The following is a 141708-nucleotide window of genomic DNA, read 5'->3' as shown; positions in this document are numbered from 1 at the left end:
ATTCTTCTCGATTTCTCCCCTCCCCTCCCGACCATCCGGCCCATCAGTACTGGTCTCTGTTAGCATGCCATACATTCTTCACTCACACACAAAACAGTAAATAATTTCAAAAGCAAGAATTGCAGCCATAACACTTCTATCCTTCTAAAAACAATCAATAACACTTCAAGCAAAGAATAAAACCAAAACAATTTCTTCTTATTAATTCAAAGCTAACAAAATAAGCACAATGGAGTACAATATACTCGAGACAATTTCTCCCCATTAGGCTTTGGGCCTACACCTGTGCATCACAGAACTGTGCAAAACACTGCTAGCAGAAAATAAATGATCAGTTAAGAATTTTTCCATTCTCTACCACATACACTGTCATTGCTAGCTCAGCATGAAACTAACAATGGGATTTCTCAAAATGCTCTCTAATAATAATAAATAATGATAATACTTTGCCCTTACTAGCTCCTAATGAAGTCAAGGGAAGACTTGCATTGACTTCAGTGGGAATTGATTGGATACTGTATAGAATGAAGGGAAGATGCAAATTAAATGGTGGGAAGGGGAAGGGAAGGGAGATGGAGGGCTTCTTCAAAATGATGGTCCTTCTGTTAAAAAGCATTGCTCCTAGATATGCATAGATGCTTGATATAAAAGGGGATGATCCAGATAAACAAGCAATTTTCAGGAAATCAAAGTCCATTTTACGGTTAAGGAAATAGGTTGCAAATTCTTTTGCAGAAATTATTACACTGCATACACAAATAAACCTGGTCCTGAATGAGTTCAGAATTATTAAATATTCCTTAGCATTAAGAGATTTTCCTTGTATCTAATAATTGTCCCCTCTTAAGCAATGTTTTCAGTGAGAATCTTTTAAAAGGCACAGGCCAACAATCCAAACAGAATTCTACACTATATTGCAAGTAATGTAATTCTGAACACTTAGAGGTTCCATTCAGCAGTTTACAATATCTCTGCCTTTACAGTATTTTTTTTTATTGACTGTTGACATTATTTGAGATGAAATGCAGGAAGTAAGTCTGGATTATGGGAAATTTCTTTAAAGAAAACACAAATATCAACCTGCTGTGAATTGTTGGAGGTGGCAAACTATTCTAAAGGAAAATTGGTATTTATACAAACAACAAATATATGTTTGTGAAAGAAAAATATCCTTGTTACTATTTTACTCTAGTATGCTAAAATGCATTCTCTTTTTTTAATCTGATCTTGATTAATTTGTGTAGAAAGTTTGGTTTATTAATGACCTCATGAGATCGATAAATGTAGGACTTCAAATTTCCGCTAAACTACTCAGTAAGTGTGGGTGGGCCACCAGAAGTTCCTCTGCAACCAAAACAAAACAAAGAACCTTTCCTACATCTGAGAGATCTTGTTGATAGCTTTAAGTGTTGCCAAAACAAAGGATATGGGACTCATAAGAACAGCCATACTGGCTCAGACCAAGGATCCATCTAGCCCAGTACCCTATCTTCTGACCGTGCCCAATGCCAGGTGCCCCAGAGGGAATGAACAGAACAGGTAATCATCGAATGATCCACCCTCTGTTGTCCACTCCCAGTGTCTGGCACAAAGAGGCTAGGAACAATCAGAGCATGGACCATCTTGGCTAATAGCCATTGCTGGATCTATCCTCCATGAATTTATCTAGTTCTTTTTTGAGCCTAGTTATAGTTTTGGCCTTCACAACATCCTCTGGTAGATTTCCACAAGTTGACTGTGCACTGTGTGAAGAAATACTTCCTTTTGTTTGTTTTAAATCTGCTGCTTATTAATTTCATTGGGTGACCCCTGGTTCTTGTGTTATGTGAAGGAGTAAATCACACTTCCTTTTGCACTGTATCCACATCAGTCACAATTTTATAGACTTCTATCATAACCCCTCTTAGCTGTCTCTTTTCCAAGCTGAAAAGTCCCAATCTTTTTAATTTCTCCTTGTATGGAAGCTGTTCTGTACCTTGAATCATATTTGTTGTCCCTCTGTGTACCTTTTCCAACTCTAGACTAAAATGATCTGCCTACTGCCTCTGAGATGGCCACCTGGATACAAGCTCAGGAAACACCAATAACGCCATATACCATGTAGGACCTGATTCCTAGGTCTCCCTAAGTAGATGGCTACCAAAAAGAACCTCTCTTTGACCTCAGCCAAACTGCCATGGAAAGATTATAATTCACTTAAGTGAGAATTGGATCATACATTGACCCCTTCCATTAGGAATTTAGGATGAGGTGCATAAAGGTAATGAGTAGGGCCCCATGAAAATGGCAGTTATTTTTTAGAAAAATCACAGCAGTGTCACAGATGAAGTAACAACTTTCACAGGATACGCATGGAATGCAGTCAGCAAAAGCTCACTGCTGCATTCCTCTGCATAAAACCTGTCACTGAGTGCCCCATGAACTGCTGCCATTTATTCCAGCAGCTGCAGACCTTTTCCTCCCTCTTTTCCTTTCTTCCACACAGTGTCTGTCTGCCAAGCTGACTCACCTGCTGTGGACTCAGCATATGGTTTGAGATGCAACACCACAGCCACTTTGAATGTGAACAGTCGTGGCCTCACCAGGGAGGTGGAATGACACAGCTGCTGAGTCCTTCACAAACTGCTGCAAATTTTCCAGCAGCAAGGAGGAGAGAGCAGGCAGCCATGTGCATCTGATCTTGTGCTCAGTGAGCCTCTTAACATGTGGCAGTATCATGTGAAAGCAGCAGTTTGAGGGGACTTAGCAGCCTGTTTTATGCTAGGCAGAAAAATTGCAAAATTCGCAATATTGGGATGACTTCTGTGAAATTGTGCTTTTTCTCTAGGTCTCAATCACGAGGGCCCTTTGAGGCACACAAAGTGTTACAGCGCGTCTTTAAAAACAGTGCAACTCAATATTTCATTTAAAGAGTATCTATCTCCATGGCTTAAAAAAGCAAATAAAACTATAGAATTCAATAATAATGGTCCAAAAAATTAGTAGAGTGTATTACTACAATGTTTGGGACCAGGACTGCTAAGAAAATTTAAAAAAACAAACTAATACACAAGTTTTACACTTTAGTGAGTCCAGAGGTGCTTGTATGACAGAAGAGGTTGGGGCCACAGAGAAGCCTTTCTATATGTGGTACTGCTGTCACGGCTTGTGTTCCCTGCATGTGCTCATTTGTAGCACCATGTAAGATGCCCAGTTCAGGGGCTGTTGAGTTTCTGAGCTGATTGCATTAGTCTCTGCATTTCGCAGCATTATTCAGATCCCTCCCTCACTTCTGCTTGCTGTCCACACCTTTGTATTTCAAACAATTTGGCCTTTCGGGGGATGCACTACTTGGTGTTATGGGTAGTATTATGGTGGTAATTATATACTACTTGGGATTATGATAGTTTATTCAACGTATCAGGTAAAGAGGAAGGTTGTAAGGGGGTGATAGTTCCATTTTTTGTCGCACAGATTAATGATTGTACAGTAATTTAAGCAGGGTGGTATAGCTAAGGCACCAATCTGGGAATCAGGCAGTCTGGGCTCAGTTTCTGGCTCTGCCATATATTTCCATTGATCAAGTCATATACCTCCTTTTGTCATATATAAAGTGGGGAAATAATATTTGCTTACATGTCTGACATGAGTGGTTTAAGTTGTTTGTTATCCTCTAAGGAAAGACAAGCTAAATAAGTGCAAAGCAGAAATATTTTATTTTTATTCTCTAGGAGCCTTACCATGCCGATGGATATAGTACTGAAACCATTGCAAGCTTTGGAACTTAGAAAGCAGCAGTTGAGGTAGGAAATGCATGTTGTTTTTTATTAATCAGTGTTTGGGTTATTTACAAAAGGGAGACGGGAGATAAAGGCCAAGGTAAAAAAAGTCCTGAGAGATGCCCCAGGAAATATTAATGTGAATATATTATAAATTGGAAACTATAATTTGTGTTGGAATTGTTCTTTTATAGCCTAGAGTGGAACTTGCTCCTTAATCATCATTGGTTACTCTCACCTAAGTTAAATTTTGATTATATTTTTAGAAAAGGATAGCCACATAGTGTTCTTTAATAGCTGGTTTGCACAAAAAAATGGCTTTCCTGCCTGTGGGAAAAATACTTACAAAATTCCAAAACGCAGGGTTATGCCAGAAAGCTGCACCCTTATGAAAACAGGGTCTGGAGGCTCCCTTCATAGTGGAACCATTGTTACTGAGCCATGTCAGTGGGGTGGGGAAGAGCTTAGTGGGCATGCAAAGCTACTTACCTCAGTGGGATGTGTCTGTGTCCAGGCTTGCAGCAGCCTGGACCCAGGAGGTGATGCCAGAGGATACACTGCTGTGTGGATACTACTGCAACACTCTGTGTTCTGGAAGGAAACACTCCTCCCTCTCCTGCTGTGGAGTAGGACAGTGCTCAGGTTGTGTTCTGCTCCCCAGTATTTTAGCCTTCATGAGGTTTCCAGCATTTCTAATTTGGATAAGCTCCCTCTCCCCTCTTCAGGGTTTGATAAGTCTTGATCTGGTTTTCTGCGAGTACTGCACATGACGCTCTCATCACAGTACTTTGCAATTTTTATAATTAGGAGCATTTCATAAGTGCCATATATGAATCACCATGGTCCGTACCAATATCAGTCACCCCAAATAATGTTTGTTACAGTGGTAAACTGAGGCATGAAGAGATTGTGATTTGCCCAAGGACATTCAACAAATTAGTGACAGAGGCAAGAGTAAATCCTAGGAGTCCTGAATTCCAGCCCTATGTGCACACATTGGACCATGCTTCTTCCCAGCATGTGATTGTTGCATAAATGCTTTTAAAATCTCTTGGCTTAGATCCTAGGCATCTATTCTAAACTATTTTCTTTTCAGATTTTATGCATGTTCTGACTGTTACCTTTAGAAATATTCCCAAGGAAATTCCTCGTGTCTGTTACATAGTGGTACTAGTTCTGTTTTGACATCTTGCTTTTAAAAAATGTTTTAAGTATTATGGTTTAGTTCTAGTGACAGAAAAATAGCTGAACAAATAGCAGCGAGAAGGGCTACATTCTCCTTATGCGCCAATCAGGTATAGCCTGGACTGGGACGAAAGTGCCAGTACCCTAAAGTGGTTCAGTCTTTGTTTATTCAAGCCATGGCATTTCAATTGAAACCGTAAACCAGACAGAAATGACAAACCCATGAAAAAAATGCAGAAATTGGGCTTGCTTTGGTTTAATTGGCTTGTGAGTTTCTTGTTGGCTAGTTTTTCCTTGTATCTTATTGCTTGTTGTAGCTTGTTGCTTTTTTTTTATCGGCTCCCGACAAGCAGGAACAAAGGGGGGCAATCAGGGGTAAGGGGGAGAGAGTCAGGGGTGCACAGAAGCCCCACCACAGTCCCGTACAGCACTCTGGAGGATCTAGTCATATATTGTATTTAATGTGTTCCCACTTTTCTTACTAATTTTTGCTCTTTCTGCCAATTTTTGTAAATTTCTGGAAAAGAATGGTGAATTCCCCAGAGCTGCTGTTTAATGGATTCTGGCCCAATTCAAAAAGACTGTGCAGGAGGCAAGGCAGGTGAGTGAAGGAGCAGCTCACTGCCATCACTTCTCGTGCCCACCATCTCATCCTCATTTCTCTCCAGCTCGGAGTGTTGGGGTCAGGGTCAGGGGAACAAGTTGAAGGGGCTATGAAGATGGGTTTGCAGCCTCTTGGAGCAGTGTTGTCCTAAAGTTGAGTTGTGGGCAGGTGGAGGAGGAAAGAATAAGCCCACCACTCTTACCTCACCTTACAAGCAGCATACCTCAGGTCCACCACCTCCTCATCCCAGCCTAGGGCCACCCCCAAAAGCACCCCTCACTCCAGCAGCTTCCTTCATTCTAGCAGGCCCAGCCTCCCACCCCAATACTACCCTTCTCACACCAGCAACCAACATCACCCCAATCTTTGCTCTACCTCAACCCCAGGAGCACCAACCCCCCATCCCACAAATCACCATCATTCATGCACATTTTTTTAGTCAATAACCCATAAAATTAGTTTCGGATCCTCATTCCACAATTATCTTTACTTGCAAAAGAGTGTTGGTTGTAGTGGGTTGTGGAATGGGTTTTCCGCCATTTTGTGGGTCACAGACCTAAAAGGATTGAGAAAAATTTTATCAGCAGGAAAATACGATTTTTTTTGTGCGTGTGTGTCCAAACTGACATTTTTCTGGGGCAAACTGTTGACTTACTTTTTTGTTTTTGGTTTGTTTAAATATTTTAGTTTGCAGATTGAAAAATTCAAAACCAAGATTTTGTTTAGAGCTGACATTTCAAAATGAAAACGGATTGATTGTATTTCAATTTAAAATATCACTTTGTTTTAGGGTTTGGGGTTTTCCCCTTTCTCACACCCTTTTTACTTTCTGCCCCCAGCCACCTTTTTTCCTCTGGAAAAGGAGAAGCGGGGAGGTTAAGCAGGGCTGGCCTTAGGATTTATGGTGCCCTAGGCGAGATTATTAAGCTGGTGCCCCTGTGCCTGATCTGCTCTTAGCAACACAAACATAAGCTTATAGTATTGGAAAACTTGCCACATTCACATTATTAAAACCAGTTTAACTTAATTAAGCACACTGTAATGCTGATGGACTAGCACTAAAGAAGCAGCACTGCAGAAAAAATTCTGATATGACAGAATGATGCAAATAATATATATTTTTTAATTTATCAAAATTTTATTGGAAATTTATATGAAGAGGTATTGAAACAAAGATTTGTTTTAAATTAGAAGCAATCTTTCTGGCTTTTTTGGCTTCAAAATCAGTAATAATGTCATCATATGACAAAGACAAAGTCGTGTCTTGTTCGATTGCAAGAACAGCAAGACCAGTCAAGCATTCCTGACTCATTGTAGAGCGGAGATAGTTTTTAATGAGCTTTAGTTTTGGGAAATTCCGTTCTCTTGATGCTACTGTTACAGGAATTGTCAGTAGAATACGAGTGGCAATGTACACATTAGGATATATGTCAAAAAGTTTGCGGGTATGAATAAACTGTACAGTGTCCATCACCGATTTTGCATGTGGCAACATTGATGACAGTGTACTCAATTCTTCGTACAGTTCAAGTCCATTTAAATCAAAACTATCACCGTGCTTCAGGAGGCTCTCTAGATTCTTGCACTTTGTCATTAGTTGCTCTTGTTTTCCTATTTCGTTGAATTTAGTTATGTCATACAAAAATCCAAACTGTTATGGTCACTCTATACCAGGGGTCGGCAACCTTTCAGAAGTGGTGCGCCAAGTTCACTGTAATTTAAGGTTTCTCGTGCCAGTAATACATTTTAATGTTTGTAGAAGGTTTCTCTCTCTGTCTATATTATATAAATAAACTATTGTTATTATCTGAGGTCTTGACCACTGGTCCTGCTCAGGCCACTGCCAGCTGAGTAAATGAAACCCCAAACTGGCAGCGGGCTGGTGGCTGGAACCCTAGACAAGGATCCCAGGCCCTGCTCAGCCCACTGCTGGTCTGGGGTTCTGACCACCAACTCCTACCAGCCAGGATCCTGGCCGCCAACCCCCCCTCAGCCCGCTACCAGCCTGGGATTCTGCTCACCCAGGCTGGCAGGAGGCAGAGTGGGGCTGGCGGCTGAGCTCCTGACTGGCAAGGGCTGGCAGCCGGAACTCCGGAGTAGCAGTAGGCTGAGTGCTGCTGGCACCCCAGACTGGCAGCAGACTGAGCCACTCAACCCCCCACCGGCCCTGCTCAGCCCGCCACCAGCTCGCTCAGCTCGCCACCAGCCCACTCAGCCTGCTGCCAGCTGAGTGAATGGAACCCCAGACTGACAGCAGGTTGAGTGGTTCAGCTGGCCTGCTCAGCCCACTGCCAGCCTGGGGTTCCTTGGGGTGGGGGGTCCCCAGGCCAGCAGCAGGTGCTGAGTGGAGCCGATGGCTGGTATCCCAGCTGGCAATAGGGCAGCAGCCGGAACCCCAGAGCAGTGATGGGCTGAGCTGCTCAGCCTGCTGCTGCATACCATCAAAAATCAGCTCACCTGCCACCTTTGACACGTGTGCCGTAGGTTGCCGACCCCTGCTTTATACACTAGTAAGGAGATGAGCATATTACAGTTGTTGGAGGGCTCTTATCAGGAGTAACAGGCTATAGGAAAGTCAGTCAACATTTTTTTGTTTCTCTGATGAAAACTGGCCCACTCCCTGCCTCAAACCAAACCTGTCACTAATAATTGTCAACAACTTAATTTTCTGTTTTTGGCTAAGATATTGATATATTTTTTTAAATATTGAAATTGGATTCAGGATTGTTAGCAAGAATTTTTGGCAAACAAAGTTGTTAAATGACAATCTAAATGGCAACACAGTACTGCTTTCATGCTTGGCTCACCCCCCAGCCCGTTGGTCCAACAGCTGCAGTAGAGGAGGAGATAGGTGGAAAACTGCAGGACCCCAAAATCCACCTCTTGGGGTGCAGAGTGGCAACAGCAGCAGCAAACCCTCAGGTCCAATCACATGCCAATGGGCACCACCACCAGCCTTATGGACCATGGTGAAGTTAGCACAGCATCTGATCTCAGGGACAGGGCACCCATGGAGCCACAGCAGCTCATCCTACCCTGTGCAGCTCCCCCCGGATGAGATGGATCGCTGGCAGCTGCCAGCCTGGGGGAAAGGCGCTCCCCAGCTAGGGTGGCCAGATCCAGATGTCCTGATTTTATAGGGCCAGTCCCGATATTTGGGGCTTTGCCTTATATAGGCACCAATTACCCCCACCTAGAGTGACCAGACAGAAAGTGTGTAAAATCAGGACAGGGATGGGTGGGGGGGTAAAAGGAGCCTATATAAGAAAAAGACCCCAAAATTGGGACTGTCCCTATAAAATAGGGATATCTGCTCACCCTACCCCAATCCCCTATCCTGATTTTTCACACATCTGGCTAACCCCAGCCAAACCCTGTGTGACATTCCAATTCTGGCTGCCTGCCCAGGAAGTGAGTTACTTTCACTTTCATTCCTCAGCAAGCAGCCAGCCAGCCTCCCCTCCCTCCCAGCACTTCACCCAACCTAGCCCTGATGGAGGGGAGGGAGGAGAGAGAGAGGGGTGCTCCTGGGAGGAGGGAGAAAGGAGGAGGTGCTCCGTGGGGCAGGGGGGAGAAGAATGGATATTATGGGAGACAACAAAGGATACTGGTTCCAGAGCCACAGCCTCACCTGACCTCAGCCGGGGGGAAAGAGTCACACTCACAGGTGAGCTCCTTTCCCAACCCCCACCCCCTCCCCTTCCCAGAGACCCCAGCAGCCAATCCCATTCCTCAGACTGTGCTGCATTCGGCTCTCTCTAGGACCCAGCAGCCCTCCTTCTACACTGTCTGGGCTGCCTGGAGAGTGGTGCCCCCAGGCAGTGTGAGGCCCTACGCAGTTGCCTATTCTGCCTATGCCTAAGGATGGCCCTGAGGTTAAGTGTGAAGTTGGGGGAGGGCAAACACTTTTCACCTTTATTTACTGTTTTTCACCTGGAAAGAGTTGGAAAACAGTAAGAAAGTGGGGAAAACAGAATTTTGAGTCTATAAAATAATGTATTCTTTTGTAAAGTTCTTAAAATTATTTTTTCAATGTTTCTATTTTTTTCATGTAACGGGCCCCAGCGATTAATAGTTAAATAATACCTTCACTAATCTGTCAGGCTTTTTAATTTAATAGTTGATATCACTGAGAAACTTGGTAAATTTTCTCTGAAAGAGAGGCTCAAGACTCGAGTAAGATTCTAATTCCTACAAAACTGTAAACCAATATGTACACTTACCTTAGAAATCATTCTTATTATGAAGTGTTCAGACTTTTTATTGGTCTTAAAAAGAAACACATACAGTAAAATATTATTACCAAATATTTACACATGCTAATGAAATTACAAGGATAAGTAATGTATACATAGAAACTGATAAGTAGGATGAACTGTAATATATAGCCTTAATATATAATTACACACAAAAATATTAGAAGAACATTATTAAGGTTTCAAAGTCAAGCCCTCAAAACTTAGGAAGTGCCAGCAGTTCAGTCCCATTGTGCATATGAATTAGGACATGGTCTTTGATTACATGATCCTGTCAAAGTTAGACTCAGGACTCACAGTTTGACAGACCACTCTGTTTTATTAGCACAGCACTCTGCTAATAACACCCAGATAATGTGAGCACCATGCAAGACACAAACTATCTTATTTATACAGATAAAAGGGCACGAAGGTAACAAGATAACAAAGGAAGCAGAATCTGATAAGTTTACCTGGGCTAGACATGCATATCTTATTTCCTTACTATTACCGATCTTCTGTTAATGTTTTGCCATTAGCACAATTGTTTATGCCTAATGTTTCTTTTCCTAGCACCTGTATTTCAACATTTCTTATTTCTGCTTAAAGGTATATACAACATTTCTTTAATCCATTCTTATTTTTACAATATAATTCATTCTACTTTCACAATCCCATACTATTTTTGCCATAGGACCCCTCCCTCATTCAGTGCACAATATGGACACTGCTCGTTTGATGAGTAGCTATTCAATATTTTGCATTCTCCTTGTTGTTCAATATGTGGCCCCAGGCCTTGTTTACTGCACACTGTTCAGACATTACTCAGAAGATAGAATTATTAATTTCCTCATAGGCTTTTCTATGGTGCCCATTGCTGTAGTATCTGAGTGCTTCACAAACCATTAATAAAATATTTTTCATAACATCCCCATGACATATGGGGGGGTTTGTTGTTCCTATTTTACAGATAAGAAATTGAGGCACAGAGAGATTAAGGTCCAAAGTATCCACTAATTTGGGGTACCCAATTTGAGACAACTTGAACCTGTCCCCACTGGCTCCCAGTCGCACTCCGCAGGTTCTTCATCCAATCTTAGTATGTTGTGTCCTCTACCAGCACCCAAGCACCTTGTCCCATCTCTTCTTCTGGTCAGTCCTAGTTCTCCCCAAGCGCCTCATCAGATCTTAATATCCCTCACACACATTGGCTCCCTCACCCACCCTCCCTCCTTCCTGTTTACCTCCTCCTCCTCCTCCCAGTTGCATTCCTCCCTGCCAGTCTTTATTCTCAGTCTCCACCAGGACTCTTTGTCTCGAAGCTTGTCTACACTACGGCTTAAGTCAATGTAAGTTACAACGTGCAAGGGTGTGAAAAAGCCCCCATCCTGAGTAACATAAGTTGCATCAACTTAGAGCGGTGTCCACACTGTGCACTATGTCAGCGGGAGATGATCTCCAGCTGACATAACTTCCGCCTCTCATCGAGATGGAGTAATATGGCTGATAGGAGACTGCTCTCCCATTGGTATAGTGTGTCTTCACCAGACATGTTATAGTGGCACAGCTGCACCAATATAGTGTGATAGTGTAGACTAGCCCTCAATCTATTTCTCCTGCTCTACACACAAATACTCCCAGTTCAGGCTCTTGTCCCCTCTGCATTTGTATCAGGAATTTTTCTCCTCCATGCTGCCTGGGTCCAGAGGGGTCAGTCCTTGAGAGCACAGGAGAGACAGGCTCCCTGCTCTAATTTCTGGTGCTCATCTTGGTCTGATTCTGCAGCAGCCCAGAACTGCAATTCCAGGGAAAGTCTTGCTGGAGTATGACTGGAGTATGGGCTGGAGTATGCCTAGTGTGGGCAGAATTTTTTAGAGAATTTAGCTGTGAATCTCTAGCAAGTTTCTACTGAGCATGTGAAAACTGCAAGTGTTCAAGATATTACAACTTGGCCAAATTTGGGTGAATTTTTCACAGGGTCAGCGCAAGGCACATCCTTGACACAAAGGTCATTCTCTTACCAAATTTAAAGTCCCTTGTCCAAAGCATTGGTGTACTAGAGCATTTCAAAGAAAAGGTTACCTGAATTTTTTTTCTAACATGGGCAAAACAATGTATATTTCACCTTGTTCTCAGAAACAGCTGCCCATTTTCCAAAAATATTCAGCCCAAGGCAGACACCTGGCAAGATTTTTTTTTTTGTCCAAATGTTTAAAAATTTGGCCAAGTTATAAACCACTGAAAACAGAGTCTTATAATGGGAACTATTGAGCAACCTTAATAATAAGGGGTGCTCCCAGCACTTCCTATAATTTTAGCTCTACACAGTGAAACATTCATGTCTATGTAGATGTAAAGTCTTATGTTCTTTGTAGCCAACAGCTTCAGAAGCGTGATTAGACATACTCAAGTCTAACATCTAATGGATCTAAGGGCTTGTCTACACTTAAAATGCTGCAGCGGTACAGCTGCACTGCTGTAGCACTTCAGTGAAGATGCTACCTACGTCGAGAGGAGGGCTTCTCCCATTGCCAAAGATAATACATCTCCCTGAGAGGTGGTAGCTAGGTCAATGGGGGAATTCTCTTGTTGATGTTGCATTATCTACCCTGGGGGTTAGGTTGGTTTAACTGCATCATTCAGGCGTGTGGATTTTTCACACACCTGAGCAATGTAGTTATACTGACCTAATTTCCTAGTGTAGACGAGGCCTAAAATGGGTGTACCATTCAACCAGTAGTTGGGAACTATACACATACAAATTCTGAATCTGACCCTCGGAGGTACTGAGTGTCTCCTAGGAAGTTCTAGTCACCCTCAATTCCCACTGATTCTGGAGGAGCGACAAATCCAATGTCTTTGTATAATAGGCAAAACATAAAAAAATAAATTTAATTATTAGAGCTGTGAAAATGGCCTTCTGGCAATTCTGAAAAATTAAAAAATATGTTGGGGTTGAAGAGAGTTAATTTTTTCAAAATTCTCGGAGAATCAAAAAGTTTAAAAAAAAACAACCCAAAAAACTTATTTCAGGTAAAAAAAAAAAAAATTTCAACCTGAAACACAGTGTCCTGCTTTGATTTTGAGCCTTCTTAACATTTTAAAATAAAAAAGGAAATATTCAAACAAAAAATAATCTTGTATAAAATGAATTTAAATGTTTAATTTTGAAAATGTCAAAATGAAATTATTTGAGGGTTTTAGAATTTGTTTAGGTTTTATTTCAACTGAAACAATCCAGAAAAATCAACATGAATTCGCAAAATGTTCTAGTGTTTGCAAATCTGCATTCTTCTTCAAAAAAATCATCTCAGGGAAAAAATGTCACCTACTGTAATAATGATATCCAGTGTTGGATATGCTGCAGACTGCCATTTTGTGGATCTTTCATGGTATTTAAAAGGATACTTATTAGAGAGAGGCAGAGATAGAGAGTTGATTGAAACTCAGAATTTCTGTTCTGCAGGAAATTCAAACATTTTGATTTTTTTGTTGTTGTTCCAAATTGGAATGAAAATTTGAAAATTCCAAAATTCCTGTGAAATGAAATTTCATAAAACTTTTGTTTTGGAAATACTGAAATGAACTTAGTTGACCAAAAATTGTCAGTCAGTGCATTTCTGCATTTAACCAAATCCATATTTTTCAAGTGAAAAATGTCAGAAAATTTCCAGCCAGCTCTGAGTAGAGTGTGTTCAAGAGTTCTCTGAGTAAGACACTTAATCTGGCGTTGTCCTTTAAGCTGATATAACTGCAATGGTAAATACAGTCTACTGAAACCTGACAGCATTTTCCTCAAAAATACTACACATTGTCTATGCTTCAAATATTGAAATACCTTGGCATTGCTTGTATTTAATTTAAATTCCTATAATAAAGGCAAGCTCTTTCCCTTTAAATGTTTTTTCTGGTTATTGTTTAATATAATAATCCCTTCGAGATGAAAGTGAGATCTGTTTCCTTACCCAAATAAATGTCTCTGTCACATGTGCACAATGGATTGTTAAACAGTTGCTCGTCATGAGCATGAAGTTGCTGGCATAGATTTTCATTATATGTATAAAAAGGACATTGAAATGTTCTTGCTGTTCACGCATAGCCAATAGGATATGACTTTTTGACTCATACATTTCTCAGGCATTTTCTTGTCACACAGGAACATACAAATTGCTATACAGGAGTAGATCTGTTGTCTAGTTAATCTGTAACTGACAATTATGGGAAAACCTGCACATGGGGAAACTTCTTCCTTAATCGACTCATTAGAGGTTGGCTTTATATCCTGAAGGATGAGGGGATCCACCCTTCACACATTTTCTTATCCTATTAGGTGTAATTATAGATGGTCTCATTCATATAGCCGTTTGTTCTTTCTTTGAGTTCTAAAAACCCTTGGCCTCCGATATCTTGTGGCAATGGGTTCCATGGATTATGCTCCAAGTTAAAAGCGATGAAGGAAATATATTTTAAGTTTGTCACCTTTAAATGTCTTTGGTAGTTGTCTTGTTCCCGTATTATGAGAGGATAAATAGGAGTGCCTGACTAACCTACTCTATTTTATGTCCTTCTATCACGTCCCCTCTTTCCCATCTCCTTTTTAAACTGCCTTTTCGTTCTCTTCTGATATGGAAATATCTTCATGCATTTATTCATTTGTATCATCTTTGAACTGCTTGTATTGCCTCTATATCTTTTTTTTTTTCATATGGGTGACTAGAAATGAGCAAATTATTCAAAACAAGGGAGCGCTGTTGATTTATATATGTTACATTAATTTCAGTGTTGTTGTCTTTCTATTTCTATTGCATCCTTATATTCACTGACTTTTGACATTTGAACCTCATATAAATGTTATTGCTACACTGATAAAACTATACTGCAATTTATTATTGATGATTAAACATATAAACACAGTTCATGTAATGTTGCAACTTCAAAAATTATGACTATTTACCAGGCCACTGACACATTTACTGGGGTGTAGTGTGGCTTTAAAATCCCAGGAAGGGTACAAAAACTGAACATGGCAGTGAAGAAACCAGAAGTGCCAGAGGGCTATGGAGAGAGAACCCTTGTTTGTTCTTTTTTACTTTCATAGGCCAGCTACAACCTGAATCTGAGAAATTGTAAACTAGAACTAGATTGTGGAAACATTTCACAGTCTTTGGTGTATTTATGTAGTGTTTAAAACAAACTAAATTTTTTAAAAAAGTTTCTCTCTCCTCTTTGCAGCGAGGGGATGATGTTGGAAGCTCCTTTATTTTTTTTAAATGATCAGACATAGTGGATAAAATGGGTTGAATTAGTTCAGTCCAGAATGGCTAGCTCTGCCTAATGGGATGTTAATGGAGCTCATGATAGCTCAGATATTTCTGAAAGTGGAAACCAGTGCTTTGATTTTCTTTTTCACTCAAAATTCTTCTTAGAATGTATGATGTCCCCATTCAGTAAAAAAAATGTGCCAAAATAAGCCCAAAAATAACATTCAGAGAAACTAATAATCCTATCTGGCATGTACAGGACAGTTAACTTTGGCATTTCCTGACTTTTCAGTTTTAATGTACTTCTAACACAGGGTTATTTTTTATTTGAATTATGTATATAATATGCAGACCTAACTAATGCATTTTCCATTGACTGTATGTTCCACTATAATGTGAAAACAAAGTGATTAATAGTAAATCATCAATGTAGTCTCACTAGATGTCCTCTTAGAGGTATAGGCTTAGGCATGGCATCAAAAAATGTATCTGGATATACACCTGGGAGACTTGGGAAATAAATCTGTTCACCCTGAAGCAGAATGGACATTAGGCTTTAGGTCTGGGTATGATTTTAATTATACAGATCTTCCCATTTTCCTGTTGACTGTCAAAAGTCAAGAACCACTTTGACTTCAGTCACACCTTTCAGTGTACTTTGCCAGGGATACTGTCATTCATTATACATACAGGCTGTTCCAGAATTAGAGATGGGCTGACCTGCTTCAGAAAAATGTTGGCCCTTCCAGTCCAAACATGATCTGGGAGAGGTGGCTTCCTACACACACAGAGAGAGATGAAAAGTTTATATCTATCTAGAGTATGTGCCAAAGGCAGTCCTGTCATTAGCTGTTCGTTATATCAGACTTGATGTGTGTTGGTGCCTCCATTTTACTATAACCTGAGACTCAGTTGGACCCCGTGGTCCATAGGTAGCTCTCCTGGGAGAGCTAAAAAGCCACTTTTGAGCTATACTAGTTCGGAATAAACAAGCATGCAGTAGAAGTTGCTCTTTCTTTATCTTGTATTGTTTATCTGTAGGCTTCACACATATGCTAGTCTACTACAGCTTCTTCGTATCCCCTCAGTGTATTAGTTACTATTCTCCACAAACCTGCCCATGTATGTGTTGTGTACATGTGGGTAAGTCGTGTGTAGCTAGCCTCACTAAATCACCCAGATCTGACCAAGACACTTTCACGGGAATTATACATATTTACACCGAGGTTGAATATAATACAAATTGCCCACTCCTCCTGTGATGTATAGCCAAAAAACAGCAAGACTCCCCAGGCTTGGAGGTCGGGTCTCACAAATATGTACAGCTAGGACAGCTGCGTTAGACACTCCTCCCCATTAGAAGGCTCAGAATAACTCATTCTAGCTCAAGCTGAGTTTTCTTGGACTGCTACGGTTAGTAAAAAAATGGCAGGATAGTTTAGGAAAATAATTCCTCCCTCTTTCAAAGATTCTGTGAATCCTTTCCTATGAAATCTGAACGAGTGGACTTTTCCAATGTGATGGATTATATGGGAAATGCTCATGTCTGTACTGTACTGTCTGTATTTGAGTTAGAGGATAGACTCTTAGGGGTAGGTACTGCATCTTCCTGTATCTCTGTACAGTGTTGAGCCAATGACAGGCATGCAATGCACAATAAATAACTGATGCCTAGTGCATAGACAGAAAGGGAAACTGTACAAATCCAAATATTTCTTCAAGATGCAGTTTCCAAACTGACAATTAATATATACTATAATCTGGACTTTCAATTGTGTGTATTTGACTATTGTCAGTAAAAATATGCCTTGTCAGATGGCTAGAAATATCTACTATTCAGGAAGGGAGTATTGTCAGATTTCTTTATGGTGGGAGTTAGTACCCCTGCTGAAGATGTCTAGAATGACCCTCTGCCTGTCTCTCCCACTTATTTCTCTCCCTTTCTGGGCCAGAGTGTGCCTGATCATTTTGTGGGTGCATAAATGTGAGTGAGATCACAAGGAGACCTTGCCTCACCCACCTTGCATGGCCTGTATAGGGGCCAAACATAATTAAAGTCCCTGAATGAAATCCTGGCCCCATTGAAGTCAATGAGTCTATGTCTACACAGCAACCGGACACCCATGGTTGCTCCATGCCATCCGACTTGGGGCCCTGGGGCTGAGGTTTCACTGCTGTATAGACATCTGGGCTCTGGATGGAGCCAGGTTCTAGGACCCTGTGAGGTGGGAGGGTCCCCAACTTGGGCCCAGCCCATGCCCAGAAGTCTAGGTGCAATGAAACAGCCCTGCAGGCCAAGTCCTGCAAGCCTGAGTCAGCTGGCATGGGAAAGCCCTGGGTAGAAATACCCTGAGAATTTTGTCATTGACTTTGATGGAGCCAGGAGTTCACTCTCTCTGTTCTAGGAAGCACAGGAGTGGTCCCTCTATTGTCCCCCTGTAGTGCCCTCAAGGGAACAGGAAGGAGATTCATCTTTTTGCTTTCCTCCTCCATTCCAGCCCATACAGCGAGGCCAGCTTGTAGAGGGCAGTATGCTGCTCTCCATGAGTGTAGCAGCAGGGATATTCACCCTGTGTGCACTGGGGAAGCCTGCTTCCCACTGCTCCTGCACAGAGCAGGGGCTCCACAATGCAGGCTGTGTTCTACAGGCACAACTGAGCTCTCTTCCAGTAATGTTGCCTGAATTCCTTGCGGATCACTGAGTCTGGCTGAGCTTACAAAAACCCACCCACCCAGCAAGAAAGCTTGCGGGTGGTTTTTAAACTGTGATGCATCAGTCAGATTAAAATTTCTGTTAACACTAGAAATAGTCACAGATATAAGAAGAGGAAAATGTGTCTTCATTTGATTTATCAAGGAGAGGTCAGGAGGCTTTGCCTCAATGTTGAAAAGAATAGGTGCACTCTTTGAACACTGGAAACTCTTGGGTTAACTTCATAAGGGTACACAAGGAATAGAGGATCAGGCCCTAAGTAGTTTGATTTCTGACAAGTGCTTTATTGTACAAAAACAACAATAATCAGCAACTATTTTAAAACAGTCTATAAGATCATGCTATGGTGGCCAGTTATTAAACATGTAATGCCACTGCATATATTAGTCAATTAACATACCAAAAGCCTGCACATTCATATACTGAATGTCATATCATTGAAGCACAATATAATCTATATTGTATCATGAAAATTAATATTGCTGACTTGTAGACTGTTAGGGCTAGATTCATCAAGGGACTTAGGTGGTGTGACACTCAGCGTCACACAACACCTAACTTTTAGGTGCCTAGGAAATCACTGGAATTCACAGAGCCTCAGTTTGGTGCTCCAGCTTCTTATACAATGAATCAAGGGAGATAGGAGCCTAAGACTGGGATACTCAAAAGCCAGCTTGTTAGGCAGCTTCTTGCCAAAGAAAGTCAATGGGAGATGCCGAGGACAGAGACGTGTCCCAAGCCCTGACCCTCTGAGGGAATTTGATACCTAAATTCAGTCTGGAGGAGGCAACTGTTTGTACTTGGGATTCTCAACTGACAACCCGATCTTGGGGCCAGTCGCCTAAAGTGTTTCTTGCAAGAAGCAGGCAGTGGAGGCCTTTTTTTTAACTTCCAGCCTAGTGGTTAGAGTATTCACTGGTTCAAGTCCCCCCTCCACCTGAATGGGAAGAAGGGATTTGATTACACTGGTCTACAATTTTTGAGAAGTCGTCTGCTTCAGAGATAAAATGTGATATTTATTATGTATTTTGATGTGCTGAATTCAAATATGACAATTAAAACAACTGGCTACTGTTTCTAAGATATTTAAGTTTTTACATTTTATGTCTATGTCTATTGTGTAGATAGTAGAGTTTTAATCATAAATTGTAAACCTAGGTCTTTTCATGTGTTTATGGTTGCTTTACATGATAATATTTCACCTGTCCTGTTTACGTAACACTTTAAAAATCAGCAAAAGGGTTATATAAATAAAATTTATTATGAAACAAAAGGCAAAAACTATTATGTACATAGTTTAGTCCTATTCAGTGTCTACTCGCCACTTCTTGGCTTGTCTCTTGTATTCATTAAATGGAGCATCTCTTGTCACTATCCAGCAATAGTCTGCAAGCATTGATGGGCTCCATTTGCCCTGATAGCCTGCCAGGAGATTCCACTGCTGTAGTCTGGAGCCCAACAGCTCTGCCTTACTCTTGGGTAGCTCCAAATCCCTGACAAGGTCATTCAGTTCACCTTGTATTACGAGGTGTGCTTGAGAGGAGGAGGATGGGAGAAAATGTGGGTCCTGTGACATTGATGGTTCAGGACCAGAAGTTTCATCCTCTTCCTCTTCCTCGTCTGACTCAAGTGAGAATGATTCTGGTGCATCAGGAACCGGCAGTCCTTCTCTGTGGGGTACTGGGCGTATAGCTGATGGAATGTTTGGATAATGCCCAGTCCACTTTTTCTTCTTTGACACACCTTTCCCAACTGGAGGCACCATGCAGAAGTAACAATTGCTGGTATGATCTGTTGGCTCTCTCCAAATCACTGGTACTGCAAAAGGCATAGATTTCCTTTTCCTGTTCAACCACTGGCGAAGATTTGTTGCACAAGTGTTGCAGCATATGTGTGGGGCCCACCTCTTGTCCTGATCTCCAATTTTGCAGCCAAAGAAAGGTGATAGGCTTTCTTAACCATAGTGATTATACTGCACTTTTGTGATGCAAAAGTCACTTCACCACAAACATAGCAGAAGTTATCTGCACTGTTCACACAAGTACGAGGCATCTCTGCTCATTTTGGCTAAACAGAAATGTGTCCCTTTGCAAAATCAAATACTGACAAATAAGAGAGCACGACACTGTATGATTTCTAGAGCTGATATACGGCAATTTGTTCAGCAGAGTGACGTAAGCTTCGTTATGATTGCATCATCCATGACTTGTAGGAATAACATGATGCAATTCATATCATGTATGATGCAATACCAGCTTCAGATTGCATCATTCACTGTTTTGCCTCAAAAGCAAGTACTGTCCAAACCCAGTCATAGATTTATTCATCGATCCAGTCAAAGATGTATTTTAGTCATTTCTGGTTTAAATTGAGATCCCTTCCATTTATAACTCATTTATCCTCTGCGATTCCCAAGTCAAGGGTCGTATATACTGACCCAATAGCATATCTTGAAAACTAGAGCCAATCAACAATTTTAAGCATCATTTTCGTTCTCAGTGACCTAGAATTAGTAAAGTTGGACTACATTTATTTCAGAAGCATTTTGGCTGTAGAGCGGTGTTACAGGAATCTCCCAAGTCTCAGGTGAGTGCCCCAGCCACTGAGCTATGGGCTATTCTGATACTCCCAATCTCTCCTGTTGAAGCTGTTCCACTTTGGATAAATAATTAGTCATTGGGCCAGAGAGAGAGAACAAATGGAGAATGCCTCTAGGATCTGGTGGTTAGAGCACTCATCCAGCCTGTAGGAAACCCAGGATCCTGTCCACCTGCTCTAATGCCTATTTATTTTCTCCCAAAATGGCATTCCATTTTGAATTACCTCTTCATTTCTAAATGTGTTTTGTTTTTTTTCTTTTGTCCCCCACTTCCCTCTCAAATCCCTTTGTTAGCTAGATGCTACTGGCTATTGCCCCCAACAAAGCAAAGAAATGTCAACTTTTATCAGGGTTGCTAAGAAAATTGCTGGGTCAAGGGGAGTGTAGATGCCCCAGAGCCTTTTGTACCATCTCTACATCCCCCTCCCTACTGCTTCCCGATGTCCTGCCTGTTTATGGTTCGGTATCACCCCATAAATGCTGTGGTACACACACTTCACTTCGGCTGAGTGAACCTCTCAAATTTTTTTTTTTTTTTAACATTTCACTTTTCAGCTGTGCCGTAATCCTGCTGTGCTACTAGGAAACATGGAGTTTAGAAGCAAATCTTTTCACACTCCAAGTATATCTATATACTATTAAAGGAGAGGAAGAGATATTTGATACTCTAATGTCTAAAAATCTTATATTACAGCCATTTCTAAATTCAGGAGTAACGAGATTACAAGTCAGCATGGTGAGTATGTATTTCAAGTTTAAGGCTTAGCTGTGAAGGCAGGGGGGTGAAATCTGCTCTTTCGCTGTCAGTTGGACACTTCACGCTCACCAGTATCCTCTTTTGAGGGCTGATTTACTTGGAAAATCACTAACAAAGTCCCTGAAAAACTGCCCTCATCTGTCATCAATTTATCACCTGCCTTTCTGTTGGAGACTCTTCCCTCAGCAGAGAAATTAGCTTAGGAAAGCAAAGTTTGAACTGTGAATTCCTGTTATTTCAAAACACCCCATGTGACAGGATATTTCCTTATCATTTAGAGCACAGAGCTTTCCCCTGATCCATCAGCCCTTCACAAGTGCTGAGGACCTGCTACCTGGCTCACTTCAGAAATATCCTCATGATAGAAACTGATCACAGATCTTCATCTTTCATTTTGGTGGCGGGGAAGAAAATAATCAAACATTTGTGATGACTCTCTCCCTGCTCCTGGTGTTTCTCTCTCTCATTCAGAGTGCCTTTCAGCTGCTGGGTAAGTGTCTGCTCTGTCTGTGCTGTGAATGTGGATGTTGGTGTGAAAGTGCATCTGTTCTCATGCTTTAAGACACACTTTGTGTTGCAGAGGCTTATCATTCTCTATTTATCAGCCTTGATGTACACATTTTAAACTAATGTGGTAGAAATGTTTGCCCCTCCCGCTGTGATCTGTGGAATCCTCTGTCAAGTGAAGGAAAGGATTGACACGCATGGCAGTGATGAGCAGGAGCAGAGCTGGGTGGAGGGGCAGAGACAGAGACTCTTGAAAAGGCTCCTGATGGGGGAAACAGAAGCAGTTGTGACCCTGCTGCAGTATGGACAGTATAATATGCCCCTTCCTATTCAGAGGAGCCATTAGTTGCAAGTCATGTGCACAGCTCTGCTGCCAATGTTTTGCTGCTTCTAAAGCAATAAAACAATAGCTTATTTTGGAGTTCTGGAGACCCCTCTCCTATGCCCTTCTCCATTATCCCTCACAAAATGCCCTGCTGTCTCTACAAGCTCCTCCCTCAGCTGCTTCTCCTGTTCTGACCTCTTGAGCATCTGCCCCCCTTCTCTTTCCTCTCTTGGTGCTCTATCTAGCTGCACTCTTGTCTCCATAGCACTGTGGGACCCGGGAGGAAATGCCTCTGGATTTCTGAGAGATTTGGGCCTAGCATCTTGTAACTTTTAGCCCAGCACGTGGAGTCACAACTTCAAGGCACCTGTATCCTCTGCTCTCTGACCTGTTTTTCACTGAAGAAGCTCTTCTCTCACATCCTATGCATTGGCTAAAATATTTCGTTTGTGTTCCTACATCTAGAGTTGTTCTTTCTATCCCAGTCTCTCAGTAACACAGAAGTAGAGTCCCTTCATTTCCAGTCTGTGCCAAGTTAAGTATTTGAACGGTTTCAGATAAATCAAGCAGCTATGTGCCTGTTGGAGCCTCTCACCAGCAAAGCACAATTCTGATTTCCATTAGCAAGCCACTTCTTTGACTAGATCTGTGACCTCTGTGGGATGTGACACTAAACATTGTGGGCCTAATTCTGATATCAGTTGCACTAGTTTTATACTGGTGTAACTTTATGGAAGTCAGTGGTGTTACTGCTGATTTATACTGGGTCAGAAAGGTCAGAATTGGGCTCTGAGTGCCCCATGTTGCTTACCTGACTTTGTTCAGTGGTAGAATCCAGACTTACCCCTGAATCACACCACAGAGGGGATTTGTGCCTAAATAATGTGCTGTAGGGGTATATGATGATCTCTGACTTAGCTGGCTGAATAATTTTCAGCAGGTGGATTTGGGATGGGGTGGGGGAGTTTGATGCTGTTTTTGTTTTTTAAAACCTGGCTATATCTACCAGGTTTATTAGCAGCACAACTCAAAACACACACAAAAAGGGGATTCAGAAGTAATAACAGAGGACCAGAGGTCCTCTAACTTTCAAAAGCAGCGGAACCCTATTTTGTGTAAGCCTCCCACCACTCTGTGAATGATCACAGTTTTGTGTAAATTAATATATTTGTGATTAGATGTTGATATATGTTTGGCTGCATATGTTTGTTCTCTCTGTCCACCAACCGCAGCCTTTCACAGACAGCTGGCATGGCATACCTTGAGCGAACTACCCAATGACCGCATGATCTGTTAAGGGATGAAGGCACTCAGCCAGGTTTATTGTTGACAAAGTATAGTACTAGTATCCTGCAGACTCTACCTGACCACTAATATATGTAAGCCAGTAACAATGGACCAGCTCAGTGAATGATAGGACTTTCCATTTCTCTTTAGGCCAGACAAAGAGACTCCCTCTGAGATACATCTTTATACCCCGATACAAACAAGTTAGTACTGCCCCTCTGACATAGTTAGTTATTGCCACCTGACATGGCTAGTTACCTCATACATGATGGTTCGATCAAAACATCTCTATTGCATACTGTCATTCTGACCTTCTTTTAGGAGGGGTCAATATGTTCCTGTTATCCTTGGTGAGTGTTTTTGTACCATCCTTGATATTGGGATGTTCTGGTACCACTTGATGTTGGGATGTGTTTACGTAAGCACTTTGTGCTTAGCACTTCTTAGGAATGTGTATTTCTGCAATATCAGTCCTGTTTTTTCCAGATTCTGTGAGCAGGTCCTTCCTTACACCAGGTCTCTGATACAAGGGCTTATGTGTTAGGCTCTCTTCCTACTACAATCTTTTTAACACTGAAAATCTAGGCAGGTTGCATCCAGTCCTTTAACGCCCCTACAAAGTCTTCACTGACCCATTGGCTGCTTGGGCCTATCCAGTTTGAGAACTACTACAGTACAGCCTTCTTTAAATAGTAGTGCTAACAAGCGATTACAAAAATTAATCACGATTTATCGTGTGATTAATCACACTGTTAATAATAGAATATCATTTATTTAAATATTTTGGACATTTTCTAATTTTCAAATATATTGATTTCAATTACAACACAGAATACAAAGTGTACAGTGCTCATTTTATATTTATTTTTTATTACAAGTATTTGCACTGAAAAAAAAACAAAAGAAATAGTATTTTTTAATACACCTAATGCAAGTACTAAAGTGCAATGTCTTTATCATGAAAATTGAACTTACAAATATAGAATTATGAACAAAAAAAACCTGCATTCAAAAATAAAGCAATGTAAAATTTTAGAGACTGTATGTCCACTCAGTCCTACTCAGCCAGTTGCTCAGAGTTTGGTTACAATTTGCAGGAGATAATGCTGCCTGCTTCTTGTTTACAATGTCACCTGAAAGTGAGAACAGGTGTTCACATGGCATTGTTGTAGCCGGTGCCACAAAACATTTACATGCCAGATACGCTAAAGACTCATATGTCCCTTCATGCTTCAGCCACCATTCCAGAGGAATGACTAGTGATTTCAAATAAGGATTCAGGAAAAGAAGAGAGGTGTTTCAATTGTAAACATTGCATATACCAGTTTACAATAACACTGGGTTAGCTGCTAATACAAAAGCATAATAAAATTAATTTATCATCAGTGATGATACTTACACATTTCCTTGCATTGTCTGGAAGTATAACTAATTGGCAAAAGGCAGCAGTTTGTCTCCAGTGCTCATCAGTTTTATGGGGCTTCCTAACGAGTTGGAAGCCAGAGGACAAGAGAAGGAAACCGAAGAATGGATGAGATAAGCCCGGGTCAGCTTTTTCGTTGAAACAGCAGGTTATTCATCTCTGGGTTATCCTTCCTCAGAAGAGTATAATCACTTACATCTTGGAGTCTCAACAAAAAATACAATACAATATATTTTGGAGCTCACCTGGCACCTGCCCAAAGTATTTGCAACTTGTGTAATTAATTTTCTTTACAATTATTTTATTCAATAATTACCAATTACCCTGAATGCCTTAAGTCATACAAATTAATGTCTCTTTCTTTCTGCATATCTGAAAGGGCATTTTAAGTACTGTACCAGCTTTGAGTTATGTTACTAACCATCAGACTGAACTGTTAAACAGGACAATGCCATTTTAAAATTCATGATCATTGGATCAAGGGTGACAAACTCTTGAGCTGTGGGCCGGATCTGCCCAGCTGGATATAGTCTACGGGTCTCCATGATAGATTTAGATGTAACATAAAGCACAGGGTGTGGGAGGGAAGGAGAAGGAAATTTTTAACTCTTATGGCTATGGAGGAAACCTTCAAAATGTGAGCAGAGTGTGAACCTATGCATAAGGCCCTTTGTTTTCCATTTTTACTGATTTTTAGTGAAAATTTCCCAGGTTTTAAAAAAGCTGTTGTTTGTTTCTTTGTTTGGTTACTTTAACCAATCTTCACCCCCATTTTGGAAGTGCTGGAACTCCCAGACCCAGCTCCCTATCTGGTAACTGCCATCTCTCCTCCTGGAGCAGGGAGGGAAGAGGTGCAGGAGGCAAGGGTGCCATCTCCTCATGCTGTTTCCTCCTCTTCTTCTATCTCCAGTCCCACTCTGGAAGAGTGGCAGCAGCTCAGTAACCTGAATGGCCCAGGTTACCAAGCTGCCATCTCTCCTTCCAGAGCAGGTCAGAAGTACAGAACAAGTCGAGTGCTGCTACTGTCAATCTCATGCCCTCCACATACACATTACTGGCTTTATAGCTAGCTTGGATAGTTCTCAGCACTCAAAGCAAATAAAAGTCCTTTAACTACTTTTTGAGCTAAAACAGGTTGGAAATGAAAAACCGCATCTAACTGTGTTTCAGAGCATCAGGTTATTGAACATTGAAAAAAAACAGAAGAGCGTGATATTACTCATAAAACTGTGAAGTTAATGTTTTTTCACCAATTTTCACCCATTTTTTAAAAAAAATTGTAATAAATTCTGGAACAATAGCTCAGGGAGGTGTTAATGATGGTACTCTGTGGTGATAGTTAAAATGTCAACACTGTTAGCTATTTCATTCTGTGCAAAAGCATGTGGGAAAGGAGGGTGTGGGGGGGAGAGGGGAGAATCACAGATCTGCACAGTTTACTGGAGTGATATATCATTTCGGCACCATGAGTGGCTGATATTTGGCAGGTACAACCACTCCTCCCACTCCCATTAAAGAAGGAAGCCCAGGGACTTTAGCGAAGATTGTCAAGGCATCAGCCTCACCCACCCACAGGGAAGCCCAGGCCATGGAGTCCATGAGTACTTTCAAACCTCACTGAATGGGAGCAATCTCAGGGAGCCCAGAGACTATGCACAATCATATTTTGAAGAGCTGTGCAATCTATAGTGCGAGGTGCATGGCTTTTAATGACTCCTGTGATCTCAGCTTTTTATTTTATTTTTTTTCCCTCTTCCAGCTTGACTGTTGATTTAGGTCTTGGGGTCAGATTCTCCACTACCTTGCATCTTTTGCATTGTCATTTACACATATGCAAAATGTGTAAAATCAGAATTAGTAGCATTTTGTGCACACATTGAATAGGGGAAATGACTACTTAAGGTGCTGGGCAATAAAGAATCATTCCTAGTTTAACTGAACAGTAGGTAGGACTTAACCAACAGTCAAGCATCAAAAGGCCCTTGCTTGAGTCAACAAACCCTTACATCTAACTAAAATCATCCCAAGGCAATATTATTGTTTTGTTTTACAGATACCAAACTATTTTTAATATACAATGGAGACCACAAGCGCTGTGTAGAAGTTCAGAGTTCTAGTTCAGTTACAACTGCTAACTGCAACCAGGACAATGAGTCTCAAAAATTCAGGTGGGTCTCTGATCACCAGCTGATGAGTGTATCATTGAAGTTATGCTTAGGAGTACCATCAAAGAAAGACTGGGTTCCGATCACGTTGTATCCATGTGATAAGGCAAGTGAACTCCAAAAATGGGAATGCAGAAATGAGACCCTTTTTGCAATCCAAGGCAAAGATTTGTTTTTCAACTATGGCAACAAACAGGAAAAGAATCTTATGCTCTACTGGGGATCAGGAGGATGGAGTAGGTGGAGGATCTATGGAACCACAGATGATTTGTGCTCCCGGTTCTATGAAGGTAATGTTCTGAAAATTAATCTCTTCATTCTGAACTAAATTCTTAGTGTAACTATTTGAACATTTTGATACCTGTTAATTTTCTTAGTCTTGTAACTGTTCAGTGAGCAGAACTCCCAATGAAATCAACAGGAGTTTTGAGAAGGGTCGATTTATTACAGAATTGGGCTCTGTTAGTGAACTGACCTTCTAAAAAGCAATTCTGTCGAATAGTAGCACTGATTACACAAGAGAAGAATATGACACTATAAATACAGTATATAATGCTGCTGTTATTTGTACACGTATAGGAGCTTGTGCAGAAACACTGAGAATGCAAACTCAATCACTGTTATGTAGACATTCCCTCTTTGGAAATAAATATAGAAATATGCTGTGTTTATCTTGGAGTTTGTGTATCTGTTCATCTGTTCAGCTCCTGGACACTGAAAATTACTGGCTCATTACTTGAGGCAGTTCCCAGAGCTGATGTTTATGGAACATGTAAATTAACTGGATATTTTAATGAATTTAATTGTACGTTTTTGTTGATATAAAGATATAAAATAATTGTGGCTGCTTCTTTAGGATTTTTTTTAACACATGAATTATTATGGGTCAGACTCTGATCAGTTTCTGATGAACACACAGGAAGGAGGCATATAAGAAGCTGCCCTTTCACAATCTGCCCCAGGGCTGGCTGATTGCAGTAGCACTCCCTAAGCCAGGGGTAGAATTAAAGCCCAAGAGAGCACATTGCTTGAAAGCAGGCAGGAAGGAGCTAAGGTTATGGCCTCACCATCCCTATGCACTTGACCATTGCTATCTCAAGTGTACACCAGGATGCTCTGGGACAGATTATACTTCCTGAGAAACCGTCTCTCCCAGTACTCCCCCATGGATAATGCTGCTCTGTACCTCCTCCAACACAGGGATGTGTGCAAATCACACACCCACACATCCACCAGTATTCATTTAGTTTAGTAAGCCAAATCTTGCAGTCCTTACCAGGCAAAACTCCTTCAGAAATGAATGGGAATTTTATCTAAGGATAACAGAATTTGAGCCATTGTTACATATATGCCCTTCCAATGCATGTATTTTCCCCAACTATTATAGTTAATAACTGTATTGGTTCATAGAACAAATGTATTTTGTGTTAAAGAAGTACAGCAATGATATTCGTAACTGATGGTAACGCCTCAGCCCTACTGACTGTTTGTATACTTATTAATACTGTACTCTGAAATTTTAAGAAAGGAATGCTTGGTTAATTCTGTTTAATGAACATTTTTAGTTTTTATTGACACTGAGAACTTGTTGAACTGAATTTCATCATAGAAAAGGGGATAGGAAGTTTGAGAATAAGGAAATAGAATGTGGTATTATTGGCAACTCAGTGCTTGCACAGATTACATGCTGTGGCACGAAGTTCTGTCTACCACACTATAACCACAAACTTGGGCAGACATGGGTTCCATATTTCATATCTTTTGTATTATTCTATCTCCTTAGATATGTTTACATTGTTAGGAAATGCCAATGGAGCACCCTGCGTATTCCCATTCAAGTTTAATAAAAAATGGTATGCTGAGTGTACAGATGATGGTAGGTCAGATGGCTGGCTCTGGTGTGGAACAACTGCAGACTTCGATGCAGACAAAAAATATGGATTTTGTCCGCTGAAATGTAAGTTTTGTATGTTTAAGACTTTCTGACATTGCATATTATTTTGCAAATTAACAGTGCAGATGTGTCACTCATTTTAATATCTTTACTGTACAATACCAAATTTGAGTTTTGTACATTTTCCACAGCCTTGATGTCCTTTCTAGGGAAGCTTATTAAATACTACATGTATGTAGCTAGGACCCAGTTGTAAAAAGTACTGCCTCCAACTACACCCATGCACGATTATGAAAGCATGTATTTGAGCCTGTAGTTATCAGATTTGCTCATATAATAGGGCAGTTGAACACAGATTCTGTACTCAAGCATACAAAAGGATATCTGCATAATTTTGCGCAGCAGAAATAGAAGCTAGGGTCTTGTCTTGTTGTTATAGAAAAATATGTGATTTAAACCTAAAATGGTGCACAGAGTTTTGCAGAAAACTTCTATTCAGTGTTTTATACTGAAGTATATTATTACTCAAATACAATAATATGTCAGATTGCCCAGTGTTTTGTGATCCTGTAAGGAAAAAACCAACTGCAATGCATAATCACAGTAAAAATAAGGAAGCTTCACTCTAAATTTCCTGACTTTAGTGAAAGTAAAAACCTTAGTTCTTTATTTAAAATAAAAAGCATAAGATAAAATGTATTTATTTAATCAGAACAACCCACTTACGTTGAATTACTGACATTTTTTTAAAAAAGGCTGAAGTTTCTTCAAACATTTAAAAAAATCATCTCTCTGCTGTGAAAATTTCTCATTTTTATTATCTAAAATATTAATTGGTAATTGTTTCAAAAGAGTCACTGAAAAGAGGAGTTTAAAGGAAAATGCCCTTTCATCTTTAACTATGATAAAAACAGGTAATGAATAAGTAAGTAGATGTTAAAAAGTAATTCTAAATTGCCAAGCTGGATTTCAGAAGTGGATCATTTGGAGAGATAACCAAGTAAGGAACATTATATCTTCTATAGATTTCTATAGGATGATTCAAAAACCCGTTGGAGGGATATCATGCTTTATATGATTCTGGAGGAATTTCCATAGATCCCTATTTAGTTGTTATCGAACCCTACTGATTTCAAACTTGGTAATTTCTGCAAGACTTGTCCAAAAGGTCCATAGTCTTTAGAAGGCCTTTATAAACATGAGAGATCCTGAAATATCAGTAGGTACAAGCTACTCCCACTCATGAAATCAGCTAGATTTATTGAGTTCTTACTTCTCTGGTCTGCCTTCTTTCCACTATGAGGGTGCTCTTCCTTCTTTTGGCCCAGTGCTGAGGGCCCTTTTCCCTTTTTGTGTCCTATCAGTAGAGTGCTACCTGACTGTAGCCAGAGCCAAGAGAAACACCTCTGTGTGATGTTGGGAAAACTGTGAGCTATTTATTCTGCCTTGATGACAGAATACAACTAGAATCATTATTTCAGATGGGTTAGGAATTAGGGGTTTAGAATGAAAGCCTCATCTCAGTCTCATTTGTAGCATCATGGCAGTGTTACGATAATAAAGCTAAGATTCTTTGAGAGAACCACAGCAGTTATAGGTAACTGTGCCTTCATTCTTTAAAGCACATTGTGCATCCTTTTGCCTGCCTTGCATAATTTCCTCACATTGCCTTTCAGAAGATATAATATTTGAAATTATTTTTTCCTCCATGTCAGTAGCAGCTCTCTTAAATTCAGTACCAATAACATTGCAAACATTAATCCCATAAAGATGTCACACAGAGCAGGACTCACTTTAGTATGTGTTAACTATCTAGCATGCTCTAAATATATAGATGAGGCAGTATCTTGAAATTGTTAAAATTGTATTTGGTTCTTTGACGTAATTCACGAAAATGCATTCAGATGATTGTCTTTGCAAAGAACTGCATTATGTTGATTGCCTTCATGTTTCCTTCCTGGTTCTTCAGTACTAGCAATTAAATATAATGTTTATTTGTGTGGTATGTTTTAAATAAAGACAGGCCTGAGCTGCAGAATTCATGTTCAGATCCAGTTTTGAACTCTCTCTCTGTTGTTGCGCAGTGTTTTGATCTAGAGTTTATATTTGAGTCTATTTCAATCCTATGGGTAGGGATGCTCTTGCCTAACAATTTATTTGAATTGTATTAACTCCTTTAACAAAACAATTGATTTGATTTTTTTTTCCATCAGAATAGGACAGAAAATACTCTTGACAGATTTTTTCTAAAACGCCTCAGAGCCATAGTGGACTGTAAATTGATGATGTTGGGTGTCAAAAAAGGTGGTGTTCATGGCAGGCTTAATTATATCTAAAAGCTAAAGAATAATAGTATCATAACAGAGCTTTTTAATTATGGGACAACGTACTCAAATAAGAAAGGGCTATTACTCTGTATTAAACTGCCCTGAGCAGCTGTATAAGCTGAATGTATTCAGTGCAGACAACTAAACGGTTTCAGTTTTTCATGTAAATTTAGTGCTCATAAAAAAGATACTGGCTTGACAGCAATGGAGACAACAACTTTGTTCACAGAATAGGAGAGAACAGGGCAAGTTTGTTGCTATTTCAGACTGTTCTTTCGGGGGTGTGTGTGTGTGTGTGTGTTTTACAGATAAATAAGACACAATCCCTGCCCCAAGAAACTTAAAATTGAGGTCAGATAAGACATTATGTGGCAGAGTCAAAGAGCACCTCATGCAATGGGGCATGGGAAGGAGTCTTGTTATATGGCGTAAGGTCATGAGTGGAGCTGGCTGAACAATTAACAATAAGCACTTAATTTTGTGAATTTAGATATCTCTGGATCCTCTCACAAATTGTCTGTCGGTGAAATACCTACCACTATTACAGATTTTTTCACTGTTGGCAATTGTTCAGCTGTTTACTGCAAACATATGTTTAGCCTATGGATTGCTCATGAACAGTTCATTGCAAGTGTATTTGTGATTTGAAACTCATGATGTATAACTGGTCACTCAAGTCATATGATATTGTTTCTTTTCGTTCATATGGATGACCTAACATTTATAAACAGTTAGAGGGACCCGATACATTTATCTGGGTCTTGGATCCTCTCAGTGAGAGGAGAGGGAAGAGCACTTCAAGGGAAGAGAGCTAGGAGATAAGCAGAAGGAAGATTTTAGGACACTTCAGACCTTTTCTTGTTTTCTTTTCTACCTGAGACAGCATTGTGTTTAGCAACATATGTGAATCTCATATATAAAAATAGCTGGGTTCCTTCCGGAATGTGGGAGAGAGATAGATATAAGACAAATTTATTGGCCGTGTAGCAGAATTGTCTCTCAATTTCCTCTTGTAGTGATGCTGCCCATGGTGCATCTCTACTAAGCATGCTAACAAAAGTGTCAGTTTCTAGTGGTAGTTTTGAGAGTGCTAGCACCTGTATACTGAGAAGTGAACTGACACCACCGGCTCCCTTTCTATAGATAGACCACTGAGCAGCTGATAGATGGTGAATTTTTTACTGCTATTACTGATATGGGCTGGAGTTGAACTTGCAATCTTGTGGTGACAGTTTGTGCTATTGATAAGTCCTCCAGGAAAAGTAGAGAGGACACACTTCCTGTACTCTCTAAATGCAGTCTTTGGTTTCCCACGACACAGTTCCTGTTGGGAGCAGAAACAAAGAAAGTAGCTACACAGGGCAGTAGAAAGTTTGTGACCTGATTTCTGTACACATTTTCCGTTCATAATAAAGGGTTTATCTTGACACTGTGGTAATTGTCTTGTAGAAAAGTAGTTGCCAACAGACCAGAGCATATTAATACATCTAAAATTTTTTTTAAACACTTCTTATTGGGTCAAACATATATTTTTTGGAAAAAAAATAAATAGTAACATCTATTATCTCCATGTTACCTCAAGTCAATACTCTCGGTGCCCCAGTTCAGGGTGCTTTTTTAAGCAGAATATATTGTACCAAGGAGATTATTCCTTCCTGTATTCATAAAACATCTTGGACATGGTCTTGTTTTTAGATACTGATATAAAAATTTGTCATTTTCCAGGAAAATGTATATTGCAACATATATTTTTGTTTCTAGTGTGTCAGGCTAGTTTGAAATCAAGCATTTTATGTTATCTGTAGGCTATCAGCTTCAATACAGGGAAAATGTGGAACTGGGTACTGACCTACTGACACTTAACATATATCTCCTTTGTCTTGAGTATTGTTTATTGTAATGCTTTTTCTGATTCACACACTAAAGTTTTCTGAGCTCTTCTGAGAATAGGAAAAGGAAAAGAGCCCGTTCTCTCAACTGTTTCACAGCTTGCAAACAGAAAGCCTCTGATTTATGCTGCAGGAATTTCAGCTCTTCGGACACTTTCTCTTTTCCCATGATCAGCAAATATCCAAGTTTCAACTCTTTGAGGCAAGAATTTTAGCACAGTGTAAGGCTCATGTTTTATTACTGAAAAGAAGATTCAGTGTGAGAAAATTGGAAGTAGTTAGGCAGTATGGGTCATTGGGTTCTGCACTGTCCCATCATCCAGAGGCTTTGTCTTGATTTGGAAAAGTGGTTGAGTTGACGCTCACTTAGCTAACCCCTTCTGGTTAAGTCCAATGTAAACTCAATCTTTTCCCTCATGTAGATGCAGGCTAACTCCTTTAGCATGTTTTTAGCTGGTCATGTTCAAGCCTAGGTAGGGGCTTTACACTGCCTAAGTAATTGGCTGAGAGTCTAACCTATTATATGTAATGAGTAGTTCAGTCAACTCTACTCTCCTGGCTTAGCTATGGAATAATATATAATATATAAAATATTAAAACACCTGTGACCCTCAGATCATTTTGGATCTGCCCCTGTACTACAGCAGTGGTGTTTGTACATTTATTCTATGTTTTATTTGGGTCACTCATAGAAACCAACAATAACATATCTTTCTTATCTCTACAGTTACAGGCATTGACACTCTGTGGTATACAGATCCACTGACAGGAGTCCACTACCAGATAAACTCCCAATCAGCCCTAATGTGGCACCAGGCAAGGAAAAGCTGTCAGCAACAGAATGCGGAATTATTAAGTATCACAGAGTTGCATGAGCAAACATACCTGGCAGGTAGAGTAACCAAATGATCACTACTGCAAATGTAGCAGTTTTTTATTCTGTATATTGCAACTATAACACTCGTATAGCACATTATATCTTCAAAGTACTTTATGCATGTTAATCCATCCTCATAATACTGTGAGGTAAGTAAGAAAATATTTTGATCATGTTACAATAGTCAGATGACAAACTTGCCCGTTCTGTAAGTGTCTTCCATTTTTTAAGCTTAGAAAAGAATTATTTTTTCTAATAACTGTGTCTAATAATATTTTTAGCATATTTTCCCGTAAGCTTTTATTTTTGAGTTAAAAATCCTGTTGAACACAGAAATCATGGCATAGGTGGGACCTCCAGGGTTTCCTGACACATTAAGTTGTTGACTTGTTGAATCTCGTCAGATTACAGCACCATACTGGTAGATTCAAGCACTGTTTCTTTTAGATTACAGATTATGAACAGTCTTGCATCGTATCATCTAGCACAGGGGTTCTCAAACTTAATTGCTCTGCAACCCTCTTCTGACAAAAAAAAATGACTACTCCACCTCAGGAGTACTTGCAAGAAAGGGAATAAAGGTTATCCGGGTAATTATAGGCCTGTTAGCTTGACGTCTGTAGTATGCAAGGTCTTGGAAAAAATTTTAAGGGAGAAAGTAGTTAAGGACATAGAGGTCAATGGTAATTGGGACGAATTGCAACATGGATTTAGTAAAGGTAGATCGTGTCAAACCAATCTGATCTCCTTCTTTGAGAAGGTGACGGATTACTTAGATAAAGGAAATGCGGTAGATATAATTTACCTAGATTTCAGTAAGGCGTTCGACACGGTTCCGCACAGGGAACTGTTAGTCAAATTGGAAAAGATGGGAATGAATATGAAAGTTGTAAGTTGGATAAGGAACTGGTTAAAGGGGAGACTCCAGAGGGTCGTATTGAAAGGTGAATTGTCAGGCTGGAAGGAGGTCACTAGTGGAGTCCCTCAAGGATCGGTTTTGGGACCGATCTTATTTAACCTCTTTATTACTGACCTTGGCACAAAGAGCGGGAATGTGCTAATAAAGTTTGCAGATGACACGAAGCTGGGGGGTATTGCTAACACGGAGAAGGACAGGGATACTATTCAGGAAGATCTGAACCACCTTGTAAACTGGAGTAATAGAAATAGGATGAAATACAATAGTGAAAAGTGCAAGGTTATGCATTTAGGAATTAATAAAAAGAATTTTGGATATATGTTGGGGGCGCATCAGTTGGAAGCGAAGGAGGAGGAGAAGGACCTTGGGGTACTGGTTGATAGCAGGATGACTATGAGTCGCCAATGTGATACGGCTGTTAAAAAAGCAAATGCGATTTTGGGATGCATCAGGCGGGGTATTTCCTGCAAGGATAAGGAAGTGTTAGTACCGTTATACAAGGCATTGGTGAGACCCCATCTGGAATACTGTGTGCAGTTCTGGTGTCCCATGTTCAAGAAGGATGAATTCAAACTGGAACAGATTCAGAGACGGGCTACAAGGATGATCCGAGGAATGGAAAAACTGCCTTATGAAAGGAGACTCAAAGAGCTTGGCTTGTTTAGCCTGGCCAAAAGAAGGCTGCGGGGGGATATGCTTGCTCTATATAAATATATCAGGGGGGTTAACGTTAGGGAGGGAGAGGAATTATTTAAGTTTAGTACTAATGTAGGCACGAGGACAAATGGGTATAAACTGGATATTAGGAAGTTTAGACTTGAAATTAGATGAAGGTTTCTAACCATTAGGGGAGTGAAGTTCTGGAACAGCCTTCCGAGGGAAGTAGTGGGGGCAAAAGACTTTCCTGGCTTTAAGACAAAGCTTGATAAGTATATGGAGGGGATGTTATGATAGGATTGTTAATTTGGGCAATTGATCTTGGATTACCACCAGATAGGTCTGCTCAATGGTCTGCGGGGAGATGTTGGATGGAATGGGAACTGAGTTACTGCAGAGAATTCCTTCTTGGGTGCTGGCTGGTGACTCTTGCCCACATGCTCAGGGTTTAGCTGATCGCCATATTTGGGGTCGGGAAGGAATTTTCCTCCAGGGCGGATTGGCAGGGGCCCTGGAGGTTTTTCGCCTTCCCCTGCAGCGTGGGGCACGGGTCACTTGCTGGTGGTTTCTCTGCAGCTTGAGGTCTTCAAACCAATTTTGAGGATTTCAATAACTCTGTCCTGGCTTAGGGGTTGTTATAAAATTGGATGGGTGGGGTTCTGTGGCCTGCCTTGTGCAGGAGGTCAGACTAGATGATCAGATTGGTCCCTTCTGACCTATGAGTCTATGAGGAGGAGGGAACAAAGCCTGAGCCTGTCCAAGCCCTGCTGCCCCGAGTCGGGGGGCCGAAGCCCAAGGCTTTGGGACTCAGGCATTTGCTTCAGCCCCAGGCCTCAGCAAGTCTAATGACAGCCCTGGCAACCCCATTAGAATAGGGTCATGACCCACTTGGGGTCCTGACCCACAGTTTGAGAACTGCTGATATAGCACATATTTAAATTTCATGATTGACAGCATCAAAAGCATTTTGTTCTGGATATTCTATCATCACGATCCTATACTATTAGCAAAGCAGAAATAAGTGACTCATATCAGTGTAACGTTTTTTCTGAGATCAATAAAGCCCTATGTTAAAATTTGACATTCAGTAGTCAGTCAAGTAACCTTCCAAAGCCTTAAAGAGAAGTAAGAGGTTAAGTATAGAATAATAGGCTCTAAACTCGCTAATGCTTACACATGTGAGTAGTCCTATTGACTTCAATGGGATGACCCATACAGGAAGTTACTTATGTGTATAACTGTTTCCAGAATTGTGATCATAATCTGGAAATTGATTATGGTGATATTGACTTGATCAGTAGCAGGAACATGGTTGCAGAACTGAAAGCAAGTGAAAAAGAAGAAGTTGCAAGTCTAACTAGAAGAAAAAGAGACAGGGATTATTTTTAATGTCTCTTGATAAAATATGAATAGTGTTTTTGCATGCTACAATATCTTGTACATTTTAAGCTCTTTAAATATGTACAGTAATTTATTATTGTTTGCCATGAAATACCAAAAACGATGCAGGTTGTGCAAGTGGATGAGTTAATATTTGCTGGTGGAATATTAACTTTTGCATTTCTGACCTATTGTGATTTAAACCGTGCAACCTTAATGGAGTATTAACATAAATTTTGCATTTTATAGTGTCAAGAGTATAGTGGTTAGTCTTATCTTTGTGTGCATGTGTTTATATAGGCACACTTAAAAAGCTCGTTCAGTTTTAGATGCATTACTCAGTCTAGCAAAATTCTTTGTACTTAAAATTGGGAATACTGGAACCAGTAATACCTTTAATGCTAGAATGAACTGTAAGTGCCTTCACTGCTCAGACTTACCATACTGCCAGATAAATTGAAATCAGGCTCACTTGATCCTTACAAATTCGGAGTAGTCATGCTTTGTGCAGGGTGCTAAGCGATGAATGAGAGTGGATGGTATTCGAGTCCTCAAGTGACAGGCTGGCTTGAAGCTGCAACAGAACCCCTCTGCAGCCACTACTCCGTAAACCGGAATAGCATCTGTTGTTGCTTTGCACCCCAATGGTGACCTTTTCTGTCTTTCTCTTGGTTATCTAGGATTAACTAGAACTATGAGTTCTTCACTCTGGTTTGGTCTTAACAGTTTGAATTTCAACAGTGGATGGCAATGGAGTGGTGGTAGCCCATTCAGATACTTAAACTGGGTTCCAGGTAAGTATAAATCAGTCTGGTAATCAATTTTAGGGGCAAAATTGTGCTCTTAGCTCAGTGTAATGGATTTCAGCTCCAGTGTTCTACTCTTCTGATGTGCATGGAACTTTGTTTAACTTGTGTTCAAAGGAGCTGAACGTGAACATACAACAGAACTCATCTCGTGTTTATCAAGAACAGAATTTTGTGCTTAATTCAAAAATAAAAAATAGAAATCATAGAGTCTAAACCCAGAACAATGGTATTTATGTTTTGTTCACATGGCATCTAAATTCCCCATATGTCATATCCTATTTCTCACCTTAGATATAACTAGCGAACTGCTGGTGCTTCACAGAAAACTTTGAACTGTATTCTTGTTAGAAATGTTGTTACTTGTACATTTGTCCTTTGTTAAATATTTGGGACATTTGCATGAAAATAGGACTTTCTTTTTTAAACATTAATATGTTCCAGGGCAGTTAAATACACAAATCAATAGGACATGAAGCACTTTATTTTAAGCAGCACAAAAATTTTAAGTTCAGTGGGTGAAATTCTACAGTATTTGTTATGCAGGAGGTCAGATATGTACAACAGTGGAGAATGGAGTAAATATTACCAAAGAGTGAAGATCACCCTTCGGACAGACAACCAGTGCAAGAATCTGCTAGTTACATCCAGTACAGGGGCTACACAGGGTGCACTATACTGAGGCCATGTCTACACTACAGCATAAAATCGAAATTATTAAAACCGGTTTTATAAAACTGGTTTTATAAAATCGATTTTACGTGTCCACACTAGGGCACATTAATTCGGTGGTGTGCGTCCATGGTCCTAGGCTACCATCGATTTCCGGAGCGGTGCACTCTGGGTAGCTCAGTAAAAGAATGAGACCAATAACTTCGATTTCTGTCCACAGTAACCCTAAATCGATATAGTAATATCGATTTTAGGGTTACTCCTCTCGTTGGGGAGGAGTACAGAAATAGATTTTAAGAGCCCTTAAAATTGATTTAAAGTGCCTTGTAGTGTGGACGGGTACAGCGTTAAATCAATTTAATGCTGTTTAAATCGATTTAATGCTGTAGTGTGGACCAGGCCTGAGTGCACCACAGAAACAATCTACATACCAGCCTCACACAGACTGGTGGAAGATTTTCATTGCTTGACGTGGAGTTGTACCAAAGAAGGGGACTGCTCATGGTTGTAAGACTTACATCCACTATATGTGTTTGTAGGATCAGTAGCAGCCTGGTAATAAATAAATAAACTCAGACTTAAGTGGTCAGATGCCACCATATAGAGCTAGCCTGTGCCATTCACAGGAATGTGCAGGCTAAGAACCAGTTTCAGTTGAATTTTCTCATTTATTAAATCAACTGGCTAATTTTTTTTACTTTTGATTTTTAATAATGACACCCACATCCGAGAGAAAAGTGCATCATATAAATGAAAATATTACTAATAAAGTATTGACTGTAATAATAAAATAGCAGCAATAACATAAAACAATTTCAGTTGAGCATTCTTACACATTAAAAAGTATTGCTTTGCTGTGATATATGAACTATATTCATACATACTTGTATAGATCATATATCTTTTGTGTTCAAAGGCTGAAGAGAAAAACAGGATTAGTGTAATAAAACTATTACACTAAATATTAAAGTGGATTCAGGAAAACTCTTCTAATTTACTGTAGTGATTTAATCATTATACAGTTTACTACTTTTCTCTTATAGGGTTTCCCCCACCCTCCTTCCTGGAAGTTCCTTGTCAGCTTCTAGCACAAATATCCTGTTATTGTCATTTGTTTGGACAAGTTGGCAAGCAACTTTTCAGATTGTCATCAGTTTTTGCAGTCAGCTAATTAATTACCTTCCAGTCTTTAAAGTGATAGTCAAACCCTGGACTTGGCCAGTCCACTGCATCTCATTGAACTGGTCCTTTCCCTGGGCCTGGTAGACTGCCTCTTGTGCACCAGAGTCTGTGCATTCTTCTTTTGAAAAGGAAAAACCAAGAGCCTAACCCTTGCAGTTGTGAAGAAAATCTTCAAAATTGGAGTGTGCAGACACCCTGAAAGAATAGCTCTGAGAAGCATGAACAGCCCCATTCATCTCATTGAACTCTTTACTCTGAATTCTAACGATTATCTAAATGTCTGCATTGTTATCTATTTCATCACCGATCAAAGCAGACAAGAGAAAAAGTTGCAGGAATGATGGGGAAATTATGCTGCATTTTTTAAACTGGACCCCTGCTGATTAAAGTTGGTAAAACAGTATTGGAATTAAATGACGAATTACAGAGTAAGGGCACACAAATGTTTTCTTTAGATAGTGATGTGCTTATATGAAATTCTCTGGTTTTGCATCTATTTCTCATCAAAGGAAGTCCTTCCCCAGAGCCTGGGAAAATATGTGCAGCCTTGAATCCTGGAAAAGTTGCTAAATGGGAAAACCATGAATGTGATCGGAAACTTGGCTACATTTGTAAAAAGGGAAATGCCACTTTAGAGTCTTTCATTATTCCTTCAGGTAAGTTGGTCAATAAAAGAAATCAGTCATGGCAATTATTTTAAATCCTATGGAATTAGATGAGGAAAGAGTAAGAATAGCCTCAGGACTCTGCAGCTGACAGTGTAAAGGAAGATCCCTCCTCAGAATGAGTGAGATTCCAGTGCTCCCCCTCACCCCCTAGGGCAGTCCTGTCCCACTCACTCCCCACACAGTCTGCCTTCTCCCTTGGCCTAAATCCCTGGACTAGCAGAAAGTGGCCGAATTCCCCTTTCCATGAGCAAACAGAAGGGCCCCTCTGTGCACAGTTCTTGGGGGAATGATGTGGCCCAGAGATGTCATTGTCAGTACATGAAACAGGTTAAAGTCTTTGTTTTGAAAAAGGACAATGGAATCATCTAAAACATCAAATTTTCATTTGCTGAAGAGAATGTTGCTATTTGTTATCACATTTGATGCCTTGTAATATAAAACTAAATACACTTAAAATGCTACAGCGACAGCTGCAGCTGCACCTCTGTAGTGCTTCAGCAAAGACCTATCTATGCCAATGGGAGGGGTTCTACCATCACTGTAGTTAATCCACCTCCCCAAGAGGCGGTAGCTAGGTAGATGCTGTACACCGGGGTTTAGTTCGGCTCAGCTATGTCTCTCAAGGGTATAGATTTTTCAAACCCCTTTGAGATTTGGCTATGTCCATGTAGGTTCCCAATGTAGACCAGCCCGAACTTGCCAAGGCATTTTGTTATTGGGTGGCAATGGAATTTTTTAGAAAGAGTATTTTAAGAAGTATTTTGTTTCTTAGGAAGAAACATCTATATAGATCTAGGACCAGTAGAATGTATGTAGTGGAAACACAAAGCAGCACTGGGCAGGAAAATACCACTTAGCTTGAAAGCTATTCCCTCCATCTCCATACTTTGTCACTGTTTCTGCCCCCCCCCCGCTGCCAGCATTCCCCTCTCTTTCCAGAAAAATGCCCAAATGTCTCCTTAAATCTATATGGTTTTATTTTCAGTGACCTTTACTGATAACCTAGTCTATATCTTTACTACTCTTTGACCAAAATGGTCTGCCTGAATTTCCAAACCTTTAATGGTTCCAGTGCTGCAATCTACATATACAAAACAATATGCCTGCATACACGAGGTAGAAGGTTTGTAGAATTTTTGGTGGTGCCCAGAATGGGTCCAGCTCCTGCCTGCCCCCCACACCTGCCTAAGGCTTTGGGAGGGAGTTTGGGTGAGGGAGGGGGTTTGGGGTGCAGGCTCTGGTAAGAAGTTTGGGTGCAGGCTCTGGGATGTAGTTTGGGTGCTGGGTGCAGGCTCTGGGCTGGGCAGGGAGTTGGGGTGCAGGATCTGGGAGAGTTTGGGTGCAGGAGGGGTGCGGGCTTTGGGAGGGAGTTTGGGTGCTGGGTGCGGGCTCTGGGCTGGGACAAGGTTGGAGAGCAGGATGGGGTGCAGGACATGGGGCTGGGCTGGGAATGAGGAGTTTGGGGTGCAGAAAGTAGGCTACCCCCAGGGCTGGGGTCCAGAGAGGAGGACTCACCCCAGCCCTCTCCCCGCTGGCAGCAGCGAGCTCTGAGGGAGGGGAGGACTCCTCCATGGCCCCTCTCGCATGACACTCACTCAACCCGCCCAGACTGCGGCTCAGGAGGTCCAGCCAGGATAAGCCTCCCCCAGTCTCGGAGTCACCTGCCGGGATGGGGTGGGGAAAGGAAAGGGCTGCCATGCGCCCTCCTCTCCTCCAAAGGCACAGCAGCCGTCTCAGCCTGTAGTTGGTGGCAGCTGGCAAGGGAGCACAGTGCGGATCTGCAGGGGGCAGCCGCCTTCTGCCCAGGGTAGGCAGGGATGCTCGGTGCAGGCACATGGGGTGGCAGACAGGGCTGGGGGATGCTCCAGGGGAGATGCATAGGGGCGGCAGGTGGGGCGGGGGAGGTGCACAGGGGTGGCACATGGGACCAGGGGAGAGAGTAAGTAAATGAGATGACAGTAGCAATATGGTATTGGCAGAGATGCACACAGAAAAGCAATTTACTAAATGTCCATTGGGAGTAAGAGTCATGGACGGAAGCAGGATGTGATCTCGTAAAGTGCTGTGTCTCCTCAACTCCCTTTGATGTGAAGGGTAGGTGGTGGCACTTGGTGCCTTCCAGGACCTGGTCCCCAAGAAGGAAGGAAAAAAGAGGCCTAGGTCCCAATACGACAGTGCACTTAAGCTGATGTTGATTAAAGTCAACCCTAGAAATTATGGGTTGCATCTAGCCAGGCTGTGTACACAAGTTATGGGAGAGCAGTGTTCATTACATGACAGTCTATAACTAAATGCAATCCAGATGGTTGTACTGCAAACTGCCCACACTATTTGTAGTACCTGTGTAGTCCAGGAGCGATGCCAGGGTTTCTGACGCCCTAGGCAGAATTCGGGGGGAGTCATTTTGTGCACTCCCCACGGGGCGCACAGGAGCTTCCGGTTCCACTCCATCGCGCTGCCGAAGAAGGACCCTTCGCCAAAATGCCACAGGCGACAGCAGCAGTCATTGAGCTGCTCAATTGCCTGCCGCTGTTTTCCGCGGCATGTCGGCAGAAGGTTCTTCTTCTGCAGCACGACGGGAGCAGAACTGGAAGCTTCCATGCTCCCCGTGGGGAGCGCACAGAATGAAGCCCCCCAAATCCTGGCATCCTAGGCAACCTCCTAGGGTTGCCTAATGGAAGTGCTGGCCCTGGTGTAGCACTTTACTTTTGTAGAGGAAGAGGATTTTCATGAACTCAAGGAATATGCTGGTCTAATACTGCAAAAATCTATTTTTCCCTTAGAGGACCACAGCAATCTAATTTAAAAAAATGCCATGGCAAAGTCTGAGGGCTTCAAAGCATTTGAGATGAGAGTTTTCTTCCTGCCACTAATACATGGATCAGCAGGAGATTATTAATTCCATCTTCATAATTTGTCATCTGTGTTAACCTGCATGACAAGATCTTAAGCAGTTAAGCTTTGTTCTCTCTACTCTTGCTTTTTCATCTCTAATAGTTGAAATGTAGTGTGTCTCTTCTGGGATGAGGACTTCTACATAGTGCCTGGATTTGCTTGCCCAAAATTTGATTGTCTTAGGTATTGTTGCTCCTTTTGGCCTGAGGAGATAGCTGAAGTTCAGGAACTCCCAGAGTTGTTTCAGTTAGGGTGAGAAATAGATTATATGATTCAGGTGCATTCTTGGTATAATCTTCTTCATTTACAAAGAATGTGCACAAAGTTCTGTTTCCCTGAACAGAGTAGAAACAAACAGCAACAGGCAGTTTCCTGGCTCAGAAATCCCCTAGTCTGCTACTGCAGCAAACTCTGTGTGCCCAAGAAGCTGCCCTTCTTCTTCTTCTCAGGTTTGCACTCATAGCTGCTTCTTCTGGCTTTCTGCCTCCAATACACAACCTGCAACCAATATCCTAGCCCTTATGTTGCAGCCAAAGAAACCTCTCAATCCTTATGGCTTAGCTGTGGCCTGCCTTGCAGTCTAGTGTCTTGAATGGTGACCCCATGTCCCCCCAGCCGTACTGTATAAAGGGCCTTGATTGCACCAGCTACACAGCCTGAAAGACTGCTTGGCACACTCATTGGCTATAATGAGGTCTGTGGTTGTCTTTAGTTCCAAAACTCACCTGGTGGCAGCCATTAGCACCAGCACACAAACAGTTCACAGAAGAATCCAAAAATTGTATTGGACATGCATACAGGGCTAGATTTTTCAAAGCCAGACCCTTACTCCTACAAACATGTCCTGACAGATTTTTAATGGCATATGCCAAAGGTGCATGCTACATTGAGCAGTTGTCCTGTAAAAGTGTGTGTATTGCACGAGCAACTGCACGCAATCAGCATCATTCTATATCTCAAATTGGATGTGCAATTGCAACCTGACAGAGTTTTGGATGTCTATTTAGATATGTTCAGGGTATGTACTAAATCCATCTACCCAAATGCATCCTCTTCTCTACCCCAATGATCTTAATTATGAAACACTTGAAATTTTTGGTGCACATAATTTTGTGCTACAGGACTTCTGCTCTTGTTCTAGTCCATGTAATGTTGCTTATTAAGCCAATATGTAGCTTATAATTTCTGTGCAAGAAGTATGCTATCTGGCTTTCTATGCAGCTATATTCTATGTATGCTAACCTTTGATGGAGTAACCCACTAAGGCTGAATTGTATTATGGGGTTTATAAAACAACAAGGTGATTGCTGGCAGTACCCTAGTGCAGCCTCATGTAATGAACTTAGAAATAAAAACATTTTTATAGGTCTAATTTTCTTTAATCAAGAAGGAGGAAGGACTTCTTTAGAAAACACTCCTAAAACAACTACTGTTGTTGTTTTCTTTCCTAATGCAAGAGAGCCAACTCTCCTGTCTCTCTTCGGACGTATGGAGCTAGTCTATTAAATGCTTATGTGTGGGAGTGAAGTTATATACATGCTTTTTGCAGGATTAGGGCTTTGTAATATAAGTACTTCTCAGAGGTTGAGGTAGTGCCTTCAGTATGTTACTTCTCTCAGGAATTTCTGTGATATGATATCCACTAGCTTCACAATATGAACATTTTATTTTTAATATTTGAAAAACTTTACAGTGTCTATATGTTTAAATCGTAAGGGGCCTTTTCCCAACTATTATGGTTTCCCAACACTTTCCATTATAATACTCTGTTTTCAGTTGTTTATACTTTGCCAGACTTTAACCCTTTGTATGGAAATTTTCCGTACCCGGTGTCTGCCTCAGGCTGACTTCTTTTGGGAAGGTTCTGGTAAAATGTCCATCCACTTCTCAGAATGAGGTTAGGAGGAAATGTGGTGGTTTGAACACGTTAATACTAGTCTTCCAACCCTTTAATTGAGAAGTGCTAGCATCTCCATTCTTTGGAGGCTTGACATTTGGCAAGCTGTTTACCTCAATGTCACAAGATGTACCTTTTGCCACTCCAGTGAAAATTCACTCAAATTTGGCCAAATTATAAGCCACCAGAATAATTCAGTTCACACCTGCTTAGTAGAAACTTCAGCAGCTAAACTCTTGGAAGACTTTCTCCATCTGCACTGCACCTGATCCCTCCTGACACAGCTTCTGTATGCTGACCGGACTGAGCATGAGCAGTCCTCACAAAGTAACTGGGCATGCACCATCCTGAGATAGCAGGGGCTGAGCAGGACTTTGATAACTATTCCCCTTCCTGGCTACCTGGGGCTACTGTGGCGCTGGACACAGGCTCAGGGAAGGGAGACTGTCTGCCCTGTGCTGACAGTGCTCCCCCTGCTGGTGTACAGATATGGAGGTGAAGGAGGAATTCTGATCTGAATGCAGAGGGATCAGAAATGGTAGAGGAAGAAGACTGAGGGGTCAGATTATTAAAGTTTGTATTATAATGCATAGGCACAAGGGAGCTGAATTAAGGTGGCACAGGCACCTTAATTCTGTCATTCCCTAACTTTTCAGTGTTTGTCTTTGCTACCTTAGCAATCTTTTAACCTTTTTTTGAAGTATTTTTTTATTTATCTTCACATGCTAAATGCTTTTAGTCTTACTTGAATGTGCTTTATTTTTCTATGGTGTATTCAGCATGCAATATCAGACAGACCTGCTGCTCTTCATAAAGGACAAAAAGAAAGGTGGTGGTTGTTTATGTAATTTTCTTTTCCTTTTTTTGTACTGGCCTGAAATCTTTCATTGTCATTTTTCCTTCAGAGACTAATGTGCCTATTAAATGCCCTGCTCAATGGATGACATATGCAGGTCATTGTTACATAATTCAAAGAGACACCAAAATATGGAAAGATGCCTTAACTTCATGTAGAAAGGAGGATGGTGATCTGGCCAGTATCCATAATGTTGAAGAGTACAGCTTTATTGTCTCGCAGCTTGGGTACAGTGAGTATTTCTACAGGGCCCAATAAATATGTATATTGAAAAATGAACAATCTTCTAGTAATTTCCCAAGTACACTGGGTGCACTTCAGAAGTTCCAAAGGCTTGAAAGAATCAACTTGTACCAGAGAGATTCCTTATCTTTAAAAGGGAGGAATCTAACAAAACCAGTAGAATCTTTCAGAAAGGTGGAACTTTCCATGTGTCTGGTGGCGTGTTGCCAAAGAATGATGGCACTGCACCTTATGCAGGCTCGGGAGGACGTTGTCCTGCTTACTGAGGGAGAGGGAATAGTGTTTTATGAGCAGGGGTGGGAAAGAGGCTCAGAAGCTGCTTCAAAAGGAGAGAGGTCAGCGTGGCGACGCTGACTCATCCCCCAGCAACTTGAAGGACTGGGGAGTTGAAAAGGGACTAGCTCAATGGAAGAAGACCCTTTTCGTGGCACAAAGCAGAGCAGCACCCAACATTACTCCCTTTGTAGGTTGCAAAATACCAGGTTTGGTCGGGCCCTGCTGTGGGCGCCCGTGCATAACATCCTTTCTAGGGCAGCTGGGAAGGAATTTTTCCCTCACCTCCAGTTTGGTGTAGGTGGAGTGAGGCGTTGTTCACCTTCCCCACAATGGGTTCAGGGAGGGCTTTGTTATGGTGAACAGGGACGAGAATTGCGACTTATTCTGTAAGTGTGGGGCAGGTGTCCAGCACAGGTAATCAATAGGGAAGGGATACAGTGACCCCTGGGTGATTGGCATAAGAGGCCACGGGAGGCTAAACCTCCCCAAACAGCTGGCCTACCGCCTTTGGAGTGTGCCACTGCCAAAAGGGAACCCCGGCTGATGCCCCCCCATGCTCTGCCCCAAGGCCCTGTCCTCCTCCTGCCTCTTCCCATCCCTGCTCTGCTTGCATGGGGGCCTCTGGGAGGCGGTGAAGAGGCACGAACAGCGGGCTGGGGGCCCTTGCAGGGAGGGGGCTAAGCAGGGCCATGGTGGAGTGTGGGTGGGACTTTGGGGGAAGGAGGCTGAGCGGCGATGGGCCTTGAGGCAGGGCCATGGTCTGGGTGCACCCAGCCTCCTCAAATGGAGGAGTGATTCACTGCTCATGCAATGACCAGATAAATGGTTTGGTAAAGGACTTAAAGTGGAGGTATTGGTTAAAAGAGCAAAAGGCAGGGTGGTGTTCGGGGCTCCGATGACTGCCACAGCAGGGAGTCAGTCCCCTATCTGTATAGCCACCTTAACTCTCCTGGGGTTGGGGAGGGGGTGGTAAGGTCCCAGCTGAGGGACATGTATGGAAAAACGTTCAGATTCTGCTCTCATTTACTTGCAAGGTGTAATTCAGGAAAACTGTGAAGTCAGTAGGGGTATTCCAAATTTAGGCTGGTGTTAGTGAGAGCAGAATTTTTGTCCCAAAATTTTTCTTTTACCTGTTGTTAAAAGGAAGAGAATGTGTTTCAGAAATTTATCCTGTACAAAAATGGGTGCAAAATATAAAAGTATAATTATTTATAGATAACAAAATTTTAGTTTAGAAGCTGTGATAAATTGTTTGCAGTGTGCAGTTGTTAATTACATCAGACTCAACTTCTTATTCCCCGGTCCCTTGCTGGTCTCTTCCTTCCACCCAGAGCTGATGCAAATAGCTTCCATCTTTTCAGAGAGTGAGATCTTTACTATCAACATGTGGAAGTAGGTGAGAGGAAGCAATGTCTGTTGATTAATGTGGACAGGAAGTCAGAAGATCTGGGGTCTGCTACCAGATCTGCCACGTGTTCACTGTGCATCTTGGGGAAAGTTATTTAATCTCTGTCTGCCTCCATTTTCTCATTTGTAACATAGGGATATTTTATCGATCTGTCTACGCATGGCACTTCAAATGCACCCATCACAATAGGCAGTAGTTTAGGCAACTACTATGGAAATCTAAACAGAATCATTTGGTTTTGATTCATGAACAGATGTTTGATTTTTCTCCTCTCACTCCTGGCAGATGTTCTTCTGAAATGTAAAAGGCGTTTAATCTTCCTTTTAAGCGTGTGTGCGCGTGCGCACGTTGACTCCCGCTGGGTGATTAGATCTTCTCAAGGAAGTCTGACTTGCCTTTAGATCTAAAGGAAGATAGAAAAGAGGCTCAATTTCATCTTTGACGGGGACAAAATTGATATATTCCTGACAAACATTTAGCTTTAGTTAAATCAACATTTTCCAACAGAAAACTGTTCCATTGGTAAATTTTAGCTTGAGATCAAAAATCAATGCTGCCCTCTGTTACTACCTTAATAGCTTTTTCTTTTGTCAGTAATATCACTAGGGGTATATCTACACTGGCAAGTTTCTGCACAACAAGTTATGCCACTTTTATTAAAGCGCTGGAATTAAACCCCTATTGCATGTACCCATTGTGCTCCTTGTGACGGTGGAGCGCATCCACGTGAGCAGCTCTTGCAGTCGCAAAGAGAGCAGTGCATTGCGGTAGCTATCTCACTGTGCAAAAGGCCTCGGGGTGCTTTGGGAAGGGTTTGCAATGCCTCATGGGGCAGGCACATCATCACATTATGCAGCTTTCCCAATCTCATTGTTCCATGGGCATCTTACTAGATCGCCAGCTGCAAAGTGGAGGGAGGAGGGCAGAGTGCATGACAGGGAGTGTATGGGGAGATGGTATGTTTTATGGGACAGAGTGTGTGTCAGCATACAGTTTTGTAAGTTCAGACAGCTGCAGGAAGCAACCAGTCCTGAGGCAGGGGAAGGGAGAAACTCAAACATCAGCCCCCCGCCTCCGTCCCTGGCTCTCTGCACAGCAATCTCTCTCTCTCTCTCTCTCACACACACACACACACACACACACACACACACACACACACACACACACACACTCTCTCTCTCTCTCTCTCTCTCTCTCTGCCTCTGTGTTCAACAGCAGGAGTATGAGCATTCCACATTAATGGTTTGTTTTGTGTCCCAGAGCAGATCAGCACAGCATGCAAGGGCTGTCAGAAACAGCTTTGAAAGGGGAGGGGCGCATTTCTCCAGGGCAACCAAGTTCAAAACAATGAGCAAAGGCCACTTGAGGGATTATGGGACACTTCTGGAGACCAATTGATTGCTTTCTGCACTGTAATGTGTTTACACTGCCAATACAGTGCTGGAGCCTCTGTGCTTTAAGGCTTACGACTCTCATGGAAGTGTGTGGGGTTTTTGTTGTTGTTTTGTTTTTGTCTCCATGAGAGTCATAAAGCGCAGTCTGTGTATATGACAGGTCACAACAAGTGGATACAACAGACAGGGGGAGCACAAGGTAACAGTGAGAAATGCATGATTAGTGTACTAAGCAGTGGTCACACAGCATATCAGACACCTAGCCATTGTCATGTATTTTGTAGGCATCATGGCTGAGTTGAGTTATAGGAGAGATCTGGAGGAGAATAACGTGGTGGCTTTGTGGATTTTTACAGCTGTTCCCCACACATAAAGGGGAGCATGGGGAAACGTATTAAGGTGTTTGTGGGAAAAATGGACTGATAGGTGATAGACTGGCATGATTGTTGGAGTGAAGATGGGGTCAGTGGATCTATGCTACACAAGAGATGATAGGATCTGGATAAGATGTGAATGACTTGACAAATGAAGACAAATAGTTTTGCTTGGTGTGAAGGGATGTGAAGAAGGAGAAATCCAAATAGCTCCTACTGCACATTTTAGTTGGAGTAGGAATAAAGTATTCTCAAGAACAGGAATGACCTGCAGTATGTTGGGGAAAGTGACAAGTATTTTGATTGTCAACTTTACAAGACAATGCATATTTGTTTTAAACAGTAAGAATGAGGACAATTCTGCTTTGCTCATTGTTTGTACTGAAGAGTAGCAACATAAGGAAAGTACATACTTTTTTTTTTTAAAAAGTGCCATTTTTAGACATTCATGGAAGGCAATTTAGGTTGGAGCAATTTACAAGAAATCTGAACATGGAAAGCTGAGCTAAAAATAATTCTAGGTTTCAGAGTAGCAACTGTGTTAGTCTATATCTACAAAAAGAACAGGAGTACTTGTGGCACCTTAGAGACTAAGTAATAATCTAGTTTAGATAAATTAGTACTTTGGAGGAAATCTGAGACCCAGCTATTTGTAGTCAGGTTATCTCTCCACGTTGGGGGATGACCCATCCTGATAACAAAATTAGACATTTGAAGAAGAGTCAGCATGTTTTATGAAGCAGAGACTTGCTTCCAGAAGCTGTTTCTTAAACTTCCTGAGCATAAATTCTTCACTCTACAATGGAACTGAAAGTTCATACTGTGTAGAATGATTATTAGCTACTTTCCTAATTTGATTTTTAGAGCCAACGGATGAGCTTTGGATTGGACTGAATGACAATAAGGTTCAGATGTATTTTGAATGGAGTGATGGGACTCCTGTAACATACACCAAGTGGCTACGTGGCGAACCAACCCATGCGAACAACATGCAAGAAGATTGTGTTGTCATGAAAGGACAGGTAAAGTAATCCAGTTATATCTGTCTCATGTAAGCCGTTTTTCTTTTTATCCATTTTTCTGTCCAAGAGTGTGGGAATTGGGGGTAATATTATATGAAGTAACTTTTGTTGGCTCAAAGGTTTTTAGAGTTACTTTTGGGGGAATCTAGTCAGTGTTTACATGTGCTATGAAGTTGTTTTCATTAGTTTCATAATAAATGGGCAAGAGAGGCCATACAATGACTTTTCTCAAAGGTTAACTCCTTGTGTTGCTATGAAGAACTCTGAGTCTTCTACTCTGTAGGTCTCCCATGGATTTGGGCTTCAGAAGAATACGCCTACCTGTTCCATAAGACCCATGAACATGTGTGACTGTGGCTTCCAGGAGAATGGAAAAAATAAAGACATTTGTTTAAGACCCGGGAATTTTTCCGCTTTGACTGGGCAGAGGCTGTATAACTTAAGAAATTGCACTGATTTATAAACTTCACTAAGAAAATATATTAAGGAGAAATCCTGTTAATAAAAGAGCCAGACTTTCTGGAAAAACATTTGGATCCCAGACCTTGGTCTTATGTGGGCCAGATATATTGCATGAATGTATTATAAATTCTTTGTTCGGTGTGCCCTGTTCATTTATATATGCAAGAAAAGGGATTATTCAGTGCATTAAGACAAACCATTGCAGAGAACTATTGTCAGGCTGCTTTGATAAGAGCTACCTGTTAGCACTACTCCCAGAAAAATGAGGTACAGCTTCTGCAGTGACAAATATGATAAGCAAATAGATGGAGCTTAGATAAAAGAGTCTGGTAAGAGATAGTATCAGAGGGGTTGCCGTGTTAGTCTGGATCTGTAAAAAGCAACAAAGAGTCCTGTGGCACCTTAAAGACTAACAGATATATCAGAGCATAAGCTTTTGTGGGTGAATACCCACTTCGTCAGACTCATGCAATACATCTGATAGTTTTTAAGGTGCCACAGGACTCTGCTGCTTGATAAGAGAGAGTCATGCAGGGTACAGCTATATGACACCAGCAAATTTTTTTTTTGCCAGATCTGTGATGGTGTGAAAGACTTTACTTACCACCCACTGCAGGTTCACCTATTTATCAAGGCAAAAATAGTTTTCAATAGCAAAACCTACATAAGAATGGCCATACTGGGTCAGACCAAAGGTCCACCAGCCTGGTATTCTGTCTACCGACAGTGACCAAAGCCAGGTGTCCCAGAGGGACATTACCTAACAGGTAACGATCAAGTGATCTCTCTCCTGACATCTGTCTCCACCCTCTGACAAACAGAGGCTATCCAAACCTCCTTTTCATTTTGCAAAATGTCTCACCATTGGTGAGGGAGCTAAAGGTGAAAGAAGAGAAATAAATATACAATACAAATCATCTTTCCAGCTGTCCTGAAAGCTGCACATGGCTTATATATGGCAGACCACTTAGGCCTAGGACTAAAGAAATACGAAAGAAATCTCAGCACTTGCTTCTAGTCTTGGCAGGTCTTGAGCTGGAGGAACTTAATATTGGAATACATTTATACCTTAAAAATCTCTTAGGTCACTTTTTATACGTTTTTAAAAGTCTGTCTCTGGGGAAACAAACAAATGAAATTATGTTTGTATGTTCAGATTTGCCACTGACAGCATTGGCAGAGGAATACTGTAGTTTTTTTTTTATCCTGTCATATCAGCCTACATCCTGAAAACAGATGTAGTTTAATGAGACAAACACATTTCATGGCAGAGCTCCAACATTTCAATAGGAGCTTTTTTTATCTTCATTATAGTGTTGTCTGTTGTAATATTTTCCCATATCCATTCATATTTATATGGCTGCTCTCAATAAGCTTAGCAGAAAGTTAGTAACCTCTGGGGATAATGGATAGGAGGAAGTTGGAAACTAATTCTAACAGTAGGATATACAATACTATAGCATAGTTTGTCAGCACTTGTTTTATAAGTTATCTATTCCAGGGGCTATGATTTCTGTACATCTACATTTAGTGAGATATAGCATGCATTTAGCAATTGGTATGATCTGGTAGGACATCCCTTGTTAGTGTCAGCCAATCATCATGCCTTATGCAGGAAAATGACTATCAGAAGTAATATTTGTTAAAATGGTGCTTCTGTGAAAGACATGGGAGAAAAAGGCTGCTGTTTGGAGGGCAAGAAATGTAACTCAAATATCCAGCTTGTACGCATTTGGAAGACACTTTCAATTCGCAGAAGTACATACCTAAGCATTGTCGTACTGGCAGCTGTAGGATCGCCTCTGTTGCTTAGGGAATTAATATTTCAATATTTGCTTATGAATCTCCTATATTTAAAAAGGCTATTAAGGTAAAACTCAACTCTAAAGTTCACAAATTAGCAAAAAGGATTTTGTTTAGTCAATTCATATTTGGTCAACACTATCGCTGACAGATGTTTCTAAATGAGACAGAGGTGTGTAGTGGGTGTGCGTATAAATATGTACGCAACGGGTACATCTCATCCAAAGTATTTAACATGAATGAAATATATATATATAAAAAATAGCATTGGAATGAATACTTTTATTTCTTGACATTTTATATATATACACATACGTACATACACATACATACACACATATACATCCACACCAGAAAAGGACCATGTTAAAAAGGGTTGGTCATGTAATTACCTACATTAAATTCAAGTATCGGGGGTAGCTGTGTTAGTCTGTATCCACAAAAACAACAAGGAGTCTGGTGGCATCTTAAAGACTAACAGATTAATTTGGGCATAAGCTTTCATGGGTAAAAAAACCACTTCTTCAAGCTAATGCCCAAATTAATCTGTTAGTCTTTAAGGTGCCACTGGACTCCTTGCTACATTAAATTCAGTAGGTCAAAACTGGCTACCCATGATTTATTTACTCATACTGTAGATGAAATAACTTAAAATAAATCACAGATCTACATTTTCCCCTTTCATAGCACTACAAAAATATCCATGAACATTAATAATATTAAAGAAGTAATGACATTTTTTGAAAGACTAAAAGGCCCACTTGATTGATAAGTTTCTCTCATTATGCCATTTTCAGGATGGATATTGGGCAGATCATGCTTGTGAAAAGAAACTTGCATACATCTGTAAAAGGAAACCTTTGGCAGAAGCTAGTGGAGAAGAGGAGATCAATGATCCAGGCTGTCAAAGAGTAAGTGCAAAATAAGTTATGTGAGTTGAACAGGCATGGGATAATTGAGACATTAAGTACAAAGCAGATTACTGTGAGGATAAGGGTGGACAGCCAAAAATTGGTCTGTATTGGCCTCACTGGAGCACAGGGCCTCCACAGTCTTCATAATGTGTAGGACATATGGCATACCTAGATCTAGCTTCTAACTGCCTTCTGGCCCATGATTCACAACTCTGTTTTAAGTATCCCAAACCTATAGTTCCTGTAGCAGATTATTACTTTACTGCCCCGGAATCAAGTTCTCTTTGAGGGATTGAACTTTAAGTTTTTTTGAGGTGAAGTAATGCTATCCTGAGGCTGGAGAGAACAGGTGAGCACAGACTTATCAGAAGAACTTTTAAAAACTCATTCTGCGTGACATTTTGTTTCATGAAACAGTATGTTATAAAGAGATGTTATTCCTAGTTTCAAATAGATATAAAAAGATTTATCAACAATTTTGCGTAGCCTACATGTGACTCAGAGATGTAAAGTATCTGGCTTTGTTATAGTCAAAGTAGCTTTGAGTCTACCATTTTTCATTAATGTATATCTTATAGTTGATACTTTTATATATGTGTATTATACATTTAACATCTAAGTGTTTCTGGGTCTTGTGTGCTTCTGAAGACTCACAATGCTTTTGTGTTGAACTAGATCCACATTTCTGATAGAATATTCCACTTTGCTTGTCCAGTCTGTGTGTATATAATTGAGGCAGTTTTACTGTTGGATAAGCAGACAAAGAAAAGATAACCCAAAGCTCGGCACTGGCTCAGTTTTAATTTTTTTATTTTTTGTTAACATCCTTTACGAAAGAGATATCCCTACAGGAAAAATTGAGTCAGCACTTCGCTGCTGAATAAACACTCCTATGTTCTACTTATTTCAAAGAAATATTTTGGTAACTTATTTTCCATCTCTGCTTGTTGTTCACATTGTGACCCCTTCATTCTTATTGTTCATTAGTTGCCCCATGGTTTAGCAGTAACTTTGTGTTCTATATCTGTTTTTTTAAAACAGAATAGAAATGAGTATTACATCACACTTTGCCAACAAGCTTGTGTGATTGCCTAATATTTATTTTGACAGGGATGGAAAAGACATGGCTTTCATTGTTACATGATTGCAAGTACATTTGCATCATTTTATGAAGCAAATCAAACGTGTGGAAGGAACCAGGCTTACCTAACTACAGTTGAAAACAGGTATGGAAAAGGCTGCTGTTCTGGCGGCTTACAGGACCTTAGAAGGCTCAAAATCCTAAAATAGCCTGGATCATCAAAATAAAATTCCCAATGTTTAGCAAAGTCAGAGATAGGCTTGAGGCAAAAAATTAGAATGGGATATCGAACCTCTCAAAATGTGTGGGTGGGTGGGTGCCCAAATCCAAGGGTGTGGGTCAGCCCACTGTAGAGACGGGTGGGTGACTACCATGAAATTTGAATTCACCATTATATAGAGTCTTCAGAGCAAATTAGTCCCTCACTTACACCTGTGCAAACCTATTCCTGTCGGTGAGGTTGCACAGGTGTAAGTGACTGGAAGTTATTAAACAATTCTGTTGCTGATGCACACACACACAAATAGAATTACATTTGCTCTGTCTGAGACACATTGGCTCTGCAGAGCTTACAAGAGTAAAAAGCTGAAAAAAAACGATTTTTGTTGCCAAATGAATAGCTAGGACTCTGAATCTCACACAGGAAGCAGATCTTCTGAGTGAGAGTGGCTATTTTTACCTAGTTACTTTTTCTGGAGTAGAGCTGCACTTTAAAAAAAAAAAAAAAGAAAGTCATCGGAGCATTTTCCGGCTATGCCAAAAGGACAGGAGACATCTGAAATGCTTTTAATCAGGCCACAACTTTATTATTAGATGTTTGAGGCTACCTGGCAGATAACTGTAGAGTGCAGGTAACCCCATGTTCATTCAGAAATTACCCAGGGGGCTCCTCCTCTTTTTCTATCTAGGTCTCCCAGCCAATTCATTACCAGGACCTTACCATCAACCCCCTGCCTTGTAGGAGGGTTAAGGTGGGCTACAAGAAATGGGGGTTGGCTCCCTGCCATACCAGTCATAGGAGCCGCAGCCACCCTCCCCTGCCCCTCCCCCATTCCATTCCTGTAATAAACAGCTCATTTTTAAGCCCTTTTCCAAGCCATTTATCTGGTCACTGTATACTTCTTGCCACAAGGAGGTGCCAGCAATTAGCTTGGCTGCCTTCCCCCCAAACCCAGTTGGGTTCTCAGACATCTCCTAATGCCCTTTTGTATCAGACAGAACAAATCTGCAGCAAAGCCTGGCAGGGGAACCCCACCTTCTCTGAATAATTCTGGTGTCCCAGATTGTGAAATTGCCAAGTGTCTTATGACCCCAGGGACTTTGGCCACTAACCTGTTCACATCCTTCTTGCCTTGTCCACCCAGGTAGTATTCCACGACTCTCTGCTAGTCATGTGTTCATGTATCAACCCAGAAATGGTGATAAAGTAATCAATATTCTCCTAGAGCATATTTGAGGACCACCAATTCAATCTATTCCTGCCCTGGGGGAAAACCCGCAAGGTCTGTACAGGCCTTTATGTGAATGGCCCTGCCATTCTGCCCTCAATTTGTTCCTGTGAAATCATTTTCTTTACAATGGAGCCCATCTATGCCCATTACATCAAAAACATTTTTTTGTTTGTTTGATATCAAATTGCTCCTAATCCCCATAAAGAGGATCCTAAAACATGAGCAAACTAACCAAACATTCTATCTGAAATTTCTATCTGAAAGTCCTTCACAGTTCAACCAAATACAGTGTATTTTACATGAGGAGATGATGCACAATATCCAATATTGCATGTTGGAGGAATGCAGAAGGGGTAGGCTATCGGAAGTCAGAACTTAATTATATTTGGTCAATGTGCCCTTTAAAATTTCTCATATTTGTTTCTGTAGTGTCTTAGTAGATCTGTATGCAAACTCTATGTGGCATAGATTGTATTTTCCTATATGTGTGTACGTGTGCATAGCACATTTCTGGTACAACTGTAATACAGATAATTAACAGCAAATTCATCTGGTCTTGGAACTAATAACAATAACAAATATATAAATGTTTTTTAAATGTTTTGATTTTGCAAGACTCCCATCTCTGTTGTAATTCCAATAAGCCTTCTATGTATTGCTGACTTTTACATATAACTGACTTTTATTTCTACATCTTCCTAATCCCATAAGCACACATTATTTATATGATGTTCCTAGTTAACAGATTTGATTTTCGTGATTGTTAGTTGAAGTAGTGAATTTTAATTTCCATCATTGCCATCCTAGACTGCATACTTTTGTTTACTTCTTCTGTAGTATGGCACACCCTTAACCTGGAGTAGATACTTGTGATTATTTTAATACGAAACTGCTGTCTTGCATATAGCACCAAATATTTAAAATATAGAACTACTGTAAATTCTCTCTTCCACCAAGATAACACTAGGTGCCTTTCTTCCCCTTAACTTGTTCACATTACTTCAGTCCTTCTGCATATAATTTTGTTTACTCTACAGAAGGAAAGGGGTGAGAAAAATTACAAATTCAAAATATGCTAATTATGTCCTGAATGATTCTACTTTATTCTGTTGTGTTGTACAAATAAATATGCCTAAACCACTCATTTAATAACTCATAATATAAATGATAATGACAAATATTGGTTTAACACCAATTTAACTATTGTCTTCTTTTTGTGCAGATACGAACAAGCTTTTCTAACTAGTCTGACAGGGCTGAGGCCTGAAAAATATTTTTGGATCGGTCTTTCAAATATACAAGAAAAGGGGACTTTCAAGTGGACCAATGATGAAGCAGTCTTATTCACGCACTGGAATTCAGAAATGCCAGGTATATACAGCACCACAATATTGGTTGGGGAGTACAGGGGCCACACTGCAATACTCAGTGTTTAGATAGATTTTTTTTTTGTAATTCCCTTAACAATTCATTCTATATCCTCTTCTGGATTGTACAGCAGTTGGCAGTTTGCAGATGTTTCCTTGGTTAAGGATAGCACTGTCAGGAGTGTTGGTTTGCTACTTTGGTGTAAATGGTGTAAGTGATCTGCGTGCCTGCATTATGTTAGCCTGATGGTTAGTGTTGAAATGGGATTGTATACAAGCTTGGAAAAAGCTCAAATTGAAATCAGGGTTCTGATTTGCCATTGTAATGGGAAAGACTGAGTTAGTGTTGGGGCTGGGCTGACCTGGAGTATGTAGTGTGTGATGGCTTAGAGTGAATGCTAGATAGGAAATAGGGGGTGAGGTGTCTTGTGATGTACTTGACCCCATCATAATCAGTATGTTACTGGAGGGAATATCGCTAAATAGTTATATAGTTAGTTTGGGGAAACCTAGCACTGAATTAGTGGGACCAAAAAAATAGAATTGAAAATTTAGCCTTGTAAATAGTAGCTAAGACATCTTAATTGTTCATCCTAAAAACCTGTTTTTTAATATGAAAATATTATGCCATCCTGCTAACAGGCTCTCCCTAGGACAGCTTGTTCTGTTAAACACCAGATTTATTTAGATCACTTTGTATCTGAGGATATTTCAATGGATTCAATTCCATCTGCGTGGTTGTAATTCACCCCTTTGCAGAAGGCCAACCCAATGGCTTGTGCAGCCGTTAAGTTCTGAAAATAGGGTTTAAGTAGGACTTAGGTGCTGCTGGACACCATGCTGACCATTCGCTATGCCCATAGCAAACAAAATTCTGCATTACTTTTCATAAGATCCTGTGGTTAGCCTTTATGTTCAAAAGCTTTTAATGCATGTTGAAAAATGCCCACTGGCTTTGGTAAATCATACAAGGCATGGTCAAAAGAACGGTGGTCTACATAGATACAGATACTGCAGTCATCAAAAGGGACCAAAACCGGGGTCTGCTAAAACTGAGAACATAGCATCAAAAAGACAGGCCTCTACCACTTGAGTTCAGAGGAAAACTGTAGTTGTCAGAGACCAGACGGTTGTGAAGCTGCTAGGGCCAGCCACTAAAAGGTAACAGGATGATATGTACTGACTAAGTATACTAGACATATATGTATCTCAAATTCACTGAATGACCTTTGTGAGTTGAAAAATTATCCATTTGAATGTGTGCAGAAATATAATTTGTTTATATCAGGACAGAATTCAAAGTTCATGAAGTTCTAGATGATGCACAGTTTGGTTTTCATTTCTTTTTATATGTATAAAGGAAGAAAGTCAGGCTGTGTTGCCATGAGGACTGGAATTGCTGGTGGATTATGGGATGTTGTAAAATGTGAGGAAAAGGCAAAATTTCTCTGTAAACAGTGGGCTGAGGGAGTGACACCTCCACCTATTCCAACAACAACTCCTGTCCCCACATGCCCAGAAGGTTGGGATTCAAACAATCGTATTAGTTTCTGCTTCAAAGTAAGTACAGCCAATAATTCTGAATTAATATAGACTCTGTACATGTTTGAAACACAGAAGTGCAAAGAAGAACTTAAATAAGAATGACTTCCGTGCAGACTAGACATGTCTACATTTTCTCTCCATCCTGAAAGGATCTCTGAGTGTTTTGTAAACAGGATTTACAAGTTATAGGTAGGGGTCACCTTACCCATCACTGAAATGCAGGAACCAGCAACTATTTAATAATACACAATAGGCGAGAGAGGCTCACAACTGCTCTCCTCTCTTCTCACCTCTGGTGTTCAAACCTGACTTTTCTTCTCCCACATCTCTAACTCCTATTAAATTTTAAACTATTTTCTCCTCATTGTTTGTATTATAGTAGAGGCTGGTCTCACCAGTGCCCTCTGCTAGCTGTGACTCAAATGTCTCATGTAAAGCAAAACAGATTCTGTGTTCAAGGCATTCTGTAATCTATATAACGCATTTTAAATTTTATACTGTCTGCTTTTTTATTTGTTAGATTGTATGACATCATACCATAGGGAAAATAGCTCACAGGTTTTGATTCAATGATTTATACAGAGCATCTCTGATTGTAAAATATACTCTCATTAGCTTTTTTCAAGAGAGCAAAAGAAAACCTGGTTGGAATCTCAAGGTTATTGTAGAGCTATAGGAGGAGATCTGGCCACCATTAATGGTAAAGAAGAACAATATGTTGTTTGGCGTTCCATAGCGTGAGTATCTATCTATATTGTGGTTATTTTTTTACTTTATCCATTAAATGAGAAAAATAAATGCCTTTTGATCCTTCCTGCAATAGTTGGTTTCAGCTAAGTATTCATACTTTGGTACAATATTTGTCATCCAATTTAAAATATTTTAGAATTGTAATATTTGCAATCAGTTAGGGATTCCAAAAGTTGAATTAATTAATGAATTGGTGTACTTTTGTCTGCATATTATTTTGGAATTTATAAAATTGCCACAGAGGTAATTTGATACAACGTATGAAAATTTATGAAGAGAGAGGAAAATGTTCACATAAAACTGGTCAAGGTTTTTATTGTTCCCTAGCTCTAACTAACCAGGTAGTTGAAACGATTTCAGACAGCTTTGCTCCTATGCAGGGAATGTGAATGCCGTTATGTGGTCTCTAGTAAAGGAACTCATAACATAGGATAATACATTATCAATGTGATCAAATGTATTTTTTAAGAAAAGCAGCGTGCACATCACAAAACAGGTTCTTCTAGTAATAGCTTCTGAAAACAATCCCCATGTATTCCAAAACACTGAAATCAAGTATTAGTGGCCAAATTTTCAATGAGCCGTTAAATTATGCTTGTAAATTTTGCATGTGCAGGTTATAACTCTGGACCTGATTCAAAGGCCATTGAAGTCAGAGCCTTATCATTGATGTCAGCAGGCTTTAGAACACTTTCTGGATGCAGATAGGATAGTTACTCAGTCTTCTACTTTACTGCATGTGGAAGTTGTGTGTGCAACTTCCAGAAACAGTTTTAGAGACCATTTCCATTATTAGAACACTATTTTACCACCATTACTTTCATTAATGATCATTATGCATAATTCCCAATCCTACTGGAAAGGTATAACAAGTGGGATTCCACAGGGATCTGTTTTGGACCAGCTCTGTTCAATATCTTCATCAAGGACTTAGATATTGGCATAGAAAGTACGCTTTATTAAGTTTGCAGATGATATCAAACTGGCAGTGATTGCAACTGCTTTGGAGGATAGGGTCCTAATTCAGAATGATCTGGACAAATTGGAGAAATGGTCTGAAGTAAATAGGATGAAGTTTAATAAAGACAAATGCAAAGTGCTCCACTTAGGAAGGAACAATGAGTTTCACACATATAAAATGAGAAGGGACTGTCTAGGAAGGAGTACGGCAGAAAGGGATCTAGGGGTTATAGTGGAACAAAAGCTAAATATGAGTCAAAAGTGTGATGCTGTGGCAAAAAAAGCAAACATGATTCTGGAATGCATTAACAGGTGTATTGTGAGCAAGACACGAGAAGTCATTCTTCCGCTCTGCTCTGAGTTGGTTAGGCCTCAACTGGAGTATTGTGTCCAGTTCTGGGCACTGCATTTCAAGAAAGATGTGGAGAAATTGGAGAGGGTCCAGAGAAGAGCAACAAGGATGATTAAAGGTCTAGAGAACATGACCTATGAAGGAAGGCTGAAAGAATTGGGTTTGTTTAGTTTGGAAAAGAGAAGACTAGGAGGGGACATGATAGTAGTTTTCAGGTATCTAAAAGGATGTCATAAGGAGGAGGGAGAAAACTTGTTCACCTTAGCCTCTAATGATAGAACAAGAATCAATGGGCTTAAACTGCTGCAAGGGACGTTTAGGTTGGACATTAGAAAAAAGTTCCCAACTGTCAGGGTAGTTAAACACTGGAATAAATTGCTTAGGGACGTTTTGGAATCCCCATCTCCGGAGATATTTAAAAGTAGGTTAGATAAATGTCTATCAGGCATGGTCTAGACAGTATTTGGTCCTGCCATGAGTGCAGGGGACTGGATTCAATGACCTCTCGAGGTCCCTTCCAGTCCTAGATTCTATGAATAATATATCCAGCAATAAACAATTTTGAGGTTTTCAATAATTTTACATGCAAAAAACCCTGCGTTTTTACCTGATTAAAATAAAAAGTTCCCATTTTCTGCTTCTGTTCTGTTGTTGGCCTTATTGGGCAGGACAGTTTGTATGCAATTTGATTCTTTTGAAATTAATAAATATCAATAAAACCCCAACAATATATTTACATTATAAATACTGATACACAAACTGCATATCTTCTGGGATATGGGAATACTGTGCTTAAGGAGAGAGATGTTGTTTTTGGTGCCTTACCCCATCCCCAGCTTCATTAAAAGAAAAACCAACAGAGTATGGGTAGCTGTGAGCTAGTGGTCCAAGACTGGGATATGTGGATTTTATGGTAGTCTTGATCTGATTCATTATGTGACTGTCAAAGGTCCTGAATGGATTGGTTGGCTCCATCCATTCAGGGCCTTTGACCGGCAGACGGGTGCTCCAGTCAATAAGGTTGAAGTACTTTATTGATTCGGCCTCTCCCCAGTTTGGGGTGGGGCGGGGAGGGAAGAGAGGCCAGAACAACAGAAAAACAACCAGTCAAAACACCCCAATGGGGAAGTTGACAACATTAACAGTTTGACTAGGTAAATCTCAGACAATGAGTCCAATTTTTTAAAGGTATTTAGCTGCTTAAAGGTGCAGGTACACACCTAATAAGATTTTCAACAGCAGCTAAGCAGGTTAGATGCTTAACTTTTATTGAAAGTCTAACTCATTTAGACACTTTTGAAAATCCCACTAGGCACCTGTGTGCATCATTAAATACCTAAATGCCTTTGTTAATTTGCCCAAATACCTACTAGCCAGCCCTGCCCCCCTTTGTTCTTAACTCTTTGCTTTCCTCTTTATACCATTTGTACAATTTCTTGCTGCAGCGTAGTCACAGTAAAATCACACCTGAAGTTAAACCAGGGAGACTTTATCATGTAGCTAAGTCTTCACGCTCATTGTTTCAATCAGAATTTTCCACTGGGCCAGTGTATGGTAACTCAGCATTTGGGACCTCTTCTATATAGAAATGTGACTCGGTATTTCAGTGCCATTTCATTGCCATCTACCAGTCCACAGATGATCCTAGCAGTTGTAAATAGTTAATTTTAAATTATTAAGTGACAGATTCTCAATATTCAGGTATGTTTCCAACCAGATCTTAGGAGTATTTTTACAGAAAGTTTATGAAATTTCTTGGTGTGATTTAGATTTTTTGAAACTTATTTAATAAAAAAAAGTTTATCTTGTTTTTCTTTAATCTGTCTGTATATCTTGTGTTTTAGGGAAAATGGATACTATAATCAGAAATTCTGGATAGGTTTATATTATTTGAATCCTGATGATGGATTTGCATGGAGTGATGGGTCTCCAGTGAGTGATTTAGTTTTTCCACAATTGTTTTTTTTCTTTCTGATTCTGTAATCCTCATGCTTTTTTAAAAAAATAATTTTATTTCTAATCATATTCCTGAACCCTTGTTAAGCTGCCATGTGCAAGGCTGATAAATAGCTATCCTGTAGCCAGATTTTGTGTATAACACACTATTTTTTTATTGTAAAATATGTTTAAAGTAAACAATGAAGAGTAAAAGTGACTAATATGAGCATAAGGGTTGTCTATGTACACAGAGGTATAGTCACAAAAGAGAAATTGCTCTGACTTGCCTACAGAAAGGAGATTTTTTTTTTAACGTCTGTTTTTGCCTGTCCATTTGTGGTGATAAAGGCTTGCTGAACTTGGTGTAGTTGTAAAATATAATAATGGTAGTTTAAAACACTATCTGTAACACCAAGAGCCATGGATTGCTGCCTCTTTGCCCTTATGTTTTGTAAAAATTAAAATGAATAAAACGTAACAGAAAATAGCTTAGGTCTTGTCAATTTACCCTTTTCCAGAGCTAATTTAGAACTTGATCCTGCAGAGCTCCACACGCAATAGGTCATACTATTTGTATGCCAGTGTAACTCTGTTGAAGCCAAGGTGTAAAACTGAAGCAACTGTAGTGAATTTGGCATTGTGGGTGTATTTTCCAGTAGAACTGGTTTAAAAAAAAAAGAGAGAAATTCAACAGAACATTTTTCATTTTGAAAATGTGAGTTTGTTGACATTTAAATATTTTATGGGTTATATTTTGATTTCAATGGAATTTAAGCTGGAAAAAATGTTGAAAAGAATCTGAAGAAGAGCTCTGAGTAAGCTCTAAAGTTTCTCTCTCTCACCAACAGAAGTTGGGTCAATGAAAAGTATAACCTTACCCACCTTGTCTTTCTGAAAAGAATCGTTTAGATTTTTGTTTCCCTTCAATAAGGTAAAATGTTTTGTTTCAAGTTTGTTGCAGCTCATTTTGTTTTGACTTGTATTAAATATTCATGTTGTTATATTTTATTTAATGTATTATCATATTTCAACTTCATAAAACCAAAACATTTTACCTTATCAAAACAAAATATGTTGATGTTCTCAAAATGTTTTGATGTTTCAGAAAAAAAATTTTTTTTGGGGGGTGAGGGGAGGAAATGTCCATTCTGCAAGAAATTTAGACATTTTAACTTTTCATCTCAATTCAGAATGTGAACACATTTTGAAATGTTCAGAATTTTCCACTGAATAGAAATTACATTTTTCTGACCAGCTTTATTTTCCAGCTTGACACTGGAAATCCAGCTTGGGTCTTTGTGGTTTTCCTGCTGCAAAGCAGTTACTATCTCTTTCTATGAAGAAAATAGTAATACAATTATATTTCCACTTTAGATGATATATACAAACTGGGCCTATGGAGAACCCAATAATTATCAAGGAATGGAACTTTGTGTAGAACTCGGTGGAGATTCCAGTATGTTATGGAATGACAGACACTGTGACTATGTATATGACTGGATTTGTGAAATAAAGAAAGGTATAATTACTTCCACATTTAAATAAGAACAATAAACAAAACAGAAGAAATGAATTTTTTGTCTAATTTTAAAAAAATAGTTTTGACTTCAGAATGTCACATGCAAGTGAAATAAGAACAGTGTGAGGGTATTAATTCATCTGTCTTCATTACATTTAGAGATATAGACTATCTAAAGGGTGTCCTGGTATTATATCCAGGAGTCTGCCTTACTCTTTTACATGCACTAAGGAAGGGAGTGTAATTCTTGAATTTCATTCATTTTATTCTCATAGGCACAGATAGCTTTAAGATTGAATTTCAAATTGAATTCAAATTTTCCCTTTTCATTTGTTCATGCTTTTCTCTAATAAATTCCTTTTGGATTAATATTTTCTGAGGTTTGATTTAAGTTTATTGGAAAGTTTTTTTCTCAGATCAATTTAATCTTTTTTTTTTTTTTGGAGTTTTTAAAATGTGAAAAATTGGTTCTCCTTTGCGTGTTCTAATTAGACTTTTTTTGGCCAGATAACTGAAGCTAGATATTGCAAATTGAGCTTATTTTGCACATCTCTATTTTGAGATCCGAGATTCTTCAAGCCAAACTGAAGAAAATCAATTCCATAGTTTTAAAGCCACTGTGCATAAGCAGTAGGATTTTTCTGCATATGCAGTATAATTTTTCTATTTCAGCTACTGAGCCAATTTCCTTCAAACATGGTTTGATTTTTAAGTCTCAGAAATCTTCAAAACAAATGAAGTTTGAAGAAAATCAGGTCAGTAACTTTAAACTTATGGTAACAGGTAAACATATCCAGAATTAGGATGACCTTTACAAATGTGTCCTGAATGTGTGGAACTCAAATTTTGGATGGCTGGCATGAGGACACCTTTATTAAGGAATTCTGTTTTCTTGTGGCATCAAGCCCTAAAAGCGCCAAATCAAGGAAACTTCAAGTTCTAGAAGCAGCATAATAGCAAATTTTAAGTATTTCAGTGACTGCTCCAGCAATTGCCTCATCACAGTCTTTTTTTTAGGGAGAGCATAAAGTGAAGGTCACATATCATATCAGATGAATGAGAGCAAGAAGTTAGACCAGAAAGATCTGCTTATGATGGGTAAAGAAATTTCTGGGAAAGTCAATAGGAAATTTCACTAAAAGGTTAACACTTTTGAGATTCTATTTACTCAGCAAGGAAAATGACTAAAAAAAGATGACATAGACAGAGAGACATCAAGTGTTGTGGAAAGTCATTTTCTGTAGTGCCAGCTACCAGGAAAATCCATGATTTGTCTAATAAGGCTCAGAGAGTGCCTGTGGCCTGCCTTTTATGCTACTGAGAAATTATCAGGAAAGTGTTACTGCAATATATTGTGATACTTCTATTTTTCAGCTGGTATTATGCATGAACTGAAAAATTTCACAAAAAAAATCAAATTTGTTTTCATTTTACAGGATTTGAAATGGACCCATTGTAAAGCATATTTTCACAACATTTTTCAAATGGAAGTTTTATCAAAAACCTTATCTAAATGGTTAACATCTTTCATTTTCTGAAAACCCAGTTTCAGTAAATGAAAAACGTCATCATGGTTTTTTATTAAAAAAAATGTATTAAAAAGAGTTATCAATTTTTTTAACAAAAATTGTCTGAGAGAAAAGGCCATTTTTCAATGAAAAAAATTATCTGAAAAATATTAAACCTAGTAACACCTGTTAATGGATTGTGCCTAGTCTGCCTCTTATCTTCTGCTGCACATACTAGTTTGTATACAAAATCAATACAAAAAAGAGGCATAGAAGCTTTTGCAGAGCAGGACAAGCATCTGCAGTGCCCCGCACATCTCAAAACAGTTCTAATTCAATTCTGACACACATTTAAAGGGAACTTGCAGTATACTGTGTATACATAAAGAATGACTGTAATCTAGTGCTTTGGAGCAGAAAAGTTTTCTTTAAACTTTAACATATAAACTTGAGTACGGGGGGTGGGGAGTGGGAGCAAGAGGTTGTGCTACATGGCTATGAGATGTATTACATGTAGTTTTATTTTATTTTACAGGAGCAAAAGTAAATCCTGAACCAACGGAACCTCCTACTCCCAGTGAGTTTTTTTAGTAATGTATTTTAATAATTATAATGAGAATAATATGTATGAGGGGGGCAATAAATATAGCCTCATTATTTACCTTACAGAATATAAAATCACAGATGATGGATGGATTATACAAGAAGACAGGCAGTATTATTTCAGCACAGAAAGTGTTCCCATGGAAAAAGCCCGGGAGTTTTGCAAGAAGAATTTTGGAGATCTTGTTGTCATTGAGGGTGACAGTGAAAGAAAGATGCTATGGAGATATGTGAGCAAACCAGGTCTTGCTTCAGCAATTAGTAATCTAGTACAGTGAACATGGTCACAGAATATTTCACCTTATAGCCTGGTTCACTACTATGTTATTTCAGTTTTATGCCCGTGAAATCAATGTAGTTACATTGTCATAAAACTGCAGTAACGCAGTGGTGAATTAGGCCTTCAGCTGGCAAAGTAGTCAAGATAGGGACTGTGTTAGCAATTGCCAGTTGATCTTAAACTTTAATTTGACTCAATTTATGGCTATAAATCAGATTTTTAACAAGAACCAAATTGCTTTGCAAAATAACAATTGCCAGAGTTTGCCGCTGCTTCACTTGTCAGTCTCAAAAGAACTGAATAAAGTGGAAGTTTTCACCGATAAGACGGGCAGGATCTGACCTGAAATTACTGCACTGCTAGGTCGCTTGACAACTTCAAAGTATCCTGCAGAGCTGGAGACCTTAAAGGCAATGCTCCAGATAAAATCAAGGGCTCATGGTCTTGTTGGTGTGTGTGTGTGTGTGTGTGTGTGTGTGTGTGTGTGTGTGTGTGTGTGTGAGAGAGAGAGAGAGAAGAATAAAAGTGGAATTGCCAATCAACAAGTCTGTCCCTTATCTCTCAGCATTGTATGACTGGCAAAATCTTGAGAGGGAAGTGAGAATTTGGGGCATAAATTGAGACCCAGGGAAGAGCTTATTTACTCTGATTGATTAGGAAATTTGGGGTAAATTCTCCTGTAGCCTATGAGTTGGTCTCCATTTTATAAAATCAGAGGTGCATATAAAGCAGACTTTCATTAAATAACAATTTTGCTCAACTGACTAAAGAGCAATAGTGAAATGAGGTGAAGGATCTATCTCGGATTTAATACAAATAATAGGAGAGAGAAAATCCGTCACTAGGAATTTCTCTAGGTATTAAATCCAACAACTTTGAAGAGAAACTGAAATAAGTACTCATGTGATGGCCACCCTCTTGGCCAATATATTGGGGATTGAACTGGGTACCTCCAGAGCAAAAAACATGAGCTGCTATGACTTAAGCTAAAGAGTCAAAACTCTTGCTGTGGGATGAAACAATTTATATCCTCAGTGGATCAGTGCAGAGGGGGACCAGTAACTCACTCTCCAGGCAGTTACACTAAAATATTTTTGATATATAAAGAGGAAGTGTTTAAGATTTATCTTTTTGTTTTAGATCTTGAAAAATGGCAAAGAAGATGCATATTTCATTGGTTTAGAACTGAGTTTGGATAAACAGGTTAGGTAAGTAAACAAGCAACATCAACACTAGTCAGATGTACTATAGTGAAACAGGTCTTATATTGGACAAAGCTGTGATTACAGAGAACTTTAGGGTGAAATTGTGGCGCCGTCAAAGTCACTGAGACTGTTTTGCCATTGACTTCAGTGAGACCACGATGTCACCCTTAGTGTTTCCATTACTGAGGGTTATAAAAATTTATTCTGGACTAAATATTGGCATAAAGATCTCAGTTCACAAGCATATTTAGTTCAACATTTTTAGAAAAATCCCACATTTCTTATTTATTATAGCATTTCTATACGATCAATCACTGTAATAGCTACTTTACATTTTCTATAGTGGGGGGAGATTGAATTGAATTGTGCACTCAGTTACGCCATTGGTTTGAATCTTACAAAGTAAAACCACACTGAGGAATTTAAAAGAATGTTTATCTATTGATAAAGGACCAAATTCTGCCATCATAGAAGAGCAACTCCCATTGAAGTCAATAGTGTTTTTCCATTGACTCCAGAGGGAGTTGGCTCAGGCTCTTAAACCTTTACAAATCCATTAATTCCTTAAGAATATTAGACCATTAACCTTTAAAAAACAACAATAACAACAAGGTGTCCTAGTGGCACCGTAGAGACTAACAAATTTATTTCTGATAAATTTGTTAGTCTCTTAAGGTGCCACAAGGACTCCTCATTGTTTTTGCTGATACAGACTAAGATGGTACAACTCTGAAACCTTTTTTTTAAAGTTTACTAGTTCTGGTGGATTTTGAAAAGTTGTACTTTGCCATGTGTTTTAAGATTAGTAGTGCATCCCAAAAGATTTTAATTGGAGTTTTGAAGTTCCACCAGGTATAAATCTTTTTTTTTTATTTAATTTGACTACCGATAGAACTGGATCAATCCAATTTCAGTTTAGACACATCTCCAGTTAAATAAAAAGGAAAAAAATGATTTAAAAAAATAGCTTTTACTCAGAAGGAATAGAATAAGTGATGCTAGAGATAAAGCCTGGATGGGGGGAAATGGGAATGTCTGGATTCTGCTGTGCCATGCTAATCCCTAGCATCCATAGTGGCCCTTTGGCTACATTCAGAATTGTCCTGGGTCCCAGGATTGAGAGGTACAAAGGTGTATTAATAGTCGCAAATCAGGGGCGAACTCAGCTGTAACACAACGTCTGTGCTTTTGTAGAAACAGTAGGTTTGTTTCTCACTTGTTACTTTTCAACGAAGTTCATAGTTATATATAAGTACTTACTACCATATCTTGCAGGGGTCACCATGTATAATAATCCTTTCTGGCCAGAAGTTACCATACTGTGGTGCCTGAAATATTGCAGTCTTTTCCTGAATTTAAAATAGGAAATAATTAAGATATCTTAGGTTTCCTATGATGGTAACCGTTGACTTTTTCATAGAAATCACTATATGCGTCTTATCATTTCTTCAGTCTTTTTTTTCTGTATTATTCATTATATAATTTGAAATCAATCAGTTGTTTACAGAAAAATAAAAATCAAAAGAAAATAGACATGGAGCTAGAATATGAACCATATTCGCCAACACACTTGGACTGTCTTTTGCTGCTCCACAATGTAGCTAAGCCATGTTTATGGCTGCTTTGCATCACCAGACCTGTGTCAAAGCAGCTGGAGTGTATTGGTAAATATAGCCAGCTATTTAAAAAGAAAGTTGGTACATCTATAGATACAGAATAAACACAAGGATAATCAAAGTAGAAATATATGAAACATATTTTCTCTTCTCGGTTAAGTCTTAAGCAATCTCATAACTTTTATTGTTAATGGAAGTTGGACAAGTAAAGACTCTAAAGTAAATGGTTAATAGACTTCTTCAACATTTTGCAAAATGATTTTTGTAACATGGAAGCAAATAAATTTATGCATAAATAGGTTCTGTTTTGTCTGATTTTTAAGCTGGATGGATGGAACCCCTGTGAATTTCTTAGCATGGGCAGCACATGAACCCAACTTTGCAAACAACGATGAAAACTGTGTAGTCATGTATAAAAACTTAGGTGAGCAATATGACATTTCTGGATTTAAGTTTTGTTTCTTTGTGTAAGTCTTTAATTTTTCCTTCTGTGGTTTATTTCTTTTTCTTTTTAGACGTATTAGAAAAAAATAGAGGTTATTACAAAAAAAAACCCTCTCTTTATATGTGTTTGTGTTGTATCCAGCACAATGGGATCTAACAGCGGCCACTGGGCATGGTTGCTATATAAATATATAATGATAATGATGATGATAATTTATTTTTATTAACTGAGCTAATGTGCTACTAAGAAATTAATGTGGATGGCATAAATAACAAATTCTTCAAACCTTTCCATTGCCTTTCATCTTAGGAATATAAGACTGTCCATGCTGAACTTAATTATTATGAGTAATTTGGTGTTACCTGCAGAGTTTGCTATCTCACTGCTCACCACTGTTTCCAGATCATTTATGAATATATTGAACAGCACGAGTCCCAGTACAGATCATTGGAGGAGTCCACTATTTACCTGTTCTCATTGTGAAAACTGACCATTTATTCCTACCTTTTGTTTCCTATCTTTTCGCCAGTTACTGATCCATGAGAGAACCTTCCCTCTTATTGAAAGACTGCTTACTTTGCTTAGGAGTCTTCGATGTGGGACTTGTCAAAGGCTTTCTGAAAGTCCAGTTATGCTATATGAAGTGGATCACCCTGGTCCACATGCTTACTGACATCTTAAGAGAATTTTAATATGTTGGTGAGGCATGATTTCCCTTTACAAAAGCCATGTTCGCTCTTTTCCAAAATATCTTGTTCATCTGTGTGTCTGAGAGTTCTTTACTACAGTTTGAACCAATTTCCCTGGTACTTATTCAAGAGTTCTGATAGGTATACAACCATCTGATCCTGGAGACTTCTAGTTTATCAATGTGTTCCAATACTTTCTCAACTGGCACCTCAATCTGGGACAGATCCTCTGATTTGTCACCTAAAAAGAATGTTTGGGGAATCTGCCTCACATCCTGAAGACCAATGTAAAGAATTCTCTGTAATGGCCTTGCTGAAGTGCTCCTTTAGCACTTCAGTCATCTATTGTTCCCAGTATTGGCAGGCTTCCTGCTTCCGATCAATTTAAAAAAAAATTGCTGTTAGTTATTGTATCTTTGGGATTGACTACACTGGAGAGTTGCAGCGCTGTAAACCCACCAACAGCGCTGCAACTTACTCACCGTCCACACTTGGAAGGCACATACAGCGCTGCATCTCCCTGGCTGCAGCTCTGGCCGTACTCCTGCTCTGCCTCGGGTATAAGGATTGCAGCGCTAGTGATGCAGCACTGCTCTGCAAGTGTGGCCACCAAAAGCACTGTAATTGGCCTCCGAGGTATAAGGAGGTATCCCAGAATGCCTGTTCAGCCACTCTGCTCATCAGTTCGCACTCTACTGCCCTGGCCTCAGGTGACCCGCCCTTTAAATGCCTTGGGAATTTTAAAAATGCCCTTCCTGTTTGCTCAGCCAGATGTGGAGTGCAATCAGTGAAACTTTCCAGGTGACCATGCCTCCACGCACCAAATGAGCCCCACCATGGAGCAATGGTGAGTTGATGGACCTCGTCAGCGTTTGGGGGAGGAAGCTGTGCAGTCACAGCTGTGCTCCAGCCGTAGGAATTACGATACCTATGGGCAGATATCAAAGGCCATGATGGAAAGGGGCATGACCGGGACGCGGTGCAGTGCAGGGTTAAAGTAAAGGCGCTGCGGAGTGCCTATTGCAAAACCCATGAGGGAAACCACCGCTCAGGTGCTGCCCTCACGACCTGCCATTTTTACAAGGAGCTGGACGCGATGCTTGGGGGTAACCCCACTGCCAATCTGAGGACCACAATGGACAGTTCAGAGCCGGGAGAGGAGGTGGAGGAGGTGGTGGAGGGGGGGAGGAAACCGAGAGTGAGGGTACTGGGGTGGGGGGAGTCACCCCAGAGTCCCAGGAGGCATGCAGCCAGGAGCTCTTCTCAAGCCAGGAGGAAGGTAGCCAGTCGCAGCAGCTGGAACTTGGTGAAGGAGAAGAGAGGAGCAGGTTCCCGGTAAGCAGCTTTTATTTTCAGGATGGAAATGTTTCGGGAGAGAAGGAGGGGGGGGGTTATGGCTGCATGCATGCATTCCTAGATGTGAAGTAGCCCATTGATGTGGTCTATCACGGCGCGGTAATCGGCCTCGGTAATCTCTTCAAAAGTTTCTGCCAGAGCGTGGGCAATGCACTTGTGCAAGTTTATAGGGAGAGCCACTGTGGTCCTTGTCCCAGTCAGGCTAACGCATCCGCGCCACTGTGCCGCGAGGGGTGGGGGGACCATTGCTGCACACAGGCAAGCTGCATAGGTGCCAGGGTAGAATCCGCATTGCTCTTCCCTCCCGCTCTTCCCAGGTGACCCGCAGCAGCGAGATATCTTCCAGGATTAACTCCTGTGGAAAATGTTGGGATAGTGTTCAGTGTAGGTCACCCTGCAGCACTTTGCTTTCCCCAACACAATGAAACCCCAGTACAGCCCTGACCCAATCAGTCCCCCTTCCCAGGTGACCCGCAGCAGCGAGATATCTTCCAGGATTAATTAACTCCTGCGCTCATTCCCCGTTACTCACCATTTCTTCCCTGCTGTATGATCTCTGTGCTCTGGTATGGTATGTTGAAAGTATGCTAAAGTGAGACTGTAAACTCCTTCACTGTGATTATACACAATGCTACCTCTCTGTTAAGTGTTTCAATTTTTGTCTTTCTAATAACAGTGTCTTTGAATACCCCACTGGCTGGATCAGAGACTGCTGAAAGGCTACAAAACCTGAGAAAGAAGCCACGAAAAAGCAAAGAAGATATGGTGAAGGTAGTTATGAATCAGTCTGCCCGAGAGAGTAAAAAACTCCAGGAATGGAGGGAAAAAATGCAGCACTGGAGGGAAAGAGAAAGCAGGAGAAAGGCAGTAGCTAAGAAGAAAAGCACCAAGCACCTGATAGGCATCCTGGCGCGCCAAATGGACTGTATCCAGTCACTCGTAGCCGTGCAGGCAGAGCACTGCCGTGCGGCCCACCCCCAGTCCCAAAGCTCTTTCCCTTGTGCCCCAATGTCAGCTCAAAACTCCCTTCTCCAGCATCCAGCTTATTACCACCAGCAGCTGTCCCCAACACCTGTACGTTCATCTACCAGCCCTGAGAACTACGACCCTTACCCTCTGCACTCAACCCCCATCACCATGCAGCATTTTCATCCTGAAGTGCAGCAGTCATTGCACAGCACTCCAGACAGGACATATTCAAACCTCTGACTGTACAGTTCACCACCCCACCCCCCCTGCCCTTTTAGTTATTTTCTTTTCAATAAATGAATTCATGGCTTTCAAAACAGTTTTCTTTATTGCAGAAAGTGTAAGATACCGTAGCCCAGGAAAAAAACAGACACTGCAAATCATTGTAACCACTGCACTTCACTCCCATGCAAGGCAACAAACATTACTGTTGGCTTTCAGCCTCAAATTCCTCCCTCAAGGCATCCCTAATCCTTGTAGCCCTGTGCTGGGCCTCTCTAGTAGCCCTGCTCTCTGGCTGTGCAAATTCAGCCTCCAGGCGTTGAACCTCGGAGGTCCATTCCTGACTGAATGTTTCAGCCTTCCCTTCACAAATATTATGGAGGGTACAGCATGCGGATATAACCGCAGGGATGCTGCTTTCCCCCAAGTCTAGCTTCCCATAAAGAGAACGCCAACACCCTTTTAAATGGCCAAAAGCACACTCCACAGTCATTCTGCACAGGCTCAGCCTGTAGTTGAACCGGTCCTTGCTCCTGTCAAGCTTCCCTGTATACGGTTTCATAAGCCAAGGCATTAACGAGTAAGCGGGGTCTCCAAGGATCACAATGGGCCTTTCGACATCCCCTACTGTGATCTTCTGGTCTGGGAAAAATGTCCCAGCCTACAGCTTTCTGAACAGGCCACTGTTCCGAAAGATGCGTGCATCATGCACTTTTCCAGGCCAGCCTGTGTAAATGTCAATGAAATGCCCACAGTGATCCACAAGCGCCTGGAGAACCATAGAGAAATACCTCTTCTGATTAATGTACTCGGATGCTAGGTGGGGTGGTGCCAGAATAGGAATATGCGTCCCATCTATTGCCCCTCCACAGTCAGGGAAACCCATTTGTGCAAAGCCATCCAGAATGTCCTGCATGTTCCCCAGAGTCACGGTTCTTCTTAGCAGGATGCGATAATGGCCCTGCAAACTTGCATCAACACGATTCCAACGGTCAACTTTCCCACTCCAAACTGGTTCGCGACCGATCGGTAGCTGTCTGGAGCTGCAAGCTGCCAGACTGCAATAGCCACCCGCTTCTCCACTGGCAGGGCAGCTCTCAATCTCGTGTCCTTGCGCCGCAGGGTGGGGGTTAGCTCAGCACACAGTCCCATGAAAGTGGCTTTTCTCATCCGAAAGTTCTGCAGCCACTGATTGTCATCACAGACTTCCATGACGATGTGATCCCACCACTCAGTGCTTGTTTCGCGAGCCCAAAAGCGTGTTCCAAAATGCCAAAAGCACTTCAGTGTCATACGCGTCAGGCGATTCGATATCTTCATCGGACTCCTCACTGTCACTTGGAGCTGAAGGAATAGCTCAACTGCCAACCGTGATGTGCTGGCGACACTCGTCAGCATACTCCTCAGCAGCTCGGGCTCCATTTCCCACAGAAATCGTGCTGCATAGAAACCGTTGGGAGACTCACAATGGCGCCAAACGTGGATGGAAAAAACAGTGAGTGCTGGGATGTGAAGCAATGCACCATGGGGCGTTGGGACAGGAAGCGGAATGACCTGCACCCTTCCGTCCCCTTCCCATAACCCATGGCGCCAAAATGGTAAGAGGTGCCCTGTCGGATAGCTGCCCACAATGCACCATTCCCAACAGCACTGCAAATGCTGCAAATGTGGCCACACTGCAGCGCTGGTAGCTGCCAACTGCAAGTGTAGCCAAGCCCTTTCGCTAGTTGCTCTTCAGATTTTTTTTGACCTGTCTAATTATACATTTATGCTTGACTTGACAGAGTTTATGCTCCGTTCTATGATCCTCTGTAGGATCTGACTTCCAATTTTTAAAGGAGCCTTTTTGCCTCTAACTGCCTCTCTTACTCTGCTGTTAAGCTGTGGTGCCATTTTTGTTGTTCTCTTGCTGTTTTATTTTTTTGTTTTCTTTGGGATGTACATTTAATTAGCCTCTCTATTATAGTGTTTTAAAATAGTTTCCATGCAACTTGCAGGCATTTCATCCTTGACTATTTCTATTAATTTCCATTTAGCAAGTGTCCTCATTTTTGTATAGTTTGCTTTTTTCAAGTTAAATGCGTCTATGGTGGGTTTCTTTGGTATTTTCTCCCCTACAAGGATGTTAAATTTAATTACATTATGGTCACTATTACCGAGAGGTCCAGCTATATTCACCTCTTAGACAAGACCCTGTGCTCCACTTAAGACTAAATCAAGAATTGCCTTTCCTCTTGTGGGTTCCAGGACTAGTTGCTCCAAGAAGCAGTCATTAAAGATGTGTAGCAATTTTATCTCTGCATCCCTTCCTGAGGTGACATAAACCCAGGCCATATGGGGATAGTTGAAATCCCCCATTATTATTGGGTTTTCTGGGTTTTTATAGCCTCTTTAATCCTCTTGAGCATTTCACAATCACTATCACCATCACCATATTGGTCAGCAGTATATTCCTGCTGCTATACAGTTACCATTTAAGCATGGAATTTCCATCAATAGAGATTCTATAGTACAGTTTGATTCATTTAAGATTTTCACTATATTTGACCTTATGCTTTCTTTCATATATACTGCCACTGTCCCCCACAATGACCTTCTCTATCATTGCTATATATTTTGTACCCTGCTATTACCATGTCCTCTTAATTATCCTCATTCCACCAAGTTTCTGTGATGCATATTATATCAATGTCCTCATTTAATATCAGGAACTCAAGTTCACTCATCTTAGTGTTAAGGCTTCTAACATTTGTATACAAGCACTTATAATATTTGTCAGTATTTAGATGTCTGACTTCATCTGATGTAATTGAATGGGACTCTTTTTCATCTGACTGTTTCTTTTCATTTCCTAAGTATTTTATCAACTTCTGTCCTAGCCTCTTTATTGAGATATATTCCCTTTAATAAATCCTCCCAATGTCTGTGTCTATTCAAACTATATGCTCCTATACACCTGTTGGCTTTCCCCCAGTCCATACTATAAAAAAAGGACAAACTTTTTAATTTTGCATGCCAACATCTGGTTCCATTTTGGCTTAGGTGAGGCTTATCCTTCATAGGCTCATCCTTTCCCAAAAGCTTCCTCAGTCTTGTATAATCACTTACTCATGGGCAAAATGGGAGTTAAATGCCACCAGATCGCATTGGTGGCAGTGTGCACTAATCTAACACAGGTGTAAAATACTACACAAACTTTGAGGCACTGATTCTTACTGTTAATATCCTTCAAATAACAGCACTGTAATTAATGTAATTATATTGAAATTATTTTTCATGCAACAGACATGGGGTGGAATATATGCAGTGTAGCTATAGCCATTTCGGTCTCAGGATATTAGAGAGACAAGGTGGGTGAGATAATATATTTTATCAGACCAACTTCCATACTTTGAATAGTCCCTTAGAATATGTGCTAGCCACTTGTGTTAAACAATCAGATCCATCTTGCAGTTAGCTGTAACTCTGAGAGTACATTTCCAGACCTGAAAAAGAGTCCTGTGTGGCTCAAAGGCTTGTCTCTCTCACCAACAGAAGTTGATCCAGTAAAATATATTACCTCACCTACCTTGTCTCTCATGGGATGGATATTCATGACAAATGTGAGTCTCACCCAGTTATTTATCTCATATTCAGGATTATGGAATGATATAAACTGTGGTTATCCAAATCCTTTTATATGTGAAAGGCACAACAGTTCCATTAATGCGACACTTTCTCCTACAACACCTTCACCCGCAGGAGGATGTCCAGAAACTTGGCTTTTGTTTCAAAATAAGGTACAGTAACATATCCACAATGTGTTGTATTTTAAACAGAGGAATTCTGCATTTTTATATTTATTATGATACAATATTGGAGGAAGAGGGCCAGATTTCCCAAAGAGAGGCCTTAGGTCTGCATACTTATTTTTGCATGCAGAGGGGATTATGGCATGCTTGACATATTTATTTGTGATGAAATTGCATGAAAGCAACTATTTTTTACAAAAATTATGCACCATTTCATGAAAAACCGGGTCTAATTTTTTTCAGTTATTGATTGATTGAGCTATTCTGGTAATTTATAAAACTATATTTAAATCATTTATGAAATAAGTCATGGGATATAAGCAGTATAAGTTGCTTTAAGTCTTACATACCTTTCACACAGGAATGATCCTGGTAGATCTTAATGTGTATATTTAATTGAATTTCCACTTTTTTCTGATTGATGCTTTTTTTGGAGATTTATTAGATAACTGAAAGTGAGTTGCAGCATCAGCCCTGAGCAGAGCATATGAAAAAGCCCTCTCAGCATGCATTAGAGACACGGTTCTGAACAGTAGATCATTTTGTTCAACAAATAACTTATTCTTTGAGTGATTGCTCATGTGTATTCCACAGTAGATATGCGTGCTCACCACACGCACTGGTGCCGGAAGTTTTTCCCTTAGCAGTATCCATACTGGGGAGCACCACGGCGACCACTGGAGTGGCGCCTGTATATCGCGCTACAAGGGGAGCCACGGGCTCCCCACCCCCTCGGTTCCTTCTTGCCGCCAGTGAAGGTAGTTGGAACTTTGTGCTCCAGCTCTGCTACAGCCTTTTCTTCTCGACCTTAGTGGTACCGTTCGTGGATCATTTCTTCAGTTGTTAGAGTGGGCTCGGGGCATGCCCTGTGCCCCAGGATTCAAGTCATGTGACTCTTGTCACCGTTCTATGCCTAGGAGTGACCTGCATGCTGAGTGTCTCCACTGCCTGGGTGAGACTCACATCAGCGATAGTTGTAAGATCTGCAGGTCGTTCAAGCCAAGGATTAAGAAGGAGAGAGACGTTAGACTTCGAGCTCTCCTGATGGAGTCGGCGCTGGCACCAACGCTGGCATGCCAGGTGGACTCGGCGCTGGCCACCGTGTCGTCGGTGTGTAGAGAAACCCCTTCTATCAGTCAGCACCACTCTCCTTCCAAAAAGCAAGGGAAGGGCCCTGCCTCGCAGAGGTGCCATGACAAGGAAAAGGGGGAGGCTGGTCCCGCGTTGGGCAGCCCTCGGTCCCCCCTGGGCTCAAGACCTCCGACTCGTGTTGAGTGGAGCAGCCCGGCACCATCGGCCCATGCATCCCCACTGGTAGGGATGCCGTCGACGCCGGAGGTGATGCAGGCTGTGAAGGACATTATGAGCCTGCCAGTCCCAAGCACTCAGCTGGGCACGAACCCCAGATCTCATGGCAAGTCTCCATTGGGTGCTCACCAGACCTCTCCAGCCAGCTGCAGTTCCCACTTCCGAGGATCACTCCCCGCACCGCTCGGCGTGCAGTGGCCACTCATCTTGCAGTTCCTGCCCACCCTCGACGCTGGCCAGACCATCCAGGTCGCCGTCAGGACGGGAGTCACGGGGACCCTCAATGCCTCCTGCCAGCGAGCATAGGCACCGAGAGAGGCACCGGGAATGCTCCCCTGTGCGGCGTGGGTACCATAGCCGCTCTTGGTGGGATAGATGCCATTGTTTCCATTCCAGCTCCCGATCAGCTAGTCATTGCACTCGAGACTCCCCTCAGGGTGCCTCGGTACCAGGCTACCAGTCCTTACGTCGCCATCATGGGTACCGAAGTGGTTCTTCGAACAAGTACCATTCCTTGACATCGAGGTCCAGGTCCTGAGGAAGACGGATTCATAGGTATCATTCCTATCACTCCCGGGGCACCAAGCGTTCGTCAGCGACCTCGGCACCCGACCACCCATCCTCAGTTCACGCTGTTCAGCAGGGACAGATAGTGCCATCGGGCTCTCAGTTGGGTCAATGGCAAAGGGTCCCCATGGCAGGGTGAGTGGTGCCAGTAGGCACCATGGCCACTGCTGCCAGCCAGGACAGGGGCTCATTTGGTCGCTGGGCAAGAGGTAGGGAAAGAGGCGGTTTTGACTATTTGCAGGGGGGCACCGGGTCTGTTGCCAGGGATACTCCCACTTTAATAAAGTTTGTGTTCTGCAACAGATTGTCTGCCTTCCACAGGGCGTGGTCCCGCAGAACATTGGATCAATGGATCCTCAGTACCATTTCCAAGGGCTACATGTTGCAGTTCACCTCGCCTGCGCCAAATCACCCGCCTTCCTTGTTGGCCCTGGGGGACCCGGAGCATGTCCATCTCCTGCGGCAGGAGGTGGACTGGCTACTGCACCTGGGGGCAGTGGAAAGGGTACCCGTAGAATTCCAGGGCAAAGGGTTTTACTCCCGGTACTTCCTGATCCCGAAGGCCAAAGGCTGCCTCAGGCCCATCCTGGACCTGCGGGACCTAAACTGGTTTCTAGTCTGTTCTAAGTTCCACATGGTGTTCCTGGCCTCTGTTATCCCCTCCCTGAACCCAGGGGACTGGTACCCTGCCCTGGATCTTCAGGACGCATATTTTCACATCCATATATTTGAGGGGCACAGGCGCTTCCTTCGCTTTTGGGTGTGGATGGACAACTACCAGTTTGCGGTCCTCCCCCCTATCCACAGCACCAAGCGTCTTTGCAAAATGTATGGCTATGGTAGCAGCCTATCTCAGGAGGGAAGGCATATAGATCTTTCCTTACCTGGACGACTGGCTCCTCAAGTGGGAGTCCCGCTCCAAGGTAAAGACCCACGTGGAGCTGCTCCTATCAGGGCCAGCTCCAGGCACCAACTGAGTAAGCTTGTGCTTGAGGCAGCAGATTCTAGGAGGCAGCTTCTGTCCAATCCTAGGGCAGCACGGCTCCTTTTTTTGTTTGTTTGTTTGCTGCTCTAGCCGCCCTGTAGGGGCAAACTCCGCAGGGCAGCCCACGTCCTTCCTTCCAAGCCGACCGGAGCAGCACGGAGCTCTCCTGCAGGCAATCGGGGCGTTGCGTGAGCTCCCCACTGAAGTGCTGGCTTCCCTCCTTTTCTCTCTCCCCCCCCCCCCCCGGCTCCCTCTCTCTCCCCCCCACTAGACCAGGTGAGCACTCTGCAGCACAGGGAGTCCCCCTGTACCCTGGCTCCGGCCACCCTGTAGGGTTTTTGTGTGTTTTTTTTCCCCCTGTTTTGCCAGCCACGCCGTTGTCTCCCCCCACTCCCCACGCTTTGCCGTTTCGGCAGCACTGTGTTTTTGTTTTGTTTCCCCCCTACCCCCAGCTTTGCCGCGCTGCAAGTTTTTTTTTTCACCTGCTCTGCTGATCCAGTCATGCCATTGTTTTTGGTTTTTGTTTTTTTCCCGCCCTGCTTTAACACTCCGGCTGTGCTGCAGGGTTTTTTTCTTTCCCTGCTTTGCCACTCCAGCAGTGCCGTTTTATTGTTCCCCCCACCCCGCTTTACCGCTCTGGCCTTGCTGTGTTTTTTTTCCCCCCTGCTTTGCCACTCCAGCGAGCACCCAACCCCCCCCCTTTTTTTTTTTTGCTTGGTGTGGCAAAAAAGCCAGAGACTGCCATGGCTCCTATCAACATGTGCCGGTCTCGGCCTAGTGGTGAATGAGGCAAATCAACATTAGTTCCCATTCAGCGCATAGAGTTCATTGGGGCCCTGCTGGCTCCTTGAGGGCCACAGCCTCTTTCCCCTTGGACAGGTTCAAGACCCTAAGGGATCTTATCACCTCAATCAAGGCTTTCCTGGTGACCATGGCGAGGGCCTTCCTTCAAATTCTAGGGCACATGGCGGCGTGTACATACGTGGTCCACCACACCAGACTCCGAATGAGGCCCTTTCAAATCTGGCTAGCCTGCCAATTCTCTCAAGCTCGGGATGGCCAAGACAAGGTGCTCACAATTCCGTCTCTGATACTGGCTTCCCTGGTCTTGCCCGAGTAATATGCTGCAAGGAGTTCCCTTTCGGGATGCCAGCCCGTCCATAGACCTGGTGTCTGCCGCTTCGGACCTTGGCTGAGGAGCCCACACAGGGAACGTACAGACCCAGGGAACGTGGTCGACCCCGGACCTGTCCCTTCACATAAATGTCAAAGAGCTCAGGTCAGTGCAGTTGGCATGTGTGGCTTTCTACACGCACCTCTGCGGCAGGGTGGTCAGGATCCTCACGGACAACACAGCCGCCATCTACTACATCAACAGGCAAGGTGGGACATGCTCCCTAGCCCTTTGATGGGATGCCCTGGACCTCTGGGTGTTCTGTATAGCCCACAATATCTCACTGAGGGTGGCTCACCTCCCGGGCCTCCGCAATACGCAAGCAGATCACCTCAGCAGGGTCTTCTCCCCCAAGTAAGAATGGTCACTCCACTCAGAGGTTGCTCACCAGCTGGGTAGTTCCCCATATCGACCTGTTTGCAACCTGCCAGAACCGGGGTTGCCCCTTCTACGCCTCTTGGTGGCCCCCCCGAGGGTGCTGCTGCTCCTCCCAGACCTCCTCTCCCAGGACAAGGACCACCTTCTCCATCTCAATCAGGCCATGCTTCACCTGACAGCGTAGCTGCTCTGTGGCTAAACTAGGAGGAGAACAGGTATTTGGAGCAGGTAAGGTGAGTCCTCCTGGAAAGCCATCCATGCCTCGGACGTACATGGTGAAGTGGTCCAGGTTCCCCAGGTGGGTGATTGAGCAGGGGGTCTCCCCTTCTGCCGCACCTCTCTAGCTTATCCTGGACTACTTCCTATCCCTTAGGGCCCAAGGACTAGCACCTGCCTTGGTCAGGGTGCACCTGGCGGCCATATTGACTTTCCACCCACCGGTGCAAGGATATTTGGCTTTCTTCCACTTGATGACCTCTCGTTTCCTGAAGGGTCTTGACCATTCGTTCATGTACGCTAGACCCCTGGTGCCACAATGGGACCTAAGCCTGGTCTTGTCCCAACTCACGGGACCTCCCTTTGAACCCCTGGCCATGTGTTTCTGGTCTCACCTCTCATGGAAGGTGGCCTTCCTTAGAGCGATCAGATTGGCCTGACGTGTCTCGGAACTTAGGGCCTTAACCTCGGAACCTCCCTATACAGTCTTCCACAGGGATAAAGTCCAGCTCTGCCCACACCCAGCATTCCTGCTGAAGGTGGTCTCTGCCTTCCACATAGAACAGAGCATCTTTCTTCCCATGCTCTGTCCTAAGCCTCATTCCTCGAATGAGGAATGCTGCCTCCACAGCTCAATGTGCATAGGGCGCTGGCCTTTTATCTGGATCAGACCAAGCCATTCCGGAAATCCTTGCAACTTTTTATTGCCTCAGCCGAGTGGGTGAAGGGGCAGCTTATCTCCACCCAGCAGCTTTCCCGCTGGATCACTTCATGCATACACATGTGCTATGATCAGGCAGGTGTGCCCCTGCCACCGATTGTTAAGGTGCACTCTACGAGGGCTCAGGCCTCATCAGCGGTCTATGTAGCCCATATCCCTATCCAAGACATTTATAGGGCTGCCACTTGGGCTTCAGTTCACACATTTACTTTGCATTAAGTAATCATCTCCCAGTCTAGGGATGATGCCGGGTTCGGCAGGGTGGTACTTCGTCCCAAGGTATCGTGAACTCCTACCCATATCCAGCAGATATTGCTTGGAATCACTTACTGTGGAATACACATGAGCAACACATCTTGAAGAATGCCAGTTACAAAACAGGTAACTGTCCTTTTTCTTCAGAATCTCTGCTCCCATTCCTCCAGGGGCTTAATTCATTCTGCAAGAGACTATGAATGCAGATGTTGTGTATGACTTTTAATACACTGGATTTTTTATTTGTTTTTGTTTGTTCTTTGCTAAGGTGGCAATATATTACCTCTCCACACTGAACCAGTGCAGCTTTACACATGTTAAGCTAACCCAGTTTTCTGTTCAATGTTAGGACATTCAGCAGAGACAGAACTGGAATTTCAGGACCAGATTCTGATCTCAATTGCAGAGGTGTAAATCCAGTCTCACTGGTGTTTCTTTGGATTTACACTGGTGTATCTGAAATCAGAATCTGGCTCTTAGTGTTCAGCATCGTGAATGAATGCCACCAGTATCAGGAACTTGTGAAAGCTAAGTCATTAGTGGTGTTGCCACAGCTGTATCCTCCTAACGACTGCAACGTCAAATCTCTCTAATAAAGATTTCATAAACCCAATAGGAAGAATCTCCTATTCTGGTCCTAAAAGCACTACTGCATTCAAACCCATGTGGCAAGTGTCAATATACTTCCTATCCATTAAGTAAATGACCTGATAATTACTATATCTAATTAGATGAATATATGAAAGTTGGGAACTTTCTCTCATGAGACCTAGAATCATACTTTTAATTCACACAAGTAGTCTTCACAACTTCCATAACATTAATTTCCAAAGTGAAGGATGATTCTGCTTCCCATGTTGGACGCAAACTGGTATGAAAATCCCATTGTAACAGATCTGTGGAACTTACTATGATGAAGAATAGGAAAAATTATGTATGTTTACTTGAAGATGTCCATCTTGCAAATAATAAAATTCACAGATCCAGTCCATCACAGAGACAGAGTTGGAAACTCACCAACACAGATTCAGGTTTGCTTCTTTAGGAAAAATTACCTCCATATTCCACAATAGCAGAAGCTGTGCTTTTTCTTCCAAGTATACTTAACACAATCAGTAAATGTTGGAATAAACTGCCTAGGGAAGTTGTGGAATCTCCATCTCTGGAGATATTTAAGAGAAGGTTAGATAAATATCTATCAGGGAAGGTCTAGACAGTATTTGGTCCTGCCGTGAGGGCAGGGGACTGGACTCGATGACCTCTCGAGGTCCCTTCCAGTCCTAGAGTCTATGAATCTATGAATAGTAATGCAAAATGGAATTATCCTGACCTTGGAAATTGGATCAGTTGGATGGAACTTCAAGAAACAGGCTATTCCTCTGCTGGCCATGACTAATAGTTCTAGCTCTGTCCCCAAGTTCCAAGAAGGCTGAAGTAACAGCTCTGTTGATGTTATTACTTGAAAAAAGAATGTTTCAGGTCAACACGGAGATATTTCTCTGTTCAACAATGTACTACCAGCTCTTTTTGTGCAAATTTCAGCCTCATAGACTACCAGACATTTCTTTAAAAATGTATTAATTTGCATTTTATCACAAAAATCACTGCTTTGCTTTTTGATTCAACCTATCCTTTGTACGGCTAAAGACATACACAAGCTGGTTTCAATCATTCTGTAGCTCACCAAATATAGGCAGCTGGCCTATAAAAGCAGCCAGCTTCTGCTTGTTGTTTTAAGCTGATTTCAAATCAATCTGGTAAACATATTTTCTTTAAGGACACACTTTTTTGGCATCTGTAGTTTTACTTTTCACTTTATAATCAACTGCATCACCTCAAAAACCTCATTCTAAATGGGGTTTTCTCACAAACTTTTTGTAGAACACAGTTTAACATTCCTATGGTGATGCAAAGCTTTCACTTTCCTGCTTAAACATGGCAGGCATATTAATTCAAAATAATGGTTTCCTATCTGCGGGGAATATTGCTGCAAGTAAAATATTTACATGATTTATTCTTATTTCAGTGTTACAAAATGTTTGGCTCAAATGAAGATGAGCGACTGTCATGGCATGCTGCACGAACAGCTTGTGTGAATTTGGGAGGAAATCTAGTTACCATCCCAAATGAACAAGTGCAAGGTACTGTACCAGATGCCATTCAATTAATGTAAAGAATTGTAAATGCAAGCTTAAAGTGTAACTCTTCAGCAGCAGTAATATATTGTACTATTTTTGTCTGTTACTGATTACATATAGAATTAAGAAAAATTTTAGTTACATGAGACAAATGTATATTTGAAAGCATATACTGTAGATATGAGTGCTGCTATATACTTTTTAGTAGTAACAAAAAGCTGATAGGACCAAGGCACCATTCTATCTGATTGGGAGGCTGATTTGATTTCTGTGTTTGAGATTTGTTATACTCAATTACTGTTAATTACTGTTATTTATCTGTCAACTTTTAAAGATTGTCACCTGTAAATTTAATCTGTTGAGAATTTTCCTCAAAAGCCCCCACCCCTTCTGACTCTTTTACTTTATAATGACTGTACTGTTGCCAACTTCCCAATCCATTGTGCCAGAAAAGTAACATTGGGACAATGTGAAGCTTCTAACAGCAAAGCATCTTTATAGCTGAAGTGAACTAAAACTGATATGAGCTCTCCTGCTGCTGATGAGATCAGGGCTTGTGGACATGTTCATTTCAAACTGCTTCAACTCCTAGTGTTGCCTCACTGAAAATAAGTTATTATGCACTTCTTTTGGGGGAGCTACAGGGTGGGAGAGCGCATGCAGAAGACAGAAAGTGAAGCAGGAAAACATGACACAGTCATAGAAAGGGAAACAATTGTAAATGGATTAAAAACACATAAGAAAATGCGAGAAATGCCCATGCCAGAGGCACTAGAATTCAGGTGGTGCCTCCCTCCCTCCTCTGCCATGTGGCCCTGGGGCAAAATTGCAGAAAGCAGCCAGCCAGAGATCAGAAGCAGCTAAAGCAGGGACCTCTGGACATTCCAGTCAAAACTGCAGAATGTTCTATGACTTTCTCTGCCCAGTGCTGATTGGCTAATTGCTCCAACCATCCCTCTCCCTCCTCACACTTCACTCCATACCTGCCCTGTCCCCCTCACCCTCTTCCCTTCCCTTTCCTTTCTATTTAGCTGATCCCCTCCTAAGTAGCCTCCCCCAAGTAACAACTCCCCCCGTCTTCCTGTATCATCGATTGCCTCTTGTCTTCTATTTAGATTGTTTAAACTTTTTGGGAGAGGGATTGTCTTTTTGTTCTGTGTCTGTACAGCACCTAGCATGGAAGAGTCCTGGTCCATGATGGCAGCTCTGCAGCACTACAATAATACAAATAATAAAGAACAACAACAAAGATAGGAAAAATGACTATGAAAAACAGCTACTGCACCAAAGCAATAGATATGAAGTTAAAAGAGCACAAATAGACAAACAGAACCATAGTGAGAGAAGTAAATGGGGTTATAGTCTGACATATTCACAGTTACATTACTGTAAACTCAGAGTAATTGCATTACCTTCATGCTAATGTATGATTTTCCATGGTGGAGAAAATCAGACTCCCAGTGCAGAAAAAATTAGGGATCAAATATGACTGTTTGATCAAAATGTGGTTGAATTCCCTCCAAGAGAAATGTTCCTGTTGTGACCACATTGTACGAATTCCTGAAAGGTTGCTTATGCACAAGGGTTGAATTCTAGGTAAGAAACATATGAATAGTAGAACTGGTGGGACAAACCAATATTATTACTGGCAACAGAAGCGTGCAAGGAAGGGTTGATTTCCTGTTGCACTTCCCAGCAGGACCACAGCACTAGCATTTGTCACACAAACCTACAGGTTTTATTCCTGGCAGGATAAGGCACAAGTGATGTTTGTATTAAGAAAATTTTGGAGGATAACTGAGAGAACAGAGAAACAAAAATGGCTATTAATTCAATGAGAAGAGTAACTGAAACTCTAGAAGCTGGTTAAGGTTAGCTTTGTGATAATCGCCTGTTACTGACCAGAGCTGAAGCTTGTGTATGCTACAACTTTAAGTCTATGACAAGTTAGTGAGATGATTGGCCCTAAATTTGGTTTATGTCTGCACAAAATATGATTGATGTTGTGTTTGTAACTTTGGCAGCCAGCCATGTTTCAGCCTTGCTAGGGGAGGGTGTTAGCCCATGCGTGTCTTCCAGTAACCAGAACACTATTATTTTGCTGAGTGAATGACAGCCATTTATCTGTTTAACCAGTTTGGTTGATCCTCTTCCTTTCCAGCTCTCTGTGCAGTAGGACAACCCAAAATACCTTCCTGTTCATGCTGCTTGTGATGCTGTTTGTGCATATCCCCTCTGCATTCTATCATTTGCTGAGGCAGTTTGGATACCTACCTAGATTTTTCCAGAACGCAGAAATACAAATGTGGATAGGCAACGTGGCAGGTGCAGATGCACGAGCATGGTTGGCACATAGTTGTGTTTTCCACAAAAGAGCATTTACATTTAACTCATCCATATTGTAAGGTGGAAGTATCAAGAACTGGTATAAAAACTTGTAATGTGGGTGGGTCCCAGTGGTCCCCCAAGAAAACAAGGGGCAGGGGAGTGAGGGCAGTCAGGCAGCGTACATTTCAAACACAAGATTCTTGTTGACCCTAAAGCAATTTTTTTTATCATTTCCAGAGATGTGATTTCCAGCTTCAGTGCCAGCCCCAGCATCCCTATATAAACCTCAGCAACAAAGATTGATGCACATATATCACACCCGTTCTTCATAAACTCTGCTAGCTTCCCATTTGCTTCATAGCAGAGTTCAAAGTCCTGGTCATAGGCAATAGAGCACTTGATGGAATAAGACCTAGCAACCTCAAAGGGGAAGCTTTACTAATGTGCTGTTGAGACTATTCCTGTACTTGGAGAGTCAGACATACATCTGTGATATCTTGAACAAATACAAAAATTGTATATCTGAGTCCTTGCTCACCTAAACTAATAACTTACTCTCCTCAAAGTGCCTTCCCAATTTTGTCAGAAATAAAAATCTTCCCATCTTGTTCTTTTTAGTTGTTTTTTGGTTTCTTTTAACTTAATGTTGTAATAATATCCATTTCTTTCACTTTCTCCACTAGACATTCATCTAAGTTTGCAAACTATCTGATTAGAAGAGTTATAAGATTCAATACTACAAAAATTTTTTGGACCATGGCCGGCCCAGTTCTGACCACATCAGCAACTTCTCTGATGAGAAAAAGCTGTGTTCTACCACACTTCATGTAAAATGTTTTTCTTCTTTCTTTCAGCCTTTCTCACCTTCCATTTAAAGGATTCTGTGGTTGATACTTGGATTGGATTAAATGATATAAACCATGAACTCAAATATCTTTGGACAGATGGAAGTGGAGTCTACTTTACAAATTGGGGCAAAGGTTTCCCATCTGGACAAGTGTCATTATATTCATATGATAGCCAGGTGAACATCAATTATAAATTGTTGTTAAATAACTGGACCATAGTTACTGCTCAGTTTATTTCTGACTTAGTGAAGATATTTGCTGAGGCTAGAGCTGTGATACTGCAGGATTCAGGTCTTTCACAAGTGTAAAAGGTGTTTAAATCTTTGATCAAATATGTTTAGCACAATCCTGTCTCTGTTGTTTATGGTGCTTGTCATAAGTTATTACACTGATTATTGGCTAAGCTTAAAAAAAAACATTATTGAAGCTGTACAGTAGGAATCCAAATAAAGGAGCAGCAAGTGAAGTATGAGCAATATATTACAGGACACCCAGTAAGAGCTGCACTAATAGGGTGTGTTGTGAAGCATTTCCAGCAGGATGAAGCTGCTGAGCTAGCTTAATAAAGGCGACTGCTATGTCACAAGGAGGAGTCATTGCTGGTTGAACTAAGTTTCAGGAAAGAAGAGCAGCTTTAACTTGTGCATGTCTCCATGGCACCCCTGCCTTGTGGTGTTTGCTATGGGTATAAAAACTGAATTAGTGCATCACTTTTATCATTCTGATAGTGGTCCTCCCTAGCTGGCATTCTCCCTTTCAGGGCTTTGGGCTCCTACTGGAGTAGGGCTACTTATGCAACAACATCTTCTCTCTCTCCTCCAGATGGGTGAAGATGCTGCTGCTTTGGGCTAGAGGCATGTGTTACCCTAGCTTCTGTAAATAAGCATTTGACTTTTCAGAAAAAAATCACTTCCTATATTTTCTCAGCATTCTAGAAAAGGACATTCCATCCATCAAGTTCATCTCTCTGCTAATGCAAGATTATTTCGTACTGTGTGGTGGAGTTACAATAAGTAACTCCTTGGATAAGGAGTTGACCTGCCAAGGACTGCAGTAGGGGCACGATCAGGCTTTGAAGTTGTAATGCAATTTCAATATAACCTTGATTTTGATCCCTATGACCCTCTCCAACTTCCTGAAAATAGCACCTTGCTATCAGAAATTTCTCATGTGTTATCCTAAACAGATGGAGAAGTGTTGGAGAAACTCTGAAGTTTATCAGACAAGCATTTTTAAAATATGTCACTACGGAGGAAAAAATATTTTTTCTTTTCTGAAAAGCGTAGTGTTTTTATAAAATCCTGTCCTAAGAGTGGCAAGGTCTGTAAGGTTTCACTGAGAAATTGAGAAGTTCATATGCGAAACCACATGGTGGGGGAATCTCAGAAGATTCCGTTTGCCTGGGGTAAGGAACAGAATGTGATCATTTCTCTGAGACAGCTACAGAGTGCAAAAAATGCCATGCTCAACTTTTCAAAAATGTTTACAGATATAAAACATTTTTATGAAACTGTGTGTTTCTTATAGGCTCACAGAAGTTCTGTGGATTTGGAAGTCAAGGAAATGGAAATGCCATCTCAGCTCAGGCATCTCACTCTCATCAGTGGACATTCTTAAAAATTTGGGCCTAAGTTAGGGCTGCCAACTTTTGAATTGCACAAAACTGAACATCCTTGCCCGGCCCTATCCCGAAGCTCTGCCCCCTACTTACTCCATGCTCCCCCTTGTTGCTCGCTCTCCTCTACCTTCACTCACTGGGGCAGGGGGTTGGGGTACAGAAGGAGGGTGGGGGTGAGGGTTCCAACTAGGGTTGTGGGCTCCATGGTGGGGCCAGTAAATGAGGGGTTCAGGGTGCAGGACAGGGCTCTGAGCTGGGGTAGGGGGTTGGGGTGTGGGAGGGGGTGCAGGATGCAGGGTCTGGGAGTGACTTAAGGTGTGGGAAGGGGCTCAGGGTGAGGAAGGGGTTCAGGGTATGGGCTCGGGGTGGTACTTACCTCAGGTGGCTCCTGGGAAGCAGTGGCATATCCTTCCGGCTCCTAGGCAGAGCGGCCAGGGGCCTCTGCATGCTGCTCATGCCCACAGGAACTGCCCCCGCAGCTCCCATAAGCCATGGTTCCTGGCCAGTGGGAGCTGCGGAGCTGGCACTCAGGGTGGGGACAGTGCATGGAGCCTCTGTGGCTGCCCCTGCGCCTAGGAACCGGACATGCCGGCTGCTTTTGGGAGCTGCACAGAGCCAGGGCAGGCAGGTAGCCTGCCTTTAGCCCTGCTGCATCGCCAACTGGACATTTAGCAGCCTGGTCAGCAGCGCTAACCAGAGCCACCAGGGTCCCTTTTTTACTGGGCATTCTGGTCAAAAAACCAGATGCCTGGCAACCCTAACCTAAGTGTTTCTAGTTTTGCAGTTGACATTTTGCACAGCTGCAACTATGAATTTGAAAGTGGGAGAAAAAATTTCAGAGAAGTGCATTACTCCTTGCCTGTCCAGGGTTTCTTTGGAACAGACTGCAGTAGCCGTGTAAAGGGATCAAGCCACTTTTTCCTTCCATGACTAACTTCATCCAAGATCCCCCTCTGAACTTCCCTGTGGGATGCCCTCCATATTACACAACATGGGGACAGGCAGAGAATAGAATTTCTGCACTTCCCCCTTCTCTCAGCCCCCGCCCCCAATTGTTTCACAAAATTGACTAGGGAAAAATCACAGGCAAGTTAAGAAATAAGGGCAATACATGGGGAACAAAAGCACATAGAAGTCACCAGCATAATGCCAGCATTACTGAATCTTAAAATGATGCAGGAATGAAGTTTAATTATATTCATGTCTACAGATGTGAAAGGGGGGAGGAACTTTTCTCATTTGCTTCCAATTTATTTATTAACTGATTTGTATATCCTTTTTTCCCCTAGGCTGACTGCGTCTTGATGAGAAATAGGCCTGTTAAGGAGGCAGGGAAATGGGTTGATGAAAGCTGTGGCAACAACAAAGGCTATGTATGCCAAATTAACAAAGGTGCATTTTTCAGAAATCTCGTGCAAGACATTTTTATTTGTTTGAGGATTAAATGCTGGATTTCCACTTGCATTATGTCACTACTATCCTTCACTTCAGTGGCTATGGTTAGAAAAAGTACTGTTTATAAATATGACCATCCAAATCTTGGTCTACACACTAAACCAGCTTTTAAAGGCTTTTCTACATAGAGAAGTTCAACTGTGGTCTGTTCAAAAAGCTAATTTAGTTAAACGAGTGCAGACCCCTGTATATGATCACTGCCTATATCCACCCATACATTTACCAACACAAGGTAAACCAATATAAGATAGATGTAAATTGATTTAAAAGGGTTCACATATAAGGTTGCACCAGTTTAACTAAATCAGTTTAAAATCACATCTTTTATTAAACCAAAAACTTGCGGACCAAACCTAGACCAAAGTAAATTAAACAGATGCAACTTCCGTGTGGACAAGCTCTTAATCCCTGGATGTATTCAGGGTCATAGTTTCCTTAGCCTTTTGTTCCTTCACTTTAGCTCTGCTGAACTAGCACAGTTGTGAGAGCATAATTTGGATTCTATGCTAGCCATTGTGCCATCATCAACATTGTTAGATACCATCAATGACAATGTAACTCTGCCCCCATTTGGCACCTGTAAATCCTCACTTTCTTTAGTGGGTTTGCAGAGCTTTAACCAAGACTAGAAGTCAGGAGAGAGAAGTCTCTTTTTATCCATGCTTTGCAATCACATGCAAGGCCAGCCACAATGTGGCCCTAACCACTTTTTAAGAACTCCAGTGACTTTACATTCCCTTTTTTCTTCTCCTTATAGACTCCAAGTTCTACCATTCATCAACAGCAGTCCCAGCAAACTTTATCCGTTATGATAACAGTAGTTATTTGTTTGTTCGTTCCAAAATGAAGTGGGAAGATGCAAGGCGAAAATGCATACATGAGTCTTCTGACCTTGCCAGCATCTTAGATCCCTACAGCCACTCATTCCTGTGGCTACGAATGTTAAAGTATGGGGAGCCTGTCTGGATTGGTCTGAACAGCAATCTGGTAAGAACATCTTTCTACTTTCTGTGATAATACAGCTCTCACAGTCCTTACCTTATTTCACTTTTGATCTCATTAGATTACATACTGCCCTAGCTACTTGTATATAGTGTCATTGTTTAAAGGCAGGGAATGTGCTTAAGTTTTGAATCATTAACAATCATCAGTATTAATCAGATTAAATCACACATTCTCTTGTCTTATTCTTTCTGACATTATGCTCTGTTTTTTCCAGGCAAGTTTTTACCTCAGGTCATCTCACTATGGCTTTCTTCAAACAGACCCACTGTCATGATCCCCCTTGGAAAAATATCCTAACCTCTTTAGGTGTGCGATAAAAATTCTTTATTTTTATCCAAAAGTATTTCTCTAAATAACACCTGAATTGATTTTAAACTAACATTATTAATCTCAGGACATCTGTGCTACTGAGAAGCTGAATAGCCGGTGGGCTACCCAATTTAACTTATCTCTATTGTGTTCCTCATTCTGGTATCTGGGCCCTTTACAAAGATTAAAAGGAACAACTATTGCAAACAGTTGACACAGTCCCTACTTCTGCCTTCTGCACCCATTGACCAGACAAATTAAGGAAACGCCAGTGTGAACAATGTCATGTACGACTTCTTCAAAACAAAATAAAACAGAACTTGGGCATAAGCTAACTGGAGGATGGAGTGATGGTGGATTAATTTGCTAACTTTGTATGCCACAGCATGAATCAAAACTTTGAGCCATCTACTTTTGTTCTATACTTTTGAATGACAACCTCTGACAAAGGACGACGGACAGACTGTAAATATCTATCTACTGGCAAGGGACTGAGTCTTGGTATTTTTCTGTTTCATATCAGAGGTTAGGACGGTGAAAGAATTCCTCTCACAAAACGGAACATGAAGCAATTATTGATGTCTGATTCATTGTTTCTATTGATTTATTTTGCTTTTAGACTGAGGGACGTTATGAATGGATTGATAACTGGAAGCTGAAGTATACTAAGTGGGCCAAAGGAGAGCCGAAACAGAATATAGGCTGTGTTTATCTGGACCTTGGAGGAGCCTGGAAGACGGCATCATGTGATGAAAACTACTACTCTATCTGTAAATGGTCAGATGGTAAGCAATTCAATGTAACAATGGTAATAACAATGATTATTTATTTATATTGCATTGGGCTAGGGACTGTACAAATATATAGTAAATGACTGTACACTCTGATATTCAGTAACTAACAAATCACTGGAGAAAGGCAAGTGAGTGGAGGAGACTGAGTTTTGGAACTGAAGGAAGTTTGAACACAAAAACACAGCTCCAAAAACACAGGACTTTCCACCTCTTGAATTACACAAGTATCTTCATTAGCCGTCAACTGTATTAGCATGTGTTAGACTAGCCACTGACTAGAAAATGAGACGAACATTTGAATGTCAGATATAAGCAACAGAAAGCAGTGGTGTACACAAACTATGTGTAAAAATTAGGGCTCTTGATTAATCACAGTTAACTCACGCAATTGCCTCAAAATTAATTGTGATAAAAAAATTAATTATGAATAATAACAGATTTAATCTCACTGTTAAACAATAGAATACCAATTGAAATGTATTAAATATTTTGGATGTTTTTTCTACTTTTTCATATATATTCTGTGTTGTAATTGAAATCAAAGTGTACTTTTTTTATTACAAATATTTGCACTGTAAAAATGATAAACAAAAGAAATAGTATTTTTTCAGTTCACCTCATGCAAGTACCATAGTGCAATCTTTGTCGTGAAAGTGCAATTTACAAATATAGATTTTTTTGTATGTAACTTCACTCAAAAACGAAACAATGTAAAACTTCAGAGCCTACAAGTCCACTCAGTCCTACTTCTTGTTCAGCCAATCACAAAGACGGGCAAGTTTGTTTACATTTATGGGAAATAATCCCCCTGTCCTCTTCTTATTTACAATGTCACCAGAAAGTGAGAACAGGCATTTTTATGGCACTTTGTAGCCAGCATTGCAAGGTATTTATGTGCCAGATATGCTAAACATTCAGGTGCCCCTTCATGCTTTGGCCATCATTTCAGAGGACATGCTTCCATGATGATGATGCTCGTGAAAAAAGTAATGCATTAATTAGATTTGTGACTGAACTCCTTGGGGAGGGGGAGGGGGGAATTGTATGTCCTCTGCTCTCTTTTACCCACACTGGCATATATTTCACGTTACACCAGTCTCAGATGATAACCCAGCACGTTATTCATTTTAAGAACACTTTCACAGCAGTTTTCACAAAACGCAAAGAAGGTACTGATGTGAAATTTCTAAGGATAGCTACAGCAGAGGTTCTCAGCCTTTTTCTTTCTGAGTCCCCCCCCCCAACATGTTATAAAAACTCCACAACCCACCTGTGCCACAATAACTGATTTTCTGCTTATAAAAACCAGGGCCGGCATTAGGGGGTAGCAAGCAGGGCAACTGCTGGGGCCCCATGTCTCAGCGGCCCCAACAAAGCTACAATGCTCAGGCTTCAGTTCAGCCCCAAGTGGCGAGGCTCAGGGACCTGGGCTTCCACCCCATGTGGTAGGGCTTTGGCTTTCTTCCCTGGGCCCCAGTGAGTTGAATGCTGGCCCTGCTTGGAGGCCCCCTAGGGGGCCCTGGACCCCCTGGTTGAGGACCACGGAGCTACAGCACTTGACCCAAGGTTTAAGCATCTGAAATGCCTTCCAAAATCTGAGACGCATGAGGGGTGGAGCATGCTTTCAGAAGTCTTAAAGAAGAAACACTCCGATACGGAAACTACAGAACCTGAACCACCAAAAAAGAAAACCAACCTTCTGCCATTGGCATCTGACTCATATAATGAAAATGAACATGTGCCAGTCCACCCTGCTTTGGATTGTTACCAAGCAGAACCTGTAATCAGCATGGACGCATGTCCCCTGGAACAGTGGTTGATGCATGAATGGACATATGAATCTTTAGCGCATCTGGTATGTAAATATCTTGTGGTGCCAGCTACAACAGTGCCATGAGAATGCATGTTCTCACTTTCAGGTGACATAAACAAGAAGTGGGCAGCATTATCTCCTGAAAATGTAAACAAACTTGTTTGTCTGAGTGATTGGCTGAACAAGAAGTAGGACTGAGTGGATTTGCAGGGTCTAAAATTTTACATTGTTTTATTTTTGAATGCAGTCTTTTTGTCCATAATTCTACATTTGTAAATTCAACTTTCATGATAAAGAGATTGCACCACACTACTTGTATGAGGTGAATTGAAAAATACTATTTCTTTTGTGTTTTTCACAGTGGACATACTTGTAATAAAAAATATATATAAGTGAGCATTGTACACTTTGTATTCTGTGTTGTCATTGTAATCAATTTATTTGAAAATATAGAAAACATCCAAAAATATTTAAATAAATGGTATTCTATTATTGTTTAACAGTGTGATTAACTGCAATTAATATTTTTAATTGCTTGACAGCCCTAGTAAAAATAGAACTCTAGTTAAGAGAATTATTCTCAAGATGTAAAGAACACTAGATAAAAGTAAGAAAAAAAGAGTTTGATAGTTAAGCAAGGCAAAAGACAGACAAGTTGAATGTTAAGTCTCTTCCAGTGTGTACTTGAGGGAAGGAACTTTGGTTCATTACTGAAAGTCTGTTTAGTATAAAACACACATTATAAACACACATCTGCTGGAGTCTGGGACTTATTAATTTTTGAGTTATCTAAAGAAAAATAACTGTTTTTCCTGTAAAATAATCTTCTGTTTTCTCTGATCTGCTGGGCAAAAGAGTGTAGGCATTTAATATTGAAGCCCTTTGACTTATTTTCCGTGTTATAGAGTAATGCATTTTAAATATGGCATAATTGATTACTAATTAAACACACTTTCCACATGTTGAAGATCATCTTCCTTTGGCTAGATTAAGAAGAACAACTAGTGTATTTTTAAATAGTTATGTTTTAATTGTGCAATGTTGTTGCAGTCATGTCGGTCCCAGGATATTAGAGAAGACAGGTGGCTGAAGTAGTATTTATTGTACAACTTCTGTTGATCTCAAAAGCTTCTCACCAATAAAAGCTATTATCTCACCCATCTGGTCACTCTAATGTTTTAATTAGTTATTCTTTAATGGAAGTGACAGGCTAAACCCATCTGCAATACATCCCCATTATAGGTGAACAGAAACATTTTATTTAAAAAGATATTAAAATCTATTCACAATCCTGTTCATCATCATCAGTACAAAATCCTTATATTTTTAAACAAAATATTTGAAAATCTACTTCCATTTTACTTACCTGCCAAACTTTGAAGGATTTAGTGTTTTCATCTTCATAAATTAATAGCATTGCAACTGCCTAAAAAGATTCTTTTCTCTTATGGCTCGATGATCATTGAAATGATAATAGCTATTGCTAGGGAAAACAGGAAAATCCTGAATTCAGGTCTTAGTAGATAAGTAAAATGAGAACAGGTTTTCTTGACCCAGAATACTAGGTTTTAAAACCTAAATGCATTCCTAATATTTAGGCTACACAATATACATTCTCCTACTTGTTAGAGGTTTTAAACATTTTCCATATACTGCAGTTTTTAAGTTAATAATTTGGTTCTATACTGTGCTGTCTTCATCTGTACCTGAAACTCAGCCATTGATGTCACCTGAACTGCTCTTTTGTTTCAAGAGTAGTATTCGTTTATGGCCTGATTTCACCAAATTTAGGCCCTAATTTAGCGAAGCACTTAACATGGGACTTAAACATGTTCTTAAGCCTGTTTAAGTGTTTGCTCAATAGGGATGGACATATGAATGAGCTTAAAGATAAGCATGTGCTTAAGGGCTTTGCTGAATTAGGTGCTTAGAGCATAAAATGCAGCTGTAACACTAATCATTCACCATTCCACTATGATATAATAACAAGGAATACAGATTTTCAAAGATAATATTATGATTAAACAATTATTATAGGTGTTTCCTGGTGTCAGATTAGTATGTGCTAGTCGTAGTAAAAGCGTGTGAGAGAAACCTGTTCATTAAAATGTTTTATTAATTGCAAACTGCGTCCCTTTTTTTAAACAGTTAAAGCCCCCACAGATCCTCCCCAGCTCCCCGGAAAGTGCCCTGAGTCGGAACACAGAGCATGGATCCCTTTCCGTGGCCACTGCTACTTCATTGAGTCTTCATCTACGAGAAACTGGGCCCAGGCCTCCTTAGAATGTCTTCGATTAGGTAAGTGTCCTTTCAAATTAGAGGTAAGATGCACACAAATCACAAATCTATTTTTTTTATACATCACTATGAATGTATTAGTGGCTATGAAAGTACTATGTATTAGCATAATTTAAAGACAAATTCCTTGTCTGCATTAATAATAAAATCTTTGTTTTTTTTCAAATCTCATTTTACATCATTTATACTGTGAGCCTGATTTGCCACTAAAATACTTCAGTTATATGCCATTGAATGACTAGAATTACAGAAGCCTGACTGGGATAATGAGCTGGTAAATTGGGACCATTGCTTACTTTTTGTAATTTAGTTGTCTGGGGAAGTGAATCTTTATGTACAGTCAGTTTCAGTGTCTGAGTCTCATGTACTAGTTAAAACAGCTGTTGTATTTGAATTTCTAAAATTACAAAGGAATGGTTACATTCATTCCTTGTTTTTGTTTTGTGTTTTTTAATCATAGCATCCTGTTTATATCATGATTTTGTACAATTTTTTTATTAAAACAAGTTTTTGCCAAAAACTATATCCTAGTGTCCTTTGAAAACAGAAATACCCTCCAAATGCACAACCATATTTTTATGGTTATGACAGGTGTCATCAGGCGGCCTACTTACACACAGTAGCAAATGTTAAATCTTGGGACAATACACTGTATGTTGTTAGTTTGGTTATGCACGTTTTTGTCTAGAAGGAGCTGTGCAGACAGCAGGAGAATTTGTTCTCTGCCTTGGTCTCTGAATGGAGTCAGTTCTTGAGGCAGAGTTGCTACTTGGGAACCAGGGATTGGTGTTGGGCTTAGATTCCTGAAAGAAGGGATTTTCTGCCGGCTGTTTGTCCACCTGTGTTCAAGGACTGGTCTATATATAAATTAAACAGTTACAGTAGAATATACCTAGACTCCTCATCACTGATTCCTCCCCATCCCACCCCCGCCACCCCTTCTGGGAAGCCAACCTGCAAAGGCTACAGACACTTGCTACTGCTTGGTAGAGGGCTGTCAAAAGTACAAAAATGTATAGCCTCAAAATGATATAGATTTAATTATTTGTGTGATATACCTAAACTTTTCAAAGTCCGTTTCCTCTTCTGATTTGTGAAAGTGTTTCCTGAGTCTGCCTATAATAATGACTGCACTATAGAAGACTAAAGATTCATGTGTTTTTATATTTGGGATGCAAAAAATTCACACTGTTACTCCTCACCCTCTGGGTTTCCTATATTTATAATCACTCACCGCCCAATTGGTATCCTGTTAATTCCCCATCTATAGTGGGATTTGGCCTCAATTATAATTGAATCTATGTGAGGGCAGAATTGGGCCCTAAATCACTAGTTGTATAAAATGTCTTTATTTTCTATGATTATATATTAGTTCACGTTATTTCTACAATAATATGTTACTTGGATAAACCTCTCCAAGAATGTGACAGCAAAATCAAAAATAGTTAATTGAGGCACCATCACATCATGTCATACTATCCACAGCCATTGCTACACAGCTGATTCCTGGGTCCCAGCCACAAACTAAGAGAGAATTGGTTACGGAAAATGTATTTATCAACATTTAAAACATTCCAGTCCTTACATCACCATGCTGCTGATTCTTTCCTGGAAAACTGTTGAACACAGTGCAGGAATTCCTTGGCTCTGTCAGTACAACATGGAGAGTTAATAGCTGTACTATAATAATTGGAGTTACAGGTAGATAATTAGCAATATACTAATTGGGTAGTGAGTGGGCAAGAATGTGGAGCAGAGAGGGGGTATGGAGGAACAATGCAAATGCTGTATACCCAAATATAAAGATATATGAACTGCTGAAAATAGCCCACCTTAGTTGATTAGTCTCATTATAGTTGACATGGCAAAACCCATTTTTTTCATGTTCTCTATGGGTATATATATCTTCCTACTGTATTTTCTACTGCATGCATCCAGTGAAGTGGGTTTTAGCCCACAAAAGCTTATGCCCAAATAAATGTGTTAGTCTCTAAGGTGCTACAAGTACTCCTCGTTCTTTTAACAAAGGCTGTGACACAGAGGAGTTATATAGTAGTTCAGAAAACACTCAATACAATTATAAATGTGCTAGTTATGTCATATACAGGATGAAGTGAATATGGTTTTGAGGCTACAGAATTGATATATGTAATGATGCTGGTTCTGGCGGGACTCAACTGAGAGTGCCAATTCAGGACAAATTGCTTAAAACAGGCAGTTACAGCCCAAGGCTGGATTTTTCCACCTCTAAGGCAAACCAAACAAGACAGACCAAAAAGATTTTGGTTTCACTCCACTGGCTAACCACAAGTCTCACAAGCAATTCCCTTAGACGCTCCAGTTTCCCAGTATCACCACCAGTGCCACTTGTTATGGGGGCAAATGGTTATGAAAACCAATACCCCAATAAAAAAAAAAAAAAGGTTCTCCTGATTCCAAAGGACCAAGCCCCAGACCCAGGTCAATATACAAATCAGATCTTACCCAGAAATCACGCTGTTGCCAATCCTTTAGAATCTAAAATCTAAAAGTTCATTCATAAAAGGAAAAAGATATAGATGAGAGCTAGAATTGGTCAAATGGAATCATTTACATATAGTAATGGCAAAGTTCTTGGTTCAGTGATAGAATAAACTGCAGGTTCAAATCAAGTCTCTGGAATACATCCACAGCTGAGATGGGTCGGCAGTCCTTTCTTTGTTCAGAGCTTCAGTTTGTAGCAAAGTTCCTCCAGAGGTATGAAGCAGGATTGAAGACCAGATGGAGATGAGACATTAGCCTTTTATAGGCTCTTCCAGGTGTAGGAACGCCTCTTTGTTCTTACTGTGGAAAATTACAGCAAAATGGAGTCTGGAGTCACATGAGTAAGTTCCTGCATACTTTGTTGAGTTACAAGGGGTATCTGCCTTCTCTCAATGGGTCAGTTGTATAGCTGATGGTCTTTAATGGACCATCAAGCAGGCTAGGCAGAGCTAACACCAACTTGTTTGGGATGTCTCCCAGAAGCACAGGATGAGTTTGAACTACAGACAGTATAGAGCCAATATTCATAACTTCAACTACAAAACTGATACACACATATAAACAGCATAATCATAACTAGCAAACCATAGCCTTGTCTTAGACATCTCATTTGACCCTATTTATACAAGATTTTGTGCCACTATAGGACCTTGGTTGCAATCATGTTCTGTATGGTACCAGTTCAAATCAATAACGTGACAATATACATATTCTAATATTTGACTGAAAAAATGATAGACTTTGTTAATCTTGTGGGCAAAATCCGTCCAAACAATGTCACAAAATTCATCAAAGCAATGTCAGTCTCACAACATACTGCAAACTTTACTGGGAATTTCTAGACAAATAATTTTTGTGAACTTGCAGCACAAGTTTTTCCAGATACTAGATAATGGTGCAGGTTTTTAATCTATTTTAAAACCATATATCTAACACCAGAAAGCACTTGAATCCCACAAAAGAAAAACTAAGAATAACTGAGCAGCTGTTCTATTGCCAGCTGCTATGAGTTTGAGAAATATGTATGTAGCAGTGCATATATTCCAAAATCTTCAGATTTTGGCAATCTTAATCCTTCTATTATTGGCTTTCCACTCTTTCGTGTCTGTGCTGCAGTGCTTTTCCTTTACTGGCCCTAACTTTCAGTGCAAGGCCAAAGGAATATTCATTGTAAATCCATGCCACAGATGATTCATGTGCTCTTACAAATTTCCCATAATCTGTAGAAACAACCAGGAATTTTTTTAAAATAAATATTTTATATTTTCACAGGTATAAGATTGAGAGGGAGAAATACTGCACATAATTATATAGGAAATGATGTGGGAGTAAGATTTGTTCACAAAACCACTAAAATATCTGTATGTACCAACTACCATAATATGCACAGGTGGTATCTACCAAGTTCTTGCAAATGTCTCATGAGACTGAAAAAAAACCTTGTGAGAATTCTTGCTAAGCAGCCAAAATCTTGCAAAAAATTTTCCAGGAAACCTTTCACTTCAGCTCTCCTCAAACCCATCAACTTACCAAGACACAGGGCTTGTCTACACTACTGGCCAGACCTAGTATAAACATGATAAATTAACTACCGATCGCTCTAGTGTCGACTCCAGTACTCCAACTCAACAAGAAGCACAAAGGCAATTGACAGGAGGGTGTGTCCTGTTGACACACCACAGTGAAGACACGATTGATCTCCCCACCCCTCGGCTCTGTAGTGTAGATACCCCTACCCCATAGTGTAGACTTTAAGGTCAGAAGAGACCACCATGATCATCTCATCTGACCTTCTGCGCTTTGTAGGACACAGAACCTCACGAACTCCCTCCTGTAATAGACCTCTAACCTCAAGCTGAGTTACTGAAGTCCTCAAATCATGGTTTAAAGACTTCAAGTCACAGAGAATTCACCATTTACACTAGTTAAAACCTGTAAGTGTCCTGCCCCATGCTGCAGAGGAAGGTGAAAATCCCTCAGGGTCTCTGCCAATCTGACCAGGGTGAAAATTCCTTCCCAACCCCAAATATGGTGATCAGTTAGACCCTGTTTATGTGGGCAAGACCCATTAGGCAGATATCTGTAAAAGAATTCTTTATAGTAACGCATAGCCCTCCCCATCTAGTGCCCAGGCCATTGGAGATTTTTGCAATTGGTAGTCGTTGAACACCGGGTATCTTTGAGGGAGGGGAAAAAGGAACAGCTTTCCCAACTTTGGACCACAAGAAGGCCTGGGGAGTGATAGGCCCGTGACTAGCCCAGTGGTAACATTTCTTCTGATGGATGCTCCTCTCCCCTTTTCTATTTACCCCACAACAATGCAAGGCTTTGAGAAATGTGTTGATTTTAGGTGAAATTACCTTTCTAGTCATAATGTATCTGATGATAATTAGCAACAGTGAAGAAATTAAGCTGAATTGTTAGCAAAATTTCTAGTATCAAAAATTTAATTGGCAAACAACTCATAAAGTAAAACAGTGCATATATACCACTATGATGAAAGTAACCAGTGTAGGTGCTGGGTTGGGAAGAGAACATTTACACTGAAGAGAAAAATTAAAGGACCGTATCCCACAATGACTCCCATTGTTTTCACTGGGAGCTGGGCACAAAAATCTATGGCAAAATATGGGCCCACATGATCATTGATTTAAAACTGTCATAACACTTAAAGACAAGAAAAGGCACTCTCAACGGGGGGAATGTATTCCATTGTAAACTCATCTCCAAAATGATTGTTTCTTGATGCTCTGTAGGTGCCTCTTTGGTTTCAGTAGAAGATTCAGCTGAAGCCAACTTTCTGGCGCACAACCTAGAGCCACTTGAAGAAAAATCATCAACTTTTTGGACAGGAATGTACAGAAATGTGGATGGTAATTTTTTTTCTTGCAATACTTATTCCCAAATGAATATTTGTAATAAAGATACACTGAGTGTCAAATATTTCACATTGCACTTTGGTGTAAGACATAAAGAGCTAAAGCAGGAAAGGAGACGTTTTATATATTTTACCTACTGTTGAATGAAGGTCATAGGTATGACCAGTCAGTTTATTGTAATAAAGTGGGTTGGAGGGCAAAAGTCACTGTAACTGGTAAGATATAAATGAAGAAATAAGTAGCAAGAGTCCTTTCTCGAACAAGGGGTGGGGTGGAGAGGTTCTGGACAAAGCCAGGAATTTCGAGAGTGAACATAGGGCTCTTTGGACTGTGTGAGAGCTGAGCACTGGTGCAAGTAGGTTGCCTTAGTTGTTCATCAACTAATATAAAAAGAATCCATAAAATGAATGTATGGCTAAACGTTGGCCTCTAGTTTATCTTTACATTAAAAAGTAGCTCAATCTAGTACCCTCCCAGAATCAAAACTCCAGTTTAACTATGGCAGTCGAAGATCAGAGGCAGATCCATCAGGACAGCTCCTACCCTTTCTACTTGAGGAAGTCTAAAACATGATTCTTGTGGCCAAGTGGGGTGAGGATGCATCTGATTCAAGCAGCTCGTGACCCTTGGAGCACAAATGCAATATCTTGGGGCCAGAGTTACTGAATTGGAGGAGCATTAAAAGATTCAATTATTTATAGAGATAACAGGCTTACCTACAACTGGCTGTCTTGATCTTCCAGTTGATGAAGCTGGTCTCGTGATAGAAGGAAACCAACATCACTAGAGCAACAAACTCTTTTGCTTGTGATATATTCACTCTAGCTGAGTGTGTGAGGATTGTCTGAGTATTTGCCTAACAGACTCAAAGATGGCAAATTTCATGAGGCATCTAGACAGACCCTCTTCTGAGTGCTGCATGGGACCCCAAAGTCATGGTAACCGTTGGTACCAGTCGTCAAGAGCAGTGGATAATACAAATCCTGGAAGCTAAATTTAGATGACTAGGAAAGAGGCCTAAGTTGAGGACCTTTGAGGGGCTTTCTCTGAAATACTTGCAGTTCCATAAGCAGGGCCAGCTGGATAGGAGAAATGTCAGAGTCTCACTGTGCAGGTAAGAAGATGGTGTAACCAGGAAATGTTTAAATGTATTAGATACTGGAGAACACTCTGAGAAAGAGAGAGTCTACAGAGAATGGATAGGCTCCACGTGATACAAAAGAGAACACTGGACTGCTGGCACAGAATACTGATGAATTTTTGTGGGGATTATTTTAAGAGGGAAATAGGGGGCATCTGAAATCTGAAGAGCACTCAACTCGGACAAAGATATTTTCTAGGGATGTCTGTAACTGAAAAGCATTTCTTTATGCAGCAAAGGATAGGGTAAGAAATACAGCCTAGTGGAGGGAAAGAATGAGCTCATAGGGATAAATTCCAGAAAAGTAACAGGCATCATACTAAGGAGCTAAGGAAAAAAAAAGATACTCTGAGAAAAATCAAAAATACTAATGGAAGAGGTGTAAATGCAAAAATAGAAGATCAGCGTAGAGTTCTTGGCAATTGAAGACATATAACTAGACTTGGGTAAGAGCCAGATTTTTCACTTTCTGGGAAATTTGGCATTTTTTATTTTTTTCTTTTCCTAAACTGAATGAAAACAAAAAAAGTAGAAATTTCCTGTAAAACAAAATCCCCCCTCTCCAATGTCTGAGGTTGATCAATACATTTTGTTCTGTTTTTGATCTTTCTTAACTTTAATATATAAAAATTAATTCATTTTGAAAAGCCGATATAAGGCAGGAGATCAGAGTGTAATAAAAAGGAATAATAGGTTGTAAACTGGTCAGTCATGAAAAGAAATGATTTAGAGAAGTAATTGCCTGACATCTTAAGTGACTGCTGCTTAAAGCACTTCATTCTAGAGCACAAAGAAGGAGGCTATTCTCGCTTTAGTCTTAAGAAACATACAGGAGCTGATTCAAGAACTAACTATAGTTGTTCCACTAGCTAGTGACTATAATTAAATTTGTCATATTCAGGGAAATAAATGTACCAACATCTAGCACAGTGACGCCAAGTGAGGGATTTCAAAGAAATGAGGAAGCTGGTTATAAACCTTAAGTTCAAAAGAAAGGAAATTTGTAGACTCAGCATGGAAGTTGTTTAAACATTATTTAAGGGCAATGAAAGAGGCATATCTGTAACAAAAAGGAAACAGCAAGGCAAACAAACAAAAAGTCCCAGTATGGCTAAATAACAAAGTTTAAGAGATTTATTCAAGTAAACAGATAATCTGTCAGAAAATGGAAATCCAGCCCTGCTGAAGCCAATAGGAGGGAACATAAACTATGGCAAGTAAAATGAAAAATGGAAATTAGAAAGGTTATGTGGGATTTTGATGAGTAAATAGTCCTGAAAATAAATAACTTGTAAATCACAGAAGAGAAGGACATTTCAGAGAAGCTAAATAATATATTTCCTTCAGTCATCACCACAATAAGAATAACCAAACAAAATAATAAAACACAGGATGGTGTGAGAGAGACCTTCCCTGAGCCTGCTTTTTTCTCAGGTAATCTATGAAAGTCATGACAGGTTGAGGCTTTGAGATGTTCTCACTTCTCTATAATAATAATTAATTAGAGATATACCTATCTCCTAGAACTGGAAGGGACCTTGAAAGGTTGTTAAGTCCAGCCCCCTGCTTTCACTAGCAGGACCAAGTACTGATTTTTGCCCCAGATTGCTAAGTGGCCCCCTTAAGGATTGAACTCACAACCCTGGGTTTAGCAGGCCAATGCTCAAACCACTGAGCTATCTCTCCCCCCTAATGCATATAACTCTTTTTGGGGGAGCATTTTTCAAAAACTATAGAAATGTGACATTCTCTGAAGTGCCCTTGAACTTTTTATTCTTATTGTCAAAATGTGAATGACCATTAAGCTGTTTAATATTCAGTGTATTTCTAATTAACACTAGGACAGTGGTTGTGGCTAGACAGCACTGCAGTGGATTTTGTTAACTGGAATGTCGGAGAACCCTCAAGTCAACAAAATGAGCACTGTGTTGAAATGTATGCAAACTCTGGGTACTGGAATAATATTTATTGCTCTTCCTACAAAGGATACGTTTGTAAAAAACCAAAAAGTAAGTGATGAGTTTAATGTATTGTGTTTATGGATTGTTTCAATAGTAAGGTTTATAGTATGCATACTCTTAAGATATGTGCTGCGTAGAGTACATTTGTGACAGATATCCTCTGTGTGTTTATACACAATACAGAATACACACAGACATAGTATGAAAGAAAGAGTCATGCTGTCAAAAAGTAGGTGCATTCAAAAAATGGATGGCCAAACTCAGTTTCCAAAAATGCATGCATGCAAATAAGGAAATTTGTACTTACACTTTCAAAATTGCCCATATAGTTACAATAATTGTGTGCAATTGCATGGGCGCTATTAGGATTGTGTTTTTTGCACACAGAATTTGATCTATTCCTGAAAATTTTGTCCTCAAGAAAAAATACTTATATCTTAACCTAAAACTAATTTTTGTGTGTTTTTTCTCTCACTCTCTCATATGCACACGCATGCACACACTCGGCACTCTTTGCTCCTGTTTATATGAAATGAATATTCATTAACTTCACTTCTTTGTATTGCAAGAATATTTTTTCCTGAAACATGTTAGGGGAAGATGAGTAAATGAGAAAAGGAAAAATTGAACAGGGAAAAGCAAATAGCATTGGTCCAAGTGTACAAAATTTAGAAAGACCTTGAAATAATGGAATGTGCAAACTCAGGAACAAATCAGAAGCAAGCCTATCCTGTGGACCCATGTTCATACACTCCATTACCCCGGTGTCACTGGTAGTGTTTAGAAAGATTTGTGCTTTACCATTTCCACCTCTTGGGTGTCAATATTTATTTTCTTCATCCTACTTTGTAAAGATGGTGCCCATTGCTCTAATCAAGAATGGCTGCACAAATTAAAGTAACATGAGCATTACCTGGAAAATTTGCCCATTATTTAAACAGTCATACTCTTGAATTAACTTATTTTGTATCATTTCTGTACATCTCTACAGCACCTGGTTTTGTCATGAATCAGAAATACCATAAACAATGTTACCTTTGCTGTACTTCTGATGCAGGTCAACCAGGAAGCAATGGACATTTCATAAGCGTGCTTATTTTTGCAACATTTCCGGTTCAATTCAATTTTTCAACCAGACACATTCAACTGAATCATTTGAGATTTGCTATGACCAATCCTACCTCCCAAAAGTGCAAAAGGAGCCAAGTATGTGGAGGGAGCATTTCTCCCGCACTGCACTTTAATGACAAGTTTCTTGTAAAAGCAGCAAAGAACCTGTGGCACCGTATAGACTAACAGACGTTTTGGAGCATGAGCTTTCATGGGTGAATACCCACTTCGTCAGAAGCAAGTAGTGGAAATTTCCAGGGGCAGGTATATATATGCAAGCAAGCTAGAGATAACGAGGTTACTTCAATCAGGGAGGATGAGGCCCTGTTCTAGCAGTTGAGGTGTGAAAACCAAGGGAGGAGAAACTAGTTTTGTAGTTGGCAAGCCATTCACAGTCTTTGTTTAATCCTGAGCTGATGGTGTCAAATTTGCAGATTAAACTGGAGCTCAGCAGTTTCTCTGTGAAGTCTGGTCCTGAAGTTTTTTTTGCTGCAGGACGGCCACCTTAAGGTCTGCTATTGTGTGGCCAGGGAGGTTGAAGTGTTCTCCTAGAGGTTTTTGTATATTGCCATTCCTAATATCTGATTTGTGTCCATTTATCCTTTTCCGTAGAGACTGTCCAGTTTGGCCGATGTACATAGCAGAGGGGCATTGCTGGCATATGATGACATATATTACATTGGTGGAGGTGCAGGTGAATGAACCGGTGATGGTGTGGCTGATCTGGTTAGGTCCTGTGATGGTGTCGCTGGTGTAGATATGTGGGCAGAGTTGGCATGTAGGTTTGTTGCATGGATTGGTTCCTGAGCTAGAGTTACTATGGTGTGGTGTGCAGTTACTGGTGAGAATCTGTTTCAGGATGGCAGGTTGTCTGTGGGCGAGGACTGGCCAGCCACCCAAGGCCTGTGAAAGTGTGGGATCATTGTCCAGGATGGGTTGTAGATCCCTGATGATGCTTTGGAGGGGTTTTAGCTGGGGACTGTATGTGATGGCCAGTGGAGTCCTGTTGGTTTCTTTCTTCAGTTTGTCCTGCAGTAGGAGGCTTCTGGATACACGTCTGGCTCTGTTGATCTGTTTCCTTCTTTCCTCGTGCGGGTATTGTAGTTTTGAGAATGCTTGGTGGAGATTTTGTAGGTGTTGGTCTCTGTCTGAGGGGTTAGAGCACATGCGGTTGTACCTCAGTGCTTGGCTGTAGACAATGGATCGTGTGATGTGCCAGGGATGGAAGCTGGAGGCATGAAGGTAGGCATTAGAGTTCAGTAGGTTTTTGATATAGGGTGGTGTTAATGTGACCATCACTTATTTGCACCATGGTGTCTAGGAAGTAGACCTCCCGTGTAGATTGGTCCAGGCTGAGGTTGATGGTGGGGTGGAAGCTGTTGAAATCGTGGTGAAATTTTTCCAGAATCTCCTTCCCATGGGTCCAGATGATGAAGATGTCATCAATGTAGCGTAGGTAGAGAAAAGGCGTGAGTGGATGAGAGCTGAGGAAGCGTTGTTCCAGGTCGGCCATAAAAATATTGGCATATTGTGGGGCTATGTGGGTGCCCATAGCGATGCCACTGATCTGAAGATATATATTGTCATCAAATTTGAAATAGTTGTATGTGAGGATAAAGGCACAGAGTTCAGCAGCCAGTTGTGCTGTGACATCATCAGGGATACTGTTCCTGACAGCTTGTATTCCATCTATGTGTGGGACGTTTGTGTAGAGAGTCTCTACATCCATGGTGGCTAGGATGGTAAGTTTCTTGTAAACATGCTCTGTTCTAACTGTTGCAAAATGCATTCAGTATTTGAAATGTGCCTAGTTCCTCTATATGAAATGAGGGAATCTCATTACCCTTTTATAGAAAGCTGCTCTTGAGTACACAATCATCTGACTTTCTCCTGACTGCTGATGAAAGATGTTTTTTATATTATACAAACAGCCTTGCAAACTTATCACAAAAATGTAACAGACCATCCACAAAATCTAATCACCTGTACTTCAACGTGATGATTAACAATAGAAAAACAAATGAGATTTTATTTATCTATCAAAAATAAATAGCCCCAGGTGAGTGAATAAGTGGAATTTTGCAAGGCTGTGATAATTCCTCATTTTACAGTTCAGAGAATTAATGTCAGCATGTTAAATTTAAGCCTGCTTTTTCTTGAAGAGACTGTAAAACAGGGGTAGGCAACCTATGGCACGCGTGCTGAAGGTGGCACATGAGCTGATTTTCAGTGGCACTCACACTGCCTCGGGTCCTGGCTACCAATCCAGGGGACTCTGCATTTTAACTTAATTTTAAATGAAGCTTCTTAAACATTTAAAAAACCTTATTTACTTTACATACACCAATAGTTTAGTTATATGTTATAGAATTATAGAAAGGGACCTTCTAAAAATGTTTAAATGTATTACTGGCACACGAAATCTTAAATCAGACTGAATAAATGAAGACTCGGTACACCACTTCTGAAAGGTTGCCAACCCCTGCTGTAAAACATAGATCTATAACTGCAGTCTTCCTTTAAGTCAATGTTTTCCATTGCACGTGTTTACATAATTTCTACCCAAATTATTGAGAACCCTAGAAATATTTCCATTCTGTGTATACAGTTGAACTTCATTTGATAAATAAGCAAAAAATACTGGGGTGTTACAGCTAATTCAAAGATGTCACATAGAACTCAATCCTGCAAACATTCACTGCCAGGCCTAGTCCTTACTGTGACTTCTTTCTAATAGTAATCGCTGTGCTCAGTTGTAAACATATGCAGGATTAGGGTTGTAGGCCACATTCCTACAGGCTCCTCTGTGAAGTGAACTGCTGCGTATGCAGCACTCCATGAATTTCACCATAGCTCCGCACTGGTGCAGGGGTCTGTCAGTATGGAGCTCACAGCAGAATCATTTCAGGTTCATTGCATATTTTGTAACTATATTAGAGTCATTTATCATATGTTGCTACTGGTAAAAATATTGTATTTATTCAATACCGGAAAGTCCATGGCCCTGTTCATGGATTTTTACAGTATATATTAGTAAGTGTTAATGTACAATTTTCAGTGTATAAATGAAGACTTTTAAAGATGCTGAGTAACTGTTTTTCTTCTGTTTTAAAGTTGTTGAAGTGCAATCAACTGAGAAGCCCCCAGACAAGAAAGGTAGGTTTACTTTCTTTCAAATAAATAAAGAAAAAGCCCAAATAAAAGCATTAGTATATATTATACCAGATTGTCATATTTCATATTATAATATCACATCATATATTTTTAGATGCTTAATGGACATCAACTGCATTTCCTCGATAATAAAACATCCATAATACCTCATTTATGTCCAAATGCAGAACACTTCCCTAAAATTGGATTGAAATGTTGCATTAAGCTTTATAAATTGTGCTGTTTCATATACTTTCTGATTTTGCCTTCTGCATTGTCAGTCACTAATTATTTGGAGATGATAAAGCATTCATGCATAAAAATAAACTATGGTACCATTTCTAAGTACGGGATTGCATTCTAGAATCAGATGCCACGTGCCTGGTTTCTAGTAATTTGCTTTGCATTCATTTACAGCAGTGAAAAAGGAGGAGAAGATTCCTGAACCTAGTCACAGCAAAACTGGGATTGTTATTATTGTGGTACTCCTTATCCTAGCAGGAGCTGGCCTTGCAGGCTATTTCTTCTACAGGAAAAGAAAGAATCACATGGCAACAAATGACAGCTTTGAGAACAACATGTATTTTAATACTGATGCAGTTCCTGGAACTAGTGACACAAAGGATCTTGTGGCCAACATTGAGCAAAATGAACATGCTATTCTCTAGTGTGATAAATTAAAGATGTGCCTTGTTTTAATAAAATTACGCAACTGGGTTACCTGAAGGTTTAAGACAAAGCTATTTTCTCCTGTGCAAATCTGTAGCAGTCACTTTTTTGGCATCTGCATATTTTTTTTACATACTAGCAGCAGCCATGACTTCATTTCATAATCATTCTATAGTTGTATACAATTCCAGAACTACTTTAACAGGAGCTTTTCTTATGAAAAATATAGTGTTGTCTAATTATGAAATGGAATAAATGGATACACTTAAGAGAATGAAAATGAAACATAAGCCAATGTGAATAAGCCTTCAAAGCATTTGTTTCTTCATCATGCCTGCATCACCCTCATGAGTGTCAGGTTTAACATCAATGCAGTCTCTCCAAACTGATCAGCAAGCACTTGTCTCATTCTGTTAATACTACACATATTCCTGGAAACTTCACTACAGGGGTTTGGCATTGGGTAGCTGATGGCACTGTATTTGAATACATCCCATTTAAAAAAATGCTCTATGTTGCATAATTTCAGTTCCTGTAATTTCAGACCACATACAGAGCCAAATATACAGTTCCCCTCCACCTCACACCCACTCAGGGGCTATCCATAATAGGGCTGCAGGCCTCTGGAGCCCAAGCAATGTGGTTGGCAGACACTACCAGCACCTCTTACTGGCCACAGAAGGAGTTTGTCTGGGCAGCATGATGATGAGACCGTGTAACACCTTCCTGCATACCAGCATAGGTGTTGGTTGGAGGATACAGGCTATGAATATTCTAAAGATGCAGTAGCAATGGACAACTCTCATGACACTGCTCACGAAACACTGCCACTTAAATACTCTTTCTCCATAATACAGCTTAGCCTTGTAAGAGAGATCTCAGCCTATACAATGCGATAACTTTTCTAATGCACCTGTCTTCCCTATTGCTCTAGCAGATCAGCTGTTTCTTTCCATAATGTTTAAAGAGTGAAATATTCAGAAACTTTAGCTTCCCAAATGATGATTTTAAAATCTGATTTTTGTATATCTTGTAAACTGTAAATCATGTGTGCATTAAATTTTTTCCTCACACAGATATGAATGTGTGAAAGGAAAATTTAAATGTTTCCTTTGTTTATGCATTCAACTTTAGCTCTGTGAAATAAACAGTAACAGTTTATTGTGACTTTTTAATAGTTTTGCCTTTTTAGAGTACGTAACTCAATATTCACATTGAAACCAGTAGGAACAATAAAGAGTTATTCATTAACTAATACTGACCTGGAGCAATACCAGCTTGTGTTGTGAATAAGTAGCGGACAAGGCAACAGTAAATAAGGGGCAACATCCAGTCACCAAAGCAGAAAAAGAAAATGAATATGCCAACAATTTTTGTTTAGCTTGTGTGCATATTTAATTGAGGCCTACTGGATGGCTCCCTGAAACCTTTGGTGTTGTGTCCAGTCCTCAAATTGTATTGCTACCAATCTTATTTCTTATTTCCCTTTCCTTAGTACTTCTCTCTTTCAGAATAAGAGAGCTTTTAGAAGTTGCAGAAAGGCCTTTCTCCAAGCAGTGTCAGGAGTACTCAGGGAAGTGTGACCTGAAGAGAGAAACCTGCATGCTAAAAAGTTAATTTGGAGTGAGAGTTTTACTAGAGGAACATAGACCTCTCCTGCTACAGCCTGATTCAAAGCCATCTGATGTCAATGAAGGTCTTTTCCACTGACTTCAATGAACTTTGGATCAGAGTCATGGAGAGCAAGTTTACCCTGGAAGAGGTGGCACCAGCCAGAAGAGATTTGAAAGGGATAGTTGGAGCAGGAAAAGAAAGGCGGCCATATTTATTTTTATTGTAGTAACATCCAGAGGCCCCAGTCAAAATCTGGGCCTCATTGTGCTAGCTGCTGTATGACGACAAAGGTAGACAAGGTCTCTGTCTGATTTGAACCAAGCCACAAAAAATGAAAGTGACAATAAGAGGGAAGGAAGGAGAGAAAAAAAGAAGGGAACTATCTTCTGAGTCTGCCAGCCACATTGCTCTGAACATCATCGCCACATACAGTGAATTAGAATAGACATGGAACTGACAAAAGGAGGGATAAGTTTAGCGAGATTTGTATCCAGAAGCAATGGTTACATTCTCCTAACCTTCTAACCCACCCAATGCAGGGGGCCTGCAGAAGGTCTATGAGCATTTGTGTCCCATCTGAGCCCTCAAGATGATCCTGTTATCTAAAGTGAAGATGAAAAAGGCATATTTGGCATAATTACTAACTGAGTATCCAGTATCAGGTTTGGGTCTAACAATACTGAATGTATCCATGCCACTATATAAATCAATGGTATTATGTTCATGTAGAATATTGTGTTCTGTTCTGATCACCTTATCACTTAAAAAAATAGCAAAAATAGAGGAGGTTCAGTGAAAAATAATGTAAATCACTCCATTTGAAGACAGATCGAAAACTCTGGATTGTTCTCCTTAGAGAGAGGATGAATGAGAGAGGTCATGGTAAAGATGCACAAGATAACAAACTTTGAAGAGAAGGTATATCAGGATCTTCTGTTTGCACTGTCACAATACCAGGACAAGAGGGCATTCAATGAAACAGCAAATTTAAACAGGAATACTTTTTCATATAACACCATTGGAACTCATTGGCACAAGATATGATCAAGGCTGAGATTAGCAGGATTCCACAAGGATTGGATGTTTATAAAGATAAAAATATCCATATTCCATCATTATAATAGTATGTAAAAAGACGAGCTCTGGGAAGGCTATAAACGAACCTGCGGCTCATCAGGGTAATCCATTGGCGGGCTGCCAGACAATTTGTTTACATTTGCATGGCTACTCGCAGCTGCCAGTGGTCACCATTCCTGGCCATTGAAAGCTGCGAGAAGTGGCAGCCAGCATGTCCCTGTGGCCTGCACCGCTTTCTGCAGCTCCCATTGGCCGGGAACAGTGAACCTCAGCCAATGGGAGCAGTGGACAGCTGTGCAAATGTAAACAAACTGGCAGCCTGCCAATGGATTACCCTGATGGACTGCCCACCACTGCTATAAACACTCATGCTTCAGTGCATAGACCAACCTCTAACTAATGGATTAGGTTGAAACTTCATCTGTGGGCAGATAACGATGTAATTGCCTACTGCAGAATTTCTTTCATCTTCTTCCAAATCACTTGGTTCCGGCCACTGTCAGAGACAGGCTACGGAGTAGATAAATTTATGACTTGATCTGGAAGTGCAATTCCTATACACCACCACTAAGAGGCACACTTCTGTCATAAAGCGGTGATTACACTTCATCAAGGAGGGGATGTTGATATAATACTCATCAACACTTCCAATTTCTTCCCCTGAACTAAAAATATTATTTCCCTTTTACCTGAACTGAACTTCTTGTTAAATGACTTGGTCTTGTCCAACATAAATGCAGAGCTGGAAAGAGCACCCAGTAGATTTGGCTCCAAGTTCTATGCTGTTACCATTAAGCTCCACTTTTCCCCAGGAAATGATTACTGCATAAAATGTTTCTACAATCTAGAACTGTGGAAACTACTCATAATGACTAATTTGAAGTTAACCCTCTTTTGAATTTGTGAATTGTTCACAAACTAATTTTTTTTATAAATTTGTTATTTGAAATTAAATATTTAACAACATATTTTGGCCAAGGGTTGCTCATAAACTGTTCATTGAGTTTATTCAATCAATATCCACAAGTTACCATTTGCTATTAAATGGTCACCTTAGATTAATGTTGTTACTTTTTGTTCCCTGATTGGATGACTAAAATGTATATAAATTGCAGCCTGAACATTCTCATGACTCTGTGTGACTACATATTCACATGGTGGTTTGAGACTTCCACAAACATTCTTGGCCCCAACAAATCACTTCTCCATGCAAAATGAAAGGATTGTGCCTGGAAACTAATTCATGGGTTTTAACTGAATGAATGTTTACCAATAATTCACTGCAGTAATCCCCTGGCTCTACCAAAATTCCTTATCTTAGTTCTTTGCAGTTAACATAAATTATATTTAACACTCTAATTTTATTAATTGCTTAAACAATGTCTTAAACAATTGCTTTAGAAATATTCCCAGCTCAGTTCCTTTTTTGTCTGTTATACTGGTGCATCTTAAACCCAGTTTTCGCATCACCTTTCTTGCCTAGTGCTGGCGAAAGATGTCAAATTACACAAGAGACTGAGAACATCTGCTTCTTGTACCAAACTAGTACAGCATGAAAAGCAACAGTGAATTTTTCCTTAAATTGCTCTGTCAGTGTGTTTTGACCCTGACCTGGAAGCACCCTCTGAAGGGATAGAACCATTATGTTCTCTCCCCATATTATTTAGCTCATGGCATGGAGACTTCCAGCAATATCTTTCTAAAAGATACATTCTCTTCAACCACAAGCTGTTGAGCTTGCTGCAGGAATTATTGTGTGAAATTCTATGGCATTTGTAATGAAAGATGTCAGGCTAGATAATCATCATGTTCCTGTCTGGACCTAAGATCTCTGTTTTTATGAATGAATCCCTGAACAATGATGCCAGTTATGGTGATAGGGTCTGTGATAGGTTGTACCTCTCTGGCACTCCATTGGGCAGCACTTCTCATGTTGGATGTCCTTCTCTGGACTCTGGTTTGACTTTCTAGGCTGGGTTCCAGACTTGGGTACAGCTCTCTGGCTGTACCTTTTAGGGCATATCTACATAGCCCGTGGCAGCAAGCCTCTCATCCCAGGTTGGGTCTCACACTAGTGCTCTAATAATAGCTGGGTAGACCGTGTTTTGAAGTTTGTGGCTTGGACTGGAGCTCAGGTTCTGTAGTCCCCCCTCCCTTCCTTCTCTAGGCTTTAGAGTACCAGCTTCTGTCCAAGCCCCATCTTCAAAACACAGTCTATCCAGCTATTATTAGTGCAATAACATGAGCCCTGCAGGCCCAAGTCTGTCAACTCAGGCTGGAAAGCTTGCTGACACAAACTGTGTTGATGTATTCTTGGGGAATCCACCCCTTTCACTGGGGGAGGGAACTGGAGGGGGGAGGTTAAAGTAGTCCCCCCAAAAAAGGGCAAAATACCTCCACGGCCCTTGGGAAGTTCTGGGTCCCTGCAAACTCACATAGGGCAAAGCCCATTAGCTACTTAGAGGAAGGTCTGGGCTTCTCATCCCTTGTGTGTCTAATCAACCAAGGTCGTGTCCCAGGACTCTGAAAATAAAAGTAAAGAAAAGTTGGTCCCTATATTTCTCCAGAGGGCTTGGGCACCTGGTGTCATCAAGCAATCCCTCAGTGGTCAGCTTCTGTTCCCTGGGGACAGAGAACTCTGCATTCCTCTTTTTGCTCCTAAATGCCACCAAGCCTCAGCCAGGATCTTCCCTGAAATGTCCTATCCTTTTAAATGTTTGGGTGCTCTGCACTCACCCTTGCCAGTGAAAAGTTTCACTTCACTTTTGGTTCTGTTTTCAAGGCACAACAACAGACAGCGGTGTTTCTATAGCTCCCCCATTCTCTGCTGGGTCCGGAGAGCACACTGGTGACAAGGACCTTCTATCCCACAAGTGTCCAATGCGCCCATTGCCTGAATAACAACAAGGAAAAATTGAGCAAACAATAATATAAAAAACAAAGAAAAAAGCTCACCAACAGGTACAAGAAAGCTGACTGCTGCTTTTGCTGCAAGGGATTGTATGAGCCAGCCAGCAAGAAATGGGAAGTAGACAAACAAGGCCAGAACAAAGACTTGCTGCAGTGAGGGGAGAGCAGCTTGCTTGTCAAGCTAGAAAGACAACTTTAGCCTGCACTGAAGGGCTACAGCCAAAAGATTGATTTGGAATGTAAGCACACAGCCAGCAAAAGGAGATCAAGCACAGACAATGCATGGTAAAGAAAAAAATAAAAAATTTCCCTATGGAAGAGAAGACCGCGGGGAGGGTGTGAAGTTCAACAGGAGAGAAATGAAATGGCAATTTTTGTGGGCAATATTAGTGAATTTTATGAAAACCAAAAATCATAGGTGATACCTCAAACATTTTGAGCAATGTGTAGCTTGCAATTCTATTCTAGACAGATGAATTTCTACCTTGCTAACAGTGATGGGTCCAAAGGCACGTGGACTGCTCCATGATGTATGGACTCCAACTGCGCCTGGAGCTCCCATATATGCAGCAGTTACTGCAGCAATGCAGGGGCATTTTTCTCCTACCCCACTGTTGACAGCAGAACAATATCAGTGCCCTCAGAGACATCAGGAAGTAGAGAGTCAGTAGCACAGTTCATTGCTGATCTAAGGAATTTGGCAGAACATTGTTACTTCAAACAAACGTTAAGCAATATTCTGTGTGACTAATGAATCTGAATTACACAATGACCATGGAATTAATTTGCAAACTGGACACTATCAAGTTAGGCCTGAATAAAGACTGGGAATGGATGGGTCACTACAAAAAACTAATTCCCCCTCTGCTGATACTCATACCTTCTTGTTAACTGTTTGAAATGGGCAACCTTGATTAAATTGGTCTCATTCGCACTACAAAAGTGATTTCCACCCCTTCGTGTCAACTGTTGAGAATAGCCCACTTCTACCTTAATTAAATTGGGTCTTTAGCACTGACCCTCCCCCCACTTGGTACAGCAACTCCCATCTTTTCATATGCTGTGTATTTATACCGCTCTACTGCATTTTCCATTCCATGCATCTGGTAAAGTGGGTTATTGCCCATGAAAGCTTATGCCCAAATAAATGTATTAGTCTATAAGGTGCCACAAAGACTCCTTGTTGTTTTTGCAAATACAGAATAACACAGCTACCACTCTGAAACCTGGAATTTAGTAAAAGCAGCAAAGAATCCCGTGGCACCTTATAGACTAACAGACGTTTTGGAGCATGAGCTTTCGTGGGTGAATACCCACTTCTTCAGATGCATGTAGTGGAAAATTTCCAGGGGCAGGTGTGTATATATATATATATATATATATATATATATATATATATATATATATATATATATATATGCAGGCAAGCTAGAGATAATGAACTAGTTCAATCAGGGAGGATGAGGCCCTGTTCTAGCAGTTGAGGTGTGAAAACCAAGGGAGGAGAAACTGGTTTTGTAATTGGCAAGCCATTCACAGTCTTTGTTTAATCCTGAGCTGATGGTGTCAAATTTGCAGATGAACTGAAGCTCAGCAGTTTCTCTTTGAAGTCTGGTCCTGAAGTTTTTTTGCTGCAGGATGGCCACCTTAAGGTCTGCTATAGTGTGGCCAGGGAGGTTGAAGTGTTCTCCTACAGGTTTTTGTATATTGCCATTCCTAATATCTGATTTGTGTCCATTTATCCTTTTCCGTAGAGACTGTCCAGTTTGGCCGATGTACATAGCAGAGGGGCATTGCTGGCATATGATGACGTATATTACATTGGTGGAGGAGCAGGTGAATGAACCGGTGATGGTGTGGCTGATCTGGTTAGGTCCTGTGATGGTGTCGCTGGTGTAGATATGTGGGCATTGAGGTTTGTTGCATGGATTGGTTCCTGAGCTAGAGTTACTATGGTGTAGTGTGCAGTTGCTGGTGAGAATATGTTTCAGGTTGGCAGGTTGCCTGTGGGCAAGGACTGGCCTGCCACCCAAGGCCTGTGAAAGAGTGGGATCATTGTCCAGGATGGGTTGTAGATCCCTGATGATGCGTTGGAGAGGTTTTAGCTGGGCACTGTATGTGATGGCCAGTGGAGTCCTGTTGGTTTCTTTCTTTCACCATCAACCTCGGCCTGGACCAGTCTACACAGGAGGTCCACTTCCTAGACACCACGGTGCAAATAAGTGATGGTCACATTAACACCACCCTATACAGAAAACCTACTGACCTCTGTGCCTACCTTCATGCCTCCAGCTTCCATCCTGGGCACATCAAATGATCCATTGTCTACAGCCAAGCACTGAGGTACAACCGCATCTGCTCTAACCTCTCAGATACAGACCAAACCTACACAATCTCCACCAAGCATTCTCAAAACTACAATACCCGCACGAGGAAAGAAGGAAACAGATCAACAGAGCTAGAAGCCTCCTACTGCAAGACAAACCCAAGAAAGAAACCAACAGGACTCCACTGGCCATCACATACAGTCCCCAGCTAAAACCTCTCCAACGCATCATCAGGGATCTACAACCCATCCTGGACAATGATCCCACACTTTCACAGGCCTTGGGTGGCAGGCCAGTCCTTGCCCACAGGCAACCTGCCAACCTGAAACATATTCTCACCAGCAACTGCACACTACACCATAGTAACTCTAGCTCAGGAACCAATCCATGCAACAAACCTCGATGCCCACATATCTACACCAGCGACACCATCACAGGACCTAACCAGATCAGCCACACCATCACCGGTTCATTCACCTGCTCCTCCACCAATGTAATATACGTCATCATATGCCAGCAATGCCCCTCTGCTATGTACATCGGCCAAACTGGACAGTCTCTACGAAAAAGGATAAATGGACACAAATCAGATATTAGGAATGGCAATATACAAAAACCTGTAGGAGAACACTTCAACCTCCCTGGCCACACTATAGCAGACCTTAAGGTGGCCATCCTGCAGCAAAAAAACTTCAGGACCAGACTTCAAAGAGAAACTGCTGAGCTTCAGTTCATCTGCAAATTTGACACCATCAGCTCAGGATTAAACAAAGACTGTGAATGGCTTGCCAATTACAAAACCAGTTTCTCCTCCCTTGGTTTTCACACCTCAACTGCTAGAACAGGGCCTCATCCTCCCTGATTGAACTAGCTCATTATCTCTAGCTTGCCTGCATATATATATATATATATACACACACCTGCCCCTGGAAATTTCCACTACATGCATCTGACGAAGTGGGTATTCACCCACGAAAGCTCATGCTCCAAAATGTCTGTTAGTCTGTAAGGTACCACAGGATTCTTTGCTGCTTTTACAGACCCAGACTTACACGGCTACCCCTCTGATACTGGAATTTAGTGTGACATATTAAGCTCACCTCCTGAATCAGTAAGACAGAGGACCACAGGAATGTAAAGAATTTCTGTGTGGCTGTTGTGCACAAACTATGCATGCTGAAAAGGATTACTGGGCAGGCCAAGTCATTCAGAAGAAGTGCCAGAAGAAAGGACACATCACTGTGACCTGTTATACAGCTCAACAACCAGCAACACAGAGTAACCATACATCCAAGAAGATGCGTATGAAGATGGAACTTAAGAAAGGATGGAAGTTGGAAATCTATAATATGGAGGGAGATGAGTTCTAGTGACACTGAACAAGACCTAGAACTGCATATGTTAGAAGCTGAAGTCATATATGGCATCTGGCTCATAGCCTTGGTCAAGGGAGTTCCTACAAGAATGGAGATTGATTTTGGAGCATCTGCCTATCATCAGACTTTGTCATAAGTTCCCCTGGAAGAAACTTCCACAGTTATGAAGCCTTATACTGGAGGGCAGTTCATCTTGATGGACAATCAGTCATTTCACCCCTGCACGTGATTGAAGGAAAGTATCCTGCATTATTTGGCAGAACTTGGCTTGAGAAGCAAAAATACTTCAAAATCTTTAAGAAATACTGGACATACACTCCAAAGTTTTTGAAAAAGAACTTGGATAGATGAGCAACATGTCAGTGGAGATCACAGTTAAGTCTGACAGCCAGCCAAAAGTAGGCAAATTGTGCCTGATGCTCTCAAGCCTCAAGTGGAAGCTGATTTGGACAATTAGTGAAAATTGAAGTCTTGTCACTGATTTCACACAGTGAATAGGCTACACCCATCATACCAGTGATCAAGAAGGATGGCTCTGTCCAAATTTGTGGAGATTTCAAAGTGATGCTGAATCTGATTTTATGTGTGGACCGGTATCCACATCCTCATAGTGAAGATTTGTTTGTTATTCTTAATGGAGAGACAAGATGGGTGAGGTTTTTGAGCTACATAGAGCTCTTCAGGTCACCCATGTAGCCCAAAAGCTTACCTCTTTCACCAACAGATGGTCCAATAAAAGATATTACCTCATCCACCTTTTCTCTTTAATATCCTGGGACCAACATGGCTACAACACCACTACGAACAACTCTTAGTGGAAGATAGTGTTTCAATAAATTGGATGTGCTCAGTGCATACCTACAAATGAAGATTGATCTGGCCTCTGATAAGTATCTCATAATCAACACACAAAAACGGCTTATTTTGCTGCAACATGTTGCCTTTTGGTATCACTCTGAGCACCTGCCCTGTTGCAAAAAGCCATGGATGAGATCCTGAATGGAATGAATAGTTCAGTGCTATTTGGATGACACTCTTGTTACAGGAAAGTATCAAGAGGATCATCTTCAAAATTTGAATGCTGTCTTGCAAAGTTTGGAAGACCCTGGGCTGAGAGTATTCAAGACAAATGTGAGTTCTTCTCTGAGTGCTTTCTCATATCCATTCCCATGCACTGCATGCATAGTCACTGAGGATTTTTACCTCAGTGTATCTGTTGAGTCAGTTCCGGTGACCCCAGGAGTTGCACCCTCATGGAACTGTACATAGGGGCTTACTGCCCGCTCAGTTTCTTTTTTCCAGCTGTGACTGTCTCTGGAACTGCTCATTCTTGCTCTGCAAGTTCTCTCCCTAGTCGATATCTTTGTATTTCTTCTGTAAATAGTTAGTTGTTACAGTTAGTTGCTAGTACTAGAGTAGGACCCTGCTCAGCAAGGTTCTTTCCCATCTTGGCACCAGGACATGCCTTGGTTTCCAGGGTTAAAGCCATGCAAGGCTGGTCACAAGTTTATGCCTATTAGTGTTCCTCCCTCTTGACTTGCCTCAAGTGTTTGGGCAAATCCCACCTGATTGATGGGTGCAGTTCTTGCCTACATTTTTCCTGATGGCATGGAGTAAACCAGTTGTCTTTGTTTCACAAATATTCAGCTCCCTTGAGAAGAACTATCTACAAATAGAGAGAGAAGCTTTATCTTCAGAATTGAGAAGTTCCACACCTATCCATATGGTAGATATTTTACCTTGCTGACAGATCATTACCCAATAATTTCAATGTTTTGATTGAAACGTGGAATTCCATCATTAGCTGCTGCTTGTATGCAGTAATGGGTATAGCTATTTTCAGCTCATGCCTATACTATTCAATTCTATAAAAGGACTCAGTGTGGCAATGGTAATGGGCTGTCACACCTGCCATGCCCAAACTCCCATCAACCCAAAGAAACTTTGAACAAAGTGTTCTATCTCAGTTTGGTGGATGGGTTACCCATCACTAGCACAGACATCAATAAAGAAACTACTAAGGATGATACACTTGTCTTGTGAAGGGAATTGCACTGCAGCATACAGGCTGGATCATAAAAATCTCCAGTTTACAAAATTAGTATCAGACCAACATGAGTTATCTGTGAATTAAGGTTGTATCATATGGGAAATGCAGGGGATCATTAAAAATCACTTCAGTTTAGTGTTCTGGAAATTCTTCATGAAGATCATTTTGGCATTGTACACATGAAGGCCATAGCCCAGAGACATGTCTGGTGGTCAGGGATCCATGAAGATGTTGAGAGGAAAGCAAAGTGCTGTACCACACGTCAGCAAATTCAGCATGACCCTGGTCTGGCTTCTGACTCTTGGTCCTAGTAAGGAGGAGAGGATGGAAGATGATAAAATTATGTGTAGGATCTGATGAGAAACAGTTAAATGAAAAAGAATCTCATTCAATTACATTGTGTAATGGCAAACAAAATATTGTCACTTTTTAGCTAAATGCTTATATACAAATGCTAGAAGTCTAAATAATAAAATGGGTAAACTAGAGTGCCTCATATTAAATGAGGATATTAATACAATAGGTATCACAGAACCTTGGTGGAATGAAGATAATCAGTGGGAAACAGTAATATTGGGGTACAAAATATATCAGGAGGACAGAACAGGTTGTGCTGATGGGGGAGTGGCACTATATGTGAAAGAAAGAAATCATCGAGTTAAATGAAGTAAAAATCTTAAATAAATTAAACTGTACCATAGAATCTCTATGGATAGTAATTCCATGCTTGAATAATAAGAATATAGCAGCTGGGATATACTACCGACCACCTGACCAGGATGGTGTTAGCGACTTTGAAATGCTCAGGGAGATTAGAGAGGCTATAAATATAAAACAATAATGAGGGATTTCAACTATCCCCATAATGACTGGGTACATGTCACCTCAGGATGGGATGCAGAGTTTCTTGAAACCTTAAATGACTGCTTCTTGGAGCAGCTATTCCTGGAACCCATAAGAGGAGAGGCAACTCTTGATTTAGTCCTAAGTGGAGCACAGGGTCTGAGCTAGAGGTGACTATAGCGGAACTGCTTGGTAATAATGACCATAATATAATTAAATTTAACATCCCTGGAGAGGGGGGGAAACAACATAGCAGCCCCCTATGGTAGCATTTAATTTTCAGAACTACACAAAAATGAGGAAGTTAGTTAAGCAAAAATTAAAAGATACAGTGTGAAAAGTGAAATCCCTGCAAGCTGCATGGAAGCTTTTTAAAGATAATGGAATAGAGGCTCAACTTAAATGTATACCCCAAAATTAAAAAACATTGTAAGAGGAACAAAAAAAAAGCCATCGTGGTTAAACCACAAAGTAAAAGAAGCAGTGAGAGGCAAGAAGACATTCTTTTAAAAGTGGAGTTAAATCCTATTAAGCAAAATGGACAGGAGCATAAACTTTGGCAAGTGAAGTGTAAAAATGTAAAAACTCTGGCAAGTGAAGTGTAAAAGTGTAAAAATGTAATTAAGCCAAAAAAGAATTTGAAGAACAGCTAGCCAAAGACTCAAAAACTATTAGCAAAAAAATGTTTTGGATGATAAGGCCATTGAAGAGAAACTAAATGAACTTTTTGCATTGGTCTTCACTGATGACGATGTGAGGGAGATTCCCCAACTTGAGCCATTCTTTTTAGGTGACAAATCTGAGGAACTGTCTCAGATTGAGAAAAAACAACCCCGGGAATTAAAGACCAAGCATCTTAACTTTGGTACCTGGAAAGATAATGGAGCAAATAATTAAACAATCAATTTGTAAGCACCTAGAAGAAAATAAGGTGATAAGTAACAGTCAACATGGATTCATCAAAAAGAAATCATGTCAAACCAAGCTAATATTCATCTTTGATAAGGTAACAGGCCTTGTAGTTAGGGGGAAGCAGTAGATGTGGTATATCTCGACTTTAAATCTTTTGATACTGTTTTACATGGTCACTTCTTAAACAAGCTAGACAAATATAGCCTAGGCCAGTGTTGGGCAGCCCATGGGCCACACGCAGCCCATGGGCCACATGCAGCCCAGCAGGGTAATCTACTGGCAGAGCGCCAGACAGTTTGTTTACATTTGCATGGCTGTCCACACCTCCCAGCCACCAAGGTTCACCATTACCGGCCAATGGGAGCTGTGGGAAGTGATGCAGGTGTGGCAGGTTGGGGTTGATTGAGCCCAGAGGAGTTCTTTAATCTCCTTTTAACTAGGGCAAGGAGCAGTCTAGTGGAAAACTGTCCACTAGAACCTGGTCTGAGATCACTGACTCATTTCCTCTAGGCCACAGAACATCAGTCAGGTGATTATACACAGTTGTATCTATGTTTAATGCATTGCCACATTTCTTGCTAATTTGTACTTAATCTTCATTTCCTCTTTTTCTGCAAATGCGTCCAGATTTCCAGACAAGGTGATGCATCTGAGTACCGTGAATGTAAAGATTTCCTGTTCCCTAGGCAGATGCCTCTGAAAGAACACGCTGAATCATCACTACACGCAGTAACCCTATTCCCAGGTCCAGGCTTTTGGGCCCCACCTCACCCAATGGAAGCTAGATTTAGGCTCTGCCAACTGCTACCTCCCTGAAGTACTGCTGCTGCTGGAGATTTGTGCTGCTGGGGTTTGTGCTTAGGGTTGCCAACTTTCTATTTGCAGAAAAACAAACACCCTTCCCGCCCCCCTGCCCCTTTTCCAAGGCCACATCTCCTGCTCACTCCATCCCCTTCCCTCTTTGGCTTGCTCTCCCCTACCTTTGCTAACTCACTCATTTTCAACGGGCTGGAGTAGGAGGTTGGGATGCAGGGTGAGGAGGGTGAGGGCTCCAGCTATGGGTATGGGCTGAAAATCAAGGGTTGGGGGTGCAGGAGAGGTCTCTGGGCTGAGGCAGGAGACTGGAGTGTGTGTGGGGGGGTGGGAGTGAGGGCTGTAGCTGGGGGTCTGGGCTCTGGGTGGGGCTTGGGTTTGGGGTGCAGGAGGGGACTCTGGGCTGGGGCAGAGGGTTGGGGTGCACAGGGAGGTGGGGGTGCGGGCTCCGGCCTGTGCTTAACTCAGGTGCTTCCAGGAAGCTGCCAGCATCTCCCTCTGGCTCCTAAGCAGAGTTACAACCACATGGCTCTGTCCGCGCCTACAGGCACTGCCCCCTCAGCTCTCATTGGCTGTGGTTCCTGGCCTATGGGAGCAGCTGAGCTGGCGCTGGGGGCAGGGGCAGTACGGAGAGCTCCTGTGGCTATCCCTCCACCTAGGAGACAGAGGAAGATGCCAGCAGCTTCCCAGAAGTCTCATAGAGCTGGGTAGGGAGCCTGCCTGAGCCACCAACTGGGCTTTTAATTACCCAGTCAGTGGTGATGACTGGAACCACCAGGGTTCCTTTCCGACCAGGCATTCCAGTCGAAAACTGGTCACCTGGCAACCCTGTGGTGGCAAAATCAAGTATAGCCCCTGAGGTGAATCAGACCCCTAATATTTCCATTTATTTGGTATTAGCATCTCTCTGCAGGTCATTGGTGCCTTTTAATATTAGCAACTACTTCTCCAAAAACTAATCGATCTTCAGGACAGGTTCAGTTTCTCGTCCCCCACTGTGTTAACGTGCATTCTGTTAGTATAAGCCTCCTCCTCCCTTGGCTTCTGTTCTTTTGTGACACTTGATGTCCTGTGCACCAGGCATGAGAATGGGAATGATGGCAGAAGTTCTACTCTCCAATTTCCTCCCACTGTCATCATCAAGCTGCCTCCAGTGCAACTTCTGCTGTCTCTGCCCCTTGAAGAAGAAACAGAAAAACACCTGACCAGGGAGATAGCAATTGTACCAGAAAAAAAGGGCCTTAATCAGGGGCCTCCAAAATAACCCAAATTACAATTTCATATATATTACACAAAAAAGTTATGCTAAAGGAACATTACAATTCAAAGCTGAGCATTGCAAAGTTATGCAAGGCCAGAATAAAGGTTGCTTGTTTGTCCTTATTTTGAGTGCCTTGGGCATATACATTATGATACAATCTTTAATTACATGTATACATACCATTTTTTCCAGCCACTCATAGTCTCTTCCATCCACTGGCTCCCAGTCACCTGTTCCCTGCCCACCCCTATTTCCCGTCCAGCCAGTCTCAGACTCCCCTCCTGTCAGTCCCAGTCACCTTGTCCAGCCTATCCCAGATTCCCATCCACCCCCAGCTTCCAATCTAAGCTTCTCTTCCCCAACCCCTACCAGTCTCCAGCCCCTGTCTATCAATTTCCCCTCAGCTTGGCTCCTTGTCCCATTCTGTTCCCTGACCCCTCCCCAGAGCATGAGTCATGCCGGAATGCTCGAGAACACTATTCCAGCACTGCCAGAAGGAGCATTTCTTTACGACCAGCACTATCACTTATGAATGAGAGTTCTTGAAGTACCAGAAATGCACTGCCCCTCCCTGATCTGGCTCTTCTCTCCTCAGCATTTGCCAGGTGGCTTGCTCCTCCTGGCTTCCTGGGACAGGAGAGAGAACACTGAGAGCACAGGACTGAAAGGCTCCCTGTTCTCCGTGCTGGTGCCCAGTGCCACCATGGGCTGCAGCAGCCAGGAATAGCAATTTCAGGGAAAGCCTGCTTGGTGCCTGTAGAGCCAGGATAGAGCATGCTTACTGTAGGCAGAATCTTCCTAAAGCATTGCAGTTAAATACTTCCAAGTCTCTACTGAGCATGTGTGAAATGAGATTTTTCAGAGACTTATAACTTGGTCAAATCTGGATGAATTTGGTCCCCCTGACACATTTCAAGTCCCTTCTCCAAAGCCTAAAGGCATTTGTGCTTTTCAAAGAGTAGGTCATGGGAATTATTTTAATATGACTAAACAATATATTTACCTAACCTTGTTCTAAGAAATGGCTGAACCCTTTTGGTGTAAACTTTCAAACAGACAAGCAAATAACAGACACCCAGCACAGAACTTTTCAAACCAAATGATTAAAGTATGGCAAAGTTATAAGCAAGTGAAAATAGGGTCTTATAAGGAAAGTGTCAGGCAACCTCAGTAAGAGTTTGTAACCCCACCTTTTTAAAGGGAGCAAATGTTTAGAAAAGTGAGCCACTCTTCTAAGAGTGAGGTCGGTGCGTATGGCATTACTTTAACTTTCCTAATGGAATTTTTTGTTTGGGAATTGCCTCTAATTTTCAAATATAGGAAAATAAACGTTCTTTCATTCTTCATAACTTTACCTTTAGAGTGAAAAATCTTAATCGAAATGTATTTAGCTGAACAACTCAGCTAGCCAAGGACAGGTCATGTCCCTCGGTCACTGTTCAAAGACAAAGCTCAAGGGAAGGGAATGTATAGCTTTTAGAACTCCGTAGCCTCTCACCTGCAGCATTTGAGTTGCAAGCACCTGCTCCCAGATCCCAATAATGTAAAACTACCTTTAGCCTGACCTATATCTTTTCATAACATTAAAGCCCCCAACTCCTGAAGATTCCTCAGGTAATGCCACTTTGTTGGAGCTCTATGGTTTTTCTATGGGGCAGTGATCTAGCTGCCCTCTAGAACATAAGAGTGGCCATACTGGGTTAGACCAAAAGTCCATCTAGCCCAGTATTCTGTCTTCCAACCGTGGCCAATGCCTGGTGCTTCAGAGGGAATGAATCGAACTAGTAATCAAGTGAACCATCCCCTGCTTCTCATTCCCAGGCTACGAACACCATCCCTGCCCAATTAGCCAGGATGTCTATTAGCGCTATCCCTTGAAACACCACCAAATTTCTAGCTGGAGATCTGATTTTGTCTCTGTGGGTTCCCTCCATGGCTGCTACTAATGTAGTCATCAGCCTCCTGGCTCCTGTGAGAGCACAGCCATGGAGCCACAGAAGGGCCTGTTGTCAATTAAGGCAGGTCTTGCTTCTTTTCTACGTTGGGAAATCCTCAAGATTGGGAATTCTCAGTCCCTGCTAACTCCAAGGTCAGATCAAGTTTGATTTCATATTCTCTAAAAAGTGTAATGTTGTACTAAAGGTTTTTCTCTGAAGTTACTGACACACATTTGCAGACTCATCTCTGTTTCCTCTTTCTCCCTCTCCTGGTCTTTTTTACTATATTCTCACTGGAATTCTGATTGGCTTAGTAACTCAGAAAACTACCCTTGTGTGACAACCATATTCCAAGAAATCCACAATGAACAGCAAACACTAAGTTTGTCATTGATACTTCTGTAGAAGAACACACTCTTTCAACCCTAGAGAAATTAGCTTACGTATACAAAGTTCTCACAATAAATTTATTTTAAAATGTCACATGGGATAGGATAGTTCCTTATTTAAAGCCCTTATATAGAACTTCCCTATATTAACCAACTCTTCAAAACTAAGGAGTACCTGCTAATCTGGCTCATTAGAGAAGGATTTTCTTATGAGGCACTGATTATAGCTCAGTGTTATTTTTGGTGAAGGGAAGAAGGGACTGAAATATTTGCAATGGCTGTCTACCTGCTCCTGATTTTTCTTTCCCTCATCACTAGATCAATTCAACTGCCAGGTAAGTTCCTGTCCTGACTTTTTTTTTTTGAAGTGAGGATATAAGAGTGCTTCTCTTTTTGTCCTTTCCTTAGTTACTTTAACTTTCTCTTTGGGGCAGAGTGAGATTATTTATTTATTTATGCCCTAATTTAAAACAGCTTCACTCAGTTTTGGTGGCATCTGGAGTCCTCAGATTTCCTTCATGGCATAGAATCAGGGTTTAGACCAAGATGTGGGTCAGAAAAATGTGCTGGCAGATCCCGAGACTGTGAGGTTACTGCCAAGGAATCTTGCCCCAGTGCAAAGGGGCACCAGGGTCCGGGAGGGACACAGGGGCCCAGGAAAAGAGAGATGTTGGCCTGCAGAGGACACTCCAAGACTGGAAAAAGAGCTAATTCCCAGGACACCAGCAGGAGGTGCTGCAGGGGTGAGTCTCGCCCCTTTACAGGATTACATAAGGCAAGATCCTGGACCCGGCTAGGACACTTCTACCACTCTGGTAGCATAAATCCGTAAAGTGGATCTAATCAGGCAGCGGAGGGGATTTCCTTTCTTTGACACACAGCAGGCTCTAAACCATCCTTTTCTAGCCCCCAGATGGTAAGGCATGTCAGGGGTGTGTTTGGAGGAGGCAACATGGCCAATGTGCTATTGTGCTCCTTCAAGCCCGAGCCACTATAGTTACCCTAAGGTTGCTCTAACTTTCACAGGAGACTAAACCATTCCCTTGCAGTCCTGAGCATGGAGCCACCTTTAGTGAGCTTTAACAGTGTGCTCAAAACTGCCCTACATATCAGAAGTCATGGTCCCTGCCCAAAGGAACTTACAATCTAGCCTAGACACTTGAAAAATTAACATGTATAACAACACTCTACGTGACAGTACAAGATTGAGGTGGTGTGGAAATCATGAATTCTCGCAGACTAATCTTTGAAACACTCCTTGGGATCAGCATGTCTTGAGGATCTGAAGAAGAGCAACTTGCATTATATTTGTTACATTTCCAATATCTGCAGGTTATACAATGTTATACATTTTGTTTGTTTGAATGATTTGTCCTCCTGTGCTTATGATGAGACACCCCTGATCTCTTTCTCATTAAGTTTAGATAGAAAGGTACAGCTGTTAAGCTGTCCTGCAATGACTCAAGAGCATGACAACCAAACTCAGGGCAGACTGTTAAAAAGCAGGGTTCAAACCCCAAATTGGTTGTGAGTTCCATACTTAGATTTTACCAATCATTTATTAAGTGCAAACTCCTCAGGCTCTATAACAGCCTAGCCATGGAGTCACAGACAGTCCCCTTGGGTACTCTAATCGATCTTGTCACCCAGGGAAGCTTGGCTTTGTGATAGATGGTCCCTTAAACCAAAAATCAAAACAATATTCAGATTACTGCCGGTTGCAATGGATCAGTCACTTACCTCAGATCAATTGTTCCTTAGATTTACACCAAAGCCAACACTTGCAGCCAGTCCTATAATAAACTAACTAAAGAGTCATTAACTAGGAGAAGGAAATAAGAGAGTTATTTATGAGGTTAAAACAAGTAACATACACCCAAATGAGATAGGCTTTTAAGTTTCAAAAGGTAATAGAAGCTTCTGTAATAATCAAGCGTTGTATGTTCTATGGGGCTAAGCCAGGATAAACACTGGGAATCTCTTGCTTGCCCTCGGTCCTGGGATAGGGGTTGTTATAAAATTGGATGGGTGGGGTTCTGTGGCCTGCCTTGTGCAGGAGGTCAGACTAGATGATCAGATTGGTCCCTTCTGACCTATGAGTCTATGAGAGTCCATGCAGACAGAGATACAATTTCTCCATATCAGGGATTTTTATTTCCATTCCACTCTGAGCTGCCAATTCAGCTGATGGGAGGAATTCACACTCACTTTTCCTTTTCATGAGGTGCTGGGGTGGGGGAGAGGGACAACAGAAAAGCAATCAACAAAGTCTTTTGTTCTCTGACATTCCACAACAGTTTGTCTGGTTTTGATGGGCCTTCTCTGATAGGCAGGACATAACACTTCTTTTGTTGTAAGCCAGCATTAATTTCACACTAATTAATGTCTCACTCTCCTGTCTGGTGACTGGCACAGCTATAGAGGCTTGCAATGCAAATGCACAAATATGACCTCACAATATGCGATACAGATGTACTAAGTGAGATCAATGCATGCAGCATCTTGCAAGTACTGAATAAAATCTAAACACTCAGCACATTTTTCTAGTACTAAATTTATTTTAATAATACACACAAGGGAGGCAGCATAATTCCAGCTATGTAAGTGTCAGTATCAAAGTGAGGCCTGGGGACCTTGGCATAACCTGGCACCTGCTTTGCCAGCATCACAACAGCTCCTTCACTGCAGGGGGCTCAAACATCCAATAACTGACCAGCTTACCTTCTATTACAATCTTCACCATATATTTTTTCTCATTTTGTTTTACAGGCAGTGGAATATTTTTAATACACAATGAAGACCATAAACTCTGTGTAAAAGCTCAAAGCTCTAACTCAGTCATAATTGTCACTTGCAATCAGGACGATGATTCTCAAAAATTCAGGTGGGTCTCTGACCACCAGATTCTGAGTATGGCATTGAAGTTGTGCTTGGGTGTGCCTTCAATGAAAGATCAGGCTGCGATCACACTGTATCCTTGTAACAAGACAAGTGAACTCCAGCAGTGGGAATGCAGAAATAAGACCCTTTTCGCAATCCAAGGGGAAGATTTATTTTTCAACTCTGCCCAAGGAGAGGAAAGGAAAGTCATGCTGTCCAAAGGATCGGGCTCATGGAATAGGTGGAAGATCCATGGAACTACAGAAAATTTGTGTTCTCAGGGCTATGAAGGTAAAGTTTTGAAAATTAATCTCTTTATTCTGAACTAATATACTTTTGTAGCTATTAGAGAATTTTGTTTCCAATGCACCTCACCTTACCATCATTCCAGAACTACAGTTGGCTCAATAGCAGAGCTGACTACAGGTAGAGAGCAGAATTGGACCTTCCAAGAACTGACCTTGGCAATTTGTGGTTAACTTGGCAAGGGCAATTCCAAGTCCCAAATGAAGTACATTAATGATAGACCCTACATTGTGTCAATCAGTATGTAGGGAATGATGATTCTACTTGTACAACAATGAAAACAAAAGATCTGTGTATATATTGGTATTAACCTGGCCCTTTGTGGAAGAAATGTAGAATGACATTGTATTTAATGTCCTAAGGTTGATTTAACTGTTCCTCATGGAATATTACATTCTAGTAACTGGATGTGAGACCCAACCAATTGCATACATCAGGCATGGTGGTCCAGCAGCAGATGAAACAGGATTGGACAGAGCTTTGGCTCCTCCCCACAACTAACCAACAGCTATTGCTGCTGAGCTGAGAGAGGGGTTGTCATAATTTGCTGCTAGTAGAAGCCAGACACAAGTTATGATCCCTAGAGCAAAAGGGAAGCAGTCAGTGAAGTAACTATTCCAAATATAAGATTTAGCTACAGATCTCTAGGGCTTTATCAAATATTCCTTGACTAAAAGAAAAAAAATCCTCACATAATTCAAAGCAGGTATTAAATATATAACAGGTCTGAACATTTTTGAAAATCTGGACCAGACAGAGTTATAAAGAAATATGGTAGGTTGAAATGACTATGAAGGCCAGGCTAAGGTTGTTTGGATGAGCTTAACTCAGCATATCTCTACTTTCTAAATAACTCTTTAAAATGTAACATTCAATCAGAATTTCCTGGCTCTCTCAGCTTTGATTGTGACAATGGTCTTAATGTGAGGATTTTTACTATGAAATTAATTATATGTAATGTCAGCATCAGCTCCTGCTTAACTAAGTTATTTGCATGGCATGTGGTTTATGATCAAACATTTTCGTGGACACTGGTACCCAGTTATTGCTATCTCTATCCATTTGTCTCCTTAGATATGTTTACACTGCTAGGAAATGCCTTTGGGGCACCCTGCGTATTCCCTTTCAAGTTCAATAGTACGTGGTACGCTGAATGTACAAAGGATAGAAAGGCTGGTAATAAACAGGGCTTCCCCTGGTGTGCAACATCTACAGACTTCGATGAAGACTCTTTGTTTGGATATTGTCCATTGAAAGGTAAGTTCTTCACATTTAAAACAAGAGCCCTGGTTTAAGCACATGCTTAACCCCGTATCACTTGCAGTCCCTGCCCAGGAGGCTCAGAGACTCTCTGTGTGGTATTGGGGAGGCAGTGGCCCCTTTTGCTGGACTCCTAAAGGCTGGTGATGGAGGAGGAGAAAGCAGCCAGGCATCCCCAGAAGCTAGTGAGAGGAACTAGAAGACAAGCATGTTAAGGGGGAAGCCAAGGCCTGGGGTTAGCTGTGGGGGTGAGGTGGAGATCAGCACACTAAGCAAGGGGGAAACATGGGGAATCAGGATAGCACACTGAGGGATGGGGCAGCAAATGGGGTCAGGGATAAATGAGATAATGGATGAGGCTACAAATGTAGGAGCAAGGGCACATAGTGGCAGCAGCTGCCTACCTTCAGAAGGCTGGTAATTCCAAGGGCCTTACCTCCAACTTGAATGTTTCTAGTTAGTGGGCTGTGAGGCAGTATTAGCATCTTTATCCCCTTTGCTGGCCTAAGGGGTTGGGAGATAGTTCTCAGTTGGTTGAGAGCAGCTATTCATCTGTGAGGCGGGGGTGCAAGTTCTTCCTGCTGCACAGGCTGAGAGATCAGACTTTCCATCGGGATGTGTAACATCTCTGATTAGCTGCCCTTCCCCAGTATGCAGAGGAAAAGCCACCAATCAGATGGAGATTTCATCACAGACCAGTAGAAGAGGTCTGAAAACCTAGTCTACAGCGAAATCCCGTAATGTTGGAAATTTGACAGGTCTTGAATGGAGGGTGTGTAAATGGTGCAATCGGTGTGTGCAAAGCAATCTAAATATATGGAAATTGCTACTTTATGTTAATTAGAATATACTGAGGGCATGCTTTCAAATCTTGGCAGGTCTGATTGATTATATTTTCAATTAACAAATACTGTGCCATTCATCTCTTTACAGACAACATTGACAAAGACTTTTGGACTACAAACCCTTTCACAGGCACCCACTATCAGATAAATTCCAACTCAGCATTAACATGGCACCAAGCAAGAAAAAGCTGCCAGCAACAGAATGCAGAATTATTAAGTATTACAGAACTACATGAGCAAACTTATCTGACAGGTAAAGCTAAATAACAAGTCGATCTCTGGAGCTTTCACATTACATATACACCTGACTCAGGGCCATTTTTAAGAAGATGGGAGGGAACAAAGTGTCATTTTCCCAACAAAATGTATATTAATATGCTCCAGAAATGTACTTCACCCTTACCAATAACAAGGTGTTGCAGCATCTCTGCATGACGGATGACTCTACATACCTGATTTTGTCCAAGACATGTAGTTTTCAAACTATTAGTTTTATTTAAAGCTTTGTACAGTCGGTAATTCTGTTTAATAAATTGTCATTTTATTTCTTTTTGTTACTTAGGGCTATTTGGCAGAGCAAATTCTGAACTCTGGATTGGACTTAACAGGTTGAATTCCAATGGTGGATGGCAATGGATTGGTGGCAGTCCATTCAGATATTTAAACTGGGCTCCAGGTAGGTGCACGTCTGTTTAATGGTGGTCTGTTTATGGGCAAAAGATATGAGCTCCTATATTCTGCTCTCTCCACATTCACAGAATTCCAATTGATGTCAATGGGACTATTAAAAAAAAAAAAAAAAAAAGGTAGAATACTGGAGTGTTTCTGAGAGGAATTTGTCCTTACTTTGTAGTGCAAAATGAAAGAGAAGATTCCCAAACCAGGAAAGCATTTAAAGTCTAAAGACATTTGCATCATCTTCACACACCTGATTTTCCAGTAGCGATTTTCTTACATACTATTCAATTCAGATGGAAAACTCATTTAAAAACATTGAAATACCTTCTGTTTAGAAACATTACATACCATACATTGTAGATTTTCATTTTTTCTCATTTTTAAAAACTATTTATAACGTTTGCACGAAGGTCTTCATAGACCCCGCTACATTTTCCCCCAGCTAGATTTATAATCCTGTATCTGTGACATCATAATCATTTTCATAAAGCATGTAAACTACTAATGAATCAAACATTCATTTCTTGTAAAGTTCTTAAATAAATGACAAACAAGGTGAAACACCACCACCAAATATCATACCCATAATACTGTTGCCACATCTGTTTTGAAACATCACTGATCTTTTTTACTCATCTTCCCCACAACCTCTCAGCCTCAAAAATTAGTTGTTATAGGAAATAATGTATGAAATGGTTGAAAACACCTCTATTTTTACTATGTGGTTGTCCATATATTAAAATACACTCATCTGTCAATACATGAATGTATAACTCATAGTATGATTAGGAGTATGTATAAGAACTCATAGGATATACTGTATGACAGTAGTTCCACCCTTCCCAGAGCCCCAGCCTCGTGGGCCCTCTGTTTTACCATTTACCTCTTCAGGGATGATATTTGATGCAAACTGACTCAGGATTTCCAAAACAATTAGCTGTTACTTTAGACAGCTCAAAAGAAATACAGAATCATGCAAAATAAGATACACTTAAATGCCATTTCCTCCCTCAGTTTCCTCATCACTCTTGAGTGTTCTTTGGGATTTGGGTCACTGTTTTCTAAGGAGTCCCCAACTGTTTTTAAAGGGCTGTCTCAAAACTTGAGTCTTTGTTCCCCTTCTGGGGAAATCCCACTGCTCCAAACCCTTCTCCATGTAGAACTCTTGGAATAACTGGATTATGCAAGGTCAGGTACCACTGTTAGCATACCCACTGGCCTGCCAGAACACAGTCACTAAATGTTAGTGCCTTCTTTTGTTTATTCTGTAGCTTCTTCCAGACAGGGTGTGTGATAAATGACACAGTCCTTGCCAGCTCATGGCTGGTTTGCTATACATTGCAGGTTAGCATTATATGTAGGACTCATAAAATCAATCAGAATTCACAAGTTCTACATAAATAGATCCCCCAAATCACGGTTGCCATTTCTCAGCTATTTATCTTTTGCTTTAGGCTCTAGTATATTTCCTCAGCATGTCTCCTCCCATTTATGGCCAAAGTGGGATAAGGTTCATAAACTACAGATGCTCAGTAAATACTGAGGTTGAAAATTTTCAAATCAACATATTGTCTCTGACTTATGGAAATATATATTTTGGTCTATCTTTTGTATTATCAAAATTAATCCAACTTTCTTTATAAATTCAATATTACTGAATTTCTTCCTGAACACTGTTTCCCTGGTGTTTCTAAAGGTCAGAGAGAGCAAGTGTGATGAACACCGAGATTGACACATTGGAATTGAATCAGGGACCTCCAGAGCTAAAAGAATGGGTTGAGCTAACTTTGCTAGGTAGGGTTGTAACAGACTCATATTCCCTAAAGATCGGGCTCAAAGGGAGACTGTAACACACACTCGCCAGTGGGTTAAATGTGGAACTATATATGAATATCCAATTGTAGTCAGACTATTTGGACTAATGGACAATAACTTTATAGCATCAGTGTTGTTGGTCAGCTAAGCAATTGCCTCCTAATCTCCTGTCCTTAACATGATAATTATTAGCAAACAATATGGCAATGAATTTGTAAATGCAAGAAGACCCCCAACAGATTGTTCCTTTGGTTGGTGAGATGAAGATGTACAGTGTTAACACAGAGATTCTCTGCTTTTTGTGTCTGTTTCTCAAAGGAAGTCCCTCTCTTGAGTCTGAAAAAATCTGTGGACTGCTACAGTCTGGGAATGGTAAATGGAAAAACCAGCAATGTGATCAGAAACTTGGATACATCTGTAAAAAAGGAAATTCCTCTTTGGATTCCTTTATTATTCCCTCAGGTAGGCTGGTCAATGCAAATAAAAGCTATTTATCCAAACTCTATTGAACATCTTGCAATGAGCAAAAGATAAAAAAGAATGCATCTTTATACAGTGCACATAAGCTTCTGTCTCGATTGTCAAAAGCAAATTGTTAGGCCTGTTCGTCAGTTATAAACATGTGTGGAAGAATTCCATGATGTCAGTCCTCTGTAGGTATCTAAATGTTGCTCCACTAAGGCCACTTAAGTCTCCAGCCCTGGGGGGACTAATCAGGACCTGAGTCCCTTGCATGTATGCTGAAGTTTGCAGAATGTATTAGAGGAATCGTGTGCTGCAGTCAGGGGTGATCTGGAGTGCATTCCACACCTGGCCTCTGAGACTCATTGGATACATCTACACAGCGATAAAAAATCTGCTGCACCAAGTCTTCGAACCCAGATCAATTGACTTGGGCTCGTGGGGCTTGGGCTGCGGGACTAAAAGTAGCAGAGATGGTTGGGCTCAGGTTGGAGCTCAAGCTCTGAGAAACACTCCACCCCCCTCACAGGGTTTCAGAGCCTGGGCTCCTGCCCAAATGTAACTTCTACACTGGAGTTTTTAGCCCTGCAGCCCAAACCCAGCAAGGCAGAGTCAGCTGGCCCAGACCTCTCGTGGCTGTACTGTGGGTCTTTTATTGCAGCGTGGATGTATCCTGTCCTACTCTGGCAGGATGAGTCATGACCTGCCTATGTAGCTGGAACTCTTCATTCCCACCTCTTTTGATTGGTCTTCTGAATAATTGTTTGAAACATTTTTTTCCTCTAGGTGACTTTAGGCCTATTAAATGCCCCAGTGGATGGATCCCCTATTCAGGCCACTGTTATATGCTTTACAGAGCACCCAAAATATGGAAAGATGCTTTATCTTCCTGTAGAAAAGAGGGTGGAGATCTGGCAAGTATCCACAACATTGAAGAATACAGCTTTACAGTGTCTCAGCTTGGGTACAGTGAGTATTGCTACAGGGCACTATTTTACCTGCATACATATTTATAATGTAGCCGTGATCAATTCTGCAGTTCTGACAATGATGTTAACATAAGGTCTTAAAGTCCAAGAAGGCAGATTCACCTTCATTACTCAGTCAGGGATGGACATGAAATTTAATAATACTATTAAATTATATAACTGCTTCTTATGTTTTTAGAGCCTACAGATGAATTGTGGATTGGTTTGAATGACCTCAAGATTCACATGTATTTTGACTGGAGTGATGGGACTCCTGTGACTTACACCAAGTGGCTATATGAAGAACCATCCCACGCAAACAACAGGAAAGAAGATTGTGTCAGTATGAAGGGAGAGGTAGAATAATGCAGTTATATTTACTACTAGCCTATTTTCTTTCAAAAGGTACGTCTATACTGCAGCAGGTATCGTGTTTCCCAGCTTGGGTAGATAGACACATGCAAGCTCTTCTCCAGCTAGGGTACTAAAAAATTGCAGTGTAGCTGGCGGTAGCCTGGGCATCAGCTGCCTGAGTACAAACCTGCCTGGATCCCCTGGATACATGCTTGTGTAGCTAGCCCGAGCTGCTGCTATGCTATCCCCATCTACACTGCTGTTTTTAGTAAGCTACTATGTGTCTGTCTTCCTCAGCTGGGAAACATGCTGCCTGCTGCAGTGGTCACATAGCCAGCCTAAGTGACTATTGTGGTTTGATTCATTGTCCAAGAGCAAGGGTACTAGTCTGAAGCCAATGACATCTGAAGTAACCACATCTGGAGATTTAGGTTTTGTAAAAATCTATCTCTCGGGCTCTGATCCTGAAAGTCTGCAGTGTGAGCACGGAGGCTATGCACAAGTACAGTACAAGTAAGGTTTAACATAAGGGATGATCCATTAGGTTAAAGCTTTGTCTGCTCTCAGGAAGTCAATTAAAGAGCACTGAGCATCCTCTCACAAAATGTGGGATCTTCTTGGTGGTAAGACTCTTGGTTCTGGGATTTTCTTTCTTGTCTGTAAAATATCTTGCATATCTATTGTGCTTTTCTGAAAAATAAGTTACAACTTTGGAAGTCCATGTAGCTGGAGCTTCTTATCAGGAAAGACACCACATAGTTTGTGCTCAGTTTACAGCCCCTCATCATGGGCACGGTGGAGAGAGGACAACTATATTCCTATTAAATCTCTTATAGTCTCAGTTTACTTTGTTTTCCCCATTTTGCTTTGCAGTTTAAAAAAAAAAGATATTTTCTCAAAAACTCAGTTTGACCGCTTGTGAGGTTTTGCAACTGCTACACACCCCTTTTCTTGGCTGGTGCAGTCTATAGGGCTAGTTTGCCTTTATTATATTCACTAAAAATTATCTACAAGACCCAGGGCAGTAGGTGCCACAAATCCAGAAAAACATAACGTGTGTACATTGGTACATTCTTCATACAGTTCTACTAGATCCTTATTTGTCCTTGCAGAAGCTCCCATCTCTCTCTAGGATGAGTGTTCTTATTGTCAGGAACATGTCATGCTGTGGGATAGCATGGTGTATTTCAGTCATAGGCTAGCCCAGGAAAAACTCCCTCAGGAACCAAGAACTGCTTCAGATTTTATCACATTCTGCTCTGCATGCAAGGCACACTTCTTTGACTTATCTTTGGTAATAAATATGCAGAGCAGAACAGAAATTAAAGAAATATGTTTTGAAAATATTTCACATTTTTTTCTTCAAGGAGATAAAAGGAGAGAGAGAGAATCATACGTGCCATGGTTGGGACTAGTCACATCCTGTAATGCACTTCTGCAGCGTGCTCAGATACGGCACTATGAGAATAGAATAGAATAGAACGTTGACTTATTCAGCAGTCACTGAAGCCTTCATAAATGCCATTTAAACTCTGTGCACTCTGAGGATATGCACCCAGCACTAATAATCTAATGAATTTTTGGACAGAGCAGCAGAGCCTCCAATGAAATTTCAAAGTTAAAGGGAGGACCTTTATTGTTGGGCCATGGTAAGGAAAAAGAAATCTGTAGTCATGTGGGGAGGGAATTGAAGTAACCCAAACCAAAGCTTAAAGGTGGTCTGGGTGCTGCCTGGAGACTGGTGAATGTTCAGTCTGGTTCTTATTTCCTCTGAACCTTTTTACAGAAAACCCTAGAAAAATGGAATAAGGAATGTTCTAAAGACCTAATCCTTCGTCACTGACTTCCCTTTCCTTTCTTTGCCATGTTCAGGATGGCTATTGGGCAGATGATGTTTGTGAAAAGAAACTTGGTTACATCTGTAAAATGAAACCGTTGGCAGAAGAATCTGAGAAAGTCGAGGTCATTATCCCAGGCTGCCAGAAAGTAAGTACAATATATGTGGCATTACATGAAGATCATTTGACTTATTGGTTTCACTCCTTTTAAAATTATGTTGTCTTTTAGGATGCAATCTATGATAACTGCTTTTAACAAAACTTGTTTTTACCCTAGTAAATTATTATTTTATGCACATTGATGATTTTCAGACCACTGGGAAAAAATTGCTCCCTCGTTTAAGCAAAACCTACCCTGAATATCTTTTTCAGTTACTTGTGTCTCCTTTTGTCTTTATTCTCTCTTCTCTGAATTGAGCAGACCTATGTAGTTTTGGTTGTTCATGAGTCATCTGCTGTATAGATGTATACTTAAACATTGTTCCACTGAAAGATTTTGCATTGCCCAGCTGCACAACAATAATGATTTTCCTAGAAGTCAGCCTGCAGCCAACATCAGTGTCTTTCTGGGACTTGCACAGCTCTGAAGGCCAGGGGGTGTCATTAAATGAGGTTGTGATGGTTTCCTCCTGCCAGGGTGCCACCTGGAACTGGGGTACCACTGAGATCTCCGACCCACTAGCCTGGACTCCCTCTCAGCACTGTGCTGCTGCAACAAATTGCAAAGCCCTCCCAGCTTGCTCTGTCACCAGCATTCATACGGGTAGGGATACACCCAGCTGCAGTTACACACAGACTTTCTAACCACCAGCCTCCCAGCCTTGGACCCCAGAGCAGTACCATCCTGGCCTGGTCAAATCTGGCCAGTATATGGGTTTAATACCTGGTCTGCTTCTCCCTCAACGTGAAGAGAACAATGCACACTTGTGGTAACCAAGCAGAGATTTTCCTCAGAGACCTTAGTCAAATGCACCGTGGTTTGGATTAAAACATAAAATAAGTTTATTAACTACAAAACGTAGATTTTAAGTGATTATAAGTGGTAGCAAACAGATCAAAGCAGATTATCTAGTAAATAAACAAAACCTCAAACTGAGTTTAACACACTAGATAGGTAGGATATAAATTAGCAAATTCTCACCCTGAGTGATAAACAGGCTGGCAGATTCCAAAGGCACAAGCTGCCTTGGCTTTGCAGCTTGGCTTTCCCAGGTTTTCACACACAGGTTAGCAGTCCCTTAGCCTGGGACCATTACTTCCCCCCTGTTCCGTCTTTATTCCTCAGGTGTTTCCAGCTGTGTTGTTACAGGGAGAGTGAGGTACCTCTTTTTTGATCATCTTCCTATTTGCTGGAAAGCTATTTTTCTGTGACCTGGGTCAAACAGTTCCTGTTTGTGTAGTGCTATCTCTGAGAGGTTTCTATTGTAAACAGTTCTTAGAGTAATCATTGTGCTTGTATGCATTTCCTCAATGAGCCATTAACATTGTTTGGCCTTTTTACTGTTGTCCCTGAAAGGCTGCTTATGGATGTTTTCAACCTCACAACATGTTTCAGTAACACATACATAGCCACACTTCATAATTTCACATAGGACTATAGCACATACAATCCAATGAGATATTTATGTCTAGCAGATCAAGACTTTAGAATGACACTTTACAAGACATATTTTGTACAAAACATATCTAATTACATGACAGTGGTGAATACTGGGTGCTACGGTGTCACAGATGTTTTGAAACAAATTGATAAATTAAACTAATAAGTGACCAGGACCAGATGCTATTCACCCAAGAGTTCTGGAGGAATTGCAAAACTACTGTGGTATGTAATCTATCATTTAAATCAGCTTCTATATCTGAAAA

At 41.1% G+C, this 141708-nt stretch overlaps 2 protein-coding genes across 2 annotated transcripts in view; both read left to right on the top strand.

Annotated features, from left to right (window-relative positions):
• Positions 1-21406: 21406 nt before the first annotated feature.
• On the top strand, positions 21407-112081 carry LOC115645566 (macrophage mannose receptor 1-like). The gene is made up of 30 exons (XM_030550432.1): positions 21407-21602; positions 26708-27109; positions 28603-28776; positions 33657-33821; positions 37443-37556; positions 39932-40078; positions 45788-45970; positions 50298-50455; positions 53518-53631; positions 54745-54860; positions 57389-57537; positions 58894-59093; positions 59694-59815; positions 62985-63072; positions 64453-64597; positions 66641-66682; positions 66775-66938; positions 68129-68196; positions 70133-70233; positions 77127-77269; positions 84912-85026; positions 88206-88375; positions 91107-91209; positions 92030-92259; positions 93206-93371; positions 97342-97491; positions 102771-102887; positions 105876-106043; positions 110220-110261; positions 110676-112081. Exons 1-30 carry the CDS (start codon positions 21542-21544, stop codon positions 110924-110926), a joined length of 4368 nt encoding a protein of 1455 aa, XP_030406292.1. The 5' UTR covers positions 21407-21541; the 3' UTR covers positions 110927-112081.
• Positions 112082-128623: 16542 nt separating this feature from the next.
• Positions 128624-141708, top strand: part of LOC115645567 (macrophage mannose receptor 1-like) — a 53494-nt gene continuing 40409 nt past the window's right edge. The window contains exons 1-9 of the mRNA XM_030550433.1: positions 128624-128771; positions 131206-131607; positions 132697-132879; positions 133816-133980; positions 134290-134403; positions 136539-136682; positions 137469-137651; positions 137850-138007; positions 139877-139990. Of these exons, the coding sequence (XP_030406293.1) occupies positions 128711-128771; positions 131206-131607; positions 132697-132879; positions 133816-133980; positions 134290-134403; positions 136539-136682; positions 137469-137651; positions 137850-138007; positions 139877-139990 (1524 nt within the window). The 5' untranslated portion in view covers positions 128624-128710. The remainder of the gene's footprint in view (positions 128772-131205; positions 131608-132696; positions 132880-133815; positions 133981-134289; positions 134404-136538; positions 136683-137468; positions 137652-137849; positions 138008-139876; positions 139991-141708) is intronic.

Source organism: Gopherus evgoodei, chromosome 2 (genome assembly GCF_007399415.2).
Source record: "Gopherus evgoodei ecotype Sinaloan lineage chromosome 2, rGopEvg1_v1.p, whole genome shotgun sequence".
NCBI classification, from domain to species: domain Eukaryota; kingdom Metazoa; phylum Chordata; order Testudines; family Testudinidae; genus Gopherus; species Gopherus evgoodei.
This window is presented reverse-complemented; position numbering and strand designations above follow the sequence as displayed.

What these genes read in the sequence shown, in the direction of transcription:
- LOC115645566 (XM_030550432.1), top strand. Translation starts at nt 21,542, where the DNA reads ATGACTCTCTCCCTGCTCCTGGTGTTTCTCTCTCTCATTCAGAGTGCC. An exon ending in CATGGAGTGATGGGTCTCCA is followed by an intron (nt 63,073 to 64,452) that starts GTGAGTGATTTA and finishes TTTCCACTTTAG; the next exon opens with ATGATATATACAAACTGGGC. An exon ending in AACGGAACCTCCTACTCCCA is followed by an intron (nt 66,683 to 66,774) that starts GTGAGTTTTTTT and finishes TTTACCTTACAG; the next exon opens with AATATAAAATCACAGATGAT.